This window comes from Trachemys scripta, chromosome 7 (genome assembly GCF_013100865.1).
Source record: "Trachemys scripta elegans isolate TJP31775 chromosome 7, CAS_Tse_1.0, whole genome shotgun sequence".
In the NCBI taxonomy this organism is placed as follows: Eukaryota; Metazoa; Chordata; order Testudines; family Emydidae; genus Trachemys; species Trachemys scripta.
In genome coordinates this window covers 108,024,774-108,168,952 of record NC_048304.1, presented here as the reverse complement: position 1 = coordinate 108,168,952, position 144,179 = coordinate 108,024,774, and the positions used below count along the sequence as shown (strand labels likewise).

The following is a 144,179-nucleotide window of genomic DNA, read 5'->3' as shown; positions in this document are numbered from 1 at the left end:
GCTCTAGAATATACTGTAAAATTATAAACTATTCAACCATGCTTTAGGAGCAAAACTATATATAGCTTGTGCAAGTGATTTTTCAGGAAATGAAATCTGACTTCTCTGCCTCACTCCTGAACAAAGCCTTACGACCTTCCACTTCCTTTTCAGAGCATTAGTAATATATATAAACGCATATACATTTGCTGCTGTACTCTGACTTTCTGTCCCCTGTGAAAACTGGGAAAAATACAGAATTTTCACATTTGGTTTCCTTTCGTAAAGCCAATTGTTGATTATAAGCAGGTTTGCTAAAAATGCAGCACTGGACGCTTTAGATATTATATTACACACAAAAAAATCCTATTGTAACCTTATTACTCCTGGGGGAATTCTGCACTACTGGGTTAGGGGAGCTGAGTTCGGGTAGGGGGAGGGGTACCCCGTTGCAGTGGGGTCCAGACAGGCTGTGAGGCCCCTGACACAGGTCGGGCCACCCCACCCCACCCCAGCCATGCCTGGGTCCGGGCCAGACTGGGCCGCCCCGCCACTGGGTCCAGGCGCCCCGGCCATGGCTGGGTCCGTGCCACCCGGCCGCAGCAGGTTGGGGGCTGGGCTAGGTTGGGGAGAGGGGTGTCCCTCCCCCAGACGTGGCAGGTCCCTAGGCGGGTTCCCTTAGCACCCCCACAGTGCTAAATAGGCTGCTGCATGGCCGCGCAGCGTAGGGAACTTAGCCCAGGAGTACTTAATGTTGTTTTAAAGTCAAGCACTCGAGTTAGGAAATGAAAGAATTAAAGTTGTCTTCCATCTCAATTTCACCCCCTTATGCAATATGATCATCTTTAATTACAAGATCACATACTATCTTTTCCACAAGGCCCATGCCTCATTCAATGCACAGAATGGATGGTCCTCTCTTAGTGATCAAGTATACAATTTTTTTTGCTTTATCTGCATTGTTTACTGTGTGGCCCCAGGCTTTATTTACTGCACACGATCCAAATCGTGTGCTGAAAACAGAATGATTAACTTTGTCATGGGCTTTATTCCTCAAGGGCTTTTCAGATTACTCTGCCTTTTATAACCATTTATATGTTCAAAACATAGCTTCCATTTACTTCAGTTGCCGTTGTGAGTGGTCAGGACTTCTGCAAATCAAATCCTAGGATATCAAGTCAGCTACTCAAAAAAGTGAAAAGTTTGGTGTAACCAACTTGCCTAGCATCACACAGGAATTCTGTGACAGAGGTAGGATACATCCATTTCTCCAGGACAACATTCAACTTCTTTAAGCATGAGATTATCCCTTTTCTTCCTGCAGTCCCCTGCCTGATTCACAACACAATATCCAACTTCTCCACCAATGATGAAGGGGTCCTACAGTCTCCTTTATTACCCAACCATTATTCATTCCAAAGCAGGTTCATCCTCTGCACTGTATGAGTCAGGAGTCCTGTAGAAAAAAAAAGTATATGATCATGTGATTAATGACTGTATCTGAATGCATATTCACAAGGGGCCAGATTAAGGTTGCACAGGCAACCTTAATCCTGGCATTTCCTGACTTTTGAGTGCTTCACTTTGCAACGCTAACTTTAACATAGGTTTTTGTGTGTAATTTCATAATTTTTTTAAGCAACCTGAAAATCCCCCCAGAAATTCCATCATGTGGCATCATATTGACCCCCACATGGTTCATCAGCATGGTTGGAACCTTTAGATCTACCACACTGACCTCTGCTACTTGAGCTAATGGAGTAACTGATACCAGTAGTAGGTTGTCATCCTGCATATGAACTACAACTAGAGCAGAATAGGACACTTTGCCAGTGAGTTTCATAGATATTTGCTGACAGCAAAGCAATGGTGAGACTCAGGAATCTTGGGTTCCATTCCAGGTGCAGGAAGGGAGTTTGCTTTAATTGGCAGATTCTTCTGCTCATTTTCCCTAAGCTTGACCCCTTTTGTCTCCACAGTAGGTTAGGCAGCCCAAACCATACTGCCAGTGGCCAGAATCAATGTAGCAGCATTTGTTATCGCCGGGCCCATAGGTGCTGGAACTAAGGCTGCAGCACCCCTGGCTTGAAGTGGTTTCCATTATATACTGGATTTAGAGTTTGGTTCAATGGCTCTCAGCACCCCCACTATAAAAATTATTCCAGTACCCCTGGCCACACCTCCTCTTGGCCCTGCGGTGTGTGGAGGAGGCCTAGTAAATAAACCTAGAATTATTCTTCCCAAATGGAATCCAGGGCTTTTCTAGACCCCTTATGCTGCCACAAAGTTTAAGGAGTTATAGCAGAAAGGAGAATCCTTCCCCTGCAGTTGCATTCTTTGCAATGCTGAAGGTTAGACTGCTGTCAAATATGTCAATGGAGAGCAATCTGTGGAAATGTGAATTACATAAGAAAGAGCCTTTTCCCCTTGCCAGATGTTGATTTGCTTCGGCAGTCTAACCGTCAGCATTGCAAAGAATGCAACTGCAGGTCTGAAGGACACTGTTTGCAACTGCAACAACTCATAAAAGGAAATATAAGGGGAAAGGCATTTTGTCTTATCAAATACCATCTAAGTGATGTGGGTAAATTAGTGAACACTTGGCAACTTTGTTTAGGATACAGTCTGCATAGGACTGTATTCTTCCAGCTTGGCAAGGAATTTATCTTGAAGTGCCTAATTCCTATTAATCATTACATAACATAAGTTGTTAGACATTATATATATATATATATATCTTGTGGCTCTCAGCATAACACTGGGGGTTATGAAGAGGACAGTGCAGGGCCATTTACGTTGGGTCTGTGCTGCTCTTGTGCTGAGGGAATCCTCCCTCAGCCCCTTGAGACTGATTAATGGTCCTTCTGTGCCCTCAGAGTGGTTAATAGGGGCTGCAGCGGGGGCCAGCATTGGCCCCAAGAAGTTTCATTTGCAAACAGAGTTTTTAAGTCGCATAGAAAATGTTGTATGAACGTGCCCTAGAGCAAGCTTACGGGCAATCAAAAAAAAAAAAAAAAAAAGCCATCAGAAAGCAAGTGTGAAAAATCGGGACAGGGGGTGGGGGATAATAGGAGCCTATATAAGAAAAAGACCCCAAAATCGGGACTGTCCCTATAAAATCGGGACATCTGATCACCCTACATGGGGATTGGGCTGTATTCCCAAATATTGCTGCTCATAAACAAGAAAAATGATAGTGTCACGGTCTCTGGGTAGGCTGCTCCACTGAGACCCTCTTCCCATCGCCAAGTGTGCCCCTTTCAAGTGGCAGGCCCATGACACCACTTCTCTTTGGGGCAAGATCCTACAATCCAACCACTCTCTGTCTGTGTCTCTTATAACCCCTCTTGCCCCCAGTGCTAACTGTGACTAATTCAGCAGGTCCAGCTGGGGTTGGACCCTACGATGGTTTCTCTCTGGGAGCTTGTGACAGTATGTGTTTGCAGTGAGTCAGAAACAGCTTCATCAGAACAAAGTGTGATTTTTATTACCTAAAAGGTACACAGTGCTTGGAGAAGTAGATTTAAAACAACAAAAACCTACCATGGTATTCCCTTATCTAAATTTAACCTCCATTTGTAGCTCAGGCCGGTCTTTTTCCCCATCTCTGAGTTGCAAAAAACAGCCTACACTGCTTGCAGACTTCTCCTTCTGTCTCTCCAGGGTATGTCTACATTGCATTGTAAACCTAGGTCTGTGGGACCCAGGCACGTGGACTCAATGTTTCCAAGCCTGCAAGTGAGTGCCCACACTGCATTGTAAACTTGGGTTTACAATTGCTTCTCACAGCCATGCTAATAAGTCTATGTTGCACTGTGCAGACCTTTTAACTTGGGGCTGTGGCTTGAGCTGCGTCCACATTGCAAAATGACAGGGTTTGCACTTAGGTCACAACAGGAGTTGGGCTGCGACACCCCCCATGCAGGGTCCTAGAACACAGATCATGAGTGCTTGCTGACCTGTCAGACTGATTTATGCCTGGACAGAAGGGGGGCTTGGGCTCAAGCCGGAGCCACAGCCTGGGCTTCATGTGCAGTGTAGACATACTCTCAGTGAGTCTTCCCAGCCTGCCAGCTTTTTCACGGACACGTCCTGGTCAGCATCTCTGGCCATTTCCCTCCTCCCTTTCTGCCAGTCAGGGTTTTGGGATCTTTTGAGTCTCCTTTGATTCCAGGCTAAGCCTTGGGAAGAGTAAAACATCCTAGCCTGGACAGAGCCGGCTATGTAACTTCTCCCCCACAGCTGATGGCCCAGCCATTGTTAACTCCTTTGAAGTTGTGTACATGATGCTGACTTATCTGTGTTGTTGTTTTACCTCTCCTGCTTGGTCCCTCAACAGCCCATATATGGCCTCCTTTGATTAAACTCTCTGCATTTGGGCAGGCAACAATACATAACTGAACAGGGAAACTAAGTCACACATAGTCCTAGAAAGTAATGCAACCACTTTCCCAGTTCATCACATCTGTAATGGTCACATGCTCAGTCAAGCTATTTTAGGTCATTTTTAGAGAAGTTTTACATATATTAGTTATCATTTTCCTCACTTTCCAATCTCTGTACAGCTGAACTCATGATATTAAGAGCACCTGGCTTCAGAAATGAGGGATAAATAAAAAAGAGAGAGAGACTGAATCAAATTTTAAAAACTGTCCAAACCATTTGTCATTTTTTTCTATAGCAAGGAGGTTGACAACAGTGTTGCTGGTAAGAGCTTAGTGCAACAACATGGGCTTGGTATAGGCAGGGAAATTTTTGTTTTGAGTGCAACTCTTGACTCATGGAAAAATAATCTAAGCGTCTCGGGCTGGTCCCTGCCTTGATCTGCCTTTAGTAAGCGACAGCCTGTTTCCAAATGAGTTCTGAGAAACTTGCATGATAATGTTTTCATCTCCTTTTGAGAGGCAATAGTCATTTGAAGCACATTTTTAAAAGCAGACTCACTATGTGAGTTGTTGGATTTTTTACTTTAAATGTGTGGAATTTGGTGACCATGTGTATCCAAATCCTACCATCAGTACATGAGCACAACTTCCAAGAAGTCAATTTTATTTTAAAAAAACAGTGAGCGGATATGAAATTAAATCAGTACTTTTTAATTCCTATGCTATAAAAGAAGCCTTGTGAATGGGTCAAATACAGTCCAGCTGAAAACTAATACAGTATGTTGAGAGATACATACACAAAACCAAACCTAAATAGCGAAATTTAGAATGTGGATATGAAATCATTTTGGGTTAAGTTACGTTTTCTGCTACTTTGTTTTGTTTTCAGTTTACCCAAGAGATGTTCCTTTCTGGAAAGGGAAGCAGGACAGAGATATATAACTGTTTTTCAATCCCTTCGTTTACATGGAATAACTTCAAGTAAGTTTATAATGTGTTTGTGACCTAAGAAGCATTGGCTCACACTTTCAAACTAGCATTTGAAATTACACTCACAAAAATTCAGTGTGTGCAAAAGCCCGATTTATGCACACAGGTGAGCATTTCCATATCAACTAATTATGCAACTGTCTATCTAGCGTACATAGGCACACTGCTTTTACACACACGCAGAACGTGTAATGAAAATTAAAAGTGAAAACTTTGGCTCACTTGTAGGAATCAATATTTCAGTGTTTAAAATTAGATTTCTCTGAAATATATGAAAAATATTGGCCCTTGAAATGTATACCATACAGGCAAAGGACAAGTGAATAGGGGATCTTCAGAGCCCAGCAACCTTCCAAATCAATGTCAATACTTACCTGTGGGGTATATATTTTATACAAATCTAGTCTAACATTTTTGTTTCCGTACCATTTTATTGAATTTTATCTAGAGGTGCACCCAAATCCCTGGAGCTGACCATGTTAATATGTGCCAATTTCATAGCCTTATACACCCCGTGTGGACTAATCCTACCACAGGATAGGGCTATGAAAAAAAATGCACAATTGGATGCAAGCAGGAGTTATTAATATGCAAGTGGCAGTCTGCACACGAACATGTGCACCCTGACCCTGACCACTGAGACCATCCCCAGAATGCCACTCCCTAGCTCCTTTTGTGGATGATTTGCACAACAACCCTTCCGTGAATTACGTGTGGAGTCTGAAGTGAGACTGGGTGATGAATTTTTAGTGGACTTCTATGTTTGGATACTCCCACATTGCCATAACTGTTCTCTGTAATATGTCTGCTTTAATTCCTTTTAATAATACAATTTTATTTATCAAACTTTCCCCCCAAATCCCGAAGGTAAGCATCTGGAGGATTTACGACAGATTAACTTCCTCCCGCTGCCATGGCTGACACAGATTCTGTCCAACCATTACCATGCAGTGAGTGGCTTCTACATTGTTCAAAAACTGAAAGTGTTTATATATATTCATTGGAGCTCAGACGTTATCTTATATTTTGTTCTGAGGGAGTGCCTCAAGGCCCCAGTCAGGATATGGGCCTCATTGTGTCAGCCAGGTAATGTACAAACAGAATAACAGATGATCTCCTGGCTTTAAAAAACCTGTAGTCTAATTTTTCCTATGTTAAATTGCTTTGCTTTGGCAATCTTTGCTTCCGAGCTTAAGATATGCTAGTGGATAATATGATGTTTTTTTATGCTGTCATACACAAACACCCAGCTGTGCTTTCTGAGAGAGTCTGTTTCCATTAACAACTTCTTAGGGCTGGTCCACACTGGGGCGGGGGATCGATCTAGGAAACACAACTTCAGCTATGAGAATAGCATAGCTGAAGTCGACGTTTCCTAGATCGAACTAAGTTTACTTACTGCGGGTCCACGCGGCGCAGACAAGCTCCCCCGTCGACAGCGCTTCCTTCTCTCGGCGAGCAGGAGTTCCGCAATTGACGGGGGAGCGCTTCTGGGATCGATTTATCGCGTCCAAATGAGACGCGATAAATCGATCCCAGAAGATCGATCTCTACCTGCTGAATTGGGCGGGTAGTGTGGACCTAGCTTTAGACACTTCTATTGTTTTGCTATTGGTGGGTTTTTTTCCATATAAGCAGATGGGGACAAATTCATACATGGTATAAGCAGGTATATCTCCCATTGAAGTCAATGGCCTTGCAAAATGGGAAGAGGAAGACCGAGCACAGCTGCATAGAACTTGGACCATTCCTGAAGATGTGCCCCTAGTCTGCACTGATTCCTGCTCCCTTAGGAGTTTTGTTGCAATTGGTTGCTCAGGTCAGCAGCTGCATATCTCAAACGCATACTTTCTGAGAAGGGAAAAATGTGTAGGGGAGTTAATGCTACTTCTAACAGAAAATACTGAAATAGAAACTTGAATCAGAACATTTTACCATAACTTTCCACAACATAAATTTACTCGGCTTCATTAAAAAGATCTTTTTTCTATTATGGTCCTGATTCTCCATTGTCTTGCACCTGGTGTAGTTTTTTATACCTGTGTAGTAGGTGTAAAATGCTATTATTCTGATTTGGTAACAAGTTACACTCACTTTACAGCCACTTGGCACAGGTGTAAATGACTACATAAGATGCAAAACAGTGGAGAATTGGGTCCAGTGTCACTAATTGCTTAGTTGTTCCAAACCACTAGGAAGTGGTACAACTGTACAATCTACCATACATTGTCAATGTATATACAGAATACTCATTCCTATGAAGATTGCCTCACTGAGAAAGCAGCAGAAACAGTCATAGGTTCCAGAGTAGTGTTAGTCTGTATCCGCAAAAAGAACAGGAGTACTTGTGGCACCTTAGAGACTAACAAATTTATTAGTCATAGGTTCTTTGTGCCTAGCTTTGTGCTTCTTTTATATAATATATTGAATCAATGGACTTCATCAAATGTGGCATATTTTCCTTTCCCTTCAGCTGGAGAATGGTGGTGACATGACATTGCAGAAAGATTTTTCCATGCAAGCTGTGAGATTTGGTCTGCTGCTTAAACAGGTATGTAACAAAGAAATCAAAACTGTATGTTGGGAGCCTTTAGGCTTTGGTGTGCTTCTCAGTGGATACCAGTATTTTTACTCACATACTTTTTATTGTAAAAATGGCAGCTGTTTTCAGATCTGTAATCTATTTTAAATGGGAAAACAAATCAAATAAGATGAGCTACATTTGTTAGTCTAGTTAGTTTCTTTGTTAGGATAAAGAAAAATATTTTAAATAAATGAGACAAAGTAGAAATGCTAGAATATGTATATTAATTCCAAATCCTATTTTTCATTGTATTCACGGACCTTGAAAAGGGCAGAGGGTGAGCTGGGAATGAGTTGACTTCAGTAGGCATTGGTTCAAACCCTATGTAAATTGACAGTCATCTATCTAATTTATAGCAGTTGCAGTCCAGTTCCAAATAGGCTAGTGTCTACAAGACCAAATTCACTGTCATAATTGTCTCTGAAGTAGCCAGTGACTGAATGGACCTGAACATCACTCTCAGACTGAGACACATGTGGGAAGAAGCTTGCACTGGCACTGCCTGTGCTGCATCGGTTTTGTGGGGTTAAATGTCTCACTTACAATTCTGAGGGCTTAGGTGAGGCTTAAGTAATGCATTGGCCTTGTGCTGGCCCTCTGCACTGTGGTGAATTCCACTCTGGATGAATAGACAACTCATTATATGTAATCAGGCACAACTGAAGACCTTCCTTCCTGCTCTACCCTTCCAGGCTAAACTCCTAATGCTCCTCCATCCCAATATGTATCCTATCTCCATACATATTGGAGACACCTTTGAATTTGATGAGCCCATAGAAGCAAAGAACAATAAGACACAGACCCCAAACTTCCAAGAGACATCCCCCGAACCTAAAAGTTTCCCCTGCCTTAAAGTCCCCCTTACAACACGTGTGGACCTAGAGCATTATAATTTTTCATGTCCGTATTTGATTGTCATTGCGCTCCTTATAGCTTTCCATTAGTTTAAATATAATTTCACAGTGACTGTATTTTTTCTTTTACATGACAAGCAAAACAAGATAGATTTTTCCTAATAATAGATTTGTGATTTCTGCCCACATATTTTTGAGATTACTTTGGATAGAGTTTTTCCTTTTTAATTGTCCTTTAGGAGCCAAGATATCATGAAGAAATAATTTCCATTTATGGATTCTTCTTTGAGATAAAAGCAATCAGACACGAAGCTTCAGCATACAGCTTTTACATTCAAGTAAGATAAAAGCACCACATGCCTTATGTGAATTCTGTTTATTATTTATCTGATTATTATGTTTATTGTTTATTATGTGTTTATTCTGTTGCATTATGTAAATTCTGACCTTGCTTTAAGGTAATAATTTGAGGTTGAGAATAAAGGCAAACAAATGTAGTGTGAGGGTGTGGGATAGTACAAGCATCTTAATGAGTTTTCTTCCTTCTGACTGCAAAATGATTACCAGTATTCACGTGTCTCTGCACATGATGATTTTAACTAGAACCAGAAGTGGGAATACTAAAATACCACAAACAAAAATATTCACTCTTTTAAGGTGTCAATCAATAATCAGGAAATACTGGAAAATCCATAAACAGTTTATTCTCAAGTGATTTTCCTAGCCCAGTTTTGAGAACACTAGTAGCTGACTATCTACATGAAATATCAGCAGTGTCTCCTGCCTAATAAAACATGTCATCTCACATGTTCTTTGTATGGTATCTTCAACAGGGCATAGTAGAATGGATATAATCTGGTACTTTATTCTAATCCTTTTTCTCCTAAAGGATAGGAGCATAGTCTTTTGGAACACGCTAATACTGGTAGCAAATTGCATAATGAGATGCTGACTGAAAAGTGTTTCATAGTGTACCTGTTACCATTTTAATTCTTCCTTCCCTGTAAGAGTCTGGTTTTAATTAAATGTCAGTTAAATGCCAAAGTGAGAACTTCTCTCCTAGCTGTTTTAAAGTGCTCGGTTCCCTTTATGTTTTGTGGCTTATTATAGATTTGAATCATCAATGTGGTGGTTTAATTTGTTTAGCAAAATTAACATGGTCAGTAACAATTTCCTGTTCAAATAAGTCCTAGAACATATTGCTAAGTTTGATGTTTGTAAATATTGTGGGTGCAGTACAGAGGACCTAATCCTGCAAGTCTTCTGCATGAGAAACTCCCATAGCTTCCAGGTGATATAGGGCATGATCCTATAAAATTCCCACCAAAGTAATCAGGAGTTCTATGCTTGCAGGGTCAGGCCCGTGATTAGAAATGAAAAAGGTACACTGAGAAGTGAATGTAGTAACACTCTGGTCATGCCCCATCCCATTCCTCCCCTAGCCCTACCGGGAGCTGCTAGAACAGGCGACATAGGAAACAGCTACACTTGTGCTATACTAGGTGGGGACTTCCTTGAGCTGGGGAGATCCAGCAATTTTCCCATCCCTTTTTGTCACTAAACCAAGACAAAGGGGGCCAAATTATAGTAAAGAATCGAACCTATTGTTTATTTTCTTTTTTGCATGGAAATTTAATGACTTTTCGTAGGACCAAACTCAAACCTGGCATAAGTAACTGAAACACCACTGACATCAGTGAAGTCTCATTCATTTACACAACTCTTAGTTTGGACCAGAGTGCCTTTCATCCAGAAGGATTACAAAGCGCTTTAGAAACTATAGGTCCAAACCAGCAGTCCTTACTCAAGACAAATTCCTAGTGTTTTCAAAAGAAATTTAGACACAGGAAAGACTGTAGTACCAGGTCCTATATACAGAGAAATCATTTCAGTCATCACTGAAACATGTGAGTTGTTTAATAGTGCATAAGAATCTGACAGAGTACAGGCCCTCAGGTCAAGAACTGAAGAATGCCTTGTCCATTTGAAGAACAGGAGTACTTGTGGCACCTTAGAGACTAACAAATTTATTAGAGCATAAGCTTTCGTGGACTACAGCCCACTTAAGTGGGTAAGTGGCTGTAGTCCACGAAAGCTTATGCTCTAATAAATTTGTTAGTCTCTAAGGTGCCACAAGTACTCCTGTTCTTCTTTTTGCGGATACAGACTAACACGGCTGTTACTCTGAAACTTGTCCATTTGAAATTACTAAACCAGTTTTAGGCAGGCAAGGGTAATTACCAAGAATTTGGCTCATGAGATATTCTCCACTCCTATTGAAAGTGCCATAGAAACATTAATAACCAGAGCTTGGTTTTACATCTCATCAAGAAGACAGCATCTCCTGAGGGCCATTTGTTCAATACAGAATCAGGAAGAAGAATGTCATCTATTGACTCACCAATATAATTCCATTCAGCCTCTAGAAACAGATATTCTTGGAGGTCTCCCAAGTAATGACCTGGTCAGATCCTGCTTAGATGAGTACTTGCTGTGATCCTGAAGATTTAAATCTCAAATACCCAAAAGTGGAATGGATGTATATTTGAGTTGGTTCTCTAATAAACAAATGGCATTACCATTATATTGCATATTTCAGATTTTTAACTGACTTGGATGTAATGTCTTTTCAGAGAGTCAAACAAACAGACCCAGCTTTATCTTTTTTTACTGCTGAACGTAGCCCTGTCAGCCTTAGGCAGGAGCGAGAAGTTAAATATGAAATAAAAGCACAGTGCCTGATGGATGGGAAATGGAGGGAATTCAGTACTGATCAACTTACCCAAAAGTTTGGCGTTACCAAACCATCCTGCAAAAGCCAAGTAAGTATTTTTTAAAAATATAAACTCTGCCATGCGTAGCCTTGCTATTTCTAAAAGTTGATATACCATTCATGTAAAACGAACATTCCTCACATTCAAAAAGCTCAGACATTGACATGATACTATTTCAAAGTGATACACAAGACTGAAAAACCCAGTAGAAATGTGTGTGAATTCCAAAATATGAAATGCTGACAAATGCTTTAGAAACACTGGACCTGATCCAAAGTCCATTGCAGTCAATGGAAAACCTCCCATTCTGATTTTACATTATTAAATACCGATGACAAACATAATGGCATTTGTGCCCAAAGTGGAACACTTTGCCATTGATAGGAACACGCAAGGTTCTGTCTGCAAGTACATCTTAGACGTCACCACCAGTGTCTAGCAGTTTGTTTAAACAGCTGCCTCATATAGACTGCTGACTTGCGTTCCCTTTTGGCATATTTATTTCTTCATCCTTTTCCATTTATCCTTGGCAATCTAGGTAACACAATTAACTAACTTGGGGCTTCCTAATGGTTGCATAGTATTTGCAAAATTACAGTTGGTTAATATGGTATCAGCATAATCTTCTTAAAGTTTAAATGTTCTGGTCATCAATGCCAGTATTTCTAGCAATCCAGTCCTTAACTCAAGTCGCCCCATAAAAAATGGTTTTATCCAGGGTCTGATTCTGGGAAGTGTTGACTTCCCTCAACTCCCACTGAAATGAGTGGAAATGGAGGGAGCTCTGCCCCTCTCAAAAGTGAAATGCATCAGGCAGAGGTGAGGCCTAATGGAAATTTTTAACTGGTTAACCCAGCAAAATAAATCACTCAAGCAGTAGTAACAGTCTATGCGAATCAAATGTTTAAAATGGTGAGTGTATTTCTTTCCTTAATCTTACTTCAAATGCAGGTTAAACCAAAGCCATTCACAAAAGGAAATTGGCCAAATTATGTTGTGTGACACATGAGCAACCAGGTTGTGGATGTAACTGAAATCAGAATTTATGCTAATACACCTCTACCCTGATATAACACGAATTCGGCTATAACACGGTAAAGCAGAGCTCGGGGGAGGGGCTGCACACTCCAGCGGATCAAAGCAAGTTCGATATAACGCAGTTTCACCTATAACGCGGTAAGGTTTTTTGGCTCCCGAGGACAGTGTTATATTGGGGTAGAGGTGTACTTTGTGTTTATATAACATGCTTATAAACATTAATTAATCCACCGCCCCCCTATGAGGTAAGTTAATACCTCATTTTACTGATTGAGGCATAGCCAGTTTAAGTGACTTGCTTGAGGTCACAGATGTGGTTAGCGACAGAGGCAAATAAAACCCTCATGTGCAGACTCCTAGTCCTGTGAACTAACCACTAGACAAAGTAGACAAATACATTTATAGTGGTATTAGTCAGGGCTGGCTCTGGCTTTTTTGCCGCCCCAAGCAAAAAAACCTTCAGGGCGGCCGGAGCGGCAAAGCACGCACACACACAAAAAAACACCTGCGGGGCGGCCAGAGCGGCAAAGCACACACACACACACACACACACACACACACACACACCCCTGGAAGCAGCAAAGCAGAAAAAAAAAAAACCTGCAGGGTGGCCGGAGCCAGGGTGCAGGGGGACTCCCTGTGCTGCAGACGTGCAGCGGTGTGCGCGCCCGGTCTATCGGGGAGGAGGGAGAGGGAGCGGGGGGGAGAGAGAGAAGGGGGCGGCCAAGGCTTCAGCGGGGCGCTTGCCACGCGGCTCCTCCCACTGCGCTGCCTGCCAGGGGGGCTCCGTGCCACTCCGGTCACCTGGGAGGGAAGGACGCGGGCTGCCCTGCCGAGTTTGCTGCAGGGTGCTCCCCTCCTCCGCCCTCTACAGGGCGTCCAGAGCTGCAAACCAAAAGAAAAAAGAAAAAAAAATGGGCGGCCGGAATGCCGCCCCTTGGAATCTGCCACCCCAAGCACGAGCTTGTTCGGCTGGTGCCTGGAGCCGGCCCTGGTATTAGTATAGATTATACTCCACATGCAGTATACCATGTTCCTGTGAAAACATGGGAATAGGTTGTTCCATGTTTAGATTCTAGAGCTTCCTTTAGCAAAAAGTCATTTAAAAAACATTTAAGGTTCATCTTCAGGCCTCTATGTCATGACTTTTTGCTTTTTATTCAGAAAACAAAAGTATCTGTTCACTCTGCCTTCAAAACCCAGATTCCAGGTACAGATAATACATTCTTTGCCCCGCCCAAGAAAGCACAGTGACCAGATTTACTCCTTACTCATTTAAAGGGAAACTGCCTCCTCAGTAGAAATTCAAAGAAATAGTTTTGCAATTTTTCTGCTGAAACAAGCACTAAACATGAGTCATTTTGTAGTTAACTAATTATGGTGTTAGATAAATACTCCAATGTTAATTTTGGTTTGGTTTTGGGTGTAGGTCTTGAAAGCACGAATACCATCAATTCCAGTCTATGTGACATATGCTCTTCTTTTTCCATCATCTTGATTTGCTAAAAGAAAATAAGCTCTAGAATTTTCTTTCGCCTGAAGAACTGATTTCAGCAGTTGATATTATCAGCAGAGGCGAATCGTGTACTTTAAGGGTACAGGCTGCTTAGCCAACTAACCACATTTGTCATAGTATGAAAATAAACTGCAACCTTTCCTTGTGTCATGCTCATTTCAGGATTAAATTCTATCAACTGCCTGTTTCTGTTCTCCATAAATTATAACTGCAAATTGGCAATTTCTATTTTATTAGACATGGACTCAAATTACAAAATCTAGCTCTAGACTTCAAACAGAAAGTTTGGGGGTGTTCAGACCTGGGTTTTCCCACAGCTCCATGGTGTATTTCTAGCTTTCCATTATTGAATAATACTTTCCGAGTTGGCTGCAACTATGTGAAAAAGCTGTTGCTTCTGCAAACCATGAATGAGACTAAGGTAGGTCACTAGTACCAATTAATCGCTACAATTTCTACATACCACTTCTGTGCTCTATATCATCGCCTAATCCTTAGTCATAGCCCTGGGTGCAACAGTGTTGTTGCTTGCAGTCTAGTGCACAGTTTTCATTAGCTTTTGTGAGCTAGAAATAAGAGTACCACCCAATCATTTTACCACCTCCATTCATACTGGACAAAATACAATATATTGGCTGAAAACCTGGCTTTGTTGAATTCAATGGGAATTTTGTCACTGACTTCAATAGTGCCAGGATATCACCCCCCCACATCCCCACTCTGGCACCCTTATGCCATGTAAAAGGGCTGGCTAGAGCAACGTAAAGCCCTGTATCCTTGTAAGCCTCTGTACGGGACTGGGGTGGAGCTGGGGTGCTACAGCACACACTGTGGGCGGTAGAGCAGCCTGGAGCGGCTGCCAGAATTCAGAAGGATACCCAGAGCAATCTAGGATATGTCATGAGCCTTTCCAGCTGCCAAAACAACCCGGTATCAGGTCACAAGGATGGCTTAAAGCTTACTCCACCCCCTCCTCTGGGCAGGTGCAGCCCAGAATCTCAACCTTGGTCTTTAGTCAGCTAAAATCAAATGTAATGGATCTCATCTAACCTTATTAAATCCCAAGTTGAGTCTAAACTACATGTTTTGATAGGATGTTTCCAGCATTGTCCATTAGAGAGTTTTTCTTCTCTCCCACACCAGTCTGTTTTAACATACCTCTTGATGAGAATATACATTCAAGATGCTTTATGTAGCAGTAGTGACTTGGTTTTCAGGTTATTTATATACAGTAAAACAACAGGTGCTGTAGTCTCATGAACAAGTCAGGGACTTGAAGACAGTAAGCCAATTCTGCTCTCGTGAACATCAGTGGAGTCACTCCATATTCAATCTACTGACTCTCAGGTATTACTCCCGGCTCTGTCAACCATTGTTTACACCACAAAGCTTTTCCTAACCTTTCCTACTGTGGTGACCAGCAGTTCAGCTCCAACAATAGTAACAACAATGGGAGCATTAGTGTAGACAAGGTACTAAGATCTGCTGGTGTTTTAAGCACTGTGCCACATAGAGCTGAGAATGGTAAGGTGACAAAGCACTTAAAACACGGGTGTCTATTCTACACTAGCACTTCCATCTCTGAACCCCACTGATGGAACAGAACCAGTAGCAGAAACTGGTTACAGTATTATTGTACACATTCATAGATAAAATACAGGCAAAAATGTTACATACAGTACCTAACCCACAGTAGTAGTCAGTGCCTGAACTGGGATTCAAAACTATGGATGAGATCCTCACTCCTGCTCCAGCCTCTTTCCTCTAGCTAAAAGGCCCAGAGGGGCTCTAAAAGCCTCACTTCCAGCAGGGAGATGATTCCCCTGGAACAGAAGCTATGAGAGTTGTAAGGCTGTGGAAAATCCAGACAGCATTGCTACCCTTAGGGTTCCCATCATTTATATAGGGCACCGGGGCTAACTTACACTCTGGGCTTCTACAGGCCTTTGAGAAGCCCAGGACCAGGAGGGTGGTAACGGTGGCTTAATGCCACCTTATCCCCCTAAAAGGCAAGATCTGTATTGTGCATCTCAGAGGTGCAGCACAGAATCTTACCCCAAAGATTCCTTCATGCCCCATCCTGTGATCAGACAACTAGCCCATGTCTGTATGAAAAAACAAGAGAGTGCTAACAATTATGAAATCATGCCATGGGAGAATAATGTTGCTTATTTGTCAGAAAATACATCTCTGAGGAGTTTTATTTGATTCTCACACACACTGTCCCCATTATAATCCGCCTCTTTATACAATGTGACCCAATGGCATCTGCAAAGTTCTTGGCATCTCGAAACAGCTATGAATAGATCACTGTGTATTTCTGATTAAGTCACTTCATTTGTAATTCCGGTCAGACTTGCATTCCTGTAAATACATTTACTCATGATTTTCACTACATAAAATACAATTTTCTTGCAATTATGGGGGCAGGAAAACATTCTCTTTAAGACCATCTCCACAATTCTACAGCATGAGGTTTATTTTATTTTGGCTAATACACATGGAACTGCCTGTTTTTTTGTATTTTCTCCCTACACAAAATCAAAAAATATATATAAATATTTCAGCTATCTTATATTTTTGTCAAGTATCAGGGGGTAGCCGTGTTAGTCTGTATCTACAAAAACAACAAGGAGTCTGGTGGCACCTTAAAGACTAACAGATTTATTTGGGCATAAGCTTTCGTGGGTAAAAACCTCACTTCAGATGCATCTCCTTGTTGCTTATATTTTTGCAGTCCCTTCTGTAAAAGTATACCCAGTTACCAGATGGCTGAGTCTTTTGGTCTAAACTTTTTCTGAGAACTCTACAATAAATCCTTGTTTAGTTATCAAATAGTGAAATATAAACATTGGCTCATTTTAATGAATCATCTTGTTACTCAAGTGCTTTCTTCCATTGTGATCCAGTATTTTATCCATTATAGTTTCTTTATGTTCCCCTTTATCCTAAAGAATTGCCTAATGAGCTAAAATAAAAATCAAGAAGTATTGATCCTGCGGGGATGCGGAGAGCTGGGAGACGACTGGGCATACACGCTGATCTTTTCCCACATACTCATAAACAAAAATCTTCATTAAAGGAGAGTTAAGGTTGAATGTGCATATCAGTGGAGTCCAGCGAACACCCTGGACAATATTGTAATTTCTTTACAAAAAATCCACAATTAATTAAAAAAAAATTACAAGGCCAGAGCCCCTCCCCTCCAAATTCACTTTGTGCTACTGAAGTAGCAAAAATTAACTTGAAAGCTGCCCTATTAGGTCACCACAGATTCAGCTCTTCCCATGTTGCAGGAGAGAGCCTTGGGGAGTTGTTAGGAGACAGAGTTGAGCCACTGTGTAATGTATTCCACCAATCCCCAGACAGTGGACCAGTCCCTAGGGGATCCTTTCTAGCTGCTCTGAGTTAGTTAAGCCACTAGTTTGCATTAGCTGTGATGTTTAAAAGAAAAGTAAAGCTAAGGGTGTTTCAGCAAATGCAACTATACTAAGTTTATGGCAAGGGTCAGCATGTGATTGTGGGAAATTGCAGGAAATATGATGTAGTTACTGAGAGAATGCAGACAGATGTCAGAGATATTTTTGTATTTGTAAACAAACAGTGGAACACCCAAGCCAGGTCTTTGCAAAGTCTAGTGGAAAAATATCCGTCAGCCAAGTGAAGGAAAACAAACTTGAATCACACAGCAGAAATACGTGCTGTTTTCTTGATCTTTTCCTAGACCTTGGGGCGGGGGAAGCATTTGAGTGTCTGGGAGATAGGGATGACATACTTTGTTCTTTAATCATTTCAAGAAAAAAAATCTGCCATATATATATTTGCAAAGGTACAATTTCAGCATCATCACGTTCTTCCAAAATGATACCTAATCCTTTCCTTTTGTTTTCTCTTATATTTTTGGATACTCACCCGCCCACCCCCACCACTAATCTCTCTTCTTTTTACATCTTTCCCACATCCGTCTGCTCAGCTACTCCCATCTCTTCCCCCATCTGCTTTGCACTTGCCTGTTCAGTTTCTTTATTCCCTTCAGCCACCCTTGACCTCCCTAACACTCAAAAAGTCTTCTGTGTATTTATGACGTTCGTAACCATTGTCACTATTTCAATATTTTTCCTGTTATTCCTTCCCTATTAACCTAAGTAGTTCGCTAGACACAGTAATGCCTTCTTAACCCTAGGGTCTTATTCTGCCACCATTAGGCTATGTCTGCAATTAAAAGCCTGAGGCTGGCCCATGCCAGCTGACTCAAGCTAAGGAGTTTGGGCTAAGGGGGGTGTTTAATTGTGGTGTAAATGTTTGGGCTTGGGCTGCAACCCAGACTGTAAGACCCTGTGAGGTGGGAGAGTCCCCAAGTTTGGGCTGCAGCTCAAGCCCGAATATCTATACCGCAGTTAAACAGTTCCTCAGCCCAAGCCCCATACCCAATGCTTAATTTGTGCCAGGACTTGCCAGGGCTGAGCCCAAGCATCTCTGGGGCTATACAAAATTGTAATGTAAAAAAATTGCTTGTGCCCTGACACCTAATTGCTTGAGCCTCGGCACCTTTTTCATTACAAATTAAGCACTGCCTGTGACCTCAAATTAGCTTCAGATTTTTAATTGGAGTATAGACATACCCTTAGTTATGCTGCGATTTCAGTTACTTGTAGTTTGGTAGCTTTTATTGCCAGGAACTTTTCTCGTTATCTCGTGGCATTGAAGAAATTATTATTAATGATTAATAATAAGACTTTGTAGTTCTGCAATGTTGCCTTTCAATGCCTTCTTTGTTCCATTTTAGGTCATGACTCATCTTAGAGGTGGGTGAGGTAATATCTTTTACTGGACCAACTCCTATTGGTGAGAGAGACAAGCTTTCAAGCTTACACAGAGCTTTTCTTCAGGTCTGGGAGAAGTACTCAGAGTGTCACAGCTAAGTACAAGGTGGAACAAATTGTTTAGAATAAGTAGTTAACACATATTGTAAGAGACCATTCAAGATGAGGTGGCCAGTTAACACCTAAGAATATAAGAATGTGCGTAGTTGGTCAAACGGGTAGTCCATCTAGCCCCGTATCCTGTCTTCTGACAATGGCCAATATCAGATGCTTTAGAGGGAATGAACAGAACAGGACAATTATCATGTGATCCTTCTCCTGTCATCCAGTCACAGCATCTGGCAGTCAGAGGACTAAAAAGGGTGGTCAGTGGGATACAGATTATTGTAATAAGCCATAAATTTATGTCCATGATTTTTAGTGTCTAGTAAAATTATGAATTTAAACTCCCATGCTCATCTTTTGAAGCTGTTGTACAGGTTTCCTTTGAGGACGAGGCAGAGAGGTCACATATGGAGTGATTGCTTTGTGAAAAGTGTTTGACCATGGGTGAGATGGTGTTTTTGTCTTTTATCATTTTTCTGTGTAAGTTCATTCAAGTGTAATGATTATCTGGTTTCACGCACATAATTGTTACTGGGACATTTAGTGGACGAGGTGAGGTACACCACATGTTGTGTTAGGCATGTGTGGGACCTTTGGATCTTGAAAGGTGTATTGGGAGTGATATTGATCATCATAGCAGTGGAGATATGTCTGCAGGTTTTGCAACTGTTCTGGCAAGGTCTGGTGCTGCTTTGAGTTGGTGTGTCCCAGGCTGTGGAGAGTTTACTTTGGACAGTGATCTTGGCAAGATTGGGGGGTTGTTTGAAGACCAGAAGAGAAGATTAAGGAAATATTTATTTCAGGATGTGGTCCCCATCAAGTATAGGTTGTAATTGTTTAATGATAGCCTATATCGGTTCCAGTGGGTGGAAGGTGACAACTAGGGGTGTGGGGTTGGAGGGGTTTTCTTTTCCTGTATTGAAGCAGGGTATTTTGGTGGCCTGTTCCATGGTGCAATCTACTTCTGTGGTGGAGTGTCCTTGTTTGGTGAAGATGGTTTTAAGTGTGTTAAGGTGTGTATCCCAGACTGTCACCTCAGAGCATATTCTGTGGTATCTGAGGGTATAGCTGTGGATAATATATCTGTGATGATAAGTGTGGTGATCAGTGGGTTTCTTGTATATGGTTATCTATAGCATTCCATTGTTGATGTGGATGATGGTGTCCAAGAAGTTGATGCTGGTGTGGGAGTGTTCTAGAGAGTGTTTGATGGATGGGTGGTGGTTGCTGAAGTGTTGGTGGAAATCTGTGAGGGAGTTTATGTTGTCTTTTCAGAGGATGAAAATATCGTTGATGTATCACAGATATATCATTGGTTTCATGGTATATTTGTCCAGAAATTCTTCCTCAATGCGGCCCATGAGGAGGCATATAGGGGGCCATCTTAGTACCCATAGCCGTTCCCATGGTTTGGACAAAGTGTTTGTTGTGGAATGTAAAATTGCTATGGTTGAGGATGAAATGGATGAGTTGGGCAATTGTGTTTGAGATGGATATCTGAATGTTGTCCACCGTCTCATAGATATTTGAGGTAGGTGGCGACGTTGTTGTGAGTGATGTTGGTGCATTGGGTGGTGACAATGATTGTGGCAAGGATGGTGTTCAGAGGGAGGTTGTTAATGTTGCAGAGTTTTTGGAGGAAGCAGGTTGTGTCTTGGAGGAAGCAGGCCCTTTGTGTGATGAGTGGTCTGAGGATAGTTTGCCTGAGTCTTGCTGCTCCTTCAGTAAGAATGTGATGACCAAATATGGTGGGTCTGCCTGGGTTCCCTTGTTTGTGTATCTTGGGAAGGGTGTAGAAGGTCCCTGGGGGATGAGGCTGTAAAGTTTCACTTGGAGTTGTTTGGAGAAGTATTTGATTATATCTATAAATTCCTGGGTAATTTGTGGTATGATTACATATAGGGCTATCAAGCAATTAAAAAAATTAATTGCGATTAATCACGCAATTAAAGAAATAATCACGATTAACTGCACTGTTAAACAATAATAGAATACCATTTATTTAAATATTTTTGCATTTGTTCTACATTTTCAAATATATTGATTTCAATTACAAAATAGAATACAAAGTGTACAGTGCTCACTTTATATTTATTTTTGATTACAAGTATTTGCACTATAAAAAAACAAAAGAAATAGTATTTTTCAGTTTACCTAATACAAGTATTGTAGTGCAATCTCTTTATCATGAAAGTTGAACTTACAAATGTAGAATTATGTACAAAAAAATAACTGCATTCAAAAATAAAACAATGTAAAACTTTAGAGCCTACAAGTCCACTCAGTCATACTTCTTGTTCAGCCGATCGTTCAGACAAACAAGTTTGTTTATATTTGCAGGAGGTAATGCTGCCGGCTTCTTGTTCAAAATGTCACCTGAAAGTGAGAACAGGTGTTCTCATGGCACTGTTGTAGCCGGCGTCGCAAGATATTTATATGCCAGATGTGCTAAAGTTTCATATGTCCCTTCACGCTTCAACCATCATTCCAGAGGACATGCGTCCATGCTGATGACGGGTTCTGCTCGATAACAATCTAAAGCAGAGCGGACTGACGTATGTTCATTTTCATCATCTGAGTCAGATGCCACCAACAGAAAGTTGATTTTCTTTTTTGGTGGTTCGGGTTCTGTAGTTTCCTCATTGGAGTATTGCTCTTTTAAGACTTCTGAAAGCATGCTCCACGCCTGCAGTGAAAGTGTTCTTACAATGAACAACAGTGTGCTGAGTCATCATCTGAGATGGCTATAACATGAAATATATGGCAGAATGGGGGTAAAACAGAGCTGGAGACATACGATTCTCCCCCAAGGAGTTCAGTCACAAAATTAATTAACGCATTAGTTTTTTTAATAAGCATCGTCAGCATGGAAGCATGTCCTCTGGAATGGTGGTCGAAACATGAAAGGGCATACGAATGTTTAGCATATCTGGCAGGTAAATAGCTTGCAATGCCAGCTACAAAAATCCCATGTGAACGCCTGTTCTCACTTTCTGGTGACACTGTAAATAAGAAGAGGCCAGCATTATCTCCTGTAAATGTAAACAAACTTGTTTGTCTTAGCGGGTACGTCTACACTGCGAAGTTGTTGACAAAACGTTTGTCTTGCATGGGTATTTAAAAAAGCCCCCCTGGCAAAAGACAAAAGTTTTGCCAACACAAGTGGCAGTGTGTATGCGGCTTTGTCGGCAGGAGCACTCCTGCCGATAAAGCTAATGCCGCTCATGGGGCTGGAAATATTTTGTCTGCAAAAGTGCGACAAAATACCGACAAAGCATTTACACACACTCATTTTTAGTGACAAGGCTGTGTTGCTACAAGCTGCGTGGTGTAGACAAGCCCAGCGATTGGCTGAACAAGAAGTAGGACTGAGTGGACTTGTAGGCTCTAAAGATTTTCATTGTTTTCTTTTTGAGTGAAGTTCTGTAACAAAAAAATCTACGTTTGTAAGTTGCACTTTCACGACAAAGACATTGCACCACAGTACAATTGAATTGAAAAATACTATTTCTTTTGTTTATCATTTTTACAATGGAAATATTTGTAATCAAAAGTAATAGAAAGTGAGCACTGTACACTTTGTATTCTGTGTTGTAATTTAAATCAATATATTTGAAAATGTAGAAAAACATCCAAAATATTTAATACATTTCAATTGGTATTCTATTGTTTAACAGTGTGATTAAAATTGCGATTAATTGCGATAATTGTTTTGTTTTTGAGTGCAGTTATGTAAAAAAAAAATCTACATTTGTAAGTTGCACTTTCACAACAAAGGGATTGCACTAGGGTATTTGTATGAGGTGATTGAAAAATACTATTTCTTTAGTTTATCATTTTTACAGTGCAAATATTTATAATAAAAATAATATACACTTTGATTTCAATTACAACACAGAATACAATATATATGAAAATGTAGAAAAGTATCCAAAATATTTAATAAATTTCAATTGGTATTGTTTAACAGTGCAATTAAAACTACGATTAAACATGATTAATTTTTTAAAAATTAATTGCATGAGTTAACTGTGATTAATCAACGGCCCATATTATATAATATTATCCAGGAAATGCATATTTTCAAATATGACATACAATAATACTTGTGCAAACGCATAACCACATGTGCATCTGGATTTACTGCCTTTGCTTGATAAGGTTTAATATATTTATGCACAAAGTCTAACCAACCTTCTGCATGGCTTATCTAATTTGCATGCTCAGTAGTAGTAATTTGCATTATAACATTGTTTGTACTGTAACATTGTACTATAATTGTACATTGCACTGTAACTGTGCCAGAATTGCATTACATAGCACTGTAACTGCACTATAATTGTAACAGCAGTTTTTCATGGAGTCTTCAGCATGCCATGATACCAAACTTCTCTGACACAGTCCCTGGTAGCTAACCAGACGTACCATGGCTGAAGCAAGCACTGTAGGTGCTTCAGTTGCTAAAGGTCCTTGGACACGAGTATCTGGAACACTCCTCCTACTGCCTCCAATACCATGCTCGTATCAAAGTGCCAGAAACCCTGCCTCTGTGATTAAAGCCACTCACTCCTCATCAGCTGCCTCCAAGTGCCACAGAATCTTTCATAAGACACTCCAATAATATGCTTATTGGTAGAATATTATTCAGCTGCTCTGTCTCTGCATGCTGCATTGAGGGTGTAGTCCTCTGTAAACAAGGGAGACAAAACTGGAACTCCAGTGGGGTGGGAAGTCTGATTGTGTCTGAGTTTGTAGTTGTTTTATTTAATAAACACTTCCTGTTAAGATGGCATTTAATTCCATATACTATGACAGACTCAATCTTGCAGTTCCTATGCTAGCAAAACTCTTGAGTCAAATGACTGTAGAATCAGTCCCTTATTTAGTAGTCTGGGATGATTGTTAAGTCTCATACTGCTTCTCTGAAGCCAGAATAATGAATTTATTAGCATAACTGTAGCAGGGTGGCATGCACCTTTAAGGACCAGATGCTTTGTGCCAGTCAGCCTTGTTCCATTAGCCCCACCCTGATACACCCTGATACACATCATTGGAGGAAGGCAGTCCAGCAGTAGGGTGCTGGCTTGAGAGCAGGGCCAGCTCCAGCATTTCTGCTGCCTCAAGCAAAAAAAAAAAAAAAAGAAAAAAGCCGCGATTGCGATCGGCGGCGGCAATTGAGAGAAAAAAAAAGAAAAAGCCGTGATAGGCGGCGGCAGTTCAGCGGCAGGTCCTTCGCTCCTAGAGGGAGTGAGGGACCTGCCGCCTCCGAATTGCCACAGGTGCCGCCCCTCTCCCTTGGCCGCCCCAAGCACCTGCTTGTTAAGCTGGTGCCTGGAGCCGGCCCTGCTTGAGAGGAGACCACAAGGCAGACAGAGGCCTGTGGAAGACTGCAGCTAGTAAGGTGTGTGAGTGGCTGCTCTGAAGAGAGCAGGAGTGACCTAAAGGATCCCATGATGGGTTAAGGGGAAAGACTGAACCAAACTTGGGAAGGGCTGAAAAACTGTGTCCAACTTGGAAACCAGAAGACAGACAGACCCTCAGGGAGGTGTCCAACTTGAGGCAGCGGCGGAAGACTCATTTGTTAATGAGTTGTTAATAAATCAGACCCCAAGAAGGACTATTGTTATTGGACTTGTGAAAACCTTTTGTGGGTTATTGAGGATTCCAAAAGAGAAAACTGAGACAGGATGCCGCAGAGCTGCCCCAGCCCACAGTCCCAGTCAGAAACCTGGCCCAAGCCACTACACAATACTAAACTTTGCTGCAGAGTGTGATGAGCCTGCCAAATGATGAGTGAAAGCATGAGTCATTTCTATTTTCTGTCACCCGTGACAAAAATAGGATTGATAGATTCAGTCATTTCTTCATTATCCCTGTCTGAACCGCACTCAATCACATTTATAAAAAAAAGGTAAGATATCTTTTATAGACCAGTCAGCAACCACAGAATCACACTGGGAATCTGTAAAGGCTCTTAGCATAATAAAACTGTACAGTCAATTTTACTGTGACTTTGGGGACCGTTGTGACCTAGATACCAGGGGAACAAGAGATTAATACAAAGCCCAATGAAGGCAATGAAAAAGCTCTTTTAACTTCGATTGGTATTCTATCAGATTATCAGACCCAACAAAATCAGATTTCTGCCTTACAAAACAACCTAGTGCATTTTGATTTACCACAAAGGCCTGCGATGAAGCTGGTCTCAGCGGCCCTTAAAAAATGTATATGTGACATTAATTCATTGTTGTGAGTAACTTTTTAAGATGCTTCCTTATCCATATTTGCCTAAAAATGCAGTTAGAATTTAATGGTAACCAGGGAAGGCTATATCTGCAAAGTTACCTCATTATCCCCCTTCAAGTCTCTTCTTGAAAAGCTCCTTTTGCTGTGATGCCCACAAAAACCAACAATGGTTAGCAGCTGGTATGATCAGATCACTGTGTATCATGTCTTATTGTTTTCTTGTGTTCCCCTGTATATTGTTTTTTTGTGTTCCCCTGTGTATCTATCTGTAGCCATCTGTTGTCTCTTGTCTTATGCCTAGATTGTAAGGTCTTTGGGTTAGAAACCAACTCTTTGTTCTGTGTTTGTACAGTACCTAGCACTATGGTCCATAACTGGGGCTCCTAGGCACTATCACAACAAAAATAATGAATAAGAAGCTGACAACAAGTAGGTCTTAGCTTTGTTTTAGGGAATGAGCCCCTTATGAAAGGCATTGATGTTCTCATATGAAAGGCATTAAATGCAAAGTATTATAATCTATAGCTGTAAATTTCATAGTCTCTGAATAGAAGGGTTTCTCAGCCACTGTAACATTATTATATCTTTTTATAACTATGTTTTGTATAGATTTGATAACTGGTAATTTACTTCAAAGTGGTGTATATACTTCCTGTACTGATAAACTACAAATCATAGGCAACATCCTCATCTTGTATAAATTGATTTAGTGCCAATAAAACCAACGGAGCAACATTGATTTACATCAGCTTAAGACCTGGCCCCATATTTTTTTGTATGATCAGTGAGGAATGTAATGTAATGAGCTTTGAAAGTGCAGGTATAGTCTGGAAAGTGACTTAATCAATCTGTAATATCACTGTTATTTTTAATTTCCTTAATTCCAGATCAAACCTGTTCTATTTAGGAAAAAATGCCATATTTTTAGTTTTTTCTGTCCTGCTTGTAAACTCAACCTGGGCTCGAAACATTAAGCTGTGTCTTTTCTGGTTCATGCCTCACCACTCAGAAGAAAAACAGATTCTGCATTCAGAATTTAAATATCAGTGATGACACACAAGTCACAGTAGACTCCAGCTCCCTCTCCCAGGATTTTGTTGGCTCTGTAATGATAGGAGTAATAAATAATAAAAAAGCCAGAAAAGCATCACTAAGTCAAGTGAACCAAGCTTCGATAGCTTTGACTATGCTATGGCTGTATCTATAATGAACTACTAATGAAATTCTCCCACTATTGCTACAGCAGCAGGAGCATTAGGGTAAACTGGTCACCAGCATTTTTTTTTACCACTGCATCATATCACCTTGCAAAAGAGTGGTGTTGCCCCTGGAGCACCAACGCATGGCCGGACATGGTGTAGCAGTTCTTGCCCCAGCTAGCACCCCATGATGACATCCACTTCGGGCCTCTGGTTGTTCACCCTCCCTTAATTTAGCCCTCCAGCCTGGACACAATTTAATTCCACCCTTTTCAGGGTAATAGGGAGTCCAACAGAAAACAAGCCAATTTAACAACTTTCTCAGGGTTCACCAATTTTAAACCAGAAAAACTCCCTGCTTCCCAAACGAAACAAAAATGCTGATTTTCCCCCTCCCCTGCAAAGTCCTTGATTACACTGGTCAAGGAAACCAAACTAGCACTTCACTTGCAAACTTTAATGTGCCACTTCTTAAGCAGGACTAATACAGGCCCATATAAGAAAGCCCAAGGGTCTGCCCAACTCCCATTAACATCAATGGAAAGACTCCCACTCGAGCTCTAATTAGGATGATGTTCCCTCAGATTTGTGCACAATGACAAGACTAAGCCTTCACTGGCATCTCACCGCCCCACCATATTAGATGCTGACACTTGTATGAAATGCCAGGTCACACTACTGTCCATGTCCGCATACATCAAGTCACCCCTTCTTGTTAAAGAACTCCTCTCCCACTCAAAAAGAGGATGGCCATAATTTGGATTATTTCTTACATGATGAGATTTTTACCCCTAATTTGGGATGAACTGATACCGTTGAACGGATACAGTTTCTCTTCATTTTTACTAAAACCATCTGCAAATACAGTATCAGCATTCAATCTAGCAGTCACCAGGATAGAAAATGTGACACAAAAGCTTTCTCCTGCTCGGAATATAGATTGTTTAAATGTATAGCATTGGAGCATGCAGTGATGCCTTATATGCAGCTTCCTCCTCTCCACTCTGTCTGTTATTTATATTCATAGGTATAGGCCTACATGCACAGTGTGTGTTAGACAAAACTATCATGGAATGGCTTGACTTGCAGCTTTCTATATAGAGTTCAAATCAGAGTGAAAGAAACAGAGGTAAGATTCTCATCCCTGCTGCAGCCTCTTTACTCTGCGTAATAGGGCCAGAGTGATGTGAAAGAGCCTTAAAAGCCCCTTCTGGCTGGGAAGTTTGGATAACAGGCTACCTCCTTGCATCTGAAGAAGTGAGGTTCTTACCCACGAAAGCTTATGCTCCCAATACTTCTGTTAGTCTTAAAGGTGCCACAGGACCCTCTGCTGCTTTTTCCAGGCTACCTCCAGAGGACCCCCTACCAAGCCCTAGCATCGGTGGTGGGATGCGGGCAGGAGAGTGTGTTGGGGATGGGGCAGTAGCAGAGCTTTGTAAGTTTGGTTGGGGACCTCTCCAGCCCTCAGAGCAGTCCAGGATCAGAGAGCACACACGTGGCTAAAAGCTGCCTTACCTATCCTCCTTCTGGGCTCTGAGTTCTGTATTATGCCGCTTATTGGTGCCACATGGAATCTCACTCCAGCTGTCATGCTCAATCAGGATCTCCCTCCTGGCTCCCTGGTGAAAAAAGATATCAGAACAACTCCAAGTCTCAGAGTCAGTTTCATTGCAGTGTATATCATATACTGTATATTTCATTTTAATCAACATTCTTTTTCTAGTAGAAAATCTCATTTTTGTAGTAGTCACTATTAATTATTCTTTGCAATCATATAGCACTTTTTCATCTGTAAATCTCAATGCCTTTCACAAAGGTAGGTATGTATCATTAATCCATTTTACAGCTGATGAAAGTGAGACACAGATAGGTGATGTGGCCTGCTCAAGGCCACATGAGGTGTCTGTGGCAGAGCCAGGAATTTAATCCACATGTCGAGACTGAATCTTAGCCATAAGACCATTCAAGCATTAAGTGTTGACTTTCACTTAGACATTTTACTGCTGAATGTAATAACAATAAAAGATAAAACAACACTCTAAGTTGAGCAAGTGGCTGCAACACTTATAAGAAAACTACCTGAAAGCTCTCTGGGCAACTTGCATATATTTCAGCACAGAATACGTCCTTCATTCAAGCAGAGAATAAACCTTCATCTTTCAAATGTTGGAAGTAGAGGGGCATAACTCTTGACCAAAAAAAGATTTTCAAACTTTGTATCAAAAACAGTCTTTAAAGAGAATTTTCCCAGCTGTTAGCCAGGATGACTCTTGGCTAAAACAGAAAAGAGGGTAGCTTGTTTGTTCTTTTAAAAGAATAAATATTGTATCAAGCAAACCACAGAAAGAAAGCTAGGAATGTAGTTTGGTAGTTACTGGAGAAGGACCCAGATATTTTTCAGTTTAAATTACGTGCACATAGGAATGAGGAAAATATCTTTAAGAAAAATATTTGCAGGGGGAAATAAAGTATGTAAAGGGCTCTTTTTGACTATAAGCAAAAGAAAAGATTCAAATAAGACTAGACACTCAAGTGGCCTCTAGGGAAAAGATTGTAAGTAGGAAAGAGGAAAGGAAAGGAGCCTTGACTGAACCCCAGGTTGGTATCAGCATCTAGTGAGAAAATGACAACATACTGATTGGTCTCAAATACAAGCTTACATGCATACACAATTTTACTAGAAATTGCTATTGTTATTCACTTTTCCTATTAAAGTAAGAATACAGCATTAGTCACAAGGAACAGCCATTACAAATACTTTGCCATAACATTGTACTGACAGTGTCTAAAAATGGGACTGCATGAGGATTTTTCTTCTGAGTGTTACAAAGGGGATCAAAAATAGCTTCATAATGAAACCTTAGTTGCAAGTATGGAGATACCACCTCCTCTCAAACCACACACATCTGCAGAGCACTGACTAGAACACTGGTCCTACTACTTCAAAAACACACCCCTTCTTTTGAGCCTAAGGAAGAGTGCTGTTAACTATCAGTTTTAGAATGACCCTTATGCGTTTTGTAAGAGCATAAGCAAAAGCAAATATAAACGTATAATAGCTCAAGCTCCTACTTGCTCCCATTGAAATCAATGGCCAAAAATTTCTACTGGAATCAATGGCTGCAGGATTGAATACAAAACTAAACACAATAAAAACAATTAGTAACTTGGTAACAATTTCTTTTCTATAAATACTGCTGCTGGATGCATTTTCAAGGAGACGTAATTGTATGCAAAGTGTGAAGGGGTCATAACAAGCCATTTTTGAGGTAGGTTCAATATATCTGTACTGAAGATTTCAACAAATCGTTGGAAATTGATGGGGGATTTTTAAGGCAAACAAGCTTTTGTTTGTGAAAACAGTTCTGATAAATTGTAACAGTAAGCAAAACAATCTAGGAGAAGTTCATACAGGGCCTGATCCTGATTCCACAAGCTGACTGCATGCATTGAAGGCTTTCTCGGTATAGAGGCCCTGATTTAGCACAGTACATAACTTAAGCACTTAGGTAGCCCCCTTGACTTCAATGGAAATACTCTTGTGCTTAAAGTAATGCATGTATTTAAATTCTTTGTTGAATAGGGCCAAATGCTTTGCAGGATTGGACCCAGAATCAAAGGATTTCAGTGAATGCACTCTGTTGTAAACTTAGTAATTCATTGGCCTGACTCCTTCCCTATTTTCCACTGTAATATAATGGCTAGTTTTAACAATAATGTTTTGTCTGCTGCAAAATAATTTCTTAATATCAGTGAAGGGATGTTTTGTTCATAGTTCTTTATTTCTATGTACATGCAAAGTTGTTCAGCTTCCGCTATGGGATAAAGTTACCTAGCCAATCATGAAAATGGAGTTAGAAAGGTTAATAAGCATGGTATTTGGGGATTATTTTCTACATTTCCACTTCATTCCCCAGATACTGGATGTATATTCAAGTGTATTTGAGAAGGAGTTTCCCAGTGATGTTAATGTTGGATCTCTTTGGTCTATAGGAGATTTTTCATAACTTTTAAAATATCAATTTTAAATTTAATTTAGAGCAAATTGTATTAAAGTGAAATATATGGCTGAAGCAGCAAATTAGTTGGTATAACTGTGCAGTGCAGGGGTGTAAAAATCCCCAGCCCTGAGTGACGCAGTTAGACTGACCTAACCTGCATTGTAAACACTGCTATGTGGATGGGAGGGCTTCTGCTGTCGACATAGCTACCGCCTCTCGCTGAGGTGGAGTATTTATGGGTATGTCTACACTACGGGATTTACTCTGAATTTACAGAATTTGATTTTTGGCAACCAATTGTATAAAGTCGAGTGCATGTGGCCCTACTAAACACATTAATTCGATGGTGTGTGTGGCCATGTACCGAGGCTAGCGTCGACTTCCGGAGCATTGCGCTGTGGGTAGCTATCCCATAGCTATCCCATAGTTCCCGCAGTCTCCGCCGCCCATTGGAATTCTGGGTTGAGATCCCAATGCCTGATGGGGCCAAAAATTTGTCGCGGGTAGTTATGGGTAAATGCCGTCAGTCAATCCTCCCTCCGTGAAAGCAATGGCAGACAATCATTTCGCGTCCTTTTCCCAGGATTGCCTGGGCAGACGCCATAGCACAGCAACCATGGAGCCCATTCAGCCTTTTTTCACTGTCACCGTATGTCTACTGGATGCTGCTGACAGACGTGGTACTGCAGCGCTACACGGCAGCATCCCCTTGCCTTTGCAATTTAGCAAAGACAGTTACCAGTCATACTGTCCCGTCTGCTGCTGTCATGGGTGCTCCTGGCCGGCCTTGGTGAGGTTGGTCTGGGGTGCCTGAACAAAAATGGGAATGACTCCCCAAGTCATTTTCTTCGTTAAGTTTTGTCTAATGGAGAGTCAGTCCTGCCTAGAATATCAGGCAAGCCTGCTAAAGAACCAGAGAGGCAAACGGCAGCTCTGGGTCAGAGCCCTAGACATCCCACAGAAATGATGAGCTGCATGCCATTCTGCATGCCCCTACAACAACCCCACCCGTTGCTTCCCTCCTTCCCCACCCCTCCCGGGCTACCTTGGCAGTTATCCCCCCATTTGTGTGATGAAGTAATAAAGAATGCATGAATTTGAAACAACACTGACTTTATTGCCTCTGCAAGCAGAGATCAAACGGGAGAGAGGAGGGAAGGGCGGCTGGCTTACAGCGAAGTCGAGTGAATCACCATTCTGCACTTGCTCAGCCCATAAAGCTGAAAATGGGAATCTGTGATAAGCACTAGGATAGAAGCACAGGCAGGACTGAATCTCCATTTGTGTGTGGGCCTTTTGTTGACACTGGTAAAATACAAAATGTCCCAGGATATGTATGTTGAAGGACAGTTCTAAAAGGCAGCTTTATTTTTTTATTTGCAGCAAAATGTAGAGGTCTAAGTATCTGATTGTGAGCCCTGGGAGCAAGGGGTAGGCAGGGGTAGGTGCGACCGCGCAGTGCTGTCGACTGGGAGAGCAGCCTGAAGCAGAAGCCTCCAGCTGGCATGATATTCCAGGCAGGACTGAATCTCCATTACACAAAACTTAAAGAAGAGAATGACCTGGAGTCATTCCCCTTTTTGTCCAGGCGCCCCTGACCTACCTCACCAAGGCCAGCCAGGAGCACCCATGTCTGCCTAGGCGCCCCTGACCGACCTCACTGAGGCCAGTCAGGAGCACTCACAGGACAACGATGACCGTTACCAGTCATACTACACCGTCTGCCGTCCGCAAGGCAAAGCAAGGGGATGCTGCTGTGTAGCGCTGCAGCACCGTGTCTGCCAGCAGCATCCAGTAGACATACGGTGACAGTGAAAAAAGGCGAGAAATGATTTTTTTCCCTTTGCTTTCACGGGGGGCGCGGAGGGCGAGGGGAGAAGAGGGGCCTGACGACATATACCCTGAACCACCCGTGACAATGTTTTTGACCCTTCAGGCATTGGGAGTTCAACCCAGAATTCAAATGGTTTTCCGAGAGTGTGGGAACTGTGGGATAGTTACAGTCATCAGTCGCCCCTCCCTCCATGAGCGTCCATTTGATTCTTTGGCTTTCTGGTACGGTTGTCTCAGCTCCTTACGTTTCACGCAGCACTGTGTTGAGTCCCTGTTGTGGCCTCTGTCCATTTTCAAATGTTTTGGCATTTCCTCTTTTGGAACGGAGTTCTGATAGAACAGAGTCATCTCCCCATACAGAGATCAGATTCAGTATCTCCCATTAGGGTGACCAGACAGTAAATGTGAAAAATTGGACGGGGGATGGGGGGGTAATAGGAACCTATATAAGAAAAAGACCCAGAAATCGGGACTGTCCCTATAAAATCGGAACATCTGGTCACCCTATCTCCCATACGGTCCATGCTGGAGCTCTTTTTTGATTCTGGCTGTGCTGATGAGCTCTGCATGGTCACCTGCGCTGATCAGCGCTCCATGCTGGGCAAACAGAAAATGAAATTCAAAAGTTCGCGGGGCTTTTCCTGTCTACCTGGCCAGTGCATCTGAGTTCAGATTGCTGTCCAGAGCGGTCACAATGGTGCACTGTGGGATAGCTTCCGGAGGCCAATACCGTCGAATTGCGGCAATACTAACCCTAATTCAAAATGGCAATGTCAATTTCGGCACTACTCCCCTTGTTGGGGAGGAGTACAGAAATCTATTTTAAGAGCCCTTTATGTCGAAGTAAATGGCTTCATTGTGTGTGGACGGGTGCAGGGTTAATTCGATTTAACGCTGCTAAATTCGAACTAAACACGTAGTGTAGACCAGGCCTATGTCAATGGGAGAAACCCTTCTGTCAGCGTAGGTCATGTCTTCGCTGAAGCATTATAGTGGCACAGCTATGCTGGTGCAGCTGTGCCACTGCAGCATTTTAAGTGTAGACCTGCCCTAAGTTACTACAGCCTCCTCACGCTGCCCTCTTTGTGGTAGTGCTTCTCCAGAGCACTGCATGTGGTAACCTTGTCCCTACTACTCCCTTCCAGCTGTGACACCACCCTCTGACAATTTGGGGATCACCCACACCAGTAAGGGGTTCTGTGTCTGCTTGCCCTGTAACCTTGGAGTACCACAATGCTGTGCTGCTATCATGGCTCAAATCCGTTATACCAGGAGTCTGCCCACAAGCTCAAGGTCTCATCCTGGCTTCCTCCATGCCTAGTTACCACTTGCAGGGTGATGCCAACAGACCTTCCAGTCCCAAGTCTCCCCAAATCTGTCCCTCCTGAGTTCTTAACTTCCAGACACTCAGACTTTTCCCCTCTGGTTCATCACCCTCAGAGATGTGAAACCAGCCCCCCTGATACCAGCTTACTTTGGTCCCCACACTCCACACACTTGGCACAATAGAGACCTGCTTGGGGTAAAAATAAACAAGAGGTTTATTTACAAAAAAACCCCACAGAATCAAAGATGAAATAGTAAGGGAGAGCAAACGTGTACAAGTTATACAGAAAATAAGCATAAAGACGCAAACTCAGGGTTTACACCCTTTTCTAAGGGTGTGTCTACACTGGAAACTTCAAAGCGCTGCCATAGGAATGCTCCCGCGGCAGCGCTTTGAAGTGTGAGTGTGGTCGTGCATGAGCGCTGGGAGAGAGCTCTCCCAGTGCTCCTGGTAATCCACCTCCACGAGGGGATTAGCTCCGAGCACCGGGAGCCGCGCCTGTCTACACTAGCGTTTTAAAGCGCTTGGACTTGCTGCGCTCAGGCGGGTGATTTTTCTCCCCCCTGAGCCAGCAAGTTAGAGCGCTATAAAATGTAAGTGTAGACAAGCCCTAATACAAGTTACCTATTGCCTTTGAACAGTTTTCCGGAGGGATCTAGAATTTTGCAGACAGCTTCCCGACTCTACAGGCTGTCCCTCAGTTTCTGGATGCCTTTCACTTCAAATCCCTTCCATTTTAAAAATGTTTGTAGGTTGTTTTTTTTCCTTCAGTCTCTAAAGATAGTCAAAGTTGGGAAATCCCCAATTCTCTCAGTGTCTTTCCATTAACTTTAATGGCTCATCATTGTCTTTTCTTGTGTTGTACAATGGATCATTACCTGAGTTTGGTTTTGTGTAAATATCTGGCTTGTGGGGGGTGTCTCTCCCTGTCTGATCACTCACTGCCCTGCTATGAGGTGGAGTCAAAGTTTTGAGCACAGTTCTCTTATACACAAATACATAAATTTATAATGATTTCATATATATATATGTGTGTGTGTATGTGTGTGTGATTTTTAAGTTTAAAACATTACAAGCTTTCATAAAGACCTTACTCAATAACACAGTCTACAATCAGTTGATTCAATGCTTATTCTTAGGGGTTCAAATTCCCTGTTCTCCCTTTGCAGTGTCTGGACCCTGATTGTCACATCCCCATCTCCCCATGTGAGGTCTTGCAACAGTCTTTGCAACAGGGTCCCTTCTCTCAGGAGGATTCAGGGTTTTTGGAGCCCTTTTACCACATTTTAGCCCTTTTATGCAGTGTAAAGTGGTTGTAGCAGAGGTCGAAATCTTACCCATAGGATATGATTCTGATCTCACTTGTAAATCAGCAATAATTTCACTCCATTGTAGTAAATGGAATTACACAGGTGTAAAACAGGGATGAGATCAAAATCAGCCCCTTAAACAAAATGTTTTTAAAATCTATCATTTCTCCTCTCTCATTAACAATGTCCTTGTGAAATGGTAGAAAGCACAAAGGTAAGAGTTAAGCAGATCTTCCTATTTAAAATACCAAGAAAATGACACATGCCTGGACTTGAACAGCAGTTCCTCTCCCAAGTCTAGTACTTAAACCTAACTACTAACGGCCAGAATATGGTCCTTTAAGGCACCTTGCCCTCCCTTGTTAACAGGGCTGGGATTACTGAGACAACATTCCTTCTTTACAAGGAATCGCTCTGTGTAGAATGAAAGCCTGTAAGCACAAATGCATTGACATAAATATGATGAAATAACTCAAGGATACGTAATTGTTTAAAAAAAAATTGAATGGGCAAACCTGCTATTACATGGCAACCCTCCGCCCAAGCCAAACAAACAACTGTGCTAAGCTGACCAGTTATACATGGGTATTGAATTGCTATGCATCCATCATTGTGGCACTTTAAAGACTAATAGAACATCCTGAACAATAGGCAAGTAGCAGTGAAAGACTACAAAAAGGTGTAAAAGCAACTCAGAAGAAGTCAGAAACATGAACTTAAAAAACCTAAATAAGAGAAAAACATGCGAGAAGGGCTGTTATAATGTTCATGCTTCAATCACATTCACCTATTTCTCAGTCATGAAATTTGCTGTTATCTGCAGATGCACATTGGCTTGACAGTCACTATGCAAGCATTATTAATAAGTACAGATTTTATTTTTAGTAATAGGAACCTTGATAAGATTATGTGTAAAGACTCCCTTTCCCATCGCAATGACAAGATTCATGAACAATTTCTGCATAAAGGATGACTACAAAAGAGGTCTGTCAGCATTTTACCATGAACTCAAGGACTACTCTGGGAATACGTACCAGTTTTTGAAAGCTATAAATAGCAACATCTGTAGAGAAAAATAAGGGCCTGTCTTATAATTCCACTGGAGAACACAGGGATCGGAGCCACATTCTGGACTGAAGTCAATGTCATAAGCAAGTGCAGAATTTGGCCCAGAAAAGTTCTGGGAGGTACGGAGTAGGAAAACTAAAGATACTTAGCAGAAAAGAAGTTTCCACCCTTCCTAAATAAGGAGTCTTTCTTGGCATATATACTTGGTGAAGCAGAAGGATGGGCAAGCATCCATGTGTGAGATTCACTTTGAGTATAAAAAAAATGACCCTACATCTTTGCCTTGTCACCAATATATATTTTTGGCTTGCTAATTTCTACACTTGATAGGAAAGAATGATGAAAATACTGGCCTCTAATATAAGCCAAAATATTTCAGTGAGTTCAGCTGAAACTTTAATAATCGTGAACCAGTAGCCTACAGTACAATACTGGAAAACTGGAACAATCAACAGCCTGTTACTGAAAGGAACACTTGCATTAAATAGAGGGTTAGAGATGACTATATTTAAGTTTCTATACACAGAGGGTGGTCTTTGAGAGGAAAGATTGATACTTTAATGGTTCAGTGTGCAGAGACTCTGTTGTGCCCACCTGCACTGTGTGTAATTTGTGGGGGAAGAAAATCTTGCCTTTGTTCCTCTTGGTCTCTTCTTATCCGTCACAACCATTAGGGAAAAAAAGAGAGTGAAGTTAAAAGGACTCAATAAATATTGTGACCCTGGGCTCAATACCTCCCAACTCCTTCTAAAATCTGTGCGTTTTCTGAGGCTCAAAGGATCAGGTGTTGTGTGAATACTTCATTTTTCTGCATTGAATGGGCCAAATTCCAAACCAGAATAATTAGCTATAACATTTCTGATCCAATCCTGTAGCGATTCTACTACCATGGGTTTCACTCAGACCCACATTTTCAAAAAAGGCCACTATTTTTATGTTCCCAACTTGAGATTAGTATAAATTCAGCCATTGTAGACACAACTGCCAATTAATGTATTTCAATACTCTAGCTAACCCCTATGTGTTTCCTAAATGTAAAATGGCTAAGAGATATGGAGAGGATTACAGCAAACTTAGAAATACTGCAGAATTTATCTGAAGAAAGGTTTGAAAAATTTAAATAAAGTATTATTACAATACAAAATGACTACAAAGAGGAAAAGAAAGGAAAAGAAGAAATGATACAGCCTGCATTACATTGGGAACCCCAGGAGAAGAGAGCCTATATGAGGAAGGAAGGGAGAGCAGGGCCTGGTTCCCCCACTAACTAGCCCCCGGACTCCGCAAACGGCCACAGTGCCCTGTCTCCTCCTCTGAGGGCATCACATGTAGAAGGAAATCCTGCCACCTCCTGGGAAGGATGGAGAAAGAGATGGTCTAGGCTACCCACAGACCCAGCCTATAGCCCTAGTAGTCCATTCACCCTTCTCCCCCTTCCCTTTCCCCATCCCAGGGAAGAATTAACCTTTTGTGGGCCCAGTGCCAAACATATTTGTGGGCCCCCATGGGGCAATAGAGCATGGGATGGGGGGTGATCTCCAGAGCGAGGGGCCGTCCAAGGGCATGGCATGGCAGGGTGGCCCTGCTCCACCCAGCCCAGTGTGAGGGCACTATTTACAAACCGGCAGTTGCCAGACGCACAATGGCCCGCCTGGCCCTGTGCTGCCAGCATGCCCTTTCCCCTCGGGAGTGGGCCCATGCTGCCCCACACATCCCCACTCCCCAACACTGAAACACCCCCCTGATTCCCTATGGCCAGAACCCCCCAGACCCTGCCACAGATGCACAGCGCTCTGCACACCACCATCCCTGCCCAGCGCCCCTCTGCCCACAGCCCCACCACAGCTGCCCAGTACTCCACACAGAACCCACACTCCCTAGTGCCCCAACACATAGAGATCTTCCCCACCCCCTCACAGCCCAGCACCCCCACTTCAGCCCCTCCAGAGACCCACTCCCCGCCTCCCGGCCGCACTCACCGGCCCTCTGGGAGGTGACTGTGTCTGCCGGGCTGAGCCGCCAGTGCAGTCAGGGCAGGTCCCAGAGCAGGGAATCACTCCGGCCCCTTGGGAGTGGTGCGATCAGCCAAGCCAGGGCCTGCCTCGGCCAGGCTCCCTCAGGACCCACTTACCTGGAGGGTCCCAGGCAAGTTCCCGCGCCCCCCTCCCCAACTGTCAGAGACTTGCCAGGCTTCTGCACCAGTCCCAGGCAGCTCAGCTCCAGGGAGACAGGTGGGGCCTCACAGGTGGTGGGAAGCAGAGATTGCCAGGAGCCAGATGTGCACTGGGGTCCAGCCAGGAGGAAGAGAGAAGCCAGCTGAGGAGCCCTCAGCTGGCCAATGGGCAGGCTGAGAGAAGCAAGTGGTGAGAGGAGGGGGTGGGAGCCAGTGGGCTGGTGGGGTCTTAGGGCACAGTGCAAGCACAGCAGGCCAGGGCCCCCTTCTGAGCATGGGCCCGGCTCCATGGCGCCAGTGGCGCCATTGTAAGCCCGACACTGCTCATCCCAGGGGTTAACAGTCTTCTCATGCTGCCAGCTAATGTGAATCCTGTAGCTCCAGTTGCTGTAGTGCTGAAGGCTCAGGGTTCAGACTCTACTGGTGATTCATAAAGTGGGGATTGTTAAAGTTTCACATATCAGAATTTGTTTTCACTCTTTTCCTTTTTTTAAAAAAAAGTATATACAAAAGAGCTATGTTAAAAGAATGTTGTTTAGAATGCAAGATCAAGCAGTTGAAAGTTAAGAAATGCCAGAATTTAGACTCTTTGTGCAATTTTAATTCTGTCCCTTTGTGTATAAGCATAATTAAACACTTTTGTGACATGGTCACATATTGTTTTTTCCACAGGACCCCTGCCTCATTCTGCACACAGTGCAACTGTGGGCCACATCCCGTACTCTTTGCATGACCAATATTCCCCAGGCAATTTTGTGTGCACAAGTGATGCTGAATTGGAGGTCTGTTCCCCCCCTCCCTGCTACTGTACTGTTGATTGCCTTATATTAACTTCAGTAAAATACTGGTAACTAAAAATCATTTTAAAATGTATGAATAATTGTGAATGGAGTTCATTTTGAAAGGCTTCTGGCTCACACAGCTGCAAATTGTGTGACCTATCAAGGATTTGATAGGAAAAAGTTGCCATGGGAATTGTAATGCATTGTTCAGAGAGCTGACTTCAGCTTTCATTGTTGTACGCTGATTATAGCTTTTGTTTCACTGTAAAGTACAGTTATTAAATGCCAGCCTGGAACAAAGATGTATTTACATGCAAGGACTGAGTTCAAATGCATTCTATTTTTAGAGATGTCACTGCTCTAAGCTAGGAAAAGCTTTTCTTTATTACTACTTTGGACCACATTAAATATTTCAGTAGAAATGATTGTGTTTAGAGCGGAAGCAGATTATCATTAAAACTAGTTAAACATCATTATTGGAAATTGTTATTGGTCACTGGCGTCTAGTGGCTTCCAAAAGCTTTGTTGTAATGCCTGAATTTATAAGCCTTCTGTATTAGAGCGAGAGAGAGACACTTGCATGTGATCAGATTGTTCATTTCTTAATTACTGGCTCCTCCCATTATATTCATGAAAAATAAGAGCTCTTCAGTCATTGACACTGGGAAAAAATCAGTTTTATTGTCAATGAAAACAATAGCAGAGAGACTATTGAAACACGGTGTATTTGTATGGATGCCTGTACTATCTGATGCTGTATAGTGTGTAGCCAGTAAATTAATATGATATAAAATTAGAGTAGATTTCACAAAGGCACATAATATGGGCACCCATCCTGCAATTGACTTCATATAGATGGACTCCTTTGAAGTATATTTGTAGTCAATTTTGAAGTAATTTAAGTCAGTGGTTCCATATAAGCATAGGAGTTGGCATACATGGAATCAATTGCCAGATTGGAACCCCAAATTTCATATAGTGTATGCCACACTCCATATTATTTGCTAGTAGATTGTTTAGTACTAGGGGAGAGTAATTTTACAGTAAATGGTAAATAACTTTGTAAAATTGGATTATTAAATATGACTGGACTATTAAGTCAAAATAACTTGAATTTGATTATGTCAGTCCAGGATGAAAAGGGAACAAATCACAGGGCTGCCAAAAACAGGGAAAGAAGTATGGTGGTCTGAGCATAGTTCTGAGAGCCAAGAGCTCCTGCATTTTAACAGTGACTCTGATAAGTTCTGACTCAAAGCCCATTGAAGTCAATGAGAGTCTTTCCATTGACTGCAGTAGGCTTTGGATCAGACCTGAATTGACTTTGTGATCTTGTCTCTGATCCTGGCTCCTGAAAATTCTCTGCCTCAACTCCCCATCTAGAAAATGAGGTTAATAATATATTTACTGTAACTGTAACCATTGGTGCCTTTATCAGGTGACTGTGGCCTGGAATTAAGAAGCATATTTTTATCACCACTAATGTGTCACACCATTATTGCACATAGATGCTTCACCTGATTGTCTTGAGGATGAATAGATGTTTATATCATGCAATGCTTTAAAGATAAAAAGTGTTATATTAATGCTAAGTATTACAATTGGAATTTGCTGTCAAACGTACTGTGAAAGAACCTGTGGTAAGATCTGAAACCATGTAAATATTTCCTAATTCTCTCCCTCCATATGAATTAATATGGTGAGGCAGGGAGATCTCCAGGAAACTAGCACTTCTGCGGTTTTTTAGATTGTAAAACTTTTGTAGTGGGCATTGTCATTTACTACATATTTGAACAGTGTCTATCATAATGGAGCCTCAATCTTGTTGAGGCCTCTAGGTTATCTGGCAACATAAATGTTAATTATAATATTGAGTGATGCCAACTCTCATGATTTGATCATGAGTCTTGTGATAGTATATGTTTTTCTTAAAGCCCTGGCTCCTGAAATCAGGTAATTTATGAGCATCTCAGGTTTCATTTTAAAGAAGGAAAGTTTATAGTCATCATGGTTGCAGAAGAAAGCCCAAAAAAGTTACCAAATGCCCATAAACCAGAAGACAAATAAAAAGAACCTTAAATATCTGTAAAATCTCATGATTTTTAAGCCAATCTGATGATTTTGGGATACGACTCATGATTTTTGAACTCCTAAGGTTGGTAATACTGACCACCTGAGCATTGTGATACCATCATCCAATACTAGTAATACGGCTGATGTGTCTTCACATGAATGGTCACCATTATTCCAGTGCTAGTATCCAGTGATTTCTTGTGTGTGTGTGCTGCAGCAGGAAACAAATGGAGATTTTATTAATGAGAAGAAGTCAGTCACCAGGATTCTCATTGTATTATATATGCAATGACTATTTATACTATAACTGTTCATAGGCAAAATGACTAGAGGAATTTACAATTTTTCTAAGAGCAGCCCATCATGGATCGATGAGACTGTCAAGGGGTTAGGGTAATGAACCACCACTTGACCATTTAAGATGCTGCACTTTGTAGAAATACCCAGTTATAGTCTTTCATTTGGGAGTTTTACTGTTAATGGTAAAAATAAGTTTTCCTTTGTAGGTACTATATAAATAAGAAAATAAGAACGCCCCTACTGGGTCAGACCAAAGGTCCATCTAGCCCAGTATCCTGTCTTCCGACAGTGGCCAGTGCCAGGTGCCCCAGAGGGAATGAACAGAACAGGCAATCATCAAGTGATCCATGCCCTGTCACTCATTCCCAGCTTCTGGCAAAGAGAGGCTAGGGACACCATTCCTGCCCATCCTGGCTAATAGCCATTGATGGACCTATGCTCCGTGATCTTATCTAGTTCTTTTTTGAACCCTGTTATGGTCTTGGCCTTCACAACATCCTTTGGCAAGGAGTTCCACGGGTTGACTGTGCGTTGTGTGAAGAAATACTTCCTTTTATTTATTTTAAATCTGCTGCCTATTAATTTCATTTGGTGACCCCTAGTTCTTGTGTTATGAGAAGTAGTAAACAACACTTCCGTATCTACTTTTTCTACACCAGTCATGATTTTATAGACCTCAATCATATCTCCCCTTAGCTGTCTCTTTTCCAAGCTCTCTCGTCCCAATCTTATTAATCTCTCCTCATACTGAAGCCGTTCCATACCCCTAATAATTTTTGTTGCCCTTTTCTGAACCTTTTCCAATTCCAACATATCTTTTTTGAGATGGGGCAATCACATCTGCACACAGTATTCAAGATGTGGGCTTACCATGGATTTATATAGAGGCAACATGATATTTTCTGTCCTATGATCTATCCCTTTCTTAATTATTCCCAGCATTCTGTTCGCTTTTTTGACTGCCGCTGCACATTGAATGGATGTTTTCAGAAAACTATCCACAATGACTACAAGATCTCTTTCTTGAGTGGTAACAGCTAATTTAGGCCCCATCATTTTATATGTATAGTTGGGATTATGCTTTCCAATGTGCATTATTTTGCATTTATCAACATTAAATTTCATCTGCCATTTTGTTGCCCAGTCACCCAGTTTTGAGAGATCCTTTTGTAGCTCTTTGCAGTCTGCCTGGGTCTTAACTATCTTTAGTAATTTTGTATCATCTGCAAATTTTGCCATCTCACTGTTTACCCCTTTTTCCAAATCATTTATGAATATGTTGAATAGGACTGGTCCCAGAACAGACTGCTGGGGGACACTACTATTTACCTCTCTCCATTCTGAAAACTGACCATTTATACCTACCCTTTGTTTCCTATCTTTTAACCAGTTATCAATCCATGAGAGCACCTTTCCTCTTATCCCGTGGCAGCTTACTACTTTGCGTAAGAGCCTTTGGTGAAGGACCTTGTCAAAGGCTTTCTGAAAATCTAAGTACACTATATCCACTAGATCCACTTGGTCCACATGCTTGTTGATCCCCTCAATAGTCTCTAAATGACAGAAAACATCAACTATCAAATTATTGTGCATTAATATCTGTTATACAGCAGTTTACAATTTGAAAGCATTTTCTGATTTGTAATATAACACAACAGTGTGACCCCACATTGATGAGGGCTAGGGTGACCAGATAGCAAGTATGAAAAATCAGGACAAGAGGTGGGGGGTAATATATATTGGGACTATCCCTATAAAACTGGAACATCTGATCACCCTAGGAGGGGCTGTAGCATCCCGTGATTCATAATGATCCAATTGACAGCAGTGGGCAGTCAGAGACGACAGGCCTCAGTAGGCTGTGCAGCATACAAATCTGAGCTATGGCTCTACAAAGAAGTTGCTTCCCAGCATGCAAAGCCCTTCCCTAAAACATCCTTGAGGTAAGGCTCTGTACAGCTTTTTTCTCTATACATCTACACATCCATTAAAAAGGAATTTCTGTCACTTGTTCTCAAGCAGTACTCCTTCCAATTCCAGTACAGAGGTGAAGCCCTGTGGAGACCATGGGTGTCAAAACAAGCAAGGCCTTGCCCTCATCCAATACAGAAATGTGGTCCTGTCCGTAAAGTAGGTCTAGACTGTTGCCAACTTTCATGATTTTGCTTATGTGAAGTATCAGAGGGGTAGCCGTGTTAGTCTGAATCTGTAAAAAGCAACAGAGGGTCCTGTGGCACCTTTAAGACTAACAGAAGTACTGGGAGACTGTGGTGTCTAGGAAGTGGCCCTCCCGTGTCGATTGGTCCAGCCTGGACCAATCGACACCACAGTCTCCCAGTACATCTGTTAGTCTTAAAGGTGCCACAGGACCCTCTGTTGCTTTTTGCTTATGTGAGAATGTCAGCTGTCATTTAACATAACCAATGCCCTGCCCGCGCGCCTGGGAAGAAAAGCTTGGAAATGGGAACCTTAATCATCTCGAGAACCTCCAGGCAAAAAAGAAAAAGCCCAGAATGTACTATTTTTAGAATCTCATGGTTGTGCGGCCAATTCATTATTCAGCAGACTTGCCTCGTGATTTTTGGACACTAGGGATTGGCCGCACTCAGCAAGCGAGCCGCGGGGTTACCACCACGCAGGCGCCTTAGCCTTTCGGTTCGATGCACCGAGACTTCAAATCCCAGAATGCAGTGCTCCACTTTCCTCTCAGTGGCTAGAGCTCAGCGGGATTGCCCTTCTAGAGACTACATGTCCCACGATGCTTTGCGGCCTATGGCCTCTCCCCTCCCGCCCTGCGTTGACCAATACCTTTAGGAGAACGGCTTTCCCTGTGCTTCTAGGCGGCCTGATTGGAGGTGCTGGGTTGAGAGGGGGGCTATGGGCGCATGCGCAGTGGTCGAAGTCCAGTTGCTCTCCCATTGCTGCTGTTTGTGCGGGAAACGAATAAAGTTTTTTCATTAAAAAAAAAAAAAAAAAAGGCATCAGTCAGCCGGCGGCGCTGCGCTGCGCTGGGCCGGGCCGCTGCGCTGCGCGCGGAGTGGGCGAGGCGGCGGCTCTCAGAGGGGAGCCGCGCTGTGTGCTGCCCCCTTCTCTCTCCGGACCTGCCCTGGACTCCAGTGAGTAGCAGCCGCCCGGGAGGCGCCGGGCTGGGCTTCCCCAAGCAGAGGCTCCCCGAGGGCGGGAAGGGGTGTGGGTGGTGGGGACGGGGCCCCCGTGGGCGGAGGTGGGGGTAGGGCCCAGCGGGGGGGGGCAGTGGGAGATGTGGCGAGCTGGGCGGGTGAGGGGGTGGCAGGAGTGGGAGGTGAGGGCTATTTGTGGGGACATTTGCGGGTATGGGGCTGGGGGGGCGTGGGGCAGAGGGCTGAGCTGTATTTGAGGGCGTGGTGCGGGGTGGGGAGCTGAGGAGTATTTGGGGTGTGGTGGAGCAGGGGCATTTCGAGGTGTGGTGAATGGGTGGGGGCAGAGAGGTATTTGAGGGTGGGGTATGGGGGCAGCGGATGAAAGGTATTTCTGGGTATGGTGCATGGTTGGGGCAGAGGGGTGAGGGGTCGGGGGTGTAGTGACTGGGTGGGGGCATTTGGGGCTGTGGTGGGGGGGCAGAGGGGTATTTGAGGGTGGGGTATGGGGGCAGTGGATGAAAGGTATTTCTGGATATGGTGCCTGGATGGGGCAGAGGGGTGAGAGGTCGGAAGTGTAGTGTCTGGGTGGGAGTATTTGGGCATGAGGTGTGGGGGATATTTGAGGGTATGGTGTGGGGCACAGAGGTGTATTTCTGAGTGTGATGAGGAGGGGGTTGAAAGAGGAGCAGAGTGGTGGTGGTGTGGAGACATCCAAGGTATGAGGACACCTGTGTGGCTGGAGGGAGTTTATTTTTACTGCTGGGCAAAATACTTTATTTTACTATTCAGTCTTGTGAAGAAAGTCATTGTTTTCTAGTAGCTTTACGGTATGTTTCAGGCTCACTCTTACAATCACTGCTTTGGTGAGGGTTTTCAAAGTGACTTTACCCTGGGGAAAACTTATGCATTTATGGTATAATTAACCTGGTAAGCATATGAGACTCTAAAACCCCAGAGTAAGAGGCTGATCTCATTTTTCTTTGCAACTTGTGTCTTCTGAACATGACACGAACTGTGATGTTATCTACTTTGAAGTACATGCTGGCTGGTCTGTGTATGAGAGAGAGGTATGCATAGTGGGATCAAATCATGTAGCTTTCAAAATTTTACATATATGTATTGTATTTGCATTCGACATTGAAATCTCAAACTGCAGTTTAAAGATCAGATGAAAATTGTGGTTATGACTCATTGACTTTCCAGATTGATTTAGCTTTGAAGGGGTTGGCCTTCGCATGGACCTGTCTAACATTAGGAAAAAACTTTTCTTTAGTATGACTGGGAGACTGGCAAGACAATCCTGTGGTTATGACATGGTATTGTGACTTGATTGGAATCTGGGCTGATTATTTAGCTAAGCAAAATATCTTTGAATGGATGATGCATTTACCTGCCTGTTTGACTGTAGTCTGGCTGTAAAACTATAATCTAATTTTAATTACAATTTAAGTTAACAAGCATATAGATTTCAACTTTGTTGGAATTTTACAATATAGTTAAGTAGTCAGAATAAGAAAGCATATATGACAGCCTGAATAAACATAGTACAAAACTTTCCTAAAAAGCATATAGTACCTGTTGACATTCCTGGAAAGAAAATGCTGTCCCATTCAAACTGCCTTTTTTTTTTTTTTTTTTTTTTCAAAACCCCCTCTAAAAGGGAACAAAACCTTAAAAGCAAACTGTTTTTAAAACAGTTGTGCTTGATCTTTATTGTCCAGACACCATTTTGGTGTAAACCATTTAAACAAATGCTATTCAGTTCCAAGTGTGGATGAGGTTTTAGTAGTTATTGCATTTAGTCGTATTTGATAATGGTATTGTGAAGATTGTTTAGTTGCTTATGCAAAACTAAAGTTAAGGTAAAAGCATTAGTTTTGGCAACTTCTCTTCATTTAGATTTTGTCCATGAGTAACTTAATCCCAAAAGCATAGTCACTTCCAAAGATATTAATAAGCCATTATACTTGTATTGAAGTCAACTGCACCATATCTGCTTTGTCATTGGATTATTGAGCTCATTATATGAACTTTGTCGTCCTCTTTAATGAAGAGATAAGTTTATATTCTTTGCCTTGTTCTACGCACTGCTAAATAATATATTTTATGCTGGAAGACAGAGCTATATTTGAACAAACAGTTTTGACCACACAAGTGGAAGCAATAACTTTGCACAATTAAGTCACAATGTGAATCTGTTGTATTTGTCTACTTCCTTTTTATAGACTTAAGCTGCACTTTACCACAGTGCAGCACAAAATGCTGTCTGAGATGAAGCTTTGCTCTGTAACTTCTAATTGTTGTATGATTAAAGGTAAAGCTGGTCTTGGTTGATTTTATTGATTGTCATAAACTAAATTATTAACACATTTTTAACTGTGAGTTTATCTGCAATGTCTGAGATTTGAAAGCTAGCTTTCATTTTAATTAAGGTAGGGCCCATGTCTACTTATTTTGTCCATCAGTTGATTTCTCCCCTTGGCCCCCTTCCCTCCCCAACCAATGGACTTTCAGTTCATTCTGAACTATATTCAACAGTCTGCAAAGACAGTATTAAGACTTTGGTTAGGATTATTCCTTTCAATTATGCTGTGGGTTTTGAGCCTGTAATTTTTGACAAATTAAAGGGGTACCCTCGGGAAATCTAGTAACTTCCAAAAAAATGAGTGAAACGTAGTAGCAGATACTTTACCTGTCCCTGTGACTCCCTACCAACTGTTATGGCTTTGAAACCTGTGTATATATGTGTGTGTGTGTGTGTGTGTGTGTGTGTGTGTATATATATATATATATATATATATATATATAAAATGAGATGACAGAGGCATACAGATGACAGTACAGGAGAGACTGTGAACTTGATAGTATCTTATATACAGTCATTTACACTAAGTAAACAAGCAGAAAAGAAAAACTATATTAAACTGGAAAAGACTAAGAAACCATTTATCTTCAATATAACAATAGTAGGATAAATAAAGGTTGGACAGATGTGGTTTTAAAAAACTTGATACTGTTTGTGTTAGCAGCAACTAGCTGGGTCAATAATTGAATGGAGACGTCTCAGGCTACGTCTACACTACCGGGGTAAGTAGACCTACGCTACTCAACTCCAGCTACGTGAATAACGTAGCTGGAGTCAACATACCTTAGGTCGAGTTACTATGGGGTCTACACTGCGGGGGGTCGACGGGAGAGTTTTTTCTGTCGACTCACCTTACTCTTCTCATTGGGGGGTAGAGTACAGGGGTTAACTGGAGAGAGATCTGCTGTTGATTTGGGGGGGGTCTTCACTAGACTTGCTAAATTGAAATCGATCCACTGGTGGTCAGGCTGTAGTGTAGATGTAGCACATAAGTGTTTCTGAGGCTACAGAAAATGATGATTCAGTAGTTGTCGCTATTCCCTGTGAATCAGTACTGAACTAATGCCTCAGCATGGTGATAGGGAGAACTATATTGTTGGAGTCTGCTTGGGCTAAAACTTAACAGTTTATGGTCCCTGTGTTGCTTTTGCTGCTGCTAATGATCTCTAAGACCTTTCGTTATTGGTTTTTACCAATTATTTTATTTTATTTTTTTTAATGAAAAATTCCCAGATTTTTGAAAAAGCCAGTATTTGGGTTTTACTGTTTTGTTTATTTGTTTGTTTTTTAAAGGTGAATTTTGGCTTTTTTGGGACCCAGGAATTGTCCACAGGGGAAGCGAACAGGGCTGAAGGGCTGATGGAGTAAGGAGGGGGCGCTGTCCTGCAAGAGGGCCAGTACTCAAAAAGGTGCAGCCTTCTGCTCTGTACCTGACCTTGGCCCTTCAGCGCAGTCCCATTCACTTCCCTTGTACAGATTGGGAGCAAGATGAGCAGGGAGCTGGGTCCTGGCAGCTGAGATGGCCTGCCTGCTGCATGGAGCAGAAGGCTTCCTCGGCTGTCTCATTATGAGTATTCCCTCACATCGGCTGTCCTTTTTCTGTTTTTACCAATTTTCTACTGTTTTTTACATTTTTTGAATAAAAGCTGATAATTTTTTAAAAATTTGCTGGGAATTTAAACCAGAAATGAAGGGGTTTAAAGATCACTCAGCATTATTTTACAAGTGTAGAAGTGTTACCTTGGGTAAAAATTCAACTTACCTAAAGTCACTTTGGTAGTTTTAGTAGAAAAATTTATTCTTTGTTTCTTATTTTAAGCTGGTGTGTTCCTCTGGGTTATTACAGTTGGGTTGTTAACTTCATCCACCTCTAGACATCTCCAAGGAAATCTTTTATCAGTATAAATTTGTGGAGAATCTTGGGATATTTTAGAATAAACAGTGCAATGTAAATAAAAGACTTAGGGGCATGCAGGTATGTAACAATTGATTATAATATATATGGTGATGCTGCATAGGCTTAAATGTTTGAGATGGTGAAAAATTGCTACTTCCAATAGTAAAGGCTAATTGCAAAGTTGTAGGTGGTGGTCTATTAATTTTGTAATAAAAATAAACTACTGATGTCCCTATCAAGCCATGGGGGAAATTGAGTCAGAGGTATGAAAAAAATGACTTTTTATTCCCTGGCTTAATTATTAATTGTAAAAGGGAAAAGCATAACGGGAGGGCGGGGGGGAGGGAGAGGAGAGGATATTCAAGTGCAGGCTGTGACTTTTCTTAGTAGCTCTGACTGGATTACAAAAGGAGAGGAGGTTTTGTCACCAGAATAATGAAGGGTGACTATACCACAGGATAAATATATAATAAGCCAACAGAACAATTTTTGTAGATTGGTAGTATAGGAAAAGTTTAGGGCATCGCCTATATGCATAAAAAGTCTCTTAATTTAATAGAGAATGAAATGCTGGTTATAGTAGTGCCAAGCAAATCAAACATTCAAAATTTAGTGTATTGCTAAAAACTCCATGACTGTCTCTAAATTGTTATTTCAAGTTTTTGGGGCCCATTTTTGCAGAACTGATGATGCACAAAACAGCAAACAGTTTCTTCAGCAAGCCAGGAACTTTGTGGAAAATCAATAAATCTCATAGCAAGGAAACTTTTCAGCTTGTGGAAGTGTGCACTTTCTTTGATTCCAACAATCTGTCAAAATAATAGTCTGTCAGCGTTTGACTTTAACAGTAGCTTGTGATGAGAGACAGTGTCTTTTCTGTAAAACTGTTTGAATAATTAGCATAATATAAAAATATCTTTATAAAGGTCAAGTGGAGTTTGAAGCCCCACAAATCCTTGTTCTTAGTTGTCTTATAGATCTATGAGAACACACAGTATAATTCAGGGGTCGGCAACCTTTCATTTATTCACTCTAATTTAAGGTTTCATGTGCCAGTAATACATTTTAATGTTTTTAGAAGGTCTCTTTCTATAAGTCTGTAATATATAACTAAACTATTGTTGTATGTAAAGTAAATAAGGTTTTTAAAATGTTTAAGAAGCTTCATTTAAAATTAAATTAAAATGCAGAGCCCCCTGGACCAGTGGCCAGGATATGGGCAGTGTGAGTGCCACTGAAAATCAGCTCGCATGCCGCCTTCGGCACATGTGCCATAGGTTGCCTACCCCGGTATAATTAATTCACGATCCTTAATGCCAAAAATGTGGTAGCTCAGATATTTGCTGCCTAGAATATAACTACTATTGTACAAAATGGAGAAATAGTTAAAATATCATCACTAAGATCCAAATTATGCTAGCAGTCTGAAAATAATCCATGCTTCAAGTTTTTTGTAACTGAAGTTTAATTAAACATCTCTGGAAACTGATGGGTAGCAATCTTTTTCAAAAGTGAATGAGCTTAGATTAGACCTATAACAATAAATAGCAGAAACCTAGTGACTATGGTCAGACATGCAGGGTTTTAAAATACTCCTATTACAGTTAATTTTTAATCTTTTGCTTTGCATTAATGTGTTTACATTTTATTTCATATATAAATGGGAGAGTCAGAAAAAAACAGAAATTTCAGCTTTTCAATTGAGTTGGATTTCTGTACAGACATTGAAATGAATAAGTACAAGAAGTATGAGCAAGCCTCTATTTCTAATAAATTTTCATACTCTTAAGGGGATCTTTGAAGAACTATTTAAAATAACTTTCTTATAGGCTTAAGGAACTCTTAATATATGATGAAACCTAATTATTTGTGTAAACATTTACTTATGAATTGGTATACTATTTTGCCAAAAAGAGTTTCCAGTTAGTGGTAAGTAGAGCACCAGGATTTTGTTACTATGACAGAAGGAAACTTGGTTCATTTTCTTAACATTGAAGAGTACTTTCCCCTTCAAAGGAGTTGCAGAAGCATCTAGAATGTGTAGGTGTTTCTCTAATGTTGGAGACTGACTGAAAGAATTACTTTAGCCATTTAGCTTTGACCGAATGTTATCTGAATAGGGAGGTGTAGGTCTTGTCTTGTGTACATTTATGGCCTTCAGTTTAAACAGTTTCCAGGTTGGAACTTATGCCTAACTGACTAGAAAAAATGTGAAGTTTTAGGCATTACATGGAGCAGGTTGGTTCAGTGGTTTTGGAGCAAGCCTTGGACTGGCTCAGTTCCTGCTCTGCTGCAGACTTCCTGTGTGATTTTGGGCAAGCTACTTAGTCTCTGTGCCTCAGTTATAAGATGATCAGATAAGTACCTTAGATTGCAAGAAGCAGGGGAAGGGGGCAGGGGCGGGAGGAATCCAAGAGGGCACAAAAACTGGGGCTTTGGGGACACACCATGCTAGGGAAATCCTATCATTAAGGCTGATAGGACATCAGAGTGGGAAAGGGCATACAAAAGGGCATGGACTGAAAATCTACAGTAGGAGGGGAGAAAATAAAGGCAAATTTGCTGAAAATACTTTGCTGGGTAGAACTGCAATTCTATTTTTAAAAAAAGATATGCGGTTCCATTGTGTGTGTATTTGTACTATCAAAGAGGCTCAGTTCATTAGAAAAGCATAATTCTTACTTGTATTCAGTCCTGCAGACTTCATCTTGTGAGTTGCCTAGTTTTGTATCTTGAATTTTGACCTAAGTGGTGCTATTCATTTTCTTTGAATTGTGCCTTGAGTTGACACCTGTGCAACCCTGAGTGACCTTAATGTGGTTGCACAGGTGCAACTGATTAGAGCTTAGTAAACAAATCTGATGCACAGAAGGACTAGACTGTAGCTCACTCTCTATTAGTTCGTTTGCTCTGCAATTTTATAGATCTTTTTAAAAAGGAGAGAGCGGAAAACACTAAAAACTGTCATTACTAACATTCAGATCTCAATACATAAGCAACTGTCTGAGTGAGGTGGTGGTGTTAAATGTATCCTTTTTGCGTTTGGGCTGTGCTTTAAATTTAGGGTATTAAAGCTCAAATTTTAGCTAGCAACTTTTTTACCAGTTCTGTTGGACTTATAGCCAAAAAACTTTGAAATGAAATCTGATCTGTTGAATCCACTATATTTGAAAGAGTGTAGGAAGAGAATCAATGTTCTCCCCAAAACAAAAATAAATGTGAAGGCCAGTTTGTTTTAGAGGTGGGTGAAGTAATTCTATACAGTACATAAAGTGCTTTGGGATCTTTCTGGATGAAGTGTGCTATATAAATGTAAGAAAATATTCCTAATACTTGCAGAGAACAGAGTTATCAAACTTTACAAACAGGAGCTTGAATTGTTAAGATTCTGCTTCAGGTGTAAACTCTTGACTGAGCTGAAATATGCTATAGATTCACATGTGATTATTTTGAAGCATATGCTTTTTCTGGTGTGGGTATTTGGGACCAACACAATCGACGTTTATATCTCCAAGGAAACATGGTAGTAAAATACCTTAACTTTCCCAGACAAGTAACAGAGTACTAAGTGCTGTGTACTAACACAATTATTAGTCATAGAGTCTGTTATAAAAAATGAGCAGTCTTAAAATATTACACTTTAAAGGATACTGTCAAGTATATTTAACTCTTGTAGGAGGATATATAATAAACTGAACTTTTCTCTATTACAACAGTTGATTTGGCAGACTTTTTTTTTTACCCAGCATGCAACCGTATGCCTTTGGTGCACTGCTTTATGTACTAGTATCAAGAATCTCAAAAGAATTGTTTCATAGATGTTCGAACTATTTCTTCAACAGTGCTCATACTTCTTGGTGTGTGAATTCTCATTTTGGGAGGGGCTAAAAAATGTTACCTTAACTGTTCTTTAAGACTTTTCAAGCTAATTCAGCGTATACACAGTTAAGTCAGTTTTGCAGTCAATAGTGTTTTCATACTGTGTAACAAACTTTGTACTTATGTTAGTGCTTACAGACTATAGGAGTTCATTATTTTGTGAGGTTTTCTCTGTTTTCTACTATATGCCAAATGTTTATCTTATTATGGGTGGCTCAGAGAAGGAAACTAACTTGTTAATTTAAGGGTGGTGAAAACAGGAGTGAAGTAATGGTATGAAAATTTGGTCATGGTTGAAGGGAGCTTAGAGTCCTCATCCCCAGCATGTGCTAAAAAATGGAGTGGTATGAGCCAATGTAACTATGGAGTGATCCAAATAACATGAGGTAGGCCAGGCCTGATTATTACTTCTATGAACTTTATCACTGTAGTATCTGAGGTCTTAGTAACATGCTTCAAAAGCTAGCCAGAGCTAGGATGAGACCTATAATCGGTTGGAATAGTTGGGGGTTCTGGTTCATGCTCTAATACTAGGAAGTTCCACTGTGAACTCCCCTTTGGTTACAAGTGTATATATAAGTAGGACCTTCTTAAATTCTTGATTTTGGGGTATTTCTTATGTTTTATCAATTAAGATATTTTATTTCTCTTTATTATATTTACATAAAATACTTCAGTCTGTATACAAATAAAAACTGAATAAATTCCAGTTTATCAATACTGTATTATTATTTTTCTTTAGAAGTATGCATTAAGCATTCCATGTCTTGAGATACTCACCAACTCCTATGAGTTAGCCATCCCAAAATACCCTGGACACTGTGGACAGGTCAGTTCCCCCCTTGAAATGTATCTGGTACTTCAGCTCCCAGATAATCCCCACTTCTCTGTCCCTACTTAGTGAGATAAATACCATGGGACATCATGGATCTTCCCAACCCCTAATGCCTCTTTCTCCGGTCCCCATCGCTGACTACAAGGACCCCACTCCAGGCACCTCCATCCTCCCTTACATATTCCCCCCTTTTCTTTTGAGCCTCATCTCCCATAAACTCCTGCTAACCCCAGAAACCCCTCTTATACCCCCTTAAATATTATCCGTCCTCCATTGAGCTTCAGCCCCCCCATTAGTCCCAGGAACCCCAGCCTCCCCCACTAACCCTCTTCCCCCAGAGGGATGAGAGGCCTGAGGGTTGGGATGTCTGGTCCTCATCCCTGGGTTTGGGAGATCCTGGGTAGGGTGGAGGATTAAGGGTGAGCCTGCCCTGCACTTCTCCCATAGTGGCTGCTTCTTTCCCCCCAGGGCTGGACCAAGCTCCCCATTTCCGGTTTTGCAATCTGATGCACAGGCTCTAGCACCACTCAGATTCGACCCAGCCATTCCTCAGTCTTGATGGCAGCGGGGTAGGGCCAGGCCAAATTAGTCAGTTGTGCTGCAACCCCATGTGCCAGGTTGCAAAACCTGGAGTGGGTAGCTTAGCCCAGCCTCATGGGACAAGTACTGCCACTGCAGATTGTTTTTTTTGTTTTGTTTTGTTTTTTGTTTATGTTCTGTTTCATTATTTTGTGTTTCACATTTGTAAAATATACAGGATTCTGTATATACAGATATCTTTTAAAAACCTATTCTAAGGTCAGCGTAGACAGGATCTGTAGATTGCTATATTGTGAGTGCCAAGCTCCTATATTCAAGTGTCTAGTAATATGCATAAGGTGCTCTATTGATAACAAAAATATATAAATACACTATATAGATTAGATTTACCAGACACTATAAACTGTTCAGCCCCAGTTTCAGAATGTGTGTTAGTGTCTGAAAGCAAGACAATTTATCAATATAGAAATTGCATTAAAGCACAAATGTACATGAATTGAAAGTGCATGTATTTTATGTAGGATCAAAGATACTGGTGTATTAGGACCAGTTGGCCTTTATTTTTCACTTTCCCAACTCTTCTTAGTCCCTTGCAGTCTGTCTTTCACCCTACTCTTTCTTCTCAGGTTGCTTTCAACAAAAGGCAAGTGTAATTCTCTCCTGTAATTCGGTTGCCTTGAGAGTTGAGACTTGCTCCTTTTCCTTGTGTTTTCAAACAGTTCTTGGTTTTGTTTTGATGGTTTTCCTATCTGCCCACACTTTCCTCAGCACCCTTTTGGAGCTCCACTTTCTAGGGTGGATAAAAATCATGACTAAAAATTTTTTTTTTAATTTAAATCAAATTTCTTGTTTACATATTGCTAGTTCTTCACTTCCATTTTATGATCTTAAATTGTCAAAGTGGATATTTTCTACTTTTATTTTAAAGTTTCCTAATTGTTAATAACATTTCAGATTTTATGTAGAGGTTTTTTTTTTTCTACCAAGCAGCTTCACATTTAAAATGCTCATCTGTGCTGAAAAAGATAAGCCCAAAGGCCTCATTAATATGCCCTATTATGAGACTGTACAAACACAAAATTGAAAAGCAAGTAGTCTGTGCTCTGTCCCTCCTTTGTAAAGAGCTTTGAGATCTACTAGTGAAAATGATGTCTAAAAGCTAGATGATATTATTATTTGTGGCCAACATCGCCATTATTATACTGTACTTCCACAAGTAAAGAGCTGAAATGCTTCAACCATCAGGTTTTGCAGTTTGAAGTCAATGGGACTTATGTTCCTAAACCAGAGGTGGCTAAACTACATCCCGGCGGGACCCTGAGCTCCGGGCCCGGGAGGCTAACCCCGGCCCCTCCCCAGCTGTTCCCCCTCCCTCGCAGCTTCAGCTCGCCCCGCCGCCGGTGCAATGCTCTGGGCAGCAGGCTGCAAGCTCCTGGGGCAGCGCAGCTGCAGAGCCAGGGCCTGACCTGGTGCTCTGGGCTGCATGGTGGCGTGGCTGGCTCCAGCCGGGCAGTACGGCTGTAGCGCCGCCAGCCACCGCGGTGTGCTCCAGGCAGCACAGTAAGGGAGCAGGGGGCGTTGGATAGAGGGTAGGGGAGTTCGGGGTGGTGGTCAGGGGGTGGGGGTGTGGATGGGGTCGGGGCGGTCAGAGGGCAGGGAACAGGGGGGTTGAATGGGGGCAGGGGTCTCAGGTGGGCAGTCAGGAAGGGGGGAGGTTGGATGGGGTGGCGGGGGGCAGTCAGGGGCAGGGCTTCTGGGGGCGGTCAGGGGACAGGGAACGGGGGGGTTGGATGGGGCAGGAGTCCCGGGAGGACTGTCAGGGGGCGAGAAGCAGGAGGGTTCGGATAGGGGGCCATGCCTGGCTGTCTGGGGAGGCACAGCCTCCCCTACCTGGCCCTCCATACAATTTTGGAAACCTGATGCGGCCCTCAGGCCAAAAAGTTTGCCCGTCCCTGTCCTAAGCACTCTTTAAAAATCCCACCCTAAAAGCAGGCTGAAGAGCCTAATTCTGGGCTCCAATTTTTTAAAAACTTTGGCCTGTATTAAAAAATTGTTGTTGTAAATAACGTTTTATTGTTAACAGTGAAACAGTTTTGTTTTGAAGTGACACAGTTTTTATGCCACTAGATGACAGGTTCTTAATAAAAATACACTGAGTCCCTGATGCTGCAGACACTTACTTAACTTTAAACAATGGGACTATTTCTGTGAGGAAAGTTATGTATCTGTTTAAGTATTTGCAGGACCAGGGCCTTAATTTTCGATTTTTGCATACAGCAGTTTTATAAAATTGATACCCTACCGATAGTGTCATGAAAAAAACTTTCATATTTTAGTTTACTATGCATTTTAATCAAAAATTGCAATATCACCAATTTTCAGATTAAATCAATGAAGGCTTTTTTTAATCAAGTTATTTCAGTCATGCTTTAAATCTCTCTACTCTGCTACTTTGTTCCTTTTCCTTGTCCCCCTCCTTTCTTTTCCTCTTTCTTCTTTTGTACTTCCCAGAATGATCTCATTCATTCCCTGCCACTGATTTTTATGACCTCTTCATTGATTCTTATATTTATCTATCCAACTCCAGTTCTCCACTTTCTCTAGTTAATCTTGAATGACATCACTAAACCAAGTATAGTAACTTCACATGATGAAAAGTAAAATCCTGATCTTTCCTCCTAAAACTCTGTTCATCCATCCACCTATTCTGTCACTGCCAATATTACAACGTATCTTTTTGTCTGCCAGTCTAACTCATTCTTCTTTCTCTAACCAGTACAGGGCTCCAAGACATCTTCAGAGTACTTCATCCTTTCCTCTAAATCCTGATTTCCAAGACATTAGTCTATATTTATGTGATTTTTGCAGCCAAGATTGATTCATAATGCAGCTGCTAAGCGCTCTGTTCTAACCAATGCTTTCACTACTTTGAAAGCTCCTATAATTCCACCTCTGCATTTATCTCCACCTTTTCCATCCTTTCTTATGCGCCACCCAAGTGTCCCTCTTTGTGCCCTGCTTATTTTTCACTTGCTGTTGACTCAGGTCTCCCCTTAAGCCTAGAATAGCCTCTTATAGTTAAAGCTTCTTGTCTCCCCTCCACAAAACTTCCAAACCCTCCTTATTGTGAAGCATTTGAACTGAAGTCAGACACTAGTCTGTGTGTACTATCTAGTCTCACTTGTGCCTTTAGACTTTAAGCCTTTTATGGATGAGACTGTTATCAGTTTGCCACTTGTTTCCTATAGACAGTGTTGCGTCCATAAGCTATCTACTGACAAACATTTCTAGTGTCTTATTGTAGCAGTAGGGCATTGGTTGTAACATGCACTTGGGTTTATCTAGTGGGGGACAGCCAAGTCTTTTTCCTTGTTTTAATTATTGGCTTTTGTCTTAATGGATGGTGTCTTGTCTTTTACTTTAGCTATTTGAAGAATGCTATGACAGTAAACAGTTTTACATCATGGTAGGGCTTTTTCTGATTTAATGTGGAAGGGCGTCCAAAGCCTTGGACTTTTCTTTTGTTGTTTGTTTGTACCAGGGCTAAATTAGCAAACCAGATATTCATAACTGCTGTGGCTGGCTCCAGAACAAGACGTAATTATTGAGCTAGCCCCAGCCTTCCCCACTATGTAGATGAGCACTTGAAATGGATTGAGTTTAGAGGAGCCAAAGTAGGTCATGAAGCATCCCATTTATGAGAAGGGCCTCTAATTCATGTATCAGCTGTAGCATCTTCCAGAAATTCTTATTTAGGCCTAGATAAAATTACAGTAGTCCAGCTGAAGGTGCTGATTGGGCCAGGTCATAAGAATGGCCATACTAGGTCAGACCAATGGTCCATCTAGCCCAGTATCCTGTTTTGTGACGGTGGCCAGTGCCAGTTGCTTTAGCAAGAATAAATAGAACAGGGCAATTATTGAGTGATCCGTCCCCTATCGCTTCTGGCAGTCAGAGGTTTAGGGATAACCGATGGGGTTATGTCTCTGACCATCTTGGCTAATAGACATTGATAGACCTATCCTCCATGAACTTGTATCATTTTTTTTTTTTGAATTATACTTTTGGCCTTCACAACATCCCCTGGCAATGAGTTCCACAGGTTGACTGAGTGTTGGTTGAAGTACTTCCTTGTGTTAGTTTTAAACCTGCTGTCTGTCCATTTCGTTGGGTGTTCCCTGATTCTTGTGTTATGTGATGGGGTAAATAACATTTCCTTATTCACTTTCTCCACACCATTGATAATTTTATAGATCTCTATCATATCCCTCCTTAGTCGTATCTTTTCTAAGCTGAGCAGTCCAGCCATCCAGGCAGAGTGAATGGAATTTTCTTGCTAGTAGAGTGTATCCAGACTGAGTAACGAGTCCAGAGTGGCTTCAAGGTTGTGTAGAGTCTTAACTATTAGGGCAGATGACTTCAGTTGAGTGTGCGATGCTGGTGCTTCCTAGTTCTTTGTAGTGCATGCATCTTGTAACCAGCTAATATCACTTCCATCTCACCTGGCTTCAGTTTGAGCCAACTGTTTCTGTTCTTCAATTTCAGTTATTCCCTGAGATCTAGGAGACTGTGCTATCTGTACTGAATGAAAATATGTAAAACAATATACGGTTGCTGTATTGGTATTCTAACACGTCTCATCTTGCAAGAAACTGTAGTTGTTGCAACGCAAGAGTGAGTTCTATGGGATTTGAAAAATCAGCGATGCAGGTGAAGAGTAACAGCTATATATGATTCTTTAGAGCATATTAAAAAGGCAAGAGAATATTTAGCTTAATGTTGTTTTGATAGCTTCCTCCAGGACATACATATAGGTCAGCAGTATTTGGGAGGGAGGGAGGAGAGTGAATATTTCAACATAGGCTTTACCCCACAATAAGGTCACTCATCAGTGCTATTTCTGGGTTATGACCTAGCTTCAAACTAGAGTGGATGCTTGCTATTGCTGAAGGTGGTTCACTGCCGCCTTTTCAATAATCTTGCACAAAAATGAAAGGATTGGGATGGGATGCTGGTGAGTGAGGTCAGCTGTGGATTTTTGGAGGGGGAGGGGTTGAGCTTGATTTCTCATGTATTTCAAGGTGTTGATAGAATTCCTCTCTCAGAAAGTCATTGACTGTTTTTGTTTGCATTGGGCAAAGATTCTCCCCTTTCACTGACCATTCAGGGGACGTGGACTCAGCAATATGTTCTAACCCCACCGGTTAATGTTTCTATTTTCCTCGTTTGTCAAAATGGGCCAAATTTTAACAGTGTGTATTCTGCAAGTTTCTTTTCATCTCAAGGATGTTTAACTCCAGGCTGAAGAGCTCCTGTCTGATTTGCTTGACGGCCATAGGTAGTAAAGTGGGAGAAGGGGCGCTATCTATCCTTTGTTAGACACTCCCCATAGCCCATGAAGAGCCAGTTGAGATACTCCCAGAGGCTGGCAGGTAATCAGTCCATAGAGTAGCCAGAAACTTTTCCCCTTCCCTGCAAGGGAACAGGTGACCAACAGGGGAGCTGCTGAGCACTAAGGGACAACAGCTGCTCTGAACACTCTTGGCTTTCAAACTAGAACTGCTCTTGGGGCTGCCAGGGAAATTGTGTGAGGCAACTTGGGAGATGGCACTGCCTAGCTCCTGCCAACAGTGATGAAGCTGGTTCAAACGATTGGTTTTAAAAATCACAGAGCAGGTTAAGTAAAACACTTTGAGTTTATAATCCAGTACAATTATTTTGAACATAGTAGTTCCCAACGGCCATAATTAAGAGTTTTGAAGACCACAGATGGGATATCACTGACGAAAATGATTAATTCACAAACCGTAAACTCGGCTTCTAGCCTTTTCTATTGTGAAGTTTTCCTTTTAACTTATGCTTTCTCTGTGTTAAATTGTTCATGTAAATAGCTTTAAAGATAGGGTACTTTCACATTATGATTTAAATGTCTGTAAACATCTTTTGTAGTAAGAACATCTTAGTCCTTGAAGCTAAGTATGTATGTGTGAACTGAGAATATTCAGTACTTATACTGTACATCATTCAAGTATATTTTCATATACATCATGTTAATGTTTTAAAATAAAATCCCTTTCAAATGCCAATGCAACATTTTATAGAAAAGACTTCTGGTAGCAATGTACCTTCCTGTACTCTTATCAGCTACTTCTCAGGAAAAGGTTTTTGAGAGTTAAAGGTTAAACACAAAGTTCAAACACTCTGGCATATTCAAACATGGCAGGAAGTGGAGGTGATGATTATGCCAACACAAAAATCACAAGAATGGAAAATTGTATATTAATATTACACATGAGAATACAAAGATTTGAGGAAATAAATGTAGAGAGGAAAAGAAAATTGAAAACTTGAAAGGTGGTGGTGGGGGAATGGTAACCTTACATACTGTATTGGGTTGTTACTCCAATCTCTCTTTGTTAGCATTAGTACTGTTAGCATAAGATAACAGTACTAATGCTAACAAAGTTAATAATTTAGGCTCTGATCATGTACTGAAATTTACATGAGCAGACCTTTGTGCTCATGTGGAGTTCCATTGAATTCCGGGGTGCTCCATGTGAGTTCCATCGTCATTGCCTCCATTGTTCTCAGTGCAGGACTGGTGCTTTAACTGGCAAATGAGGTATCAGACTGGGAAATTGTTAAACACCTGGTACTTCCTTACATTTTATAGGACACTCTTACTGCAATGTGTGTAAGAGTACACCCAGAAGAAGCCAGCCTAAGTCTAAACAAGAAGCCCAGAGAGCAGGAGCTAATTTTACTTAGGACTTATGTAAATAAATACAAAGAACATTAACTGGCCAGTCTCAGTTACATGGCTTAAGAAATGCTTCATTTCCTAGTTTTTCACTGGGAAGCTATGGATTAGGATTAGTAATGCTAGACTTAATACCAGCTATTTGAAGGTATGGGTAAAATCAGGAATACTTTTTACTTCCTAGAAAACTAGTATTGGATTTTAGAAGGAAAGCAAAGGAGTTCATATGCTGCTTCATAGATTTAGACCCTGATCTAGCAAAACATTCAGGCATATGCTTGATTAGAACCATAGTCATACAGGCTTTTAAAAAGCACCTAGGTAATTTAGGAGTAAAAATCTCAGACTTTCAATGGGACTTGTATTCCATAACTCCCTGTAATATTGATGAAAATATATTTGAATTACAACTTTTTTTTTAGCTTAACTGCTGGTGGAATGTTAGATTGGTGGCCTTGGAACCAAGCTCCTTATTCAAAGAAGAATCATCGTATGGGACTTGAGCAACTCTGCCATGCCACTCTTGAATGGATCTCTTTAGATGTTGTATGGTAGTTGATTGTCTGCATTCTTGGTCTCTCTAAGAATGCCAGTAGTGGCAATGGCATTATGATTTAGTTGCCCCTGAGCAGAATACATAAACACAGCTGTCAGAAGTACAGCTACTAACTCATGTCACATAGTCCACCAAACTGCCATCTGATGGTAACCACTTTTGCCTACTATGAACCTGAGTTGGATTAGAACTAATATTAATTTACTTAAGTGGAATGTTTCTATAACATAATGTAATGGTGGTAATTTTTTTACAACTGAAAGTGTTCTACTGTGATCTTTTACACTGGATTCAAATCAAATTTAAACTTGTATCTGTTACATGTTTATATTCTGTGGTTTTCTTTAAGAAAACCATAGAACATCTTATTAATACAATTACTAATTTTGAACTAGTGTTCTGCAGAAAAAATAAGTTATGAAACTTAATATTGTAAACTATCCTGTAACTTATGTTGGATTTTTAACAAAGGACATACAGGAATGAAAAGTGGAATAGTTTTGTAAGCCAAAAATTAGAGGATGAAGTTTTGAAGCACATTTTTTTTTTCTTGTTAAATCCAGTATACTGACAAGTAAAACAATTCCTCTGTGCTTTGGCCCCAATCCTGCCAAGACTTAAGGCCTAGATACAGTCACACTGTCTTTAGTGGAACTAATCACATACTTCAAGTTCAGTATGTGAATAAATTTTAGCATTATTGGGGTCTTTGAGAACTGTTCATACTTATGTGCAGTTTCAGAAATATTTAACAACCCATTACTGTTTAAAATCTTTTAAATAAATTTATTTTTTAAATTAATGGAGATATCCCATCTCCTAGAACTGGAAAGGACCTTAAAAGGTCATCGAGTCCAGCCCCCTGCCTTCACTAGCAGGACCAAGTACTGATTTTGCCCCAGATCCCTAAGTGGCCCCCTCAAGGATTGAACACACAACCCTGGGTTTAGCAGGCCAATGCTCAAACCACTGAGCTATCCCTCCCCCCTTCGGCTATGGATTTTATAAAGTCAGTTCTAGATTCTAGATCATCTCATCAGCCATTCATCTGCTGTTCTTCTGTATCCTCTTAAAAATGTAATAGGAAACAATTTTCTTTGAAGACTCTCTAATATTTTTATTTAGCAGATCTCAAATATGGGCTTTTGAAACTTCATTCTCTACCTTGCTGGAAAAAATGGGTACAGTTTTTCTTGTTTCAGTTTCTATGGAGTCTCTGCAGAGAATAGCGTTTCAACCTGTTTTGACAGGAAATCAGCTACCAATATTTGCTTTTTATAGACATCCCATTTCTCTGGTGTGCCTATACTTCTTAGCAAACAGTTAAGCTGTAATTGTGCCTATAGTGTGACACACAATTTTCTAGGGGGTATAAATGGTGAAATTTAGGAGGACAGGACACCCCCATATTATAAAGCTGCTGCTTTATTTAAATGGAAATATACCTGGTTGCCAAATTATGAACACAATTTATGTAACAGCCACTCTTGATCTTGCCATTACTTAGTTATCTTTGCAGCAGGGAAACATCTCCCCATTCTAAAATGATCCCAAGAGCTTGTGTGTGAACTGTTAACAGTATGGTTACTAGATGAAGCTGTCTTAAGAACTACCATGCATCTATTTCCACAGTTAGTCATATCAGCAACATTTACTATGTCTCTGACCTAAGATGTTGATATGTAAATTATACACTGCTTGAGCAAATATTAGTCTTACAGTAAAGTCTAGGATTTCCTTGACTATTTAATTTAAGCTTTTGAAATTCTACAATATTGTCAATTGCCTTAAATCCAGTGGTTCTCAACCTATTTATCAATGTAGGCTGCATATGCGGCCCACAAAGTTTTACCTGGGCTGCAGGTTGAGAGCCACAGTGCCCCCCATCTAGCCCGACCCCCCTCCCCCAAAAGCCCCTATGCTCAGCGCCCTCCGCCAAGAAACCACTCCACAGAGTAGGTCTGGAAGCTGAGAGCTCGGCAGGGGGCAGGGACCCTGACCCTGGACCCTGCCATGCAGGGCTGGGGGGCAGCCAGGACCCTGACCTCTGCGGGGACCCTGGACTCTCCCTCCCTGGACTCCGCCCAGGGCCTGCGGCCTTTAGCATATAGCTGAGCTGGGGCATAGCTGTGTGCTAATTGGGCTGCATGCAGCCCGTGAGTTAAGAACTGCTGCCTTAAATATACACAGTAATTTTCCTTTTGGAAAAATGAGGCAGCTTACTTCTAGATGAAGGGTTTAAACTCCTTACGATGTCATCAGAAAAATTATGGAAGAAACATCTCCTCAGATATCACCAAGTAAGATGTGCCATTTCACAATTTTGCAGTCTAACTCCTTAGCTAGCAGATAAATTATTTTTATCTATTTTTTTTTTAATAAGGTGACTCATCACTATATTTCATTTCCTTCCAGGTTTCTGCTTGCTAAAAGCTTAAGTTTCATTGACCATCTTTAAATTCATTGCCATATTTCTCAGTTCTTAAGTATTCCTAGTATGTTCACTTTTCTAATGGTGAGATGGCAGTGATAAAAATTAGATTTATTTTTCTCTGACTTAGTGAATAAAACTATGGACTAGCGTACATGGTGACAAAGGTTTAGTGGCATACTGAAATGTGAAACTGTAGATAATCACACCCAAGCAGGTGATTCCAAATATAAATATGTAATTAAAAATGTGACTACAAGTACCGCACATCTTGCCATGATGCATGAGTAGGTGTGTGTGTGTGTGTGTGTACACACACACACACACACACACGCGTAGATCTTTTCTCTCCTCTCCCCCCATCCCAATATAAATATATATAGAGAGAGACACTACCTGATGTCTTTTAGACAAGGATATAAGTAGTGGAAAAAATGGATGACATTCTAATAAACTTTTAAAGTAAACTTCACAATGTTGCTCAGTAGAACAGTCTGAAAGCTCCCATTGGTGAACAGGTTTATATACCTAAACTTAATTGTACAGCGTTGAGATGCTAATTAAAATTGGTATTTTTAATCTGTATTGTCCCTTACAAAATATAGAAACATAATGCAAGACTATAAATGCTTCCCATCCTGCTTTAAAATATATTGACATCAGGCAAGTTTTCATATGTGAATTTTTAATGTTGGTTTTACTTGGATTTTTAGACCGCTATTCCAGAAGGATGGAAACTTGTTTGCTTACAGTGTCATATTTAAGAGCCAGTGACTTTCCTGGCTCCTGAGCATAAAAGCAGCAGAGGATGATGCAATGGTCTGTAAGTGAGATGGAGCAGCAAAAGTTGAAGCAGACAAAATGGGAACAGGTGGTCAGCAGTATAAATAAAGATTCAGAGCTGATTTTCTCCCCCCCCTCCCCAAAACCACATGATGGCATCACAAATCAATGCCAAAGATTTTAGTTTTGGGTTTACATAGTGTGTGTGTGTGTGTGTGTGTGTGTGTGTGTGTAACTACCTATAGCTGTACATGGATACTTAATTTCCCTCACCTTTTAGTAATATTCAAGAGTGAAAGATTTCTGATTTTTGGCTGGAATTGGTGTACTTTGTACAAGATTTTCATATATAACGATGGCTGCCCAGAAGCCCCTCATCTGAATTTCCTTTCCCTAAACAGATTTCAGAGGGGTAGCCTTGTTAGTCTGTATCAGTAAAAACAACCAGGAGTCCTTGTGGCACCTTAGAGACTAACCAATTTATTTGGGCATAAGCTTTTGTTGGCTATGACCCACTTCATCAGATGCATGGAGTAGAAAATATAGTAAGCAGGTATAAATATACAGCACATGAAAAGATGGGAGTTGTCTTAGCAAGTGCGGGGTCAGTGCTAACAAGGTCAATTCAATTAGTGTGGATGTGGCCCATTCCCAACAGTTGACAAGAAAGTGTGAGTATTAACAGAGGGAAAATTATTTTTTGTAGTGACCCAGACACTCCCAGTCTTTATTCAGGCCTAATTTGATGGTGTCAAGTTTGCAAATTAATTCCAGTTCTGCAGTTTCTCGTTGAAGTCTGTTTTTGAAGTTTTTTGTTGTTGTTGAAGAATGGCCACTTCTAAGTCTGCGACTCCCGTCTTTTCGTGTGCTGTATATTTATACCTGCTTACTGTATTTTCCACTCCATGCATCTGATGAAGTGGCTTATAGCCCACGAAAGCTTATGCCCAAAGTTAATCTCTAAAGTGTCACAAGAACACCTCAAGTATCAGGGGGTAGCCGTGTTAGTCTGTATCTACAAAAACAACAAGGAGTCTGGTGGCACCTTAAAGACTAACAGATTTATTTGGGCATAAGCTTTCGTGAGTAAAAACCTCACTGCTTCGGACACCTCGTTTTCCCTAAACAGAGTAAGATAAGCTTATCTCAGACTATAGGGCTGCTGACAGATAACTTTTTAACAGCAAAAGACCTATTGTTAAAAGTGAGAAGAAATGTAAATCTGTTATCTAACCCTTTGTGCAAATTAGTGAAAGAATCTTTGATTATCCTATGCTGATCTTGTGTAAACTAATAGGCATGCTGTTCCGCCAGTATTTAACACACACATACCAAGGTTCTGAACTCAGGGTATATAAAAACTTAAGTACTTAATGGTTATATTTCAAAGAAATGTATAAAAGTTACTCCTGTGGTTGGAAAAACACTTTATCTTAATTTGACTTGTTCCTATGTGGAAGCTCCTTTACTGAAAATTCTTCTAGTAGTTGAAGCTGTGCTCAAAATGTACAGACCAGTCTTATAATCAGTGAAAGTAAACTTTTTGTTTTAATCATTGTTTTTGTTTTGCAGTGTAATGTTCAAGCTCAGAAATGCCTTATGTGGATCGTCAGAATCGCATTTGTGGTTTCCTAGACATTGAAGAAAATGAGAATAGTGGGAAGTTTCTGCGGAGGTACTTTATCCTGGACACGAGGGAAGACAATCTGGTTTGGTACATGGATAATCCACAGGTACGACGGCCTCTGGAATAAAGTTGTGGAAGTTACCAGAAAGTCAAATATTTTTTTGACCTAAAGCAAATCTATTGTATACATGGAAGAGGGTTTCAGAATGAATTTCATCAAATTTGCAGCGCTAAGGAAAAACTTTTTAAGTAAAATATTAATATGTAGCTAAATCACTTGTATCCCACTTCCTTGATTAGGCTACTCTCTGAAACCCTTTATTTATAGGGGAAAACTGTAATTAATGTTTCACAGCTTAAATAATTTTGTTTGCATTTGGAGTTCACAGTCACACCTGGAAAATTCAAGCAGATCTTGTGGTCAGTGTAACATCCGTTGTAATGGCATAGATAAGGGATTTGAAATATAGGTATAAGTTCAGAAAACTCCTGAAATCAAATTCAACTTGTACTGGATAATACCGTATACTGCATGCACATCTATCATTATCAGTACTTAAATATGGTGCTTTTTCTCTATGTTGAACAAGATTTATTAATTTGATTGTCTATGGTCCAAGACCAAGGCTTGGAGAAACTTTAAAGCTCAGATATAAAAACTGTTAAAACTTCAATTTCACAGCACTTTTCAGATTTTACAGAATTAACATTCACTAGCTAGAATAATTTTCAGTATTTTTAATGATACCATAGCTTTTTAAATTATACTCTTGATTACCCTCCTGCTTTTCTCAGCTGAAATTCTACTACGTTCTAAAATAAAATATCTTATCCTAGAACTATAGGTTAGTGCTTTATGCCGTTACACCGATTTTCTGCTTCCTACTTCTAATGGTCTGAAACCAGAGGCCCTAAAATCAAGTTGAAATTGGTGTATGTGAGGAAGGGTAAGTTAATGAGAACTAATTGAATTATATTTTTAAGGCTTGTTTTGCAAATTAATAGGGCTAGAAATAAATGACATACCACCACAAAAATAATGAAATAAGACGTAACTTTCAGAACTAGTCTTCATAGTTAGAAATATTTTATTTGAGATCTGAATTATTAAATAAAGAGCAACCATTCCAAACTCTGGGCATGCTTGGCAAACTATTAAAAGTACGATAAGTACGTAACACTCTTTCCAAAACTCTGTGTGTGCTACCCTGGGAATAATGTGAGTATAGCCAAAAAAACAGTGAAATGTCCTACCAGTGGCCCCTTCTCTTATACGAGTGAAATTCTAACTCCTGTACTTCTGCTGACTGCAACTGTGGCAGTGTTTCCTGAAGAAAAGGGTAGTTTCTTAAATAGGTAGATCCAAAACCATTTATATCTTCATTGGTCAAAACCAATACCTCAAAATCAATCCAGGAAACAGTAGGCAGCTACTATAGATGAGATGTTCAATTTGCTCTCAAAATGACTCACTGTTTCACAAGCAGTCTACCAGATTCTGTATCAGCTACATTTTCTGGACTAATCTAAGAAGTGTTCCCATGGAGAGTATTTTGTTGTAGTCTGATATCAAAATGACACAGACATGGATTAAAGTTGCAAGAGGAACATCTGAAATAAATGAGGACGTGACCTTCTGGCTGTGTGGAGATGAGATAAGCTGATCTTCCCCTGGCTTCTTACTTTTCTAATTGTTTGAAGATTTTAACCAGATCCCCAGATTGCAAACCCAATACATAGAACCATAGAAGATTAGGGTTAGAAGAGACCTCAGGAGGTCATCTACTCCAAACCCCTGCTCAAAGCAGGACCAACACCAACTAAATCATCCCAGCCAGGGCTTTGTCAAGCCTAGCCTTAAAAACCTCTCAGGGTGGAGATTCCATCACCTCCTTAGGTAACCCATTCCAGTGCTTCACCACTCTCTTTGTGAAGTAGCTTTTCCTAATATCCAATCTAGACTTCCCCCACTGCAACTTGAGACCATTGCTCCTTGTTCTGTCATCTGCTGCCACTGAGAATAGCCTAGCTCCATCCTCTTTGGAACCCCCCTTCAGGTAGTTGAAGGCTGCTATCAAATACCTCCCTCCCCAATCACTCTTCTCTTCTGCAGACTACATAAGCCCAGTCTCTCAGCCTCTCCTCATAAATTATTTGCCCTAGCTCCCTAATCATAAATGGCAGATACATACCTTCACTTGAAGGAGCTGATGTTTTTTCTGCTGTATTCTTGGTTGGTTTTCCCCAAGCAGCCAGCAGTTATAGTCTTATAGTAGCCAAGTAGTCTTGGCTTGGACACAATCCAGACAGTTTGCAGTCATCTATACCCCAATCTCTCCCAGATGCTGAGCAGTACAATCAACCACTCCTGGTGGATCAGGTGACATTGAGATATAAAGCTGTGTGTGATTAGCATATTAAAGATGTTTCAACCCATGTCTCCTTTACTGAATTTCCTAACAACTTCACACACATGTTGACAGAGGTGACAAGATGGGCCCCGGAAGAACCCGCAGGAGAGTACCTTCAATGAAGAAAAGTAGTTACCAACACCTCCATCTGAGTGTGTCAAGCACGATGTGCATAGAGAAACCAGGCCTGTTACCCGTGCTGTAGTTTGCAAGTGTGACAGAACCTAACAGTCAATATTATCAAAGGCTGTTGACAAATGTAATAATGTTGTGATGGATACTTGATGTCCTCTTTCTGGCAATGGATGATGCTCAAATAATGCCACTAGAGTTGTTTCTGGACCTTAAAACTGTTGGTTCCTCAAACTAATGTTGGCGCAGGTTTATTATAATTGAAGTACTGTGTCCTTAGGCTAGTGCATTTTTCAGTTTTAATACTTTCCTTTCTTAATGAGGTGTTGATGTTTATTTGGAAACCACTTGCAATCCTTAGATGAAAGGTGTTATGTAATTGCAAAATAGTTACTAAATTCTTAACTCTGATTCCATATTTTCAAGATGAACACACATCTGGATGCATTGTGTATCCATAGATGTTGAAACTTGTAGCAGTCTTCGTACCAAATGTTTGTACCAACCTCATCTGTAGAAGATTAGTTACAAACGTAGTTTAACCTCTGCTTGTGCCCAACCCCCCCAAAAACTCTTCATTTGTCTCTTTAAAAAAAGATCTAAATCAGCAATGGGATTTCTGTAGGTTTGAAAAAAATGACAAATACGTACTTTAAAATTTTGCTTCATTTTTGTGCCAAGACCAAGAATCCTGGGATTTGTGATGCTTGGTAAGAAATAATTGCACCATATTTTAAAGCTGTTGTGTGAAATGTTTTGATGACAGTTGTGTTAACTCTTATTGAGAATCATAAGATCTTAAACTTGGCCTTTAGAAGGTTAATACAGAAGCAAGATTTTTAGGCATGTTTTAAAATGAAATTTTTATTTCTGCTTGACACTCTCAAAAAACTTGTTTGAAGTCAGTGGAACTACTTGCATACCATGAGCATTTGGTCTTAAGTCTGGGAGCTCAACTTAAGTTCCAGCAGGTTTAATTCTCTTTAGTTTTTGTTATTACTTGTGAATGTTAATAGCAAAACATAGTCTTGTCTATTAAAATAACCAAAGTGGCACTAGAAGCCGAGCTTTGGTGGCATGGCTGCTTTTTGTGAACTTAAATTGCCAATACTCACTCCGGTTTAACTACACAGGTCTTTTACTTCACCTTTTACTTCTGTGCAATTGTGTAATTTTACTACCACTACTTGTGCTTTTGAGCAGTTCAACAGTTATTTCTCATTAGCGCAATCAGCCACTTGAAAAGCAAAATTGTAGCTCATACTTTCAGCTTTGAGAGGTAGCATCCACTATATGGATCTGGAAAAGTTTTATAAATGTAAATAAAAGAAACTATAAGCTATTTGCACAGTATGTGGTACCAATGTGTTTTCTACAGTACAAGAAAACCATTTTAAAAAAGCAAACATGGTATTGATCCATTTAAGGAATGGCGTATAAATCAGCTAAGCTAAAGAGGGGAGGGTTAGCTCAGTGGTTTGAGCATTGACCTACTAAACTCAGGGTTGTGAGCTCAATCGGGGGGGGGGGGGGGGGGGGGGGGGGGGGGGGGGAACAAACTGTCAGGGACAGTACTTGGTCCTGCTAGTGAAGGCAGGGGACTGGCCTCAATGACCTTTCAAGGTCCCTTCCAGTTCTATGAGATAAGTATATCTCCATATATTTATTTAAATTGTGCCATTCAAATATTCTTATGCCATGGTGCCAAGTGTTAGTAAGACTGCATTTGAAATGTGGAATCTTACTATATCCAAAAACAAATGAAATAGGGACAGTGCAGTATAGATCAAAGTGATTTAAGGCTGAGGCAATCAGAAATTGTAGGTGAAAAAGAGGAAATAACTTCTGGAAATTAAATAGAACTCTTTCAGATGATTTACATTAATGGGGGGAGTACAACTGTTCCTCTCCTCTCAGCCTTCTGTGGTTATGTCCCAGTTACATCAATGGAAACATGCAGAAATGTTGTGAAAAGTGCAGCTCTTCAGAATTTGTGTTTAATGATACATGCGCTCTATTTTTAGTGTTTCACTCAGGTATTTATGTTCTTTTAAGGTTAGTGCTCGCACACAGATGAAGGGGTTTTGACTGAAGTTAAAAATCCACTCATTCGTTCTTGAGCTGTAGAATGAGGGGGGAGGGATAGCTCAGTGGTTTGAGCATTGGCCTGCTAAACCCAGGGTTGCGTTCAGTTCTTGAGGGGACCACTTAGGGATCTGGGGCAAAACCAGTACTTGGTTCTGCTAGGCAGGGGGCTGGACTCGATGACCTTTCAGGGCCCTTTCCAGTTCTATGAGATAGGTATATCTTCCTCCCTCCCCCCTCCCCCCCCCCCAAAAAAAAATGGCTGCAGAGCTGCTCTGTGGAGGCCACTTCAGAGAGCTTGTATGAAGCAGGCCCTGGCACCAGGCACACTCACCATCCTGTCCCTCGCCAGCCTGGTGGGGGACTCACAGCTAGGAGCCCCCAGCTGAGGTGCTCCCAGCAGCAGAGGGAGATGGAGCCCGCCTCCTCCAGCTACAGGAACCTCTTGAAGCAGGGGGAGGCACTCGGAGATGGGTCTGATCTCCCCCTGAGAGGGGCCATCCAGGGGAAGGACAAGTCATGTCCCTTTCCAGCCTGGCCAGGGCTTGCAGCTAGGAGCACCCCAGCTGGTAGCATGGGGAGATCTGTTTTCAAGGGGGCTTATTTCACGGTCCATGACACCTTTTTTATGGCCGTGAAATTGGTAGAGCCCTAAGCATAACCTCTGTTGCACAGGGTTCCTTTGCATCTACTGAAAGGTGTGAGTGGAGGGAAGGTTGTATTTGCCGTTGTATAAATGTACTCGGACTTTCTAGGAAACAAATGATCCTAAGACCATGTTTAGCAGCGCATCTGTACACACTGTTCGTTATTCCAAAATATAGGCTGTAAAAGCAGAATACAGTAAAAGTTGTTTTATCTGGCATGTTGGGGGAATAGTGGGTGCCAGTAAGTAAAAAATGCCAGTTAACTAAGAGGGGGAGGGAGTTTGGGTGAAGGAGGGGGTATGGGGCTGAGGGTTGGGGTGCAGGAAGGGATGTGGGGTGCCGCCTCTGGGAGGGAGTTTGTGTGGGAGGGGGCTCAGTGCAGGGGTTTGGGGCACCGGAGGGGATGCGGGGTGTCGGATCTGGGGGCTGCTCATCTCGGGCAGCTCCCTGAAAGTGGCAGCGACCTGTCCCAGCTGCTCCTAGGTGAAGGCACAGCAGGTGCCGCCCCCGCCCACAGGTGCCATTGGCCGCTGTTCCCAGCCAATGGGAACTGTGGAGCTAGCGCTCAGGGTGGGGACAGGGCGCAGAACTGCCTGCCACTTGAGGTGAGTGGCCCCTGGATCCCGCACCCCCTCCTGTACCCCAACCCGCTGCCGGCCCTGCGCCAACTGGACACTAAGCCGGTATTTCAATGAAGATCAGAAATGGCGGTTTATAGAGCTTTCTGGTTGGTGAAGTGTCGGATAAAATAGCTTTTCCTGAACATTGGGATGAAAACTGTCCTGCCACACACAGGCTCAAAAAAGAAAGAGGGATGCTTTCTTGGTTCACTGTCAATTTCTGCAGAATGTAAAGTTTCTTGCCCTTATGGTTGCAAGGAATCTTTCAAATGTGAATAAATGTTAAGTATTATGTCGTCTTCCTCAGCCTGCAAAACTACTTGTGTCCTTGTCACTGCTTAGAGCTGTTTGATCTGCAGCAGAGTAAAAACCAATCAGTCTTATCACAAGAAAAATAAATTTTACACTGCTGTTTCAGAAAACTGCTGCAGGACACACAATGAAGACCTCCACTGGGAAGGAAGAGTTAGAGGCAAAGGTGGAAAGCAGAGTAGTGGAGAATAGTACTTGCAGTAGCCAAGAGGCTGAAGAAAGAGGTAGATAACAGACCATCTGCCCTGCACCATCCAAGAGGCTCTGGAATGGGAAAGGGGAACAAAGAGTACTCCTCCTTTCCAGCAAACAGAAGGGAATGGGGGAGAGGAACTTCTAGATTCAGTTATTGTTTAGCTAGAGACCGATGAAAAGAGAGTCTAAGAACAGTGCACAGTAAGGATTCCAGCACTGTCCCTTTTTCCAAGAGTTGTTGGAGGGGCAGGTGTTTTATATGGGATTTGCTATCAGAATCTGATTAGTAGATTTAGTCTTCTGGTTACTAGGTGTATGGTAAAACATTGAAACTGTGTGTGGACGTGCAAGGGTAGGGGAGTGAGTGACAGCATAAGTTAGAAAAGACTAACTTGAGTCAGAATTTGTGGTGGGAGGAGAATAAATATAGGGAAATATGTATATGACAAACATGGCTTCATTCCATTTTTAACCCCCAAAATAGGTCACGACATAGCTTTTCTTGTTAATGTTTCTTTGTCCGTACCTATGTATTTTTAACATAAAATATTCTATTATGGAATAGAAGTGAACTGAAACTGAAAATGGAAGGTATGATTAAAATAAAGAGATGCACAGTAAGTTTCACTGGAAACAAATTAAATAGAAAGTTGACCATATTTTACCACTGAATGCCGTAAACGGTACATAATTGTTTTGCTTTTTTAAATTGCAATTCCCAACTATAGACTTGCTATGAAAAATAACACAAATACATGTTAAATAGGCCAGTGTGTGGAACTTGTTGCTGTTCCTAGTTTCAAGAGACTGTCACAATCCAAACTGCAATCAGGCTTGTAGGCTTAACATTGCTGGTAAGGAACTTGTATACCTCCCATTTTCCTCCAGTTCACTTAGTATTGTTGCCAGAGACTGGGATATTAATATATTTTAGAAAGTACTATTACATAAGGGAAGCATTCTTGCAGGTAGCTAAGGAGTGGATGAATGTCTCTTTTCTATTAAAATACATAAGATGCCATCATCTTGACTCAACATCTGTTAAGGAAAAAGCGTGCTTTTAGGAGGATTTCCTGGATGCAAACCTGCAAGAATCCTTTTTCCTATAGTAAAATACATAAACCTCTGAAACAATTAACACCAGCATTATTTCCAACAACCATTCAGTTTTAGTTGATTACCAGATGTTTGTTTAATAAATGAAACCGAATAGTTTAAATCCTGTTAAAGCATACATTGTGTTGAATGTTGTATTGTGAATGCAACTGTATAGAATTTTTTTTGTTCATAAAGCTTTGATTAGCTTCCTTGTATCTGATGCATATATATTGAACATGTTATGTGGTAGGAGGATAATTCAGTTTCATACCATATTATTGTGCTTTTTTTTAATATAGAACCTTCCCTCTGGCTCTCCACCTGTTGGAGCCATTAAACTTACCTACATTTCAAAGGTATGTCAGTTGACTTATAAGTGATATATTTCTAGACTGTAAGATTGTAATTCTATCAGTAGATTTTGGTGATCTTAACTATGATATTATGAAAATGCCAGAACTCCTTAATGAATACTTTTAATTGATGAGAGTTTAGAGACAAGCCAGAAGAAGGATGAAAAGGTTAGAAAACATATTTTATAGACTCAAGGAACTCAATCAATTTAGAAATTCAGACTGGAAATAAGGCACGAATTTTTAATGGGGGTAATTAACCACTGGAACAATTTATCAAGAATTATGGTTGATTCTGTGTCACGGGCAACTTTTTTAAATAAAGATTGGATTTTTTTTTTAGTTATGCTCTAGTTCAAGCAGGAATTAATTCAGGGACATCCCATGCCTTGTGTTATTCAGAAGGTCAAACTAAGTGGTTCCATCTAGCCTTACCTATGAAGTTACAGGTAGTAGTTTTGGGGGGTATATCTGATATTATACTTGGGGGTGGGGGAGGGGAAATGTGATGTGGTTACTGCTCCTGAAGTTTCAAGAAACATTAAAAACACTAGAGCTAGTCAAAGCAGTAAGGAATGCAGAAATCTGTCTAGGTGTTCTTTTTACCAGCTTCTTGGTGATACTTGTCTAGATTTGCTTCAAAAAAATTAAATTCCAACTGTTTGCCCTTATATGTAATAGAATTAGTATTCTAAACTATGGATTCAGGATGAACTCTGATTTGAACTTGTACCTATTGATCTGTGTTCCAGTTTGCCTCTGAGAAACTGAAGCCATTTACAAAGGAAAGAATACTCATTTAATATGATAGTTTGCAGATCATATAATCTCTTAAAGATCAACGCAGGAAACTTCTGGAAACAACATAATCAGAAACTAAATACACCTCTACCCCGATATATCGGGTCGCGTTATAACATGAATTCGGATATAATGCGGTAAAGCAGCCCTCTGGGGGGGCGGGGCTGCGTGCTCTGGTGGGTCAAAGCAAGTTCGATATAACGCAGTTTCACCTATAACGCGGTAAGATTTTTTTGGCTCCTGAGGACAGCGTTATATCGGGGTAGAGATGTGTATATATAGGGGTACTCTAAGAAATTCATAGAAAATATGGAGCAGAAGGGAGCAAATTTTGAGGTTAGATTGATGGAAAGTGTTATAATGTCCTGTAAGAAATAACAAGAATGGGAAAATGAAATTGCCTTTTCTTGTCCATACATCTCATTCCTGTTCTTCCCCCCTCCAATTTTTCTTGATATCTTTACTTTCCTTGTTTACTATCTTCTACAATCCATTCTCTAGTCTTCTTGTATTCTGGTTAACTTTGGGTGACATTGGGTCATAAGGGTAGGTAGATGTCCAGGGAAACTACCATAGATGTGCTTACAACTATCTTCATTCACCTCTTAATTGCGTAATTTCCTCTAAATTACACAACTCTTCTTGAAATTTCAAGTCCTAAATCTGAAAAGGTGCATAAATCAGGTTTGCAGTGAAAGGAGTGTTATGGTGATGAGACACTAGAAATGCATTGGGGGAGGAAGGCGGTTAATAAAATCAAAATTCAAAAACAAAATCCTTATTCCAGTTTTTTTACCCCAAAAAGGTTTTTGGAGTTCATGAAGTCCAGTGGGCACTTTGCTGTTGCTATTGATTTCACATTCATTATGCTGAAATCCTACTAATGGGTAGCAGTTTAAAGTCCTAAAATAGAGAATTCTGCCAAGCATCTAAAGCCCAACAAGTGTCAAGGAGTGGCTTTCACTATCCAGGAATGATTTGGGTCCTTAAATGTAAGGAATAGAAGCATATATTTTATGTTTCCGTTTAATGTTGAATTGTTAATCTTAAACTGAATGTGTTTGTACAATATCTAGTGTGTATATTATACTACATGTAATGTCACTTTCTGTATTTATTATACATGTTTAATTTTCTTATTAGGTTAGCGATGCAACTAAGCTAAGGCCAAAGGCAGAATTCTGTTTTGGTAAGTTCTAATGTATTACACATCTGTCAAATTGCTCTTTTAAAAATAACCTGGTTTCAATTTATTTATTTATTTATGTTCTGCAGTTCTAATATTAGGTACTACCGGTAGTGTGTGTTTGTTCTAAATTTATTTATATTCCTGATTTCCTTCCTAATGTAGAGGGAGAATGTTGGTTTTTTTTATGAGTTTTTAATGGCTTTTTAAAAACTGCAACTTAGAGCTACAAGTGACTAGCCGGCAGCTGTTGCTGGGATGTTTTGCGGCTTTTTTGAATCAGTAGGCAAACTAATTAATTAAAGAAGATGGGTTGTTCTCAGGGTACCTGACATAGATAATTCAACTCTGAAGGCAAGTAACTGAACTATTTTAATCTGTATTATAGAGAAAAAAATTGTGTTGACACACCATTGTTAACGATGCCTGCCAAATTGTTCACTGATGTTTTAAACTTTTGTCTAATGGTTAATGCTATGCTTAAGAAAAATGTTTTGTTTACTAGGTTTACTGGCAGTTTAATCCTTTAGCATAAAGTGAATTTATAGCTCTGATTCTTTTTCTAAGAGCACACATTTATTCTCCTTTTCTTCCACTGTTTAATGTATTAAATGGCATTTGTCCAGGATTTATCATAATCTAGAATCCTATGACAAGCAATTTGGATCTTGAAAGTTCTCTGCAAAAACGGGGATGAATAACTGCTCTCTCTGAAAACCTATCCTTGTATTTATATTCAAAGAAATATTTTGACACAGCTGTTCAATAAATATCTAGTTGCTGGAGATATATCTAGGATATACTTTCTAGAACACTCTAAGTAAAAGTATATGTTAAGCTTGTTTCCCCTTTCCATTAACTATTCCTTGTATTATGGGAGCACAGCTATAGATCCACACTACTGCAAAAGGCAAACTAGTAGTCCTCTATGCTGCTTCCTCTCAATGTGTAGCAAACTGTGTGCAGTTGTAAAAAGCAGATTGCACATTCAGATGCTTAGACGCAGTTCCTGTTACTCTACATAGGCACAACTCATGTTGATGTTGGGGCCTGTCACTGGAAACACCTGTATGCATTTTTTTCTCACTAGTTCTTTGAAGCTAAAAGCTGCTATTTTTGATGTTTAATGTGTCAAGACTTGACTGTAGATCCCATACAATTACATTACAAGAACAACATAGTATGAAAATAGACAGGTACAATTTGTGCATTTCTTCTCTGAAGAGCATGTTATGCACTTTGGTCTTAATCCTCACATCTGAGTTACCTGTGTTCAGTACAGAAACTGAGGGGATGGACAACACTGAGGTGGCTCCCCCAATTCTTGAGACTGCTGAAGGCTCTTTTGAATCCCCTCTGTAAGTTAGAGAAGCTTCAGGGCTGCTGTACAATTAATACCTGCCTACGATAGCCCCAAGAGATGGCTGAAGACTTCCAGAACACAACAGTATTATGACGGTGCACTTCATGCTAGAGTCTGAAGATTATGGGGCCACTTGGGGATTTCCCAGCACCATGGATATCTCCAGCTGACCATGTAGTCCAGTTCTAAGGTGGGTTTGTGTTACCCGGTCAGCTCAAAGCAATTTTCTAAGGAGGCCTTTGGTGCGCACTGCAATTCACATCTCTATAATCTGTACGGTGACGCAGCCTAGACACAGCCTCTGTTGAAAAGATAGGTGTAATTTGTCCTCCTTTGGTGTAATTAGTCTTGGACAGTATTGTTGGTTCTGCCAGGTAAAATAAGAAAGAAGGAAAAACAAACAAAAGCTTATGCACATTTTGTTTCTGCTCTGTTAAATTATGAAAATATTTTGAGAATTATATTTTAAATAAGTTTGGCAATTTTTTGTCTTTTTGCTGCAAGTGTGTTACTGTAGTAAATTTTTTAACAATCTCATTCCACAGTCTTGGATATTGTGGATTAACAGTTGACACTGCTGTTGTCAGTTTGAGCCCAGCTTGTGAAAATGTAATAGATCATTAAGAATGTTACTGACTGAGCAATGTGGGCAGCAGTGGACTAGAGCGTTATGACGAAATAAGTTGATTTTGGTGTTCTGCCTAAGGTTTCAATCTTGAGTGAAGGTTTAATGTAACAGGGTCCACTAAAGATTTTAGTCCCTTTGTTTTATGTAAACCAGATCTATTCCTACTTCCAGATAAATACTCTTTTACTGATTAGTAGCTTACGTTAAGGTATTGGCCTTGACCTTTACTCTGGGCTTGTCTATACAGCCCTGCAGTTCGGACTATGGGGTTGTGAATTGCAGCACACACACCAAAGTGCTGAATTGTAACTACCTTGTGTAGATGCTGCTGGCGTGAACTAAAAGTTACCTAGTTTTGCTTTCACATAATCCTGTTTGAAGAGCGTTACATCAACAAGAGCTGGATACCTCTAGGCTTGCGCTAGCAGCATCCACACAGAGCAGATATAGCTTAGCACTTTGGTGCGCGCTGCAATTCACATCTCCATAGTTTGTACTGTAGCGCAGCCTAGACGCAGCCTCTGTTGAAAAGGCAGTATTGTTGGTACTGCCAGGTAAAATAAGAATTGGCTTGAGTCAATAGACTGCTAAATTCTGATAGTAAAATAAGAATCTTTGTACACGCTTTGAATATTTTCTTTAAAAACAAACTTTTAGTTTAAATAAAACCAGTTATTAAATAGAGCCTCAAAGTTCATGCAGTTCATGATCATGCTTCTTACCCAGGGCAAAAAGTAGAAATATTAGTCTGATCTTTGTTGAAGTTGTCACTTAAATGCTACGTTTTCAAATTAGAACAGTCTTACTTGTATTAGTCTGTCAATATTTAATAGTAGTAATTTGAATGTCTATTTTATAACTTAAATGGTAAATTGTGCAACTTTTAGTTAGTTGTATTTCATCCAGTTAGTATCTTTGCTGTGTTGTGGTCTGTTCAGAACCACGTTCTAGAAATAGTCCATCCTTTTTTACTTTTTTTTGAAAACTGTCTTTGCACATAGTGATGGTATTATAATCCAAGAAGGATTCATAGAGAAGGGGGCAGGGCCTGGGAGGATAGTAGACCTTGCTAAACTGAAAGTGTTGGATAGCTTCAGTGATAATTATCTGGATCCAGTTGTATCTGGAGAATTTTCTCTAAGCAAACTGTAAATATGAAAATAATGGCTTTAAGGCTAACTACTTAATATACATAAAAGTATATTTAAAGCCTCACAGTTTTGGAGACTTGTGTACTACTTTTTAAATGTTTCTTTTAGAATTAGAGATGATTATAATTGAGTTGTAGCCTGTAGGAAATGTACTGATGCTTATTGTACTAAATGAGACAAAATTTGCAAGGTGTACTATTTTGCAACCCTTAAGTGTATTAGTGTGTGTATGTTGTGCTTTTTCCCATAAAAATGTTCTTTTCACAATAGTTTTTAAGATGTTGTCTAGGAAGTGCTGTCTTACAATGCCAAAAAAATCTAGAGAGACAAATGTTTTTCTAATTTTTCTATAAGTAATTTTTGTAATCAAAAATGGGAAGCAAGTTGTACACAAGGCATTTCTTATTAAAATGTGTTTTGGGTGTATTCAAACACACTAGTGAATCACTTTGTACCAGTAATCACCTAATATCCATTGAGAGAGCTGTGCTTTGCTCATGACTTAGTCTTCCAGGGATAAAAGTAAGCTTATGCTCTGAAAATTAACTTTGTAAAAATGGCACTATAGTGTTCAGTGTTTGGCTATCTAAAATCTATGCAGTTCATAACTTAAAACTGCAAGTGAAGTCCACCTGGAATGTGAAAATCAATCTGTGTTTTTCTGACTTCCTCCATTACAAATTTGTTCTCTTCTATTTCAGTTCTGTCATCGTGCTACCTAAGCAACTCTACTTCTCCAACTTAATTCAGTCTTACACCTACTATCACAACTGTTTTTTCACAACCATCAACTCAGTCCTTTAACCATCCCCCTCCTGCTTCCACTTCTTTATCTGCATAGGATCAAGAGAAAATTGACAAAATATGACACGGCTTTATCCCTTCTCCTCTTACATCTCTTTCCTCTTTCTCTGTAGTCACAGATGCAGAAGTTTTCCATCTTCTCTTCTCCTCCAAACCTCTTATTTTCAGCAGTGACCCCATATCCCCAGCGCCTATTCTCATCCCATACCTTATTATTTTCCTTAATCTTTCACTTTCCTCTGCCTCTTTTCCCCTGAAAATACAATCATATTTTACTGGGAGAAACTAAAAATACCCATTCACGACCCCACTTGCCTCTCCACCTACTTCCCCATCTTCTTTTCCCTTTCATCTCTAAGATAATTGAACATGCTGTTTACAATCACTGTCTAGAGCAGGGGCAGGCAAACTTTTTGGCCCGAGGGCCACATTGGGGTTGCAAAATTGGATGGAGGGCCAGGTAGGGAAGGCTGTATCTCCCCAAACAACCTGGCCCCCGCCCCCTATCCGCCCGCTCCCATTTCCAACCCCCCCTGCTCCTTGTCCCCTAACTGCCCCCTCCCGGGATCCCCCGCCCCTATCCAACCCCTCTGCTCCCTGTCCCCTGACAGCCCCACCCCCAGACAGGCCCCCTGGGACTCCACGCCTATCCAACCCCCCCGTTTCCCATCCCCTGATGCCCCCCTCCAGAACCTCCTCCCCATTCAACTGCCCCCTGTTCCCTGACTGCCCCGACCCCCATCCACACCCCCGTGCCCTGACAGGCCCACTGGTACCCCACGCCTATCCAATCTCCCCGTCCCCTGACCGCCCCCCCGCCCCAAACTTCCGCCCCATTCAACTGCTCCCTGTCCCCTGACTGCCCTCCGCCCCTTATACAACCCCCCGGCCCACTTATCACTTACCATGTCGAGCAGAGCAGCATGTCTGGCTGCCGCGTCAGCCAGAGCCAGACATGCTGCCGCCCTGCATGGTGGCGTGGCTCTGTGGGAGACGGGGAGCAGTGGGGGAGGTGCCGCGGGCTAGCCTCCCCAGCCGGGAACTCAGGGGCTGGGCAGGACGGTCCCGCGGGCCGTACTTTGCCCACCTCTGGTCTAGAGTTCCTCTCCTCCAATTCCATCCTAGACCCTCTTCAATCTCTTTTTTACCCCTTACGCTCAATTGAAAACACAATTGCCAAAGTGTCTAGTGATCTCTTTGTAGCCAAAACTCAGAACCAGCACTCCATCCTTGTTCTCTTTTAGCTGTCAGCCACCTCTGACATATGCTGCTCTTGAAATCCTGTCCTTCCTTGGCTTCTGTAATTCTGTCCTCCCCTGGTTCTGCTACTTTTCTAAGGGCTCCTTGAGCATGTCCTTCAGAGAATACTTCTCCAACTTTCTGTAGGGGTTCGTTGCTTTCGTTCTCTTTCCTTCTGCACCTTGTCTCTGGGAAATCACACACACAGACACACAGACTGTCTCTCTCTCAGTTCAACAGTTCAGATACATGTCTCTTGTTGAAATTAAAATCTGAGCCTGTCTCACATCATCGTCCCATGGATTTCTAGCAATCAGCTCAAGCTCAACATGGCTACAACAAAGCTCCCCTAAGCCCTCCCCGCTACCTCTTTTCTCAAGCATTGTGGGCAACGTCACCATCCTGCCTGTCACTCAGGCCCATAACCTGAATGTCATCTTAGACTCGGACCTCTCCCTAGGTTTTCATATCTAGGCTTTGTCTAAATCTTGCAGATTCTTTCTGCATAACTTCACTAAGATGCAGCCTTTCCGATTATCCCCATAGCTAAAACTTTCATTCAGGTTATTACCTCATATCTTGATTACTGCAGCATTTTTTCCTCTGGCTTCAGCAATTGTCATCTTGCCCCATTCATATCCATTCAGAACGCTGCTGCAAAGCTCCTTTTTTTAGCCTGTTGCTTTGACCATGTCACCCCACTCTGCATGCTCCACTGGCTTTCATTTTCAGTGCTTTTCATGATTTATCTGTCATTCAGTATTGGAAAGGTTGATTCCCACTTCTGATTGGCCTATGGTGCCAGCTTCTATTGCCCACTTGTTAAATTTTCAAACAAGTACCATTGTGTTGCTTCCGATGTAGCCCCTCATGCTTGGGAGAAGCTTCCTGTAAACATCTGCAAAACTAACTCATTCTTCTAATCTTGCCTTAAGACTGTCCTTTGCCAATAAGCCTACAAAAAAACTTGACAATGGTTAGGCTGCTGTTATGAGACCTCAGCTTGCAATGGTGACCAATATTGTCTCATTGTTTCCTTGTGCTCTGCTGTTGGTCTGTACCCATCTGTTGTCTCTTTCCTTACACTTAGATTATAATATTTTTTTTTATATATTTGTACAGCACCTAGCACAATGGGGTCCTGGTCCATGACTGAGTGCCCCTAGGTGCTCTGATAATAGAAATAAACAGTAATCTTTTATGTGCAAGCTAGAAAACCCAGCACTCTGTCTTTGTGTGATGGATTGGAAAACATCCAGTGGAAAATCCTACTTGATAGAGAAATAAGCCATTTTGTGGCGAGCAGTAATGTTGAAGTGTGGAGCTAACATGCCTTGACAGATTAACAATTCAGATTGTGCATCAGTTCTCCAATAGTACAATAGACAAATTCAAAAGAAGTCATTAAAAACTGATAGCTAGGGAATAATAGTTGACCCTCAGCTTGATTACACTTAGTAGGTTTGAGCTTATCCCAACCCCCAAACAGGTTAGTCCAGGTGGATACTGTGCTTAACACAAAAGAATAGTTGGGGGAGGAAAACTTGTTGCCAAAGATAATTGGTCAAAGGTTTGGAAAGAGAAATACCCAAACTCTTAACAAGCATGAAAGCTGGGATGTTATGTGAAATTTAGACTAAACTGGGTCAAGGAGGGACTGCATAAGATGGCGACCTCTTATTAAAACAAGGTTTTTCATGGCCTTTTTTTTTTTTTTTTTGCAGCAATTTCTATGTTGGGTAGTAAAGTATTAACTGGAAAGTTTTTGAAAAACACAATTCATATCTGAAAAAATTATCTAGCTACGTGTAAAATGAGATAAACTTAAAGTAGTGAAAGTTTCATGAGATGATTTCTGTTACAGTATTGCATAGAGGAGGAAGATGTAATAATCCAAGTTGAGTATTTAACTGATTTCAATTATTTTTTCAGTGAAATTTAATTACTTTCTAATATCTTACAGTTATGAATGCGGGGATGAGAAAGTATTTTCTACAAGCCAATGATCAGCAAGACCTAGTAGAATGGGTAAATGTTCTGAACAAAGCTATCAAAATCACAGTAAGTAGTTCTATTAATTTTTCTACAATTGAGAGTATTAATAATCTGTAAAGAGACATTGTCGAATTAAAAAAAAATCTACAAAAATCAGCAATGAGCCTTGAGCGCAGACGTAAAATTTGAGATTGACTAGATTTCTGTCTTTAAAAATTGTTCTCTTCCCCCCGTTGCTAAGCCCCATACAAATGGAAGAAACTGACTCTATAAGGGAAAGAGGGAAACAGACTGAAGATATTTTATTTTTACATTGAAATAGGTTTTATCTAGTTTTTAATAGTAACAATAGTTTACAATTACTGAAGAGTACTTTTTAGTTTAAAAAAAAAAAACATTCAGTATTTGGTCTCTTCTTTTCTCCTTTTGTGGAAGAGGTTGATACGACCATATTGTAGTTTAACCAATGCGGTTGTTTTCTGGTCCCTTCTGAGTTTAATTTAGCAATATTCGAAGAGAATAAAGTTTGCTACATTATAGGGGGCTTTGATATTCAGTTGCATCTAATGCAAACTGCTTGTATATCGTGGCATTCCACAGATTCTGATAGTGAAGGGTTAATTTAACAAATAAGCTGCTCTCAGAGAGGTTAAGTTACATTTTTGTCTTACACAGCTTGTTACCACATGACAGAAAACGCCCACAGGTTACATCTGATCTTTTCATGAAGCAGAAGTTACTTTAGCCTGTTTTCCTTTGTACAGTTTCAGAGAAGAAACTTCATAAGTGTGCTTCCAAATCAACAGCCAGGACTCAGACTGAGGACAGTACAAGTATTTGTACTCCAGCTCCCAGTTTTCAGTAACCTGCTCCTAATTAGGGTGTCTAGGGAAGTGGCGTTTGTAAGTGTTGACATTGTTTCTATTTGATGTAGCTCATTTTTCTGTGGAATTACAAATGTATTTGTAAAAATATTTTGTTTCTACTTTAGGTTTGTTACTATTGCTTTCCAGTTAAAGAATAAACTGTATCAAAGCAATGTATTAGATGGTATTTGATCCTATTTTTAAAAAAATATCTAAATAGGCCCTCTTTGAGGATTTCACACAAAGAAATACTCTACAGTGTTAGCATTTTAAAAAAGGAATAAAATGTTCACTTAAAACTTAGTGGGATTTTTTTATGTTAAAAGCTGCATAGCTTTAACTAATTGTTGAGTACTTCATTGCATTTCAAAATCAAGGAATTTAGTTTGTCAGAGGAGATTATAACATGTCAGATTTGCATTTCAAAAAGGCTGAATGTGATGAGTAGGCTTTATTTGCCTAAAGCAAGTTCAATTGTTTAAATACTGGCCAATTGTTTTGTGCTAGTTTGTTTTAAAGTTACTTGAGAAGTGCTATCTGACAATTCTAGCTAACTTAAGGAGAAGATTCCAAGTATAATATGAAGTCATAACAGTTGACTAGTTTTTCATAAGTATGTAGGTAGTGGCATTACTTATTGGAACGGCTAACATTCTAGGCAGTGTTGAATGTTACTGCATTTTATTTGCTAATTTTTTCAAAATGTAACCTGTAAACATATATCTTATAGTTCAGTGCATTCAGTAGTTACTATTACAGATTAAAATATTCTTTTGGCACAGGGAGTCAGCAATCCTAACATTACATTTTATTGGGTTTAAGACTGTTTCAGTTCTAGGTATCAAGTAGCATTCCCATTACCAAATTTAGGGTTAAACTTTGTCAACTAGGTAGACTTCATTGAGTTTGAAATACTCTGTAACATAAGGATCTTACTGTCATAATGTATGCAGTGTCTCCATTATTAAGAGTCCTATACCTCCTCATTGGGCTCAGAGTCTGAGGGACAGATATCACTGTCACACTCTTTAGATCGCTGAACTGGCCATGGAGCAGGGATGCAGGTTCTAAGTAATGGTTCTCTTTTATAAAGAATCCCCCATATGGTGTCCTCCTGTTTGAACAACCCAGACGCAAAATACCCTTCTTGGCCTTGCTGGTCATGGCCTGTCCCGAGGGAACTTAGGGCCCCATCAGTGTCTCTCACGGGAAGAAGATCCCTCATCCTCCTGTACAAGAACCTATCGAGCAGGCTTATCAGCTTGTACACCTCACCACAGGGTTGGACCCTTAAAGAAGGAATCATGGAGGAACCCCTGGATGTCCTTCCACATATTTCCTCATCTTTGGATGACACTCTTACACTTGAGTCCACTTCTTCACCCCAGAGGATTTCAAGGTCTTTCAGTACCTGAAAAGAGAAGTTGGCCACTGTAACAAAGCGGCCTTTGGCAGGACACTACTGAGAATATCAATTCAGGACTACCGAGAGTATCAATTCAGGACCAATTGCTGACAGCAGGGCAGTCACAGCCCAAGGCTGGGGGTCCTTCACTACTAAGGCACACCAAACCAGCCAAACAGAGAGGACTTTGGTTTTACCCCACTGGCTAACCAGAAGTCATACAAGCAATTCCCTCAGGCACTCCAATTTCCCAGTATCACCACAAGCACCACTCCTTATGGGGATGAATGGTTATGAAAACCAATACCCCAGTAAAACAGAAAAGGTTCTCCCGATCCCAAAGGACCAAGCCTCAGGCACAGGTCAATATACAAGTCAGATCTTACTCACAAATCACACTGGTGCCAATCCTTTAGAATCTAAAATCTGAAGGTTTATTCATAAAAAGAAAAATATAGAGGAGTTAAAATGGGTTAAATGGAATCAGATACATACAACAGTTGCAAAGTTCATAGTTCAGGCTTGTTTCAGGCTTGATGGGATTACTGCTGGTTTAAACCAATCAAGTCTCTGGACTACAAAGATTCCAGCTTGGATGGGTCATTCAGTCCTTTGTTCAGAGCTTCAATTTCAAGCACAGTTCCTCCAGAGGTCAGAAGCAGGATTGAAAACAAAATGGAGAGGTTTCCAGGACATTTTATATCCTCTCCCATGTGGAAGAACCCCTTTGTTCTTACTGTGGACAATCACAGCAGCAAGATGGAGTTTGGAGTCGCATGTCCAAGCCTGACTCAGTTTGCAGGTAGAGCAGCCATTGCTCACATGCTACCTTGAAGGTTCCCAGGAAGGCTCCTCAGATGTGGATTGGAGACTCAAAGTCCATTGTCACTTAAGTGTTTCTTGATTGGGCACTTAGAGCCTCAAGAGTCCATGTGCAGTACAACATCCTCGTTGAGGCAGCTGTTCAATCATCTTGGCCTGAAACTGAATTTGGACAAGTCAGAGTTGCAGCTGACACAGCATATTACATTTGTTGGGGCAGAGCTTGATGCTACAACTGTGATGACGAGGTTTCAACCTGCTCTGTCTCTGGTTGAAACCCTGAAGTCCAACCCACTCGCATCAGAACATTCCTGCCTATAGTTTCTCGGGCATATGGCATCGTGTACTTAAGTGACTGAATGCCAGACTTCACCTCATCATCATGCAGATTTACGTATTCCCCCAAATGCTTCAGTCCCTGGAGTAGTTGTTGGGGACATGGAACATTTGCGAGGGTATTCCTTTCTACCCTCTGAGCCAGGCATGACTCTAGTAATGGATGCATCAGTGAGTGGTTAGGACACACAGCTTGGCATGCTGAGTGCACAAGCCTGTGGTCTTCTCAAGAAGGGTCTTTGACGGGTTGGATCACAGAAACCCCCTTGGGAGCTGCCACCCAATGTACCAAGACTACCCCTGTTCCTGTTTTCCCTGCCAGTTCAGGACTCCAGCACCCTGTCTTGCTGAGCCAGACGCTTCCGTCTGGTTCCAACACAGACCCAGGGTCTGAATCACTTGCCCCCGAGCTGCAAGTTTACCTGAAAACAGCTCCCAGAAGTGTGCTTGTCTTTAGCACTCAGATGCCCGTCTCCCAATGGGGTCTAAACCCAAATAAATCAGTTTTACCCTGCATAAAGCTTATGCAGGGCAAACCCAGAAATTGTTCGCCCTCTATAACACTGATAGAGAGATATGCACAGTTGTTTGCTCCCCCAGGGATTAATACATACTCTGAGTAAATTACTAAATAAAAAGTGATTTTATTAAATACAGAAAATAGGATTTAAGTGGTTCCAAGTAGTAACAGACAGAACAAAGTAAGTCACCAAGCAAAATAAAATAAAATGCGCAAATCTATGCCTAATCAAACTGAATACAGATAATCTCACCCTCAGAGATGCTTCGGTAAGTTTTTTTTCTCAGACTGGACACCTTCCAGGCCTGGGCACAATTCTTTCCCCTGGTACAGCTCTTGTTGCAGCTCAGGTGATAGCTAGGGGATTCTTCATGATGGCTCCTCCCGCCTTGTTCTTTTCCACCCCTTTATATATTTTTTGCATAAGGCGGGAACCCTTTGTCTCTCTGGGTTTCCACCCCCCCTCACTGGAAAAGCACCAGGTTAAAGATGGATTCCAGTTCAGGTGACATGATCACATGTCACTGCAAGACTTCATTACTCACTTGCCAGCACACACACATACAGGAAGACTCACAGGTAAATACAGCCATCTGCAGACAATGGGAGTCATCAAGATTCCAAACCATCCTTAATGGCCCACACTTTACATAATTACAATAGGCCCTCAGAGTTATGTTTTATATTTATAGTTTTAGATACAAGAGTGGTACATTTCTACAAATAGGATGATCACACTCAGTAGATTATGAGCTTTGTAATGATACCTTACAAGAGATCTTTTGCATGAAGCATATCCCAGTTACATTATATTCACTTATATTTTTATAAAACCATATAGACTGCACAACGTCACAGGGTCTCTCCACATACACGTGCTGGCACTGTGAGCCAGTGTTCAAGACCTTTATGCCCACCATCAAGAATTGGGTAGTGCAAGTGGTTATTTACAACTCCAGTGCCACGTGTCCTCTCAACAGACCCGTGGTGCCAGATCTACTCAGTTGTCTCAGGAGGCAATCTGTTTATGGAACTTATGCATCAGAAATGAAGTGACACTGAAAGCTTTCTATATCCTGGAAGTGAAAAACGCCATTGTGAAGTAAAAAAGGCAGGGTTTTTGTTGACCGTCATGAGTGGTCTGTCAGAAAAGACATCCTTCTCCAGGTCTTCCGGCAGTGGGGGATATCTGATTATAGATTTATTCACCACCAACCTGAACAACAAGTGCAGAAGGTTTTGCTCCAGGGCTGACCTCACTCCTGGTTCCATGACAGATGCTTTTCTTTTTCATGTCTGGTCAGCTGCTAATATATTCTGACTACCCCAGGGTAGTCAGAAAACTGAAAAAGAGAGAAGGCATCCGAAGTTCTTTACCTGAATTGAATCAATCTATTCAGTTTCTAGTATTTTTTCCTGAACCTCGTGTGACACTGAGCCAGTGAGGGTTAAGCAACCAGCAGGCTAAATGACCCAAAATCAGCCTTTAAGGACATACTAGAAAAGTATTTAAATGGTAAACAAGGCCTTTCCTTGAGGATAGTTAGCAAAGCCATGCTAAATTAGTAGCGTTCTTTAAATGTACTACTGTATTGTCAGAGAATCAGAAGTAGATACTAATTGCATTTGTCTGTTTATCTATATCTTATTAGAAGCTTAACAGTGTGATCTAATTAACTTATAGAAGCTAAACTTTGGTTCCTGCCTGTAATGTTTCATTACTAAATCCTATTCAGAGTTTAAAAAAAAAATTAACATTTAGATGAAACTTGTGGTGTAATATCATTCTTTATTTCTCTTTGAAGTTTGTAGTATACTACCTATGAACGATTACCGTTTGAATAGTTAATTGCCTTATGCTAATGAAGGCAACTAGTTACCAGTGTGTGCCTAAGAAGTAGTTTTACTTCAAAGCAGCAATGTATATTACCTATTGTTCATCCAAGAAATGCCTGCTGTGATCACTTGCTACCAAAAGGTTTATTAGCTGAGCTTCAGCTATAAAAACCTTGGGACCTGATCCTTACTATCTCAGATCTGCGTAAACTTTGTCAGGGGAAGTTCAAGTTGCAAGACTGAGGTCTCCAGGTCTATTCTGTATTATCCCTGCAAATTCTCATGGAAGAATTTGAACAAACTCTACACATGGACTGCCTATATAGAATCTATTTAACTGATTCTGGAAGGACTTATACGAACCAGCAGCCTCACCATCTCTGCTATGAAACTGACCTAAAAACTTTATTCATATCTGTATGTATAATATTTTAAACATAGTAACTTTACTATTTTTTTAAAAAAATCTTAAGATTAGTTAAGAATTGGCTATAGCTGTGTATTTGGGTAAGATCTGAAATATTCATTGACCTGGTGAGTAAAGTGTCCTATCTCTTGCGATTGGTAGAACTTTATATAAGGTTTTAAGTAACTCTCAGTTTATGGACTTGACTGTGTGGATGGGAGTCAAAGACTGGATTGCTTAAAGGGAAATATATTTTAGCTTCTGGGTAACCAGTAAGATAATACAGAAACTGTTTTGTTACTGGCTTGGTGAATCTAATTAGAAGACTAGATCACCAGTTTGGGGGATCGTCTGCCCTATTCTTTGCAGTTTGTCCTGATTGAGCATTCTCAGTATAGCCCCTCCAGCGACATTTCACTCTGGTCACACTTCATTCTTCCAAAGTAGAGGAAACACTTTATATTTCAGATGTTTGCCATTCTACCTCAACACACTAAGGTGTTCAAAACCTCTCTAGTAAGCCTTACATAGCCTATGCCAAAAGGGTCAAAGGTCAGCCAGTGTTAACACAGTGTATATCACCCTGCATCTCTGATTGTCTCAAGCTTTGCTATGATCTTCTGCACTAGAGTAACAGCTGATTCCACCAGGGCCAACTCAACTTCATCAGCCTTTCTGAACAACATTCCCATAATGGGGATAGATGTAGTGGTGACATGGTCGGCTGTACATTCCTTTTCCTGACATTATACCATCACTCAAGCCTCTGGTGATGATGCCAGATCGGCAAGTCCATGTTGCAGTCTCTGTTCAGAATATCTGAAGTCCCACCACCTGTAAGAGAAGTGCTACAGAGACCCCTAAGGTGGAATGTATATGTGCACAATCACTTGAAGAAAAAAATGGTTAGTTACCTACAGTAACTGTTCTTCGAGATGTGTTGTGCACATATGCGTTCCAGGACCCTCCCTGCTACTTTGGTTAATATTGGCATAAGTTGTGAGAAGGAATGGAGATATGCCCCTTTTATACTCTTGGTTGGGCATGAGGAGAGCAGGGATGTGTGTGCCACCTAGTGGTACTTCTGGCAAAAGTCTGATTCAAGTGCATTGCTGCCCATGCATTAAAAGAGGAATGTATATGTGCACAACACACACTGGTTTTATCAGACAAGTATATTGGTCTATGGCTGGTGTAATTGTGTGTATAATGTATTGTGGAAAAGATTAGTATGACACTTCATTGTGGCATTTTATAAATTATTTTGCAAATATTTGATTTCTTCAGGTGTATGTACTCAATAAAATTATTCTGGGAATGGCGTTCTTTAATCCGAAAAACATACATTTTTAAAAGCCCAAATTTCAATCATTTTAAGTGATCTGCTAGCTTTATTAGTTATGTTGTGTAGGATTTGTGTAACTGCTACTAGGTCTAATTTTCTTGTGTGTACTTGTAGATAAGCTAATTTTGAAAGAATTGGGAAAATACCCTTTTTTTTCTTCCAAATATATAATTCCTCTACTTTTGTCAGTTTGCAAATTAGTAGAATACTTACCAAATTGGTAAACATGGTGTCACTCGCTTGTAGATTGGCTAGTGTTTAGAACTAGATTAGATATTTCTGTTGAAAATACTCTGCTTTGAAAGACTCCTTAGGGGAACCACAGGGCATGGCAGAAGTTTGTCACTTTTATCATACAAGATGTTTTGAGGATCGAAGAGCAAGCCTGCTCAGAACATACACTTCCACATGCCTTCACAGCCTAGGGCACCCAATGATCAGGGGTACAGCATCTGCAAAAAAACATGCCTGAATCATTTAACTAAATGACTCACCTGGGTAATATGTTGCATACAATAGGAGTGTAAAAGAAATAAAGGTAGGATGTCTGTTACCCATCTGTCCAGGTAAATGGCTGTTTTTGTGCTCCTGGTATTAGTCTACTTCAAGGCCCTTCACGGCTAATCCCCATGCTACCTATTTTTTGATTCACTATTGAGAGGTTGACTCCCACCTCTGACTCATGATGCCAGCCTCGTTCACCCACTGGTTAAATTTTCAAACAAGCGCTTTAGTGCCTTGTCCCATGTTGCACCTCATGGTTGGAAAGAGCTCCCTGTAAACAATCTCAAAGCCACTTAATTGTTCTTCAAATCCCTCTTTAAAACTGTCCTTTGTCATGATACCTACAAAAATCTTGGCAGTGGTTAGAATGCTAGTTTGCTGAGACAACTGTCATACTGACCAGTACTGTCTCATTGTTTCCTTGTACTTCTCTGTTGGTCAGTCTGAATCCATCTGTTGTCTTTTTATACTTAAATTGTAAGATCTTTGGGGCAGGGACCATCTTTTTATTTTATGAAGCACAATGACGTCCTAGTCCATGACTGGGGTTCCTAAGTGCTACAATAATACTTGGGGAATGCGGGCAAAAAGAGTTGATTGAGCTTTTAAGTCCTGCTAGATCAAACTCACCTACATGTTTGGTAATGGCAGACATTTCTGAATTCACAAAAATATCTTGAATTTGGGAAAACCACCGATACCCAGGATCTCATGGTTTAGATCCAGAGGTTCACTTTCATTGAGAGAAAAAAAAAAAAAAAAAAGATTTCAGAGGCAGCTGCATGTAAGATGGCAACTTTTTCTTAGTGATCAAGTTGGTATGATTGTAAGACTTCTTACCAATAATTTCCTGCCTGCTAGCAGTGACTACCACAATTCTGAACGGCTGGGCTGCTCTCTTCTATTCTGCAGCTCATGGAGGTGGATCAGCATTTTGGCGCTGCGTGCTACGGCCATGCCATCTCTTTTCCCACTTGCCACCAGATGAGTTATTCTAAATCTATATTTACATAACATTCTTAACGAATACTCGGAATGTAATGAAATAACTGCGTACATTAGACCAAGACAGACACTTGTGGTAATGATTTCATTTAATATCTGGCCTTTGGCTCATGAGCCACTTAGAGTGGATACAAGTGTGGGAGCTTCTAGTAGAAAGGGAATTATTGGTAAGAAATTTTCCGTTCTGCAGCCCTGTGTCTCCTATACTTCTGGATGTTTGGGAAGTAGTGAGCAGTGACTGGATGTAGGGAGGGTTAAGAAAAAAGTTTTTGATAGGAAAGAAAGTATCACCTCTTTTTCATAAGCTCACTCTAAAGTGTGCATTATTTCTGGGTTACTGCCTGCAGGAGGTAGGCAGACAATTCACCTTAAACTGCTTAATGAAGGTGCTAGCTATAGACCAAGTTGCCACTTGGCAAATTTCCTAAGTGGGCACACTTGCTTATTCAGCCCATGAGGTTGCTAGGGATCTTCTGGAGTGCACCTTGAAACAGGAGCCTCTGATGCTTTGTCGAATTCCACAATGCACAGTCTAATCCACTTAGGAATGGAGGACTTGGACATTGCGTCCCTGGCATTTTTGGTGGAAGGACACAGAGAGCATGATCTCATGGAATCTGTTTGCTTGAGAGAGACTTTCAACGCTCTTCTGACATCTAAGGTGCGCTGCGTCTTTTCAGTTGGATGTAGTGGTTTTGGATAGAACAAAGGAAGAACCTTTCTGAAAGCATGGAAGGAGAAATTAACTTTAGGGAAAAAGGATTCTGTTATCCTGAGCACTACCTTGTCCTTGTGGAACACGCAATAAGGCTCCTGTATAGATGAGGCTGCCAGCTCCTACACTTGTCTGGCGGATGTGACAGCTATTAAGAAACAAGTCTTAATGGATTAGTAAAATGCCAGCATGGAGGTCAAAGGCTTGAAGGGATGGTTGTTGAGGCCCCCAACGCTTGCTGTAGGCCTCATTTTGGAAAAAGTGGCCTGGCCTCTGGTCTGGCTGACTGGATTGCTCAGCGGAATCTGGCTACGTGAGGGTTGTCTTCCAGGGAGCCCAAGGATCCTGCGAAAGAGTATGCTATTAAGAGTAGACACCTGATGTGCAATGGTACTGGAATGAAGACCTCTGTTTATGCCTTCTTGGAGAAATCCAAAATGTCTGGGCTTCCTGGATTTCTGGGATTTGCATTGTGCTCTTGGCAGCTGTTGACTTTGGATCTGATGGAGAAGTACGCTTTCAGTATTGATGCTGTCCTAGAGGAAAGCAATGTCTTAACTCTGGAGGACAGACCCAGATCTTCTAGCACTTCGCTTTCTATAGCCAGGTTGTTAGCTGATGCTGTTCCGGGTCTGGATGAAGAAGACAACATTGTGAGGAAACTGTCTGATTTCCACAGAAGCTTGAGTTAGAGGCTCCAATTTCAGGTCTATATGGTCTGAAAACCATTTCTTGTTGTGTTTTTCTGGACCACCTTCAAGAGTAGTGGAAAGGGTGGCAATGTGTATAGTAGGTCCTGTGGCCAACTGTGTGATAAGGCATCTATCCCCATGGATCTGGAATTGTCTCCCTGGTGAAGTATTTCAACTTCTCTGTGTCCGTATGATGTGCTCATAGGTCAGTTGAAGGAAGGCTGAATGTCTGAAAGATGAGATTGAAAACCTTCTGATTCAGGCACCACTTAGAATTGTTGATCCTGCACCTGCTGAGCCAGTCTGCCTTTCAGTTCAGATCCCTTTTTATGTGGATAACTGTGAGGGAAAGGAGAAACTGCTCTACAAACCTTATTATTTTCTTCCACATGTAGTGCCGAGCTCCTAGTTTTCCATTGGTTATTTAAATATATAGCTGTAATTGTATTGTCTGACTGAACCAGAACATGGTTCCCTTTTAGGGCAGACTGGAACCATTGCAGAGCCAGCTTGACCACTCCTCTCTAGGATGCTTATCCTGTGAGCCCTTTCCTCGAGGTTCCAGGAGTCTTGATCTGTTTGGGTCTCCAAGTGTGTTCCCCAGCCCTGCAGGCTGGCGTCAGTTGTGAGAACTTGAGGATCTGGAAGACAGGTGGCATGCTTTTATGAACACTGTTGTAGGCTGACCACCAGTGTAGGGAGTTGATCATTTGTGTCAGAACCTATCCTTGATCCTTCATGTGTTCCAGGGAGTGGTCTTACACTTTTTGGGTGAAGGCCTAATGTGTATAAGGATCACCTCATGGATAGTCATACAACACCAGGAGGCCCAGCAGTTGAAGATGCAATGCTATGGGAGGCCTTCTGTGCTCCAGAGCAAGATGATAGAATCCTGGATTTTCATGAACATTTAATGATTTATAGATCTTTGCTACCAAGGTGTCTGTTTCTACTCCCAGGTAATTTTTTTTTTGGTCGACTGAATCAAGGAACTTTTTTTGACAATGATGAAGCTACACACCTGTAAGAAATTCAGTGTCCGAGACGTAGCTCTGTGTTGATGATGGTGATGGACTGCTGATCAGCATTTCGTCCAGAAAGGGGTACAGGTGGGTTCCCTCTGATCTCAGTCTAGCCATAATTACCACCACCATCTTTGTAAAAACCCTGGGGGTTGAGGACAGGAGTGTTTGGTACTGATGTTTCTTGCCGTAGACGAACTTCAAAAGTTTGCAGTGACATGGCCTGATAGGATGTGGAGGTATGCATCTGCTAGATCCATTAAAATTAGGAAATGTTTTGTCCTATCCATCTCTGGAGAGAGAGCACTATAGAGGCAAGAGTCTCCATCTGAAACTTTTCCCTCTTCCACTTGTTGAGCCTTCTGAGGTCAAGTATGGCTCTGATACCAGCCCCTCCCCAGTGCACTTCTGAACAGTGAAGAAGATGGAGTAGAACCCAGAGAAACTTTTCTTCTGAGGGAATTCTTTTTATCACTCCCATATCCAGAGGATGAGATTTTGTTCAAGATCAAACTGCATATTACGGGGTCTTTGGGAAAGGGTGACAGGATGAAAAATGTATGAGGTGAGGGATTCCACTCAATTCACTGTTTTCCTTTGGAGAGTCTGTCCCTTCTCTGATACATCTGTCAATACATATGCCAGTAATAGCATTTCTCTCTTGAGGGCTGGTCTGTTGTCTCTAGTGGTGAAGGGAGAGACTGCATGGGTTTTGCAGCTTTGTCAGCCACCACCTTTCCAGCTTTTCTCCAAAAAGGAGGGAGCATGTAAAGTTGGCCAAGCATGAGACCTGCTTGAAGTGGATATCCACCTTCCAGGATTGGAGCCATAGGTGGTGCCTGGCTATTGGGCTGGAATCCTTGGCTTAGGCTGAGAACTTCATTGCATCCATTGAGGTGTCGGCTACAAATCCTGTTGCTAGGGAGACTTTCTTTAAAATTGAAACAAGGGTGAGGTGATCTCTGTCCTTGAGGACTCTGAGCTCTAGCCAGGAGAGAGATGCTATTGCAAAGCAGATAGCTACCGGGGATGCACTGAGGGTGGTGAGGCCTCAAAGTCCCTTTTTGAGAGTGGCCTCCCTCTTTCTATCTATGAAGTCCTTGGGGTAGAACTTACCTTTTCAGGGAATTACCATATCCCTTGTAAGAGATGCTACAGCAGCATCAACCAGTGGCATTTCAGCAATAGAGTCCTTCGGTTTTTGAATGATGTAGAGTCTGAGGGTTGCTCTTGTTAATGTGCTTGCTTTTTTCAGGCGTATTCCTTTAATCCTTAATCACTTCCTCAAAGGAGGGGTGAAGGGGTATTGCAGTCTTGAGAGGATTTTAGGGGGAGAATTTACTCTGAGACTTACTTGTTCAGGTTGAATTTGAATAGTGAAGACAACCTTACTGCACATAGTCTGGAATTTCTCATGGAGGGAAAATGTCTGATGTATTCTTTGAAGCTAATAGCTTGCCTTCCTCAGTGGGAGGGGGAAGTCAGAACTTGTACCTCCTGGATTTTCTGGTGTTTTCCCCTCTTTTTCGTCCCTTTACTTTTAGCTTTTTTTAGCTATTTTTGGATGTGTTGGGTGTGTAGAAGTTCTGCTTTTGCTTTGAGGTGTTTTAAAACTTGCCTTCCTTAGGGTCTGAAGCCCTCTCGAGATCTGTGTTTGAATACTTCCCCTCTGGGAGCCATTCCCTCACGAGAGAGTGGAGGGGACTCATCAGGGCCCTCTTGGGCAAATTGGGGGGAAAGGGCACAAGTTCAGTTCTTTAAGACTTGTGGCGAGGGATAGCGTGGACAGACTTGTGACCCTACAAACCTCCCTCTTTGTTCTTCAGGGGTAACCTGGGACTTACCCCTGAATTGACTGCTTGGGGTCCTCCTTGTTATTGAAGCCTCACCTTGCTCTGCAAATCAAGCATCACTTGGCTTTCACATGCCTTGGCTTCTCTGCCATACCTGAATAGGGGCAGAGGAGCAGGCAGGGAGATGCTGCAGCCAAGAGTCAGGCTGGGTTAAACCACCAAACTGTTAACTGACCCAGGGAGGAGCAGTATGCTGAAAAGATGAAACTGCTCACTACTGTCCAAGCTGAGAAGAAAAAAAAAAAATAAATAACGAATGAGGGCAGGAGCAATTGAACAGCCTGTTGCTGCAGAGGCAGAATATCTGTTGACAAGCGGGAACAGAGGGGCAATGGTCAGAACGTATGGTGCCAAAACACTGATCTGCCTCTGAGCTGCAGCCCAGACATCCAGAATTGTGGGAGAAGCTGGGTTGCAGAATCAATTTTTTTCTGTTAGATTAAAGCAGCGGTTCTCAAACTGTGGGTTGGGATCCCAAAGTGGGTCATGACCCTGTTTTAATGGGTCGCCAGGACTGGTGTTAGACTTGCTGGGGTCTGGGGCTGAAGCCAAAAAACTGTGCCCCACCCAGGGCTGAGGCTAAAGCCTGAGGGCTTCAGCCCTGGGTGGCGGGGCTCAAATTACAGCCCCACCCGCCCAGAGCTGAAGCTCTCAAAATTTGGCTTCACCCCCCTCCCCCAGGAAGACAACATCTGTTGTTCAGATGTTGAGCCACCCATTACTTGAACAAAGTTGAAATTAACTTTCACCTTTATTATTATTATTGTAAATTACATTGAGAACCTCATGACATTCTGTTAAAATCTTGAAAATATGAACCTTCACTGAACTAAGTTCATAAATGACTTAATGGATTGGAATCCAATTAATCAAGATTTGTAGAAGGTTTGACTGATTTTAGCAACTACTTCTATCTATAGCATAGTCAATTAATAAATCCTTCAGTCTTCTTCACACTTAATCCTCAGATTATTGCACTTTAATGTGCCTCAGGTTATGCTAACAAACTTCAATCTAGAATGACACAGGCTGCATTGCCTTTCTTCTTTTTTGTGTGTATCTTAGTGTGCTCTAGGAGGACAGCTATCAAAAGAATTAAGTATATCCCTAATTAGTGCTTTTTATCCAGTGAATAATTCAGCTGTACTTTCTGCAAGCAAACTGCCGTAGGTAATATTTTTCTGTCATGACTCTTGGAAACTTCATCATCCACTTTTCAATAGATTATTTCCAGTACCTAAACATCAAAGCCACTCAGCAGTAGTAGTTGTCTTTTCCCATTTGTGTTTATAAGTAAAAGCTGTTATAACTGAGATTTTGATTAGATTAGATTTAAGAGTTGTAAAGCTCATAAAGCAAAATACTCTCTTCTGAAGAACAAGAAAGAAGTTGCTCCCTTGATTATACTCCAGACCAAGACATACAATATTGAAACTATGAGATCAGCCATACAGCTGATATTTTTGGACTGCTCTGCCTTTCCTAAATAGGACCTTCTTGACCCTTGTTTTGGGGTTCAGATTTGTTTGAAAGCAGGCTAATCCAAGTCATAAAGATGTTACCTTTTGAAATAAGATGGATTTGTATTGCTTCCAAGGATAGAAAACCATTCAGTTTTCAGATTTGGCACAAACTCAAGAACAGACCGGATCAAGCTTCTGAAGAGCCTTCACCTTTTAGCTCAGCTTTAGCAGACTGACCTATTCAAAAGCATTCAAATATTAAAAATCTTTTGGAAATACTGGGTCTTGATGTGAGACTTTGCAAGAGGGCTTATTGTCAGATGCTTGTGGGAGACAATTCAGATGCAGAGACACCATTGTGACTGCAGCTTCTACTGAGTATAAGGAGCAGTCAAACAAGATGATGAAGAAGAAAAGGAATAGCTGCTTCTCCCGATTATCAAATAAATAGATGCTTATTTTGCAACCATTAATGACTTGATTTTCTGTGAAGTAACAAAGCTCTCTCTCTCTCTCTCTCTCTCTCTCTCTCAAGATTTTTTGGGCATGGGGGCTGGGGCAGGTGGTTTATCCCAGTTTGTTGGAAACAAAAAGTTCTAAACATAGCCATATTTGAAAATGGCTAAGGTGGAACATTAACTGCTTTTACTTCAAGTATTTCTCAAAGGTACTACCTGAACATTTTGTTTCACCAAATAATCCTGTTTTGCGAAGGTTGGATGTCAGTTTTAGACACTTTATAGATTGTTCCTAAAAGTTAGTTCCCTCAGCACTTCCTGTTTATGTTTTGGAAAGTACTAGATCTCCTATTTTCTTTCTTTGGTGCTCCTCTGATACGGTGATCTACCCCATCATTACTTAAAGCAAATGAAGAGGTAAGTGGTATTATTCAGCAATAGTCCCATTTGCCTTTTGTGTAGCTCCTGTAGCACACCTCAGCCTTTATCGCCCTCCCTTGATGAAATAGTGCCAATTTTTGCTTGTGGGTGAGCTAATGTCCAGAGATTTCTTAGTAGTGTATCAAGTTGAGTAACTTGCATAAGCTGCATACAGTTCTTAATGTGTCTTTAAGTTGCAGTGAAATACTAATCTTTGGATCCTGTTGTCAAACTCATCTTGCAATTTGTACACCCTCTCCCCAAAGTTCCACGTTAATGATTATTAACCATTGCATTCTTTAGCCCTGAAGTAAAAATCTGTATCTTGTCATTATATAAAGCAGTTTGGACAGTATGGATAACTTTTTCAACTTGCTCCAGATATTAAACTTAAAGCAAAGTTTCAGTTAAGTTCATATTGTTTCAGAGGCCTGGTCTACACTACGACTTTAATTCTGATTTAGCAGCGTTAATTCGAATTAACCCTGCACCCGTCCACACAACGGAGCCATTTATTTCAAAATAAAGGGCTCTTAAAATCGATTTCTGTACTCCACCCCGACGAGCGGAGTAGCGCCAAAATCGATTTTGTCAATTCGAATTCGGGTTAGTGTGGCCGCAATTCTATGGTATTGGCCTCCGGGAGCTGTCCCAAAGTGCACTATTGTGACCGCTCTGGACAGCAATCTGAACTCGCATGCACTGGCCAGGTAGACAGGAAAAGCCCCAGGAAAATTTGAATTTCGTTTCCTCTTTGCCCAGCGTGGAGAGCACAGGTGACCACAGATAGCTCAGCTCATCAGCACAGGTAACCATGCAGGCTGATAATCGAAAAAGAGCACCAGCATGGACCGTACGGGAGGTACTGGATCTGATCGCTATATGGGGAGGATTCAGTGCTAGCAGAACTTCGTTCTAAAAGACGAAATGCCAAAACTTTTGAAAAAATCTCCAAGGGCATGATGGAGAGAGGCCACAATAGGGACTCAGATCAGTGCCGCGTGAAGGCAAGGAGCTCAGACAGGCCTATCAAAAAACAAAGGAGGCAAACGGTCGCTCCGGGTCAGAGCCGCGGACATGCCGCTTCTACGCCGAGCTGCATGCAATTCTAAGGGGGGCCGCCACCACTACCCCACCTGTGACCGTGGATTCCGGGTCGGGGATAGTCTCATCAGCTACACCTGAGGATTCTGCGGATGGGGAAGAGGAGGAGGACGAGCTTGCAGAGAGCACCCAGCACTCCGTTCTCCCCAACAGCCAGGGAGGCTTTTTCTCAGCCTGACTGACCCAGCCTCCCAACCCTCCCAAGCCAGTATCCAAGACCATGACCCCATGGAAGGGACCTCAGGTGAGTTTACCTTTTAAAATATAAAACTTGTTTTAAAAGCAAGTGTTTTTTAATGATTACTTTGCCCTGAGGACTTGGGATGCATTCGTGGCCAGTACAGCAACTGGAAAAGTCTATTAACGTGTCTGGGGATGGAGCGGAAATCCGCCAGGGACATCTCCATGAAGCTCTCCTGGAGGTACTCCAAAAGCCTTGCCACAAGGTTTCTGGGCAGTGCAGCCTTATTCCGTCCTCCATGGCAGGACACTTGACCACGCCATGCTTGTAGCAAGTAATCTGGTATCATTGCCTGACAAAGCCTGGCAGCATATGGTCCCGGTGTTTGCTGGCATTCAAGCAACATCCGTTCTTTATCTTGCTGTGTAATCCTCAGGAGAGTGATATCGCTCATGGTAACCTGGTTGAAATACGGGAACTTAATTAAGGGGACAGAGGTGGCCGTTCCTACTGGGCTGTTGCCTGGGGCTGAAAAGAAATCCTTCCCTGCAGTTAGCCAAGCGCGGGGGGGGGGGAATTGGCCCTGAGCTTTTCGCATTTGGCTAGCAGGGATCTTCCCTGTTACCAGCCACGTGGTGGGGGGAGGGGTACAGCGATCATCCCAGAGAATTCATGGCGGGAAGGGCGGGCGGGGGTTTAGTTGGGTTTCTGCAGGGATCTTCCCTGATACCTGCCATGCGGTTGGGGGAGGGATAAAGCGATCATCCCAGAGAATTGGATGGGGGGGGGGTTAGTTTGGTTTCTGCTGCTGAAGGTTAACAGGAAAACTGCAGCAGTCAACGGGCTTTGCTTGGTATGTGGGAATGGAGGGCGCAGAAGCCGAAAGACAATGGCTTACCATGGCTGTATGCAAGCTGAATTCTGTTGCCCAGACCTGCGTCTGTGATCTCTAACACCAAAGCCACAGGCACTCAATATTAAGATGGAAAATGGGACCCTGTTCTGAAATCACATGTGCTATGTAATGTGAATAGCGTTTTTCACCATGAAAGAGTATAAGCATTGTTCTGTAAAATGTGTCATTTTAAAAACTTCTCTGCTTTTTTTTTTTCAACCCTCCTTCCAGCAGCTGCAAATTTTTCAAGCCTCCCTCCTCCGTCCCGAAGGCTATCTCAGATAAGGCGTCGGAAAAAGAGGACACAAGATGAGATGTTCGCGGAAATAATGGAATGCACCCTCAATGAAAGAGCTCATTTGAATGAGTGGAAGGACACTGTATCTAAATTTAGGAAAGATGCCAGTGAACGTGAGGTCATGAGAGACGCTCGAGATGAGAGGTGGCAGGCTGCAACACTGGGGCTGCTGCGTGAGCAAACGGACATGCTCCGGCGTCTGGTGGAGCTTCAGGAACGGCAGCAGGATGACAGAGTGCCGCTGCAGCCGCTGCATAACCTCCCTCCCCCCTCACCATGTTTCATATCCTCCTCACCCAGACGTGTAAGAACGGAGGAAGGGAGGGTCCGTGCACCCTCCCACTCCACCCCAGTGGACAGCCCAACCAAAAGGCTGTCATTATATTGAATTTGTTCAGTGGCCTTTTACTTCCCCCCTATCCTCCTCCCAAACCTCACCCAGATTACCTTGTTGGTTCTCTCCCTATGTTTATAATCAGTTAATAAAGAATACATGATTTTTAAACGATAGTGACTTTATTTCCTTTGAAAGAAAGCTGGGGGAACGGGGAGGGTGGGTTCCTTACAGAGAATGAATGAGTCAATAAAGGGGGCGGGTTTTCATGAAGGAGAAACAAACAGAAATTTCACACTGTAGCCTGGCCAGTCATGAAACTGGTTTTCAAAGCCTCTCTGATGCACAGCGCTTTCTGGTGTGCTCTTCTAATTGCCCTGGTGTCTGGCTGCGCGTAATCAGCAGCCAGGTGATTTGCCTCAGCCTCCCACCCTGCCATAAAGGTCTCCCCCTTACTTTCACAGAGATTGTGGAGCACACAGCAAGCAGAAATAACAATGGGGAGATTTCTTTGGCTGAGGTCAGAACGAGTCAGTAGTGATCGCCAGCGACCTTTTAAACGGCCAAATGTACATTCTACCACCATTCTGCACTTGCTCAGCCTGTAGTTAAACAGCTCCTGACTCCTGTCCAGGCTGCCTGTGTATGGCTTCATGAGCCATGGCATTAAGGGGTAGGCTGGGTCCCCAAGGATAACTATTGGCATTTCAACATCCCCAACAGTTATTTTCTGGTCCGAGAAGTAAGTCCCTTGCTGCAGCCGTTTAAACAGAGTAGTGTTCCTGAAGATGCGAGCATCATGAACCCTTCCCGGCCAGTCCACGTTGATGTTGGTGAAACGTCCCTTGTGATCTACAAGTGCTTGCAGCACCATTGAAAAGTACCCCTTGCGATTTATGTACTGGGTACCCTGGTGCTCCAGTGCCAAGATAGGGATGTGGGTTCCATCTATCGCCCCACCACAGTTAGGGAATCCCATTGCAGCAAAGCCATCCGCTATGAGCTGCACATCTCCCAGAGTCACTAGCTTTTGTAGCAGCACCTCAGTGATTGCTTTGGCTACTTGCATCACAGCAGTCCCCACAGTAGATTTGCCCACTCCAAATTGATTCCCGACTGACCGGTAGCTGTCTGGCGTTGCAAGCTTCCACAGGGCTATTGCCACTCGCTTCTCAACTGTGAGGGCTGCTCTCATCTTGGTATTCTGGCGCTTCAGGGCAGGGGAAAGCAAGTCACGAAGTTCCAAGAAAGTGCCCTTACCCATGCGAAAGTTTCGCAGCCACTGGGAATCGTCCCACACCTGCAACACTATGCGGTCCCACCAGTCTGTGCTTGTTTCCGGGGCCCAGAATCGGCGTTCCACGGCTATAACCTGCCCCATTAACAGCATGATCTCCAAAGCACCGAGTCCCGCGGTTCGATAGAATTCCATGTCATCACTCTCGCTGCCGCGCTGCCGTAGCCTGCTCCTCGCCGCCTGGTTTTCCAGGTTCTTGTTCAGCATAAACTGCACAATAAGGCGCGAGGTATTTACAATGTTCATGACTGCTGTCTTGAGCTGAGCGGGCTCCATGCTTGCCGTGGTATGGCGTCTGCACTGTTCACCCAGGAAAAAGGCGCGAAACGGTTGTCTGCCGTTGCTTCCTGGAGTGGGGGGAGGATATACCCAGAACCACTCGCCACGATATTTTTGGCCCCATCAGGCATTGGGATCTCAACCCAGAATTCCAATGGGCAGAGGAGACTGCGGGAACTATGGGATAGCTACCCACAGTGCAACACTCCGGAAATCGACGCTAGCCCCGGTACATGGACTCACACCGCCGAAGTAATGTGCTTAGTGTGGTTGCATACATTCGAATTTATACAGCCTGTTTTCCAAATTCGAATTATATAAATTCGGATTAATCCCGTAGTGTAGACATACCCGATGTCTAACACAAATCTGTTGCAAACAGTTACCTATTGAGATTTTTTTAGAATTAAAAACTAGCTGTAGAAATCCTTCTGGAGACTGAATGTGAGTGCTTGAATAATAACTGAGGCTTTTTAGGTACCTGAGCATGGAGACTACCAGCTTTATTTTTAGTCTTAAGACGGAGGAAAACATGAAATTATTCATCATGTCTAACTTTTCAGGTACCAAAGCAGTCTGATCTGCTGTGTCAACCTGATAACCCAAATCGCCAAGTTGAAAATCCGGGTGGAAAGAAACAAGTGTCTTACAGAACAGAAATTGTTGGTGGTGTTCCCATCATTACACCTACTCAGGTAATAGCTTCATAACAAGTAAGGAAATGTTGTTAGTGGAAGAGTTGTGCTATGTGTCTGTCTTGTCAGGATACTGTGACGTACAAATTTATTATTGATAAAATAAATGTCAACCCCATCCAGCCTCATCCAGAAAACTCATACTCTCATAAGCTTGCTTTTTAAATATTTACCTGATATGGTATCTAGGCATCACTTCGACTGTTTTACTTTTCTGTGACTGTATGAAACATTATACTTTGAAGTGTTGACTTTTTTACTTCCAAGAATTAGACCCTCTATATGAGTTTGAATTTCTTGGCGTGAAATGAGTTTCTGGCATTGACAATGTCAAAGTTGTTCAAGTTAGTCGATTACTGAAGTTAACTGGTATACTTGTTTTTGCATTTTGCAGTGGAGAAAGGAAAGATACTGATTGGCTCAGAAAGCCAAGATTTTTATAAATGGTGTGCTAGAAACCTGATTTAAAATAAAAAGTTAGTAATGGTTTTATCTAAAAGTAGATACACAGTAATTCTACTGAGTTTGACAGCTTGTGTACTATTTTATCCTCTTGGGTCACATTGGGGGATTGGTTGTTCTGAAGACTTGCATGACTGGCCCTGATCATAGTTTTGGAATTATCTAGATTGCTCTACTCTTCAACAAAGTCACTCCATGGATTAACTTTTTTTAAAAGGAGTAAAGATTTTGTTTCTTAGGTCTTCAACATACTATTTTTAATTGCTTTATCTGTTTTAATAGGTTTATAATCTATTTTCAGACTGTGTAGTTTTGAGGAGGGCCTGGAATACTCCAGCAGGCCTTATGTAGATAATTGTCACATTGATATTACTGCTATACTGCAGTGTCAAGTATTTGATGCTTCTAAACAAATCAGAGATGGGGTTTGTGGGCACAGGGTGGACCAAATACCAAATTTAGGGAACCGAATACACTTTCATTTTCTGTTCTTAGATCACTGGGCTTTAGGGCAAACGCTGAACATCCTGAACCTTTCTCTGCTTCATTCTAGAAAGAAGAATTAAATGAATGTGGGGAAGGAGGTGACAGAAATTACTTGAAACGGTCACAAAGCCACCTTCCTTACTTTACTGCTAAACCTCCCCCAGACAATGCTGTAATCAAAGCTGGCTATTGTGTTAAACAAGGCGCTGTGGTAAGTGATTTGGAGAATAATGCATTCCTCTTGTGAAGAACAGAGGCCCAAAAGTTATTACAGTTACTTTCCGTATTATACTGAGATCAATTGATACTGATTTTTGGTTTTTACCAAATAACACTAATGTTAAAATATTGAGGGTAATTAGAATTAGAATTTTATCAAATGGGTGTTCTTCAGTAGTAGTAGTAGATGTATGTGTTTTATATCTGTATTGGTATTCTCTCAACTTTTGTGGGGGTTTCGGTGCTTTCGCGTGTTTTTGTATTAGGTTAAAATTTGAGACCTTTTGGACAGGAAAACATTCCTGCATATGGGTTTTAGGCTAAGTGTGTAATTAAGGGATGCTCTTTGGCATGAGCATGTGCAGCTATCTTTTTGTAATGAAAAGTGTACAGAAGGTATCTGGACTGAAGCAAGAGTTTACTGTGTGCAGGATTTATAAAGGGTGAAGTGGTTAGGGAAAGTTTGTAGGTGTTCTGTGTGGTTTAGAAGAGAAATTGTGCAATTCCAAAAATGTGCAGGAGATTGGTATCTAGCCAAACAGTTCGAGATTAAGGGATTTAGCATGTGCTATATTCAAAGCTCTGCAAACTCACAACATTGAAGTCTGGGAGCATGAAACTTTTTTTATCATCAGAAGCAGGAAGTCTGCCAAACAGGCAGTGGGGCCGCTAGACGGCCAAGCTGTTAAAGAACACTCAAGGAAGACAAGACCATTGCAGAAAAAGTAAATGGGTTCTTTCTGTCAATCTTAACTGCAGAGGATGTAGGGGAAATACCCATATCGGAGTTATCCTTTATGGTTGACAGATCTGAAATAGTGTCCCACATTGATGTGTCAATAGAAGATGTTTTAGAACCGACTGATAAATTAAACATTAAGTCACCAGGAGCAGATGATATTCACCCAAGAGTTCTGATGGAACTCAAATATGAAATTTCAGCTCTACTAACTGTAGTATATAACCCATTTCAGAAACAAGTCTCTGTACCAGATGACTGGAAAGTAGCTAATGCTGATTTTTAAAAAGGACTCTAGAGGCGGTTCTAATGATTACAGGCGGTGAGTCTAACTTGAGTTCCAGGCAAATTGGTAGAAACTATAGCAAAGAACAAAATTATCAGACACATAGATCACTCTTCCCTAACAAATCGTGTTTAACACAGCTTTTGTAAAGGGAAGCCATGCCTCACCAACCTATTAGAATTCTTTGGGGGTATGAACAGACATGTAGACAAGGATGACCCAGTTGAAGTAGAGTACTTGGATTTTCAGAAAGTCTTGGAGAAGGCCCCTCACCAAAGGCTCTTACAGACACTAAGTTGTCATGGGATGAGAAGGAAGGTCTTTCATGGTTCAGTAAGTGGCTAAAAGATAGGAGACGAAGGGTAGGAATAAATGGGCAGTTTTCACAATGGAGAGAGGTGAGTGAACAGCAGAATCCCCCAAAGATTTGTATTGGGACCTGTACTGTTGAATGTATTCATTCATGATCAGAAAAGGGAGTGAAGTGGCAAAGTTTGCATATGATACGACATTATTCAATATAGTTAAGTCCAAAGCTGACTGTGAAGGGTTATAAAGGGATTTCACAAGACTGGGTGATTGGGCAACAAAATGGCAGATGAAATTCTGCGTTGATAAGTGCGAAGTAATGCATCTTGCAAAAAATAATCCCAGCTACATGTATATGATGATGGGTTCTAAATTAGCTGTTACCACTCAGGAAAGGGATCCTGGAATTACCATGGGTAGTTCTCAGAAAACTTCAGCTCAGTGTGCAGCAGTGCTTAAAAAAGCTAACAATATTGGGGACTATTAGGAAAGGGATAAAAAAAATAAGATTCATAGAAGGGCAATGAAGATGACCAAGGGTATGGAATGATTTTCATTCGAAGAGAGACTGAAAAGATGAGGGCTGTTCAACTTAAAAAAGAGATGACTAAGGGGGGATATGATAGAGGTCTATAAAAATATGAAAGATGTGGAAAAAGTGAATAGAGAAGTGTTATTTTCCCACAATACAAAAACTAGGGGTCACCCAACGTAGAGAATAGGCAATAGGTCGAATACAAACAAGAGGAACCTGTGGAACTCATTGCCATGGGAGGGCGTGATGGCCAAAAGTATAATTCGGTTAAAAAAGGAATTAGATAAGTTCATGGAGAATAGGGCCATCAATGCCTATTAAACAAAATGGTTATGGATGTAACCCCATGCTCAGGCCAACCCTAAATCTCTGGCTGACAGAAGCTGGGAGGAAAAGACAGGGTTGAATCACTCCAACTACCCTGTTCTGTACACTCCCTCTGAAACTCTGGTATTGGCCACTGTAGGAGACAGGATAGTGAACTAGACTGGACCATTGGTCTGACCAAGTATGGCTGTTCTAATGAACTTGCTCCTCCTTTTCATTTTAGAAGGACACCAAAGAAATGCCACACAAAAATAAGTTAAAATGATGCTTAAGTTGCATGGTTAGACTCAAATCAGAATGACAGTTAGTTGTGTGAAAACTTTGTCTGCTCGTGTGTGTGTGTGTGTGTGTGTGTGTGTGTGTGTGTGTGCATTATGTTAATTTAAATTCTATCTTGTTTCTCAAACACCATGTACAAAACTGATTTTCTAATCTGAGATGTGTAAGCATCTTGAATACTGACATAAAGCAGAAATACTCTATACTTTAGACTGATGTAATATGAAAAGTATTCAGTGAACTGTATGTACAACACAGTCAATATTAGGTGTGCAACTTACAATAACAGTGAAAATTTGCTGACTTATAGGCTGCATAAATTCATGGCTAAATGCCTTTGTAGAACATGAGTACTGGCAAAATTATTAAAATATGAGGTGATATTGTTTAAGCAGTCTAAGTAAAAAAATAAATTAAGCCGTTATCACATTATTATTGGAAGGGTGTATATATAAACTCGTAGTTATAGTAAACATTTTACTTTTTGCTATATCAGTTTATATGCAAATGTATTAGTTCTTTTTTACGCATAGTTTAAGCACTATGTAATAAAAGTATAGCCTTTCCTCTCTACCACTATCCAATATACTTTCCTGCTTATTGTCTTCATAATTGATTGGTGGCATATTCTTTGTCCCTATTTTTCTTTATATTTCTCTGTACTGAACAGAATAAGGTATATTTCTAACCTATTCATATTTGCAATGTTGTAGCCGTATTGGTCCCAGGATATTAGAGACAAGATGGGTGAAGTAATACCTTGTAATGGACCAACTTGTCTCTTTCACCAAGAGAAGCTTTCAATCTTACACAGAACTCTTCATGTCTTTCTATATTTTGTCTCACTACGTTTACCCTTATCCCAGTTTTCCATTCAAGTAATCCTATCACTTTAATCCCATTTGTTATTCCAGGTCATTTGATGTGTATGAAGTGAATAAAGTACGCGTTTGATCCATGCTAGCTGCATGTAAAATGTCAGAGACAAAGGGCATATTTCAGAATTGTCCACAGCACTTTTGGTACAAATTCCCTAAATCAAGGAATATGAACCTCACGTAACCAGTGGTAATGAGTCCTCTATAGGATTTCTTAAATTTTCCTCGGATACCTTCTTTCTGTTCTCTCTCGTTTCCAAAGAAGGATCTAAACATTTTTACCACTTTCTACAGAATGCTGAATTATTGGATTACCATACTGCTGATTTCACAGACTTTGCTGCACTGTGATCCTTAAGAAAACCTGTAACTTCAAATCTTTCCAAGTGTAATTCTTGTGAAATTAAATCTTAGACTTTGGAGAGCTGGATATGTGGTTTTAAAATAATCTAGAGTAATGAATGTAGGAAACACGATTCCTATGAATAGGAATAATTGGAAATAGAATCGTGGCAGTTTAAGAAATATCCAATAGCTTTTTAGTAGAAATTGCTAAAAGTAATTACAAAAATAAAAATTGGAAATGCAGCTTCCATATAATTGCTAATAGTTCACTGATGTATTTTTCAAAAAACCTAGCTAGACTGAGTGAAAATTAAAGGGAATCGTGTATTGCTTGGATTACAATATTTTTTTTTTCCCTTTAATAGATGAAGAACTGGAAGAGAAGATACTTTCAGTTAGATGAAAATACAATAGGCTATTTCAAATCTGAACAGGTATGTTCACAAATGTGTTTATATTGCTTTCAAAAGTTGTCTGGAAGTAAATTTCAAAAATACACACTGAAGGTTTCTTAATGATCTACTTGGGTGTCTGAAAAAGTGCTGTGCTGCTTTTGTAACTTTCTGTAATTCTGTTCTATATTTTCAGTAATTGTTTTATGAAAATAGGTCATCTGTTAATGATTTCCCTTTGAAAGTTAATTCTCTGACCGCGCAATCTGCTGCTCTGGAGATTGATACGGTGTTATGGAGGATTGATTTCCAGTAAGGAATAATAATGAATAGAACGAACTTCTAAATATGCACAACAGTTGTCACTCATTTTGCATCAGTATTTTGCTCCTCTCATGCTTGGTGGATGCTCATTTGAGTATAAATGATTGTCTTAAGAAATGCTGATTGTCAAATAGAGAGTCCAAGCAAATGTTAAAAGAAGCACAATGCTGTATTTATGCTTCCCTGGATAGCTGCACAGTTCCTCCCGGCTTCCTCTCCCACCTTTACGTGGCCTTTGTCAATAGCAAATTCAGAGGTATGCAGCTAAGAAACAAACATCCTGTTTGCATACAAACATCTAACTGAATAAAGATTTGAAATAATAGTAGTAATTAGTATATATTGGCCAATTTCAAAACATATGAATTTTTAAGTTCTGTTGGCTGGTCTTTAAATTGTGCTAGTAGCAGAGTACTGTCTAGAACACGGATGGGCAAACTTTTTGGCCTAAGGGCCACATCTGGGTGGGGAAATTGTATGGAGGGCCATGAATGTAGGGCTGGGGCAGGGGATTGGGGTATGGGAGGGAGTGCAGGGTGTAGGAGGGGGTGCGGTGTGCAGGAAGGGCCTCAGGACAAGGGGTTGGGGTGAAGGAGGGGTATGGGGTGTAGGAGGGGACTCGGCAGGGGGTTGGGGTGCGGGAGGGGTGCGGGAGGGGGCTCAGGGCAGGGGGTTGGGGTGCAGGATGCAGGAGGAGTTCGGGGTGCGGGCTCTGGCCCAGCGCCATTTACCTCGAGCGGCTCTGGGGTGACAGCAGCACGCAGAGGGGCTAAGGAAGGTTCCCTATCTGCCCTGGTCCCATGCCGCTTCTGGAAGTGGCCAGCATGTCCGGCAGTGGCTCCTGGGGATGGGGTTGGGCAGCCGGCTCTGCTGCACGCTGTCTTTGCCTGTGGGTACCACCCCCGAAGCTCCCATTGGCCATGGTTTCACAATATTCTGTACGTCTCTGCCTGAAGGAGTCAATACTTCTAACCTAAGTTAGAAGGCACCCCTTCCCTGGCCCAGCCCAGGCCCGCCAAAGTAGCCAGGTAAGACAAGAGGCACCCCTCCCCACCGGCCAATGGGAGCTGCGGGGGCAGTGCCTGCAGGCGAGGGGAGCACACAGAACCCTCTGCCTCCCCAGTGACACATCACCTTCATATTGGCACACCTAACCAAATTAATGTAGTGGGGGTGGGACCGAGGGGTTTGGCGTGTGGAAGGGGGCTAGGGCAGAGGGATGGGGTGTTGAAGGATGAGGGCTCTGGCTGTGGGTGAGGGCTCTGGGGAGGGGCCAGGGATGAGGGGTTTGGGGTATGGGAGGGGGCTCAGGCCTGGGGCAGAGAGTGGGGGTGCGGGCTCTGGGGTGGGGCTGGAGATGGGGTGTGTGCGGGCAGGCTGCCCGGGGGCTGCAGATCTTGCCACAGGAGAGGCGCCTCTCCCCAGCCTCGGCAGTTCCAGCTGGGTTGGGCCGAGGGAGGGGCTCCACTAGCCGGCAGCTCTGATGGGCCCGGGGGAGGCGCTTCTCCCCACTGTGGCAGGTCCATGATGGGGCCGGTGGGGAGGGGTGCCTCTTGTCTTACCTGGCTACTTTGGCGGGCCTGGGCTGGGCCAGGGAAGGGGTGCCTTCTAACTTAGGTTAGAAGTATTGACTCCTTCAGGCAGAGATGTACAGAATATTGTGAAACTATGCTGAGGAGGTCTGCAGCCTTCCTTGACAAACTTATAGCAATATATCCTTCATTCATCCTGGGAAGGTGTAATGAAGGGGGTTTGGGTTTTCCTGTCACACTTAATAGCCTGGGATAGTATCAGACTGTTGTTTCCATCATCAGACTGGGATCCCTACTAGACATAAATGTGGGTATTTTCCCTGGTGAGCAGGAACTTAGCATTTCTAACTGGGGGAAATATTTACCTGTAAGAGTGGTCTTGTCACTCTACAGGCCCTTCACAGGCAGCCAAGTTCAGGCAGGTACCTAAGTCCCTTTTCTTTTTGGCATAAAAACTCTCAGGTGGCATCAGATTAATCAAAAAGAAACAGTGAACTGTTATGACACCCTAAGAGCCCCCACATGCTTTCATAAACAATGCTACTGTGTATGGTCTAATGTCTCTGAGGAGAGGCGACTTCATTCCCTCTGCATGAGATGAGCATTGGCATTTTACCTGCAGAGAATGAAACAGATCAGAAACTCACCCAGACTGTTCATCATTATTGCCATAAAACAAGTATAAGTACAAACTATATTCTCTCAGAAAGTCTAAGTGGATCTACTGTCAGTTGGCACAACTTCTTCCTCCACACGGGGTAAGGGCTCACTGTACACCGGGAGCCTCAATAGCATCACTTCAAGAGGTGCCTCTGCTTGATATTTGCAGGGCAGCTACATGAAGTTCCATCCGTACATTCATGAGATTATGCCTTGGTTCAAGGCTCCCCTGCTGACTCATCCTTCGGGACTGTGGTTCTACAAGCAGCTATACTACATGGAGCTTTGCATCCTCCTCCTCCTCTTAGTATTGCTTGTCAGTCATCTGTGGTGAAATAAAACAGAGGGACCAGCACTGGAAGAAGAAAGGGAAGTGTTACTTCTCTTGTTTTAACTGGAGTTCTTTGAGATGTGTGGTCCCTATCTGTATTTCCCTCTGCTTTGGAATATGACAAGATTCATGGTAGAGATGGAACTGGAGAGATAGTCGATCTGCCCGACCCCTTATATCTTTGGTGCAGGGGCACGGGTGGAACACTGGAGACTGCTTGCAAGATTTCTCCAGTCTCAGGTGCATGGCATACACTTATACTTCACAGTGGAATACAGATGTGGACCATACATCTCAAAGAACTCCACAATAAGGTAAGTAACTTCCCTATACCCAAAGGAGGTACTCATGGAGTTGTACAAGAATTGCATGAATATCTTTGTCCTATTCTCAGTCTGAGTAACTCATGGAAAAACCATGACATGAATTAAATCATCCATCTACTTCAGATCGGCACATTACAACCTGCTCCTCATTTCTATTTCTAGCCTCAGAGGACTGGGGACAAACAGAGCAGGGCCCTGCATGAAATGCCTAAGTAAGTTTCTATAGGAGGCTTGTCTTCAAAGAATTTTCATTTTACCATCTTCAGACAACTCTTTTATGTTTTGCAGCTGTTTGGTAGCCTTTTTCTCTTCCCATAGTCAGTCATTACCTTTTGAAATTACATGTGCTGCCAGGGTGTCTCTCCAGGATCATGGCAGCAATAATATTGGCATTACGGAAGAAGGAACTTCACTTATCAGAAAAATTATCTGGGAAGAGATAAGGATTATGTACACAGAGAAAGCTGAAGTAAACACATTGAAATGGTTCCTGAAGTATCTTGGATTCAGGACAGATGCATGGTGCCAGAAAAGTCAATCATAGGCCTGGGCTGACATTGAATACAATCAAGTGCTAGGTTTCATCTCCGAAGATTAACATGATGATGTCCATAAAGGAAAACAAGTGGCATCTTCAGCTCTCATAAAGATCTGCTATTGCAAAATCAGTCCTCCATCCAGGACCAAAGATGTTTAAAATAAACCCTTGGAAGAAGCGTAAGCTCGTTGGGGCAGGGACTGTCTTTTTCTTCTGTATGTATCATGCCTTGCTCAAGGGGCTTCTGGTCCATGATGAGGGCTCGTAGGCATTGTGATTAATACAAACAGTAAATAAGTGATTATTGATCTCACGGATCCCAAAACAAAAGTAAACAAATACAATATATTCTACTGTCTGGGGCAAAGTCCACAGTTTAACTACCATTTTAAAACAGTGAAGCATAGCCATGAGTTCTTCTTGGAGGGCTTTATTATGAATTTGTAAGTATGTGTCCAAGCAAAATGTCAAGGCACTGTAGTATAATATTCTCAGCATGTTCATGAAAAGGAAGTTTTGTACAAGGCCCAACATTAAATGCTTCATTAGGGGACATCAACCTTATTCCAGCCGGGACGATCATTAAGCATGACCTTTGAATCTCACTCTGCTCCTTACAACACTACCCTGATTGACCCCTTGAAGGGAGGTGCCAGACTTCATATCCATTAGAGTAGGGCTTCCAATGGCCACTATCTACATTCAGATGAGCTTTGAAGTTGGGAGCTTTCTCTAATAGACCAGTATTATATTTTTAATTCAGGTACGTGATTCCTCACAACTCTCATAGCTTTCATTCACTTAGTAAATTCAAGAAATATTCCTCTTTTGATTAAGCATCAAAGTCCAGTGTTTAGGAGCACGGACTTTCTTAGGGTAGAGTAGTACTGTATTGCAGTCAACTAGACTGCCACACAGCCATTAATATGCAAGTCCACCACATTTTGCACATATTGGTCATCCAGTCATAGCCAACGCCATTTTCTTTATTTTGGTAAGAACATAAGAACAGCCATACTGGGTCAGACCAAAGGTCCATTTAGCCTAGTATCTTGTCTTCTGATAGTGCCCAGTGCCAGGTTCCCCAGAGGGAATCAACAAGTGATCCATTCCCTGTCGCTCATTCCCAGTTTCTGGCAAAGAGAGGCTAGGGACACCATTCCTGCCCATCCTGACCAATAGCAATTGATGGACCTATTCTCTGTGAACTTATCTAGTTCTTTTTTGAAGCCTGTTATAGTCTTGGTCTTAACAGCCTCTGGCAACGAGTTCCACAGGTTGATTGTGAAAAAGCAGAAATCTTCTCTGTGCCTTAGTGCCCAGGGGAAGATGGAGGAGATATTTTATTTGTTTCAGATGCCAATATTTAACGGAATATCCTGCTTCCCACCCACTGTGGAGGCACATTTCTATGAAATTTCCATTGTAATGGATCTGTGGGCCTTAGCACAAAGAATAAGAGAACTTGTCTGTGCTACTTGAAAATTTCCTTTCTTTGAGGTTAACAGATCCGGCCCTCTCTGTAGACAAATGGATCATCCTGAACAGAGAAGGAATGGAAATTAGCATCCCAGGATTTGGGTGTTTTGTTATTAAATGGAATTTACTATTCTCTGTAGCAGAAATCATTGTGCTTTTCCTCAAAGTATAGTTAACAATCAATAATTTAGGGAAAGTAGATTTGAATCATCCTGGCTGTGCAATTTTTCACTGAAGGTAACTTCAGGAGGTAAGGCATTCCCCTGCTGCCAAGAGACAGGTCTTGTTCTTCCTTGAAGCTGCAAGTTGTCGGAAATACCTATAAGTAACCTTAGTATTTAAAAATAAAATTTCAGGTAAGCAGAGAGAAACTTTCCTATTCCCTCCAACAGCCACATGGTGGCACATGAAACTGGAAGTTGAAAGGCCAGTGCTGAGGTTTATTTAAATGTTCAGGAAACAGACCTGGAGAAATGGACTGAAGTAAATAGGACGAAATTCAATAAGGACAAATGCAAAGTACTCCACTTAGGAAGCAACAATCTGTTGCACACATACAAAATGAGAAATGGCAGCTAGGAAGGAGTACTGCAGAAAAGGATGTGGGGTTCATAGTGGATCACAACCTAAGTATGAGTCAACAGTGTAACACTGTTGCAAAAAACACGAACGTCATTCTGGGATGTATTTGCAGGAGTGTTGTAAGCAAGACATGAGAAGTAATTCTTTTCCGTTCTACTCCACGTTGATTAGGCCTAAACTGGGTATCTTGTCCAGTTCTGGCTGCCACATTTCCAGAAAGATGATGTCAAATTGGAGAGAGTCCAGAGAACAGAGACAAAAAAAGTCTAGGAAAGAGGTCTAGAAAACATGACCTCTGAGGGAAGATTGGGTTTGTTTAGTCTGGAGAAGAGAAGACTGAGGGGAGACATAACAGTTTTCAGGTACATAAAATGTTGTTATAATAAGGAGAGAAAAATTGTTCTCCTTAACCTATGAGGGTAGGACAAGAAGCAATGGGCTTAAATTGCAGCAAGGGCGGATTAGTGTACATTAGGAGAAACTTCCTAACTGTCCGGGTAGTTAAGCACTGGAATAAATTGCTTGGGGAGGTTATAGAATCTCCATCATTGGAGATTTTTAATAGCATGCTAAACAAACACCTTTCAGGGATAGTCTAGATTGTATTTAGTCCTGCCATGAGTGCAGGGGACTGGATGACCTCTCGAGGTCCCTTCCGGTCCTACGATTCTGATTCTATGATTACTGTGCCATGCTTTGGAAGGAAAGAAAGGTGGCTTAAATCATGGAGATCCTCTTGGACCTTATCCAGTTGAGTATAATGGGTAGCTACACAAAGTTCCAAATAATAAAAAAAAAAAAAGATTCATAATGCTTTCATGCCCTAGAATTTGCGAAGGAGCTCAATGCTTATGAGAGCGAACAGAGTCTTAGCTGGAGCAAGCAATAATGAATCGTTGCCCTGGAAGTCTCCCTGTATCGCTCTGTTATTGCTAATCAGTCCTGAGTAACAAAATCCTGATTATTTGAATCTTGAAAGAAATTAATCCACTGAAACCTTTTTCCTTTTTTGCAGGAAAAGGAACCTCTCCGGATCATACCTCTTAAAGAGGTCCATAAAGTTCAGGAATGTAAACAAAGGTGAGAAAAATTAACCATTGATGCAAAATATCTGAAGTATCACAGTAAACAGTTTTGTTGGGCTAGAACAGGAGTGCTCAAACTTTTTTACTGGTGACCCCTTTCACATGGCAAGACTCTGAGTGCGACCCCCCCTCCTTATAAATTAAAAACACTTTTTAATATATTTAACACCATTATAAATGCTGGAGGCAAAGCAGGGTTTGGGGTGGAGCTTGACAGCTCGCAGTCCCCTGAGGGGTCCCAACCCCCAGTTTGAGGACCCCGGGCTAGAATGTAGGATCAGCCAAAAGACTTGTTGCTTAATTCCAATTAGTTAATTTAGATACATGTGTGATAGTTGGTGTATTTAGGGACAACAGATAGCTTTGTGGTTAAGTACCCTGTTGTATCTAAACGGTGCAATTTATGATGTATAGCATGAGATCTTGATACTGAGGCTTGCACTGCATGATCCCCAGCAGTGAGTTAAGGTCAGAATGAACCATAAATGAAAAAATCAAGGGAACAATTAAACCACTAACATCAGTATATTTTGAAGTGAGGATGAAACTGAAATTTCTACTTCGGGTATGTGTTGGTGAAGATTCTGCTGTAGATGTGCTTGCACCTCATGCACATGAGATTGGAGTCTTTTTGAATAGCAGTGTGTGTCAGGGTCATGCGTGTGCTCTGTGCCTCCTTGTGCCCCCTTGTGATGGCATAAATGCGACCCTGCCTCAGTTCCTTCTTACCACTCATGGCAGACAGCAGAGTCTTTGTTCCTGACTGCATGGATGTTGGCAGGTGGAGTACCACTGAAAGAGACTGCTCCTTGCAGATTCAGGAGATTTTCTTCTACAGAATGGAAGACATCTATGAAAGATTTATGCCTCAAAATGGAGGAGATTCCCAACACAATCTAGACCCATTGCAGTTTGTTACCAAAGATCCTTTACTACTTGCCTCATTTAAAAGTAGCCTGTTGTTCAGCTCCATCAATGTCCACCTTACGACAGTCTTGACTTGTTATCCTCCAGTATAGTCATGCTTTATCTTCTGACTCAACTATATCCAGGTTCCTCAAGAGCCTGTTACATGCTTACCTGCCAGTAAGGCATATTGGGATTCCCTGCAAGACTTTTTTTCAACTCTGCTTAACCAGAACACTGTGTCCAGTTGTGGGAGAAGACTTTATCCAGTTCTCTGGAATCCAGAACGCTCAGTTCGACTCCACATTTTGTCACTCGGGTGATTTTATTTGGCATACAGCAAAGCTACATTTGAGCTGATCAGACTCAAACATAGCTCATGGGTATAGGTCACACTATACATCCAAAGTTGCACAGAAAACCTCTTCCTTTATATACATTTATACATTATCGCATCATATGCTTCATGATTGGCTTGGTTACTTTTCAGAAACCAATCCATGTACATCATGCTCAAGCTGATCTTTACATCATTTCTACATTCTGAACTTCTCTTACCAGTTGTTAGTAAATGGTTCCCTGGGCGTTCTCCCTCTTATCTTAGCGGGCTCAGACATTCTGTCTTTCTAGCTTACTGACCTGTTCACTTATTTAGCACAAATGTTCTGGTTTTCAGCCTCATGGTATGTTTACCTCCCTAACTCTATCCTACAAGAAATGAGGCCTCACTCCAGAAGTTAATTGCTCATGTCAAACTGGGCCTCAGCTCCATTAGGGACCCTGTTCTGGCATAGGATCTCGATATTGTCATCCTGAATCTTAGGGAGCCCGTCTTTGAACCTCTTTCAGTATGCTCTTTACACCAGATCACCCTCACCCTTTCTGGTTGCTGTCACCTCAACTAGAAGGATTAGAGAGCTTCAAGCACTCATGGCTGAGCCACCCTACATTGTTTCACAAGGAACAGGTAGTGCTGAGAATAGAAGAAGCTTCAGACTTTGGATCCTTATTTTATTACATTGACAGAACCAAATTATTCAGACTGTCTCTGGTTATTTGTAGCTTGTATTGATCATCCCGCTCCAGTCCAGAGGGGTTAAAAACAGCCCTGGGAGGGGGCTTTGGCTGGAGAAAGCAGCTTTTAGGCTGAGCTGATTGTGGGAAGTGGCTGCAGCTGGGGCCACGCCCCAAACGCTCAGCTGGCCCTATAAAGGCAGGGAAGCCAGGGGCACAGGGACAGTCTCCCTCTGCTTGTTGAAGGAGAAGGGCCTGGCTTGCCTAGAAGCTGGAAAAGGTACCTAGAGTGGAGCAGATGGCATAGCCTCCTGAACCCATAGTGAGTGATTAACCCTTGCTGGGCTAATGCAAGGTTGATACATCCCATCACAATCAGTCATATAATTGATAGTGACTATCAACTCATCAGGAAAGATAAGTTTAATTTGAAGGGTGACGGATATAGAGTTCTGCATACTCTGATTTTCTAGGTATAACATTGTTTTTAAGTAGAGCAGTTTAAAAATCTAAATTGCTATTAAGTATTTGTTTTTTGTCTTTCCAGTGATATAATGATGAGAGACAATCTCTTTGAAATTGTAACAACTTCTCGAACCTTTTATGTACAGGTAACCTTTCACTCTGGGTAAAACCAGATCATTCTGCAAGAAAATTAAGCATGAATACTATACTGTTAAAACTGTTTAAATACTTGATTTTCTTGAGAAGGTAAAGTCTGCAGTCTTCCTCTCAGTTGCACATACATTGGTTGTAAAATACTGTAGTATTTCAGACCTTACAATAACGCCAACTGTCTTGTCATGTTAGTGTAGGTTTTTTTCTTTGCAATTTTGTTCTGAAATCCATATGGGAAATGTCAGATTTGCAAGCAAGAATGATTGATTGTTGAAGTTTATGAAAGTCCTAAACAGCCTCTCCTTTATTAATTTAAATACTTTTTGAGTTGACACTTGGCATAAAGTTATTTAAATTCTATAGTGCCAGGTCAATACACTTACAAAATTTGTACTATTAATTAAATGATTACATTTTTATTGATAGAAAATTAGTTTTACAATTCACTGTGGATTTAAACTACAGAGATCTAGGAGATGAATGGTCAAAGATTCAAACTAGTAACCTTAACTGATAAATGTGAACTACTACCGTGCAGCTCCAGTAGTCTGTTTGTAATATCGGTCTAAAAAATGAACTGACACTTTGAATGTACCATACTTTGACTTGTTGGCTGCATATGGTGCTTTCACAACCAGAAAATACTTCAATGATTCTTGCCATATCTTACTGAAGACTTAACAGTACATGCACAAAACAATTTGCTCACATATCCTTACCAGGGTGATTTTTAAAAAACTATACATGTTTTACTTGTTTTAAAAATCAAACAAAACCCACCAAATTTACAGTATCAGGGTAGCCCATTTCAGGCAGTTGACAAGGTGTGAGTAAGAGTATGGGGAAATTAGTTTTTGGGACACCCTGATTACGTTGGCCTCATTACCACTGCAAAAGTGACTTTTCCTCGCTAGGTATTCTACTGTTGAGAATAGCCCACTTCCACTTTAATTGAATTGTCTCGTTAGCACTGACCCCCCACTTGGAAAGCAACTCCCATCTTTTCATGTACTGTGTATATATACCTGCCTATTCTATTTTCCACTCCATGCATCTGATGAAGTGGGTTTTAGCCCACAGAAGCTTATGCCCAAATAATTTGTTAGTCTCTAAGGTGCCACAAGTACTCCTCATTGTTTTTAATTAATTAGTGTACCTCTAAGAACAACTCTTAACTTGGTATCTTGTCTCGCTGTAGTTCCCAGACACTATTTTATGACTGATTTAGTTAGAAGGTTTTAATATGTTCTTGTCGGCCCACTGCATGCTTTAGCAAGGTTTGCTTTTGTTTATTGCTGAATATTAATTCTGGCATCACATTTTAAAATGATTCAGTGATTATTGGGCTGCTATGAATTAAGTATCTTAATTGTAATACATATTTTGCATTACTGGTAATAGTGAAAGCCCTAGACCAGCTACCTCAAAAATGCAATTAGTACAGTGCTTGTTTCAGTAATATTACTTCAGTCACTACTGCTGCCCTATTTTGACTCCTTGTTGAATCATTGAGCACTGATTTTAGATTACTACAGCAGCTATTTATATAGCATTTTAGTCTAATGTAATCAGCATACTTGCAAAGAAAGTGTACCAAAATCTGCTACTTCAGATATATTTTGAAATGTTCGCATGAAAGCAGATATTGATGAATGGGGATCTTGTGTTTATATCCCAAACACACAGCTTTAAGATAGTTAGTGTTGAGAATTAAAATATTGTCAAGACTTTTAAAAAAAAAAAAAAAAAAAAAAAAAGTCAACTGCTAAGACCCAAGAAATTAAGAGTTAAAGGTTACTCTATATTTAAAAGATCCCCATACATGTGAAAGTATGGAAATAGGCAGTTTGAGTTACCCTCCTCCCAAAGACCCTTATTTTTAAACTATTCATATGTGCCCTGAGCGAAAGTAGAAATTGATAACTTTGTCGATCCATACTGGTTCATCGGTGACTTAAAACAAGTGACAGAAAACAAAAGCAAAGAAACAATTATAAATACTGTATATATACCTTTCCAATAAGAAGAGACAGTGGAGTTTGAGAAGCAATGATTTGTCCCAGTGTTTAACTGGAAAATATAGTACTTGTTCTTAACAATTCCAGTTGTTTCCTATCATATAGTGTGTGGATTGAGATAATCAATTAGTGCATGTGTGCACACCAATAAGGTGATTGTAAGGAAATAGGTAGTTGATTCTTCTAAATATTATGTTAATTTAATCAAAGTAAGAACACATGTTATTTTATGTATCATGTGAAGTGTGTGTAATACACATGTATTGGCATGTGTTCTGTGAAGTGTTTTGAGAAGGTAGATGAACAATGTTCATTATCTGTACATTTGGCTGATCCCTAACTTAAAAGAAACAAACAAACAAAAAAAACCTACTCACTCACACTGTGTGTGTGTGTGTGGGGGGGGGGGGCATTTGACCAGCAATAAATCATATTGGTTACTTTGTGCAGTATTTCACCAGATCCCTCACCCGACCACTTTAGTTACTGTTTCATAGGAAGCAACAGCAAAGGAGAAATATGAGGGTGTGGCACTGGACAAGTCCCCTTTATATACATCACTGAAAATCCTGTGAGAATTACCATCGTCACCTTTAAAAAATAAACCAACAAGTAAATCCAATTCTGATTGAAATGTTGTCACAGTGTTAACCTGGAGGAATATTACAAATATGGTGTGGAAATCCACCCACGATTATTACAAGTGCCTGAGTGATTTAGGAGTATAAATCCCACTGAAAACCACACACACTTGTGTCAAAAGTCATAGGTAGTTAGAAAAATCCTACCCCTGCCTACCAATGGGAAAGAAAGCTAGGCTGCTCATAGTATTCCCAGACTACCCATATAAACAAACAGCATCTTCACCCAGCTTAAATAGCCATCTAATGTTAGTTTTAAATTTTTCTTTTGATTTAGGCAGACAGCCCGGAGGACATGCACAGCTGGATAAAAGCAATATCTGGGGCCATAGTGGCACAACGGGGACCGGGAAGATCAGCAGCTTCTGTATGTGTTTGAGATGTGGATAATATACTGTCTCTAGGAGGTGTCAATCTAGTACAAGAAATTCTATTTTGTTCCTCTTTCATCTCCCTTTCCCCCAGTCCAGTAGTAACATATCTCCTTTGCATGAACTTTCATGCATATTAAATTTGCATAAAACATTTTGCATTTTTAATTGAGTGCTCATTTAGTGTTATCTGTATGTAGCTTTGTATGCATTGCATTGTCTTAAATGTAAAGACAATGCAAGTGCTGAGTATGAAGACTTTTCTGAGTTCAGTATGAGCTCTTATCGCTAAGCTTTTACTAGCTGAAGAACTACAGTGAAACTCTGCTAATTCTTGCGAGATTTTTTGCTAATTACTAAATTTTGCAATTAAATTATATAAAAGATTGATTAAAAATATTGAGTATTCAATTTGCACATCCTCGGGATTGACTATTGGCCATATGTCACGTTAGCAGCTATGGTTACAAATTTAATGCGTTTTGGGCCGGAGGGGGATTGCAAATAACTTGTGTGAATTAGAAGTTTTACTGTTGGAGACCCTGTGTGAACACCATCTAGCATTACTGAACTGTGTGTGTACAACTGTGACCTAAATCATAACAGTTGTTAAGCATGTGGATAGCAGCATTCATACTGTATATATCTTTTCATTAGGACCTACATTAGAAATGCTCAGGTTTTTTTTTACAAATTATTGTATTTCATGCTAAAGATTGTAATAGTGTCACAGTGTCATCAAGTATGTCCAAATTTATCATGGAATACTTCACAGTTCAGATGTTGCAAGTATGGTTTTCACTTTTTTTCTATGTGATATTTTGTAATAAACTGAATATATCTACCCCCCATAATACATTGGACATCTAAGTTTTGAAATCTGGCTGTTAAATGCACAATCATGTTGATGGTGTGCTAGTGTGATTGCTATCAATTGATCTAAACATTAGTATTTGCAGCTAGTAATTTTATAGCTGCTTCATGTTTTAAGTAAAAATTACTATCACAAAATAGACTCGGTTTAAAAAATGTTTTCTGGGGGAGAGGAAAAGAGGGAGATGGGTATTTTGTTAGTGTGTGTATGCTTTGTGGTGGGGCTGACTAAGCAACCTAGCTATAACTATTGGCAACACTTTCTCTTTTTCCTCCCTCTATTCCGTTCCTGAAGTATAGGTTACTCTAATCTTAGCTTTGCACTGTGTTCCAGATGCGGCAGGCCAGAAGGCTGTCGAATCCTTGTATACAGAGGTATACATCAAGAACTGGTGAATGCAGCACGTATGTGGGCTCTCATGTAAAATTGCCTTCTTAACAGAGGGCTAGGATTTAAAATGCTAATATACACTATGTAAAATTAACTCTTAATCCCACTGCTTTTTTCAGTTACCATTATTGAAAACTAACTCATAAACTACTTCACACCACTCATTAGGTTTGCAGTTAAGTATTACCTGTTGATTTCTAAAATAAATTTGATTTTTTAAATTAGTAATGGCAAAAATGATGCTAAGTCATTTCTCACATTCAAAGTACAAATCATACTACCCTAAAATACATAAAATGCAGTTTAAAGAGAAAAGTATTAAAACTTTGATTCATTTGCATGAGAGTTCATATTTCCGTTTTTTACCTTACAACTTTGACACCTTGTAACAGCAAAAATACAAATTAAAAGCTATCCCCAACTAATACAGATGCGTGCACATACACAAGCATCTTATAACTGCAGTAATTGGAAGGATAATATTGCAGCTTGATTTGCATGGCTTTTAAAACTCTTATGCATGAAATTATTAGCCAGAATATTGAAGGGGTTGTAACTTGTAACTTGTACGTTATGTTAAAAAATGCTTTAAAAAGTAAAGCAGCATAATGTCTTAAACTAGGAATTTATAATGGGGGGAGGGTAGGAGGGAGTAGCAAAATCCGAACAAAAACAGTTTATTAGAAAACTTGGCGTAATGATTCAGTTTTCCCATTTGTGTAACTAAAGTTAATGATGAAAATAGACAGAAGTGCCAGATAAATCACTGAACCCCATATAGCACAACTGCTGTTTTTATAAACATTTTTTGCTATTAGAAATAAGTGGTGTGGCAAATAGGCTATTGACCATAAAAACATGACAAAATAACGTAAAATACTTTTCCTGGAATTGCTCCTAAAAACAATGTGAAAGGCCAACAAATTAAGTTCTTAACACACATCCTATTAAGATTGTATCTACAAATGCATAATAGCTCTGAAAATATAAATATTACCTATTTAATATATTGGTGATATTGTTGATTTGGCCAAACCAACACTGCAAATTTAATTATGTCTCTAAATCTATCCAATACCATGCTAAATTAAACTGACAATATGAAAATGTTTTCAGATTCTTCACGCAGAGCATCTCTCTCTTTCTTTGACAGACCTCTTATGGTGATATATCAAAGTAAATATGTTAGTCAAAAGAGGCATAAGTATGTGCTAGCCTATCTGAATCATGATGTAATAGATAAGGATCATTTGCCCCCTTTCTGGCAAGAAGGTATTTAAATAGTGGTAGATTTATTTCTTGAATTTGACTCATCTAAAATTGTCATTCAATGGAATGGCAGGAATCCGTAATAAACACTTACTTGAAAATGACTTCTGTACAATTAGTAGCTTGAGTTGTTTTGAGAAATAAATTATTTCAATATTGCTCTTGCAGTTTAAAAAAAAGATTTCAACAATTAAGATTCCAGAAAAGGATTCTTTAACTTCTTACAGTAGTTGATTCATCATATTTTGCTCTGTGGCTCAGTAGAATAAAATGGAACAAACTTAGGAAGTAGATTAACAGTTGTTAGTGAACAGAAGTGTAACCTGCTTTAACTTGATTCAGCAGAATGTCGTAAGGGGAGGGAGCAGTGAGAGTTCCACAGTGCTTCAGATTTTGGGATGTGAATATATAATATATATATTTGTATACCAAATATCATTTGAATACACTTTTCTCTTGCAATTAGTTTTTCCATCTATGACCTTGAAGATGTGAGCTTTAACATGTATTGAAAACAAACACAATTTAATTGCCATTAAACATATTAGTAAAAAAATCAGTTTGGGCTTGCTAGACTCTTGTATCAAAATGTAAAGAGCTGCCAAGCTTGACTTCAGGAACATAACTTAGTTTCTTCAGCTGAAATGGATGTTTGCTGTCACATACAGCTGTAAGCTCACATTTAAAAATGCACTGCCTTGGGAAAGCACCCACTTCCTGCTGCCACGGCTCATGCTTTGCTTTGTTTTTTCTGTTTTCTTGGTTTACAGAGTAAAGTCTGGAACTGAGTTACTAACGTGCCATTAATGACTGACTCTATCTGACAAACACTTATCCTTTTACAGGAGCATTCCAGCTCTTCTTCAGAATCCAGCTATGCTTTCTATTTTGCCAACACCGCAGCCACCTCACATTCCACAGCCTCTCACAGCAACGCTCTGGTCTCAAACCTTAACGCCAAACGCCTTGCCTTGGAGAAGCGAGGATTTCACGAATCTTTTACCAAGGCCAAGCCAGGGAACTTCAAGGTCCAGGCTGTCCCTCCAAGAGAACCAGCTTCCAAAGTGACTGTACAGGGCCTATTGGAACCTCAAAGTAAAAATGGCACTCAGGAACAGGATCCTGGCGCAGTGGATCTGGATGATGCAAGCCTTCCAGTCAGTGACGTGTAATAATGGAAGTGTTTGGAGAATGATCCATCTGTTTGGTCCTCTAATTTCCTTGGTCAGACTTGTAGCCAAAGAAGATTTTAGGAAGAAAGAAGAGAGAATGGAACACTGATTTTATGTATGTGTGTATATACATAGGTATGTGCATACACAGTACATGCATATATAATTATATATATTTAAATAATTATATACTGCCTTCAAATTAGGGTCAGAAATAGACCTGCTTTTTCTCACAGCCTGATAATAAATCACTTTTATAATAGGAAGGGGCCAAACTACATGATTCAGATATGTACTGCTGCCAGTAAATAAGGTACCAGCAACTCTTTACCCTCAATTTGGCAAACCTAAAATTACATTCAATATTTTAATGCTATACTATAGAAAATGTAATGCCTACAAATGTGATTATTTAATTTCATTATAAACCAGATTAAGACTTTATGCATATGTGAATTATTTCTCTCCTCTTTTGAAAATTTTATGACTTTTTCAGATACTGGGATATGCACAAAAAGTCTTTCGTTCCTATCAGATCAACATTGTCAGCTGAAATATTACCAGACTAAGAATTCTAAGCTCCCTTAGAATTCTAAGTATATGGTGCTGTAAATTTCACATTAGAATAATGATGTTATTTTGAACATTAAACCTATTTTTGATGCTCTCCTAAAGGTGAATTGTAATTTTTTTGCACATTTGATTTTAATGGACCACCTACAATGGTGTTTTGGATGGGGGAGGGAAATCAGACTACTACATCTTACACCTTTGAAGTAAACCAGTTTTATATTGCATTACATTAAGCTTTGCTGCAATTACTTTGTATTAAATGTCTAAACATATTGTTTAGGATTACTTTTTTGAAAGATTCTTTTTCCAATCAGTGCTTTGTGAACAGTTCTTGTTTCTATATTTGGATCAGTGAAAGACCTCATTTATTTAGTTTGATGTCAAAACTGGTACTGAACTGTTTATAGTCATGCAATTGTGGCCTGTAATTTTGGTGCACTAATAATCTATTAAAGTGCCTGTGTTTTTTCTCATCTTGTTAAACATTTTGAGATTCGATGTGTACACGGACCTTATTTACATGGTTTTGAACCTTGGGGTGAAATTATTTTGAGTAACATAGTTCAAAACAATTATTTAAAATAAAAAATCTTATGCTAGGGATACCAGCGTGCTGGTATTGCATCTACTAGCTGTGCAATATGTGATTTTTATAAAACTGAATATTTGTTACATGTGTGCATTGTTATGGGCTTCAGTGATGCAAACAAAAGATCTAAGAACTTTTACATTTCAAATATTTGATTATCTTGAGCATGTACTGGTTTCATAGTTAGGTTTTAAAAATGTTTGCTGTAACCAAAAAAAACAACAACCACCAACCCCACAAATTTCATATGCTGCTGCTTATTGTGATTCACATTTCCCAGTGTTGCAATACTGTTCGTCGTCTGGAACTTAACAATTACATATCAGAAAAGTCCATCTTCTCTCCAGTTTCCAAACTGACTTCTGACCTGAGAGAGAGGGGGTTTTTCCACAGTAACTTGTTGATCCAAGGATAGAGTAATTGGTGTAATGCGAGAATTAAATATTAACTAGTTTCAAAACCATTACATCACCATCTTTAAATTTTTTAATCCATAAGCTAACCACTGTTTTTAGGCAATAGTATTTGTAAATTACACTTTCATTCTACTCTTCAACATCACATGAAAGCTAGTCCAGGGTTGGAAATTATTGTGGCAGTCTAAACAAGTAGTGTAGTTTTTAACTTGTATCAAAATAAGACAACGGTTCTTTGAAAGCTTATTTTTCACAAGTACACAATGTGGGAGACACTAGTAAAAATATTTCAATTCAAATAGTTCTCACATTTAAAATCACTTGCTCTGGTACAGGTTTGGCACTGCATGTTCATTTTACTATATTTTGGTATTGGCAATTTTATGTATGAGGTGGAGGTAAAGCAGCTCCATTATGGGACTTGTTAAAATTAGAACTACTGTTGTAGTTCAGTAGCATAGGAAAATATATTTGTGGTTGGTAATTGTCAAGGTCTCCTATTTATCAGTACTTTTATAATCTATAAAAATTGTTAAATTATTTTAGAACCAGTGCTATTTCCTGTAAATATGTCACATTTAAATTGTCAATAAATCAGTTTGATAACTTAAAAGAACCGTTGACATTTTTTTATTGTACCATTTACCAGAAAAGGATACTTCTTAACATAAGAGTAAAATTATTTCTTCTCCTTTGATACATTGCAACTTCTGTTTCATTCTTCCATGTTTGATTGATTGAGCACTCTAATGGCTTCAAGTAGTAGGGTATACAGGCCCCAAATCTTTAGTATCTGTCTTAACGAATTGCTGGAGCACTGACTTCAAGGTACAGTTAAATCACTCTATCAACCCATCAGTTTGTAGGTGATAGACTGAGGCCCGGTCTACACTATAAAGTTAGGTCGACATAAGCTGCCTTGTGTTGACCTAGTTGTGCATGTTTCTATGCTTACATTTGTTTCCTACTGATGTAAATGCTCTGTTACTGCAGTGCAGTAACACCACCTCCCTGAGCGGTGTTGAGCCACGGTCAGTGTATTCAGTTTGATACAGCGCATGGGTAAACACTGTTACTTGGGTCAACTCGAACAGTCCTCCAGCAGCTGTCCCACAATGACCAACACTGCTCTGGTCGCAACTGTGAACTCCGTTGCCCAGGGGTCACAGAGACTGGAAGGCTGCACACCCCTTTAAAGCCCCAGACATTTTTTTAAAAGACTTTTCCTGATTGCTCAGCTTGGTGAGCTCAACTAGCAGCTCTCCATTGTGTGCAACTGCACACTCCAGACGTGCTCTAGTTTGTAGCAGACAGAATATTGAATCTCCTGGGCCTGTGGGAAGAAGAGGTTGTGCAAGCACAGCTACAGACCAGCTGTAGAAATGTGGACATATATGAGCAGATTGCACCGGGAATGCAGGAGAAGGGGCAAGACAAGGACCAGCAACAATGCCATGTGAAAGCAAAGGAACTGTATCAGGCGTATCAGACTAGGGAGACCAATAGTCAATCCTGTGCTGAGCCGCAGACCAGCCACTTTTACAAAGAGCTGCATGTCGTACTTGTCGGGGATCCCACCACCACCCCGCAGACCACTGTGGATACACCAAGGAGTCTGGGTCACAGGCCCCTAGCTTCAATAGCGAGGAGGATGAGGAAGAGGATGTGGGGATATGTGACCAGGGGGTTTAGCAATGGCATGACCCAGGACTGTTTGAAACTCCAATGCAGTCTAATCAGTCCCAGCCATCGCGCATGGGCAAGCCCGATGCAGGGGAAGGATCTTTGGGTAAGTGTGTATATTTATTTCCCATTACAGTAATGATGCCCCCAACTTAGCAGGACACAGCCATTGACTTTTTTCATTAATTTACTCTTATTAGAAGAGGTAGCAGTACAGCAAAGAGGCAGTGTTGTTGGCTTTTTATTCCACTGTAGATTTGGGCAAGGGGGCATGTGGAGCATTTTATGTACACAGGCATGTCTTTTCCTCCTGCGAGATCTCAAGCAAACTTCCATGGAGGTACTCTGAAATCCCTTCTCAAAGGTTTCTAGGGATGGGAGCTGTTTCCTTCTCCGTGGTAGGACACTTTCCCATGCCAGCTGGTGATAACTTTGGCCAGTACCATTGCATTACACAGGCTAAAAGCACATGGGCCGGGGGGGTCTTCGGTGCACCAGCACCAACTGTGCTTTCTCCCTTTGTTACCCTCTGGAGTGAGAGATCCACTAAAATCACCACCTGTGGAAAATGGGGCCAGTATTCAGTGCCATTGCCTGATACTCAAGTTTGGTCCAACTGAGCAATTACCTCCTTGTTTCCCTCATCTTTGGCAGCCCATACTCATCATGGCTGGTGCTGAGCGTGGCACTGTGCACAAGCAGAAGTGTCAATAAGCGTGTCTTGGTTAAAACTTCAGTGACGCAAGGGAGTTGTAATCTTAACTTTCGCTTTCCATTATGACTATATTGACAATGGCATCTCCGTGTGTTTCATATGCAGCTGCTGCTCTTGCAGCCTTGAGGAGTTCCCCCTCCACAGCCATGGACCACATGAGTTATATAAGGAGGAGGAGGACTCAGGATGACCTGTTCAGTGAGATCCTGCAAGCCAGTGCTGCGTCAGACCATGAGCAAAGAGCCTGGAGGGTGAACACGGCAAACAGTCTGGAGAAGGAAAGAGGAGACAGTCCCAGCAAGAAAAGGAGAAAGAGATGCAGCAGGACATAATGGGGCTTCACTGGCAGCAAACACAGTTGCTGCAGACTCTTGTGGACCTCAAGGTTTAACAATCACTGGCTTGCCTCCCTTTGCAGTCTGTAGAAAACTCCATTGCACCCCCCCCCCAACATTCCATGTGGCATCAGGAGTCACACCTTACCTCTGCCACTCCAGCCCAGGGTACATTAAGGATAACCCCAGCTTCACATACGCTGGCCTCTGAAAGCCACAGTTGCTGTATTTGAAGGTAAAATGGATACGAATGTCCTTTCTTTGAGTTCTGTTCCATTAACTTAAGTTTCTTCTTCGAGTGATTGTTCACGTCCATTACACATTAGGTGTACGCGCGCCACGTGCACGGACGTCGGAAACTTTTTCCCTTAGCGGCTCCCGTCGGGCCGGCGGGGCCCCCTCCTTCCCGCCAGAGCGGTGCCCCGCTCCAGGGTATATATATTCCTGCCGACCCTACCACTCCAGTTCCTTCTTACCGTCCGTGGCGGCGTTGGAACAACTCTGTCTCTCGTCTGAGAGTGTCCCTTAGCAATAGTCAATTAGAGTTATCTAACAGTTATCAGTTAGTTGTTGTAGTGTTTAGTCAATAGTTAACAGCTCATTAGAGTACTTAAAGTTCCTGCCGGGGTTGTTTGTTCAGCCCCGGCACCGGCCCCGGGTGGTGGGGTATGCCCACACGCCCAAGGCTTCAAGGCTTGTGCCACGTGCCGCAGGCCCATGCCATTGAGCGACCCCCCACGCTTCGTGTCTTCGTTGCCTGGGGGAGGCTCACCAGAAAGAGCGCTGCAAGATCTGTAAGGCTTTTAAGCCCAGAACTAAAAAAGAGAGGGACTTTCGCCTTAAGCAGCTGCTCATGGAGACGGCGTTACAGCCCTCCACTTCGACGGCACCGTCTGCCTCCGTGCGGAGTGCCCCTGCCTCGGTGCGAGAACCGGCGCCGGTGGGTCATCCGAAGACCGCGGCACCGACCCAGTGGGGAAATATACGACGCCGATCGTCTTCGCCGGCGAAAGTGAAGGGCCAACCTAAGGCCCGAGGTCGCTCCCCGCACAAGAGGGCGGCACCGGTAAAGACCTCGAGTGCCCCTAAGGCCGATACGGCCCCAACACGGACCCCGGTAGTGGCTCCGGCGCCGAAGGGCCCGTCGAGCCCCGGGATGGGCGCATCGAGCAAGGAGGAAGGGCTGGAGGAGCTCATGGAACAGCCCTCCACTCCGGACACGTTTGAGGCAGCTAAGGACCTCATTGCCTTGTCCATCGAGGCCCCGGCACGCGCTGAAGGCGCCCCGCCTATGCTGCCGCGCAGAGGCAAGCCAGCGATGGTGCGCCCATCACGGTCGCCGTCCCGGCACCGTTCCAGGGACCGGTCCCGGTCGAGCTCCGCCTCGGTGGACTCCCGGTTGCCCTCGGCGCAGGAAGCACCGCAGCAGTCGGGCTTCAGCAAACGGTCGGCACCGACTCAGCAACCAAGCACGAGTCGGCACCGCGAAGCATCGGCGGGTCGTTACCCGAGGCCGACCAGCCGTAGCCGTTCCCGGTCCCGAGATCACCGGTACCGTTCCAGGTCCAGGTCGGGAAGGCACCGTTCCAGATCCTGGTCGCGGAGGCGCTACTCCCCAAGACCAGACCGGCACCATCCGACGGCGCCACCGTGGCCTTCCAGATCACCGTCAGTGGTCTCGGGGACTGACTCAGACAGATACGGCGGGTATGCCCATAGGTCACAGGCCAGCAGGGACTACGGTCAGTCCCAATGGGGCCAGCCGAGCCAATGGCCATTCTGGACACCCTGGGCTACCACCACCAAGGGCCCCCATCGAGAGCCTCGAGATCCGGGCCATCCCGGTACCGATCCCACTCCCCGCGGCACCGCCCGCAATCGTATAGGGAGGCAACGGTCTCTAGACCACCGGAGCGGGAAGGAGTGGACTCAGCACCGAGTACGGTACCGTCCCAATCCCTCGCTGCGGGTCAGGCCGCAGAGGAACAATTGGCTAACGCAGGTTTACAGGACAATGAGGATGGGCAGAAGGCCCCGACCTCTTCCTCCTCGCCAGATGAGGCGGTAGCGGGCACACTGGTGTCCGGCCCTCCCCCGATTGACCATCGGGCACACCAAGACCTGCTTCGCCGGGTAGCCCTCAATCTGGGCTTGCAAGCGGAGGAGACTGTAGAGCAGGATGACCCCATGGTCGATATCCTGAGCCCAGAGGGCCCCTCCAGAGTCGCACTCCCGATTATACGGACAGTACAGTCCAACTATAAGACGGTGTGGCAAACACCGGCCTCCAGTGCACCAACTGCAAAGGGAGTGGAGAGAAAATACTTCGCCCCATCTAGAGGGTTTGACTTCCTCTTCCTGCATCCGTCCCCCTGTTCTTTGGTGGTCTCGGCGGTCAATGAAAAGGAGCGGCATGGCCAGCAAGCTCCTGCCCCCAAGGGCAAGGAAGCCAAGAGATTGGACTTATTCGGGAGAAAAGTCTATTCTTCGGGGGGCCTTCAACTGAGGATCGCCAATCAGCAGGCGATTCTAAACAGGCACAATTTTAACTCTTGGGCATCAGTCGCCAAGTTTAAGGACTCCCTCCCGTCTGACGCGCATCAGGAGCTCATGGCCCTGGTGGATGAGGGAATGGCAGTGGCCAAGACCTCTTTACAGGCTGCGCTAGACTCAGCAGACGCTGCGGCTAGAACAATTGCGTCGGGAGTCGTGATGAGACGTTCGGCGTGGTTGCAGGCTTCAGGTCTCCCGCTGGAGGTGCAGACCACGCTGCAGGACCTCCCGTTTGAAGGTTCGGGCTTGTTTTCCGACCAGACAGATGCCAGGCTACATAGCCTTAAGGACTCCCGAGCGACCCTTAAGTCGTTGGGTATGCACACCCCGGTAACGCAGCGTAAGCCCTTTAAACCCCAGCCGCCGCAAAGGCAATACCACCCTCGACCCCGACACGAGCCGTACCGCCGTCGAGGCAGGGATAACAGGCGGAGGCGTAACAATACGCCTAACCAGGGCCAGAGTCACGGCCAGGGCAAGCCACAGCCAGGAAATAAGCCAGGCTTTTGAAGTTACGCCCGAGGACAGCGTACCATATTCCATTCCGGATCCTCCTCCTGTCTTTCAAAGACCGCCTGTCCCATTTCTACCAGGCATGGTCGCGCATAACATCGGACCAATGGGTCCTGCGCACAGTGAAGGCGGGCTATACCCTCCAGTTTTCCTCGCCCCCTCCCTGCCATCCCCCTTCCCCGTCCCTCTTCAGGGACCCTTCTCACGAGCAACTTCTCAAGCAGGAGGTTCAGACCCTTCTCGCTGCTGGAGCAGTAGAAGAGGTTCCAATAGACCTGAGGGGAAAAGGATTCTACTCCAGATACTTCCTGATCCCCAAGGCAAAAGGAGGCCTCCGTCCTATTTTGGACCTGCGCGATCTAAACAAGTTTCTGATCAAAGCTCGCTTCTGTATGGTCTCCCTGGGAACTATTATTCCATCCCTGGATCCGGGGGATTGGTATGCTGCCCTCGATATGAAAGACGCCTACTTTCACATCTCAATCAATCCGGCCCACAGACGATTTCTGCGCTTCGTCGTCGACCAGCGCCACTTCCAGTTTACGGTCCTGCCCTTCGGCCTGGCGTCAGCACCACGAGTGTTCACAAAATGCATGTCCGTGGTAGCAGCCTTCCTTCGAAAGAGAAGGATGCTTGTATTTCCGTACCTGGACGATTGGCTACTCGCGGGCAGGTCGGAGGCCGAGGTCCGGTCTCACGTGACGCTGGCCCTGCAGACGTTCGACAAGCTCGGCCTCCGGGTCAATGTGCCCAAGTCCACGTTAGTCCCCACACAGAGGCTGGACTTCATAGGTGCAACCCTGGACTCGGTAACCGCACAAGCGAGCCTACCAGAGGCACGGTTCAGGTCAATTCACAGAGCCGTAAGCACGGTCCTAATGTTCCCCACGACAACGGCAAGGTGTTGCATGCAGATTCTGGGGCATATGGCAGCTTGCACACACGTGGTCAGACATGCCCGCCTGAGGCTTCGGCCCCTACAGTTGTGGTTTGCCCATACGCACCGCCCCAACAGAGACCCATTGGATCAGGTAGTCACGATCCCAAACCAGGTGCTCGGCTCGCTACGCTGGTGGCTAGATCACCACCAGGTATGCGAAGGGATCCCCTTCGATGCCCCACAGCCCACTCTGACGTTGGTAACAGACGCATCGGACTTGGATTGGGGGCACACCTGGGAGAACTGCGGACCCAAGGGCTGTGGTCCAGAGAAGACAAGCTGCTTCACATCAATCTGAAGGAGCTAAGAGCGGTTCGCCTCGCCTGTCAGACCTTCCGCGCCACCTTAAAAGGTCACAGCGTGGCAGTCCTGACGGACAACACTACCGCCATGTTCTATATAAACAAGCAGGGCGGGTCACGGTCTTCTTCCCTCTGTCGCGAGGCACTCCAATTATGGAACTTCTGTATAGCCCATGCGATACACCTCATCGCGACGTATCTTCCGGGGATTCAAAACCGTTTAGCAGACCGCCTCAGCCGATCCTACTGAATGCACGAATGGATGTTGAGGCGAGACGTCCTGCATTCGATCTTCCGGAGGTGGGGCTTTCCCCGGGTGGATCTATTCGCCACCAGGGACAACAGCCAATGCCCTCAGTTCTGCTCGTTCCAGAACCTCAGCCGGGGGTCATTAGCAGACGCTTTCATGATTCCATGGGGAGGGTGCCTGGGATATGCTTTCCCTCCATTCCCACTCATACATAAGGTTCTCCTCAAAATCCGCAGGGACAGGGCGACGATCATACTTATCGCCCCGGCCTGGCCACGCCAGCATTGGTTCACGTCCCTGCTGGAGCTGTCAATAGCCGATCCAATCACCCTCCCCCTCCATCGCGACCTAGTCACGCAAGACAAAGGTCGCCTACTCCACCCGAACCTGTCTTTGCTACATCTCACGGCATGGCATCTCTCTGGCTGAATGATGCAGAGCACAAGTGCTCTCACCAAGTCCAGCAAATCCTCCTTAATAGTCGGAAGCCCTCGACAAGAGCGACCTACCTAGCAAAGTGGAAAAGGTTCTCCTACTGGTGTGAGCCTCAACGCATACAGCCTTTACAAGCCTCGGTTCCGTCGATCCTGGACTACCTTCTGCACCTAAAGAATCAAGGGCTTGCGCCCGCCTCTATTAGGGTTCACTTAGCTGCAATCTCGGCCTTCCATCCGGGAGAGTTGGGAGTGTCAGTGTTCTCCAACCCCACAGTGGCCCGATTTCTCAAGGGGCTGGAAAGGGTGTTTCCCTACTCGCGCCCGCCTGTCCCGACGTGGAGTCTGAACCTAGTCTTAACAAGACTCATGAGTTCCCCCTTTGAGCCCCTAGCCACTTGCTCCCTTACGCACCTCTCGTGGAAGGTGGCGTTTCTCGTGGCCATCACTTCGGCCAGAAGGGTATCGGAATTGAGAGCCCTCTCTTCGGAACCACCCTATACAGTGTTCCATAAGGATAAGGTGCAACTGAGGCCGCACCCCAAATTCCTCCCCAAGGTGGTAACACAGTTTCACATGGGACAGGACATTTGCCTACCGGTGTTTTTTCCTAAACCCCATACGGACCCTCACCACCGCAGCCTACATACCCTGGATGTCCGCAGGGCATTGGCTTTTTACCTGGAACGGACCAGGCCGTTCCGCAGATCGCCCCAGCTGTTTGTTGCCATTACAGAACGTATGAAAGGCTTGCCTATCTCGTCGCAGCGCTTGTTGGCATGGATTGTGCATTGTATACGCACTTGTTACGAGCTCGCCAATGTTCCGGCCCCGGAGATCCGGGCCCACTCGACTAGAGCCCAAGCGTCCTCAACGGCCTTCTTGGCGCAGGTCCCTATCCAGGAGATCTGTAAGGCAGCCACCTGGTCGTCGGTGCACACGTTCACAGCCCACTACGCGATCATCAGACCAGAGAGGACGCGATGGTCGGTCGGGCCGTGCTACAGTCAGTTGTATCTTGACTCCTACCCACCTCCAATGGTAAGCTTGGGAATCACCTAATGTGTAATGGACGTGAACAATCACTCGAAGAAGAAAGAACGGTTACTTACCTTCTGTAACTGTTGTTCTTCGAGCTGTGTTGTTCACGTCCATTACACTTCCCACCCTCCTTCCCCTCTGTCGGAGTCTCCGGCAAGAAGGAACCGGAGTGGTCGGGTCGGCAGGGATATATATACCCTGGAGCGGGGTGCCACTCTGGCGGGAAGGAGGGGGCCCCGCCGGCCCGACGGGAGCCGCTAAGGGAAAAAGTTTCCGACGTCCGTGCACGCGGCGCGCGTACACCTAATGTGTAATGGACGTGAACAACACATCTCGAAGAACAACAGTTACAGAAGGTAAGTAACCGTTCTTTTTCATGTATTTGCTTTTAAATTGCACAATTTTTTTTTGCACTGGTTTTGTTACTGAATAAAATTATTTGGAAAATAATTCATATTTATTAGTTCACAACCTGCTGCAGTGCACCTACAGTTCTGAAAGCAACCACCCACTTGTTAGTGTACAGTGTGACACAATTTAAAGGATCAGTGATAAACTGTAATAATGTACAGCAAGCACTGTAAAATTAATAGATGCATGGACTTTTATTCATAGATGTACACCAATAACTACACCATTCCTAACAGGCCCCAAAATAACTGGGGCTGATAGAGCATAGTACGCCACAATGCATTACTGTGGCTCACTGTTAAAATGCTCTTCCAAAGCCTCCCTGAACTGTATAGCTCCAATTGAGACTAATAGCCCTTGTGTCTGGCTGTTCAAACTCAGCAGAGAGCCGCTCCACCTCCATCCTGGTGGTAACTTTTCCCCTTTTGCTTCACAGATATTATGCCGGATGCAGCAGGCAGCTATAAACATTGGGATTTTTTTCCACTGAAATCCAATCTTGTGAATAAAAAAACATAAGCGTCCCTTAATTGAATGCGCTTTTGGTAGAATGATCTGTCTGCACCTGCTAAGCTGGTAGTTGAATCTTTCCTTGGTGCTCTTGAGTTGGCCAGTGTATGGCTTCATGAGCCAGGGGAGCAAGGAATAGGCTGGGTCCCCCAGGATCACTATTGGCATTTCAACAAAGCTAATGGTAATCTGCTGGATGAGAGCGTCCCTACCTGTAGCTTTGTGAACAGTCCTTAATTCTCAAAGATGCGACTTTCCCTGACCAGACCACGTTGATGTTGGTGAAGCGTCCCTAGTAATCCACCAGTGCTTCCATAAACGTAGGAAAGTAGCCTTTTCTGTTGATGTACTCTGTGTCAGGGTGGTCTAGTACCAAAATAGGGATGTGTGCTCTGTCTATTGCTCCACTGTAGTTTGAGAACCCCATTACTGCAAATCCATTCACTATGCCCTGCACATTGCCAAGGGCCGCGGTCCTGTGTAGGAGGAGGCAATTAAATGGCCCTGCACATTTGCTTGACAATGGCTCCCACAATAGACTTTTCAACTCCAAAACAATTTCCCACTGACTGGTAGCAATTTGGCATTGCAAATTTCCACAGTGCAGTCAGCTCTTGCTTCTCTACTCTCAGTGCAGTTCTCATTCTGTTGTACCTGCACAGGAGAATTGGGATGCGCTCAGCACACAGATTAGGGTTGCCAACCCTCCAGGATTGGCCTGAAGTCTCCCAGAATCGTCATCGATCTCCCAGTGACTATTGAAAGCAATCTTGGAGATGTTAATGGGATATTTTAAGAAAATGACGTACATCATGTGGGAGGGGAGAAATCTCCCAAAATAAGCTTCAGTCATAGTTGGCAACCCTAACAGGAATGTGTTCTTGTGCATCCAAAAGTTCTGCAGCCACTGCTCATCATCCCAAGCATTCATTACAGTCCGTGCTTGTTTCTTGGGCCTAGAAGTGGTACTGCACCATTTGCAGCTGCTCCTTGAACACCACCAACAACAACCTGGAATTGGTTCTTGCTACGTCCCACAGCAATCTATCCTCCAAGAAATTGTCATTTTACTGTTGATTTGGTTCTTAAGAATCGTGCATCACTTATGACAATAGTGCGGAGCTGTACAGGCTCTGTGCTCTGTCAGAGATGGCGGTCAGCAAGGGGGACCACACAGCTTAATGGGATTTTTAAATATGGCATGAAAATTATGGGATTCAGATGACATTATGGGGTAGAGACAGTTGAATGCTTGGAAACTGACCCATTGCTCCCAGTCATCCCTGTGCAACTAGTTTCCACTGCACCATGCATTACAAAACTTCCCAAAAGACAGTGCATTGGGTGGTGGCAGGTTGCATTCTGGATACTTATCCGTGGTGCTCTGCACTGTGCATCAATACAAGCACTGCTGGTGAGTACATGCAGCTGCAATACAGAGAGTCAATATGTACGTGTACAAGCAATAAACTAACAGTGGTAGCTTTATGCGAATGTAACTTGCATTGACTATAGTTTGGAATGTACATTTAATACTTTAATACTCATCTCTATTATAACACTATCTATTTACCACTATCTAAGGTTCCCATCTAGCAAAGCCCTGGCGCATGTGTTAGTTTTGTTGTACGAGTAATCCTATTTGAAGTCAATGAGACTGCTCACATACTTAAAAGTTAAGCATGAGCTCCACTGTTTTGCTGGATTGAGGCCTAAATGTTTGGCTCAATTTCTTACTTTAGACATATTAGGCACTCTCTTCTGAATCTGGAGTCAGAAACTGTTTGGTATTGATGGGTGACGGTATCATGTAATTGTATGGCTATAGCATAATACAGGGATCGGAAATCTGCAGCATGCATGCCAAAGGCAGCACGCGAGCTGATTTTTAGTGGCACTCTGCTGCCAGCCAGGGTCTCGACCACCAGCCCCGCTCAGCCCGCTGCCTGCCTGGATGGATGGATCCCCGGGCAGGCTGCAGGCTGACAGGAGACGGTCTGGGATTCTGTCTGCCAGCCCCTGTAAATGTAAAATTTAGTACTGGCACGCGAACCCTTAAATTAATGAAGACTTGGCACACCACTTCTCAAAGGTTGCCGACTCCTGGCATAATGTATCCTTTATTATGAAGGTATCAATCATGACTCTATAGTTACAATTGCACTAGTCTTGCTCTTAAAGTATCTTTAAGTATGAAAAATACAGCATACCTTCCCCAAAATTGCAACACCTTGAATACAGAATGAATTTTTTAAGAATTTGTAAGGAAATCCATTAATTAGCATGAGTTAAAATTAATTTAAAAACTGATCCTTTACAAAATTTAGCACCTCATCTTCTATTCCATTCCTGATACCATCCCAATCACTACAGTATCTGAGCACCTTTCAATATTGCATTAAGTGACATGACTAACATCTGTGACTTGTGGTTTGTTCTTTCTCATCCTGTCCCCAGAGGGAGAATTACATACACAGTGGAGTGTTTTGTTTTGGATGGGTTTGGACGTTTTGTGCACTTGAGTGTGTGTGTGTGTGTGTTGCAGTCTTTTGTTGCATATCTTGCTGTGTGCTTATAGTAGAGAAGGCAAGGTCAAAGAAGTGAGCCCTTTGCCCTTGAAGTGGAAGATGGAGAGATTTGCAATAGTTAAGGCTACGATTTAGTCACGGAGGTCGCACAAGTCACAAAATCCGTGACTTCCAGAGACCTCTGTGACTTCAGCGGTGGGGTACCCCGCAGCTCCCAGCCATTACCAGCGACATACCCCGCTGCCACCAGTGCCGGGAGCAGCGGGGTACCCCACAGCTCCCAGCTGCTGTGGGTGGCGGGGGAACCCCAAGCTCCCAGCTGCCAGGTGGCTGTGAGGGAACCCCCGAGCTCCCTGGTGGTGGGGGAACCCTGGAGCTCGTGGCCGGCAGCCAGGGGTGGCAGGGGAACTCCTGGGAGGAGGCTGGGGAGCCCCCAAGCTCTTGGCAGCCACAGGGGAACCCCTGAGTTTGTGGGGGCAGCGGGGGACCCCCGAGCTCCCAGCAGCCAGAATGGCAGGGGAACCCCCGAGCTCCCGGCCACCGCGGGCCCCCAGAGCTGCAGATGGTGGGGGTTCCCTACAGCTCTCAGCTGATAGAGGAGCTGGGGCACCCCACAGCTCCTGGCTCCCACAGGCTGCGGGGGTACCTCACAGTCCCCAGCTGCTGCAGGCGGCTCCTAGCCCCTGTGCAGCGGCCCCCCCTTCAGGTGGTGTGGGGATCCACAGATCCCCATTTTTCCCCAGATATTTTTAGTGAAAGTCAGGGACAGGTCACGGATTCTGTGAATTTTTCTTTTTTGCCCGTGACCTGTCCACTTTTACTAAATATATCCATGACAAAATCTTACCCTTAGTGATGGTCCTTAGTTCCTGTGGGAGCTCATTCCAGTTCCCTAGAAAGCTCGCTTCCTGCGCACACTAGCTTTATCCTTATGTGGACTGTTCCATTATGCCAGAGAGGAGAAGTTGTTGACCATGATCTTTATCCTAGAGCTTTAGACGAGCTTTTATGCCTCCTACATCTTGGCAATTGAGCTCGTTGAAGATAAATACCAAAACAATTGAAGCTGATACTCTATCAATCTATGGGAAGCCAGTATAGAGACTGGAGAACAGGTTTGATATGCTCATGGTAGCTTATATTGTTGAGGCACTGCACTATTCTGCTCTACCTAGAATTTCTTAAGTACTGAAGACTACATGCCCAAGTATATTTCATTGCTGTGGTTCAGATGGTAAGTGATGAGGACATGTATAACTGAGTTCAGGTCACTGTCCATCAAGATGGGATGGAGTCCTACAAAGATGGTACAAAGCATTGGCTATACGAGAGCTTAGTGTCAATGAGGAATCCAGGAGTCTCCCAAACTATGGACTGTATTGACCAATTGTGTATCTTTGCTTGTGTTCCACCAAAGGAGACTGACGGACAGTGGCTGCAAACTCTTAAAAATACTTTCCTCAGCCCACCAGCATAACCGTTCTTTGCTGAGTTTTGCTTCAGCCAGCTTCGTCCGTGAGTTGATCTTGTCTAAGCACTGTATCATGCTAGCAGTAGTAGTATGACTGTATGTGGTGAACATAAGAACTGTCATATTGGGTCAGACTAATGGCCTAGGTAGCCCAATATCCTGTCTCTGACAGTGGTCAGTACTAGGTGTTTCAGAGGAATAAATGGAATAGGTCAATTATCCAGTGCCCCAACCCTGTGTTCCCATTTTAGCTTCTGCCAATCAAGATTAAGGTTCCCCTGAGCATGGGTTTGCATCCCTAACCATCTTGGCTCATAGCCATTGATGAATCTAATCTCCATTAACTTACCTAGTTCTTTTTTGAACCCAGTTATACTTTTGGCCATCACAACATCTCATGGTAATGAATTCCACAGGTTAATTGTGTTGGGTGAAAAGTACTTCCTCTCTTTTTAATCTTAAATCTTTGCATTTCTTGTTCAGTGTTCATGTATGACTTTTTAATAACAAAACAAAATTTAAAGACAAAAATCTAAGATGTTTACTGCCTCAAATGTGCTCCCTAGTGGCATCATGAGGAAAGAAACAGTATATTTAAAAACCAATTTAATATAATCTTGAACCACAAACACTGAAATGCATTAATCATTGTATGGCTATTTTAAGTTGCCATACAGAGTTAAGCTAAACTTGTACATCTGGAATGCATGTCGGATGGCAAAGGCACACCTATATTGTCACAGAAAGCTTAGAGAAGTGTAAGGCAAAATACCAGTACAATCATGGTAAAGCTAGAGAACATTCCAGTGTGTTTTGGTTTTGTAAATACTATCAAATTACAGGTCTGGAAAAGGTACTCTGAGCATCATAGCAACATGCAAGGTGAAACAAATCGGTTAGCGTAAGTCAGGGCTTCACAAACTATGGGTCGGGACCCAAAGTGGGTTGCAAACCCATTTTAATGGAGTCGCCAGGGTTGGTGTTATACTTGCTGGGGTCCAGGGCCGAAATCTTTGGGATACATTTAATGCTTGTGGTGCAGTATTTAACCTACTCTCAGTACAGAAAGATAACGTCTACACTGAGCTGGGGTATGATTCCCAGCTTGAGGGGAACATACTAACACTATTTCTGATCGAGCTAGTGTGCTAAACACAGCATGTAACCATGGTGGTGGTGGGGGGACATACTAGCCACCTCAAGCATGCACCTAGTGTCCTGGCTGGGTAGGTACTTGGTGTGAGTAGGCCCTTGTGCCACTGCATCTATGCTCTATTTTTAGTGAGCTAGCTTGATACTAGCTAGAATGGGTATTTCTCCTGGAGCTAGAAATGTACACCCTCAGTTCAAAGTGTAGATATACCCTTAGTATACTCTGCTTTCTTGTGTATTTGGTAATTTGATAAATTATAAACACGTTCAAGAGGTGCTCTCATCTTTTCCCACTATTAATTTAAAAGCAGAATGTTGGCAAGAATTTATATATGGCTTTTTCCTAGCTAGTCTGTAGTAGTGCTTGAATCTGATGGCTCACACAAATTGTGAATAAATTTTATTTTGCTGTAAGCAATAGAAAAGATGAATTAATATAACAGCTGTTTCAGATTTTTATGCAAATTTTTAAGCATAAATTTCTAAACTTTGCTTCAGCAATAAATTTTGCAAATGCTAAAATATTTTATATTAGCATTTGTGAACTTCGTTGAAGCAACCTAATTTGAAATTAGATGAGTAAACACGCGCATTCTGATTAGAATATCCATCATTAACTGAGGAAAGGATACCAATTTTAGTCCTAAAGCTAGCATATGATTCATTGAATTATAATTGTTCCAGTGGCCTTTGTTAACAGGACTTTGATCACACTCTTTTGATAAGCTGTGATTGTATGCCTTCACCACTTAGAAAAATGACTAGTTGCTCTTCCTTCCAAACAGCTGATCTTCCAACAGCTTATATGAATCCATATTTCTACAGTTCCCAGCACTCCATGATGATTTGACTTTATGCTAAAAGTCTGTACGTGTGCACGTGGGGAAGTAGACATCAAAATTAGGCAGTGTAACCATTAAATAACCATTTAAAACGGATGGCTAAAGCATGATTGGGAAGCATTCTATCATAGTAATAGCCTCTCAAAATGCATTATTCCCCATCACTTTTAAAAGATTAACATCTTTCAGGCTCTAAACCAGGGGTAGGCAACCAACGGCATGCATGCCAAAGGTGGCATGTGAGTTGATTTTCACTGGCACCCACGCTGCCCGGGTCCTGGCCACCGGTCTCGGGGCGGGGGGGTCTGTATTTTAATTTAATTGTAAATGAAACTTCTTAAACATTTTAAAAACCTTATTTACTTTTACATACAACAATAGTTTAGTTATATATTATAGACTTATAGAAAGAGACCATCTAAACCTGTCTTACGTAAACCAACCATTTAGTCAGCTGTGGGCCTGATCCAACTCCTGTTTGAAGTTGGACTGAGCCTTTTTAGAGACTTAGTGGTTTTAGGTTAAGTCACTACTATTTACACACTCTAACAACAGGTTCAGATTCTAGCAGCCGAAACCTCCTTCACCCTTTTCAAACAGGTCAATGGTGTTCAGGGCTGCATAGCTCTTTGTTTCATAAGAATGGGGATTTGCCCCAGAGTGCTTGCTCCAGATTTCCTTTCACTGTATCTCTGCATTTCAAATTCGCAGCATATCAGTGATGATGTCTCTCCAATAGTTTGTGCAGTGGTTTGGTATCCGTGGTTGTAATAAGGAGTTAATAATTGTACATTTGTTTAGCACTCTTCTCTGCTGTGTATGCTGGTAATTTCTGTATAAAAGAGAGAAAGTATTTACACACCAGCCCAAGGCCTTCCTGTCCTTTGTACAGGCTGCCCTTCCCAGTAGGCCCTAGCTCAGGGGTCGGCAACCTTTCAGAAGTGGTGTGCCGAGTCTTCATTTATTCACTCTAATTTAAGGTTTCGCATGCCAGTAGTACATTTTAATGTTTTTAGAAGGTGTCTTTCTATAAGTCTATAATATATAACTAAACTATTAAGGTTTTTAAAATGTTTAAGACGCTTCACTTAAAATTAAATTAAAATGCAGAGCTCCTGGATCAGTGGTCAGGACCTGGGCAGTGTGAGTGCCACTGAACATCCGCTCACGTGCCACCTTCGGCACGCATGTCTACCCCTGCCCTAGCTGGTAGTATGGCTCCCAAGTGAAAAATGTGAGATCATTCTTAGCTAATCTCAATAATGTTAAGAAATGTTGCAGTCTATTGCTGGCTTCCTTCAGCCCCACTCTCTTGCTCTGCAACCTTCTGGCACCTCTTGTTAACCTTTTGCTAGGGTAGAAATTAATTTATTTCTACTCCTTTTTGTCTCTGACACTTTCTAATGCTTGGCACAATCCTGCACTATGTCTGGGTCATAAATGAACGCGGCCAGGCTCTGCCCTCCGCCCTCCTTTTCCCGCCTTGCGATTTGCAAAGTACCTCGCCCTTGGGTAGTGTTGTCTCACCCCTACCTTCTGCCCTGTGTCCCACTCACCTCCACCCCGCCCGCCCCTTTTTTCCACCGTCACACGCCAGCTTAGGAAAACTGC

General features: G+C 42.0%; 2 protein-coding genes across 13 annotated transcripts in view; both read left to right on the top strand.

The window, feature by feature from the left end:
- Positions 1 to 14,153, top strand: part of BTBD16 (BTB domain containing 16) — a 46,136-nt gene extending 31,983 nt beyond the window's left edge. Inside the window, exons 6-11 of the mRNA XM_034776871.1 lie at positions 5,254 to 5,345; positions 6,222 to 6,304; positions 7,828 to 7,905; positions 9,032 to 9,130; positions 11,426 to 11,614; positions 14,034 to 14,153. Of these exons, the coding sequence (XP_034632762.1) occupies positions 5,254 to 5,345; positions 6,222 to 6,304; positions 7,828 to 7,905; positions 9,032 to 9,130; positions 11,426 to 11,614; positions 14,034 to 14,102 (610 nt within the window). The 3' untranslated portion in view covers positions 14,103 to 14,153. The remainder of the gene's footprint in view (positions 1 to 5,253; positions 5,346 to 6,221; positions 6,305 to 7,827; positions 7,906 to 9,031; positions 9,131 to 11,425; positions 11,615 to 14,033) is intronic.
- Positions 14,154 to 44,325: 30,172 nt separating this feature from the next.
- On the top strand, positions 44,326 to 127,501 carry PLEKHA1 (pleckstrin homology domain containing A1). Of its 12 annotated transcripts, none has more exons than XM_034777005.1 (14): positions 44,326 to 44,476; positions 66,098 to 66,258; positions 73,952 to 74,008; positions 75,950 to 75,995; positions 83,141 to 83,238; positions 83,937 to 84,074; positions 103,792 to 103,923; positions 104,939 to 105,082; positions 109,154 to 109,222; positions 115,968 to 116,032; positions 118,505 to 118,568; positions 121,512 to 121,601; positions 122,813 to 122,853; positions 124,984 to 127,501. In XM_034777005.1, the coding sequence occupies exons 2-14, from the start codon at positions 66,118 to 66,120 to the stop codon at positions 125,204 to 125,206; spliced, it is 1,308 nt and encodes a 435-aa protein (XP_034632896.1). In that variant the 5' UTR covers positions 44,326 to 44,476; positions 66,098 to 66,117; the 3' UTR covers positions 125,207 to 127,501. The 12 variants fall into 12 exon arrangements, with proteins under 12 accessions (XP_034632896.1, XP_034632893.1, XP_034632889.1 ...); XM_034777002.1 differs by having other exon boundaries at positions 122,813 to 122,883; XM_034776998.1 differs by having other exon boundaries at positions 122,779 to 122,853.
- The last annotated feature ends 16,678 nt before the right edge of the window (positions 127,502 to 144,179 follow it).

Bases quoted from the DNA above. Each gene is read 5' to 3' on its own strand.
- PLEKHA1 (XM_034776998.1), top strand. From the start codon at position 66,118: ATGCCTTATGTGGATCGTCAGAATCGCATTTGTGGTTTCCTAGACATT. The intron at 83,239-83,936 runs GTAAGTAGTTCT...TCCTTTGTACAG, and splicing joins ACAAAGCTATCAAAATCACA to TTTCAGAGAAGAAACTTCAT. The intron at 109,223-115,967 runs GTATGTTCACAA...CCTTTTTTGCAG, and splicing joins GCTATTTCAAATCTGAACAG to GAAAAGGAACCTCTCCGGAT.